Source organism: Pyrus communis, chromosome 4 (assembly GCF_963583255.1).
Source record: "Pyrus communis chromosome 4, drPyrComm1.1, whole genome shotgun sequence".
In the NCBI taxonomy this organism is placed as follows: Eukaryota; Viridiplantae; Streptophyta; class Magnoliopsida; order Rosales; family Rosaceae; genus Pyrus; species Pyrus communis.
Genome location: NC_084806.1, coordinates 11,573,711 through 11,686,007, shown reverse-complemented (window position 1 = coordinate 11,686,007; position 112,297 = coordinate 11,573,711). Strand labels below are relative to the sequence as shown.

The window sequence follows — 112,297 nt, the reverse complement described above, 5'->3', positions numbered from 1 at the left end:
ACGAAAAACTCCTGATACTGTTCACTTTAATGAAAAACCACATTTTTACACTAAATAGTCAATCATGGTACTATTCACTTTATCATTTATTTTGTTTTTATCGTTAAAACTCAAAGTTTTCTAACCCTTTTCATTAGTTTTCCTTAAAAAAAAAAAAAAAAAAAAAAAAAAAAAGAAGTGCTCTTTTTTTTATATTTTTTTATAAATGTTTTCTCTTACGTACGTACATGGAACGCTTGTGCATAAGGCTCGATGTATGATCATGCAAAATTGTATATTTATTCATATACAAGTGGTATTCTACACCAAGGGTATGTTTACTTACATGAAATAGATTTTGAAATTATTTTAATTTTTTAGTCCATGCGTTTTCTAAATTATAAGTATGAGAATAATTTCATTTCGAAATCTGTAATAAAAAACCCAGAAAATAAAAATTCAAAACAACTATGGGGGCTGTTCGATCCAAATTCCTTTTCTTTAATTCTTCCTCTATTTTTGAGTTCTTATTTTCCCTCATTGTATCATTACTGTTAACTGTTAAGTAAACATGCCCTAAATCTAAACTACATGAAAAAAGATTAAAACTCGAACGTAAATAAAAGAGCGCATTGCTCTAGCTAACTTGACTTCTCTTTAACAATCTAATATCTTCATTTTCTTTAAACTATACCAAATGAGCTTCCTTGTAGATAGAGTTGTGTTGACACAAAAGAAGACATCCAAATCACTCTATTACTTTGTAAATTTCCTTGGATAGGGTTACTGTGAATCCAATTAAAGCACAGCAACGACAGTTAAAAGACTATCTGTTATCTTTCACCTTCACCTTCCTCATCCTCTTCATTTTATTTTCCCTTCTGAAACATAAAATTGTTGTTTATTTCGTTTACGTGATTGCAACGGTGGACCAAATTTGAACGGTGACGTGACAGTCAGCAGTGTAAATATCCATGCACTGAAAATTGTCTGCAGATAAAATTGAACCTTTTGTTCGTCGCAATGACAAGAACAGCATGTATGTAGGCCTTATTACTTTTCCACCCAAAGATAAGCCTACAATATTATCACATCCAATCAGAATTGGAGTTGGGGGATAAGCTGTGGGAACCTTTGTCAGGAGTAGGACCAGTTTTGTGTTAATTTCAATCATAAATCTTTGGATATTAATATAGGCAGTTCCTATTTCGGGGGGAAAAAAACAGTGGCCACCTTCCCCATTGTAATTTTCTCAACTACATATCTGATGCCTTTATTTCCCACTCATCCAATTCTAATTACTTTGCTACACTACAACAGATATCAATGAGCCTCTCTTTATTTTTATAGGAAAACAAATGAAAAATGCTCGAAAACTTTGAGTTTTAATAATAAGAACAAAATAAAGGATAAAGTAAATAGTACCATGATTGACTTTTTAGTGTAAAAATGTGGTTTTTCGTTAAAATGAACAGTACCGTGGGCTTTTCGTTAAAACTCCCTTTTTTTATTTATTTATGTTTTGATAAAGATGATATTATGTCACTTAGTACTACGGTTTACTGGTATTCCTCTTCATTTGTAAGTGAGAAATTTTAGGTTTGATTCTCGCTAAAGGTAAATTTGAACCCCATTATTTCTAATCTATTGTAAGGCTTAACTCAATCTCCTACCTCTTAGGCCAACTCCAACCTAAGTGCTAAAACTTATTTTTCCCCTTCTATTTCCCCCTCCCCCCAAATCCATTCCAACCCAAAGTGAAAAATTGGACCTAAAACAAAGTCAAATACAGGCCCAAGTTTAGCCCAAAAATTGGTGTGGGCCCACCAGTGTGACTGAAATCGGGCGCTTGAGTGCCAAATGTCCACAACCCACACGAGTGACATGCGCAGCTTCAGATAGCTTCAGACCAGCATGGCCTCACCCATGTGGGCATGTCGGCCACATGCACCAGCCGAGCTAATAGCTGCAATCAACAGGTTGTTGGTTGATCCAACGGCCTACATTCAAATTTTTTTTTTGTTTTATATTTATATATTTATTGAATCAAACGACTGAGATTGAATATAATCAAATTTAACGGTAAAAAAAAATATTTAACGGCCCAAATTTAAATTCAACGGTTAAAATAATTAAAAGAATTTATTTAACTCAAAATTCACCCAAAAACTCAATAAATACCTATGTATTTGTTCAAACATCCACACAAAACTCACTTTTCTCCTACAATTCTTCCAATTTTTCTTTCTACCACTTCTTCCCATTTCCAAATTTTTCAAGATGGTAAAAGAGCATATTAGAGATTCTAATTGGACCTTTGAGGAAGATATTACTTTATGCTTGGCATGAGTTTCTATTAGCGAAGATGGTGCCGTTGGCACAAATCAAAATAAAAAGATTTTGTGGTATAAAATCGTTGATAAGTTCCATGAAACTCCAACGCCGGCCGAAGGGAAGGTGGTGGTGTTTATGATCGATAGAAGGTTATCAACAAAATGTGCACTTTATGGAAGGGAAGCTTGGAGAGAGCCGTGGTTGACATGGCTAGTGGAAGGCAGAAATTTTGAGTTTCTTTGTTGATATTTTATTTGTCATGTACATAATATTATTATGCAACTAATTGTTTTTATGTATTTCTTGCATAGGGTGACAAAGCAATGTCAACTTACAAGACAAGAACTACACCTAAAAACCAAGCTTTTAAGTTGCATCATGCTTGGAATGTCCTCAAGGATTGTCCGAGGTGGGGAACTGATGCGGACCAACAATGGGGAATATTGTTTCATAGTGAAGCCGCACAGATAAATGATGTCAATGAAGATGTCGATGAAATGACCCCAGCTTGTTCTTTTGCAAGGCCCCCGGGAAGAGATAAGCAAAAGAAAGCAAAGAGAAAATGGAAGTTCTAAGATCCGATTAGTGCACAAATTGCTACCGGATTTGCAAGATTAACCAAAAGTCATAGCTCTCAGGAGGAAGAAGCGGCCCGAATGCGTTTTGCCATTATGCACGAAAGGGATAGGGAACAAGAAAGGTTCGAATGTAATTTCATGATGGTGGACCTTAGCAAATACACTCTAGAGAGGAAGAAGTTCTTACGTGATAAGCAAAAGGAAATTTTGTGAAGGTATGCCACAATGAGTAAATTTCAAGATGATGATTCATCACAAGGCTATATCCCAAGTCCACCACCAACTCAAGATGGTGGATATCATTATTAAGTTTATGTAGTTTATGAATTATCGATTGTATTAAGTTTATGTGGTTTATTAATTATAATTATTATATGACTTATTAATTATAATTGTCATTTGTATAGATGTCTTCAATAATTATTGTACTTTTTGTTGCACACTTTGATGCACAATAGATGCCTTCAATAATTCAAACGGTCTTCAATAATTTTGATAATGTACTAGACAAAAGACTTGTCACAAGAAGACACTTCTATTTATTATTAGAAAATACCAACATAGTACACTTAAAATTATTACATAAAATAACAACATAGCACACTTAAATTTAACATAAGAACATATTAGTACACTTAAGATTATCTTTCATCATCCGGTCATGACACTCTTCTCTATCACGCTGCACAAATGAACACCCTATGACAAAACTACGATAGCTAGATTCGGCATGATGCTCATATTGCATAAGCGAGTTTGCAAATTCGGCTTCTTCGTTGTTCATTTCCGCATCCACTCTGCATCCGCAGTTGCAAGGCTTGCTTGGTATTGTGCCATCTGTATTGCCAAACTACGCATTCTTCTATCACCCATTGATGAGATATTGATGATTTTGAGAAACACTTTGAAAGTTGGAAGATTGGTGAATATGTTGTGTGATGGTTAGATATTCAACCTATGCTTATATAGAGGATGATTTTGCGTTTCATGTGTTTTGTATGGATTTGGTATGCGTTTCCTGTGTGTTATGTGTTTCACATGTTTGGTGTGTTATACATCTCTATCATGTCTTTTGTATGTGCTTCATATGTGTTTTGTATATCTTGTGTGTTTCATGTATTTTGTGTTTGTACATCTCTATCATGATTTTCATATTCTTCCATAGTGTTTTATGAATTTCATATATCGATTTAGTGATTTTCAATATTTATCCGAATTTAAATATTTTTAGATTAAAATGTTAATAAAATTAATTTAGGATAGTCTACATAATTTATTTTTTAAAAGTTAATTTAAAAAAAAGCCTAAATTCATTCTTTAATATTTTGGGGTTAAAATTTTATACCAGAAGTGTCATATCCCAGCCCGGACCCTCACCACATCTCGGACTCCACTCCACCATAGCATGATATTGTCCGCTTTGGGACCCGACCACGCCCTCACGGTTTTGTTTCTGGGAATTCACACGAGAACTTCCCAGTGGGTCACCCATCCTGGGAATGCTCTCGCCCCCAACTCACTTAACTTCGGAGTTCCGATGGAACCCGAAGCCAGTGAATTCACAAAATGCCTCGTGCTAGATAGAGATGAAAATATACATATAAGGCTTATAGGATCCACTCCCCTGGGCGATGTGGGATGTTACGAGAATAGTTGGAGCATAAAACCTGTTTTTGGGTTAAAACCTAAATTTTCTTGGCTAAAAATTTTAGGTTTTAGACCAAGGGTTGGAGATGGTCTTAGTTTAGATAATATTGTTTGTTCAGAAAATAATGCATATGTTTAAATATTCTAGTAGATAGAGTATTAGGTTTCCGTCCATGTGTCCTGAATTTTAAACTCTGCCGTCCTTATGTAATTGTCATAGTTTCAAACTGTACTCCTCTCCTTAATAATAATGATATTTTGAAAAAAAATAATGCTACTAATGGTGTTACTGAAAAACTCCAACACATCCTCACTACCAAAATTTTTAATTTTCTCATTTTATTTTGCTCATCCGTATTTGTCTAAAATTATATTTAGAAAGTAAGTCTATCCCTTTTCCAACAATGAAAGTAAGTCTATCCCTTTTCCAACAATGATTTATTGATATCTATAGGTTATTCTTGATTGAACCAATCGAACTTTTAATTAAACGTCCCAAATTGTAATATCATTTTTCTCAACCAAGAAATCAAAGAAACACCAAAATTTGATTTTCTAATTCTCCATGATAAAGTGAAAGAATGTGAGTGCAATTATTGGTGTCGGTGGGACTAGTTTAGTCCCTAGTGGAATGTATATAAGGCCATAACTTTCCATGATATACGACTTGATGAGTCCGAAGATCCTTTTACACCAAAGATAAAGGACCGAGCTTTTGCTCAACCACTACTACCGTTGATTAGGACTCGCGCATAGACCTTATTTTCTTTTCTATCCAAATATGTATGTATGTGTGTGTATACATAGGAAGTCTTTAAGGGAAGAAATTCTTATTATATTATTTATAAAAATAAAGGTTAGTTATGGGGTCTATACAACATTAAACTTTAATGATCCGAACAGTCTATTTTTCAAGTTACACCTCATAGATCATTCTTGTAAAATATTAGCAAAATCGGAAATATTTAAGACATCTAAATGAGTTCAAAAAAAATTAACGAATACTTTGTTATATAATAAACAATGAAATTTTATCTTAATAATTAAATAGGCAAATGATTTCGAATTGAATTAAATTTTTGCAAAGATGATCTATGAATTGAGACTTACAAAATAGATGGTTCAGATCGTTCAAGTTCGACGTGGAATGAGCTCTACATGTAATCCCCATTTTTTGAAAAAAAAATGAAAATCTCATGTGTGTGTGTGTGTGTGTGTATATTTTTTTTTTCTTTATAATATCATAAACCTTATTTTCCTCCTCCATTGACCTTGTGGTACCTTCCAAATTCCTAACAGACTTTGGTTGTGTGCAAGATACCTCCAGCCTTGTTGGCCTGTGGCTATGGATATGTGACCCATAGTATGAACTAGTGCTTGGGGGACCAACTTGAAGCGTCAATGTACCACATATTCATATGGAGTATTTGATCAAATTGTTTGAGAGAGTACCAACGAGGATTGGTTGAGTTGATAAGGATCGTTTGCTTCGTAAGATCAAGGTCTAGGTTCGAGTCTCGCTGCTGGCAATTCTTTTTGATGGGCTATTTGTAAAAACAAAAAAAGGGCTAAAACTCCTTCTATAAATCCTTAAAGAGACTTGTGGTATGTCCTAACCCTGGAAAGAAGTAGCTTCCTCTCCCTCTAAAATTTTAATCACCAAAAAATTATTTTGAGACAACCAAAGTTATGGCAACATCTAATTTTATCCATTCTCATATATAATGCATCTATTTGAATGATGCTAATATCACATTGGGAAATTAAAACATGAGCTCTTTACTCCCTTACACTATGTTTGGATGAGAGAAATAAATTTGGAATTTTGATAAGAGACATAATTTATAAATTGACATGCACCAATTCCCTTATTTGGATCCATAAACATGAAAATTTAGAATTTCAACGTGGAAAGAAAACTTGAAATTTGGAACCTCCAAGTCTTAAGTTAAAATTCTATGTAAATATGTGCCATTTCCAAATTTCTATGTTACACCACGTTTGGATGACGAAATTTAAGATTATGACGAAATTATAAAATGATGGAAATTGAATTGATGAGATTTTATTTTCTAGAATTTGTGAATTTTCTTGTTTGGTTAACCTAAAAGAACAATGAAATTGAATATGAAATTTGTTATTTTTAAGCTCTAAATCATAGAAATTGAGAAATGACACCTACTTACAAGGAATTTAAACTTTGGAATTGGAGGTCCCAAATTCCAAGGTTTTTTTTCTATGCAGAAATTCTAAATTCCTATGTTTATGAATCCAAACAAGGAAATTGGTGCATGTCAATTTACAAATTCTAACTTTTATTCAAATTCCAAGTTTATTTCCCTCATCCAAACATAATGTAAGTGAGAGTTTAAAACTAAAAAATTCCGTATTCAAATTCCATTTTTTTTTTTTTGTTAATCAAACTAAAAAATTTACAAATTCAAGAAATATTCCGTCATTTCTATTTCCATCTTTTAAATTTTCTTAATAATTTGAAATTTCCTCCTTACAGTTCAAGAGTCCTAGGGAAAAAATTCTATGGGCTCCTTCCTATCAATTATTAAACATAATATAAAGTTAATGAATACAATTAGGTGAATTAAGGGCGGTTTTATTGAAGAAAACTTTGGGTAAGCAAGGTGTGTCCCATGCGGCAACTCACTCAACTTTATTTGTGAGTGTGGTGTCGCATGGAAAATTTTCTTTACAAGGCAACTTCTACCTACAAGTTCTTATGATATTTTGTCCATTCGCATGGATAATTAGCATGACAATTGAACTCTACCATAAAGATGAAAAGAAGCTGCTTTAAACAGTAAACCACCCCATTTCTCCATAAAAAATAAAAGAACAAGACAGGATACAGACATCGACGGAAGACCGTTCTTAATCAAATGAATAATCACAGTAATAATTAATTAACAATTAATGGCAGTGCATCACGACTTCGGTTGTTTTATTCGTATTGGTAGCAAAAGGCAATAAAAACAAGTGATAAAAGGTTAAATATCTGACTAGGACAGAGGAAACAAGGGTTTAAATATTCATTTCAAGGTGTAAGGAACATGAAAGTTGTTTATCTTTGGCAATTGGAGCTTAATGGCCGTCTGGATGTTATGCCGTTTGTTTGATGAGGAATTCTATGAACTCAAGTTTAAACTACATAGTGGAAGATCAGTTTTATTAATTATGATTAATAAAGTATGAGGAAGTGTGGTTGAGAGAGATTTTGACTGATGCGAAGTTTATGGTTTTCTCCACGTCAAGCTTTGCATTATTTAAAGTTTGGCAGAAAGGTGACCGAACCGAAGTGTTTAAGAATCAAGCTCGGCTCTAGCTAGATCAAGCTGAGCTCAAAGCAACCCGATTATATATGTATTGAGAGTTCAATTATTAAATTTTGGAGGTTTAGAAATAGAGAAAACATACGTGGATGAAGTGACTTACATGCGTTGATATAGAAATATGTTGATAATACGTTCGGCTTATTTTATTAAGATAATGTTATGTCAATACTTCCATAACATTGATAATATATATACTAATAAAATAATAGAAATAAGAGTCATTGACCAAAATATATAATTTCTAGAAGAGAATGGTAGGAATTCCACTAACAGGGCAACTCAAATAATTGTATGCAAGATTAAGGGTCTATATTATTTCCTTAATCTTCTCAATTAAGAATCAGATAGAACCCATTATAAGAATATTGAATTTGTAAGAATATTCATGTAGATGTTGTTCTTCAGAGAGGTGGTGATCAAGTGAGAATTGTGATGTATAAAAATGAGTTGTCAATAATTTGGGAATCAAGGTACTTTGTGAGCATATAATACAATTGAAAGCTAAGGTGTTACGATAAATTTCTTAACAAGCTTAAGGCTTTTACCTTAAAAATGGATGTGTTACAAAGAAATGAGTATAAGTGACCAGTTTTGGTAGAGTCGGATAAATTTAAGGAGATAAAAAATTTTAGGAGCCAGATGGTTGGCGAAAGGTGGATTCTTTTGCAGAAGTTGTGGGAGAGAAATGGTGGTGAAGTTGCTTTGTTTGAAGATGCTTTGTTCATGGGTTAGATTTAGAATGTCACCCGGTGAGTTGGGCATTTTTACTGGCCCAAAGATAGTTTAGCCCAAATGATCATCTCTGGAGCGGAGTTTGGTTGCTTCCGGTAGTATCCCTTCCTCATCACAAAAAATGTTCGTATTATTTGTAGTAACATCTTTTTTAAGTTTTGGCTTTATAAAAAAAACGTTCTCTTGCTTTTGTTTTGTTAATTTTTCATACGAGATTTTTTACATTTTTCAACAACTGTAGCTCTTTCATGTTAAATATATGAGTAAACCGCTTGAAGTTGAAAGCCAAGAAACCCCAAGAGTTTTAAAACTTTGACGAATTGCTTGTTATGCTTTAAAATTTAATGAGATTTTGACGATCTTAAGAAGGCAGCCTTTGTGTGTTCACAATTTACCTATTCTAACTCCTTTCCATTCTTGAATGAAAAACTTGTCGAATGATTTGTTTTAATCTTGGTTCACTTCACATGTTACAAATTTCCTTTTCAATTGGACCACTGCATCAATGAAATACCAATAGTTTATAAGTAAACTGGAGTTGGTTCAAGCTCAGTGCCCAAAAAAAAAACATGTAGGGAGCTCAAAAACTGGTTACATTGATACCAAATTTCAGTTTTATTGCTGGACCAGCAAGTGACACCTGCTCCTTTTACCAATTCAAAGAAAGTTGGTAAGAAATTGGCACCAATTATTCTAGCATAAGATGAGTTTTTTATTTTATTTTTCTCGTATTACTAGTGCTTCTGTAATGCGGTTACAGCTGATGTGTTATCTGGAATAATGTCACATAACTACATGATCAGCTTCATATAATTTGATTATTGTTGCAACTGAGTCAACAATTTTTCCCATTCAATATCATTTGTGCACTATTTAGTTTGCTCCATAGGCCAAGGGTTGCCCGAGCAGATGTATATTTGGAGAGGAAGTGTTGCTGGGACTGCAGGGTGGCGGGCATCGAAGATGAAGAATTTGATATAGGAGAGCACCTGAAACAGCTCCAACAGTTGGTCCACAAATATATATCCATATGTCTTTGAAATTCCATGAAATAATTGCAGGTCCCAGTGACCTTGCTGGGTTCATTGACCCTCCTGAAATAGGCCTGCAATGCATACATACCACAACAAGATTTATTTGAGATTAAATCAAAAAATTAAATGACTTTATGCAATTGCAGCATTTATAGCTTTTGTAATTGTATAGACCTACCCTGTGATTAGTACAGCTAATCCGATGGCAATGCCAACCACAAATCCAGACAAATGGCCAACCTGAAGAAAAGTTTCGAGTAGTGAACGCAAGAATCACTTGTTAAAGATTCTTGTAAGTAGGCACAACATTATAAATATGCAAATAATTTGAGAATGAGGATTGAATGTTTCGAACTTAGGACTCTAACATGGTATCATAGTCCTGAGTTCGAAACCCTACTTTAACCTTCCAATCCTCATACCTTCGGTACCATGTTAATTAGATAAAGATTTAAACCTCCGCAACTTCTTCTTGTTTCTCTCTTTTGTCAATGATCGCAAAAATTTAATCTATTAGAGAATGAGGGAAACAATGTATACCAAGCTAACAATTCCGGCTATAAGCTATGGAAGAAAAAGGACGGAATTTTTTTTCCTTACAGCTTGAGCTTGATGTGTCAATGAGGCAGCTAGGAACATAATCATGAAAGTTGCAATGAGCTCAACCCAGAAGGCAGAAGCACAGCTTTGCAGTGGTCTGGTGGTCATGAGATCTGGTTTTATGCCATAGATATGCCTTCCAATATATGTTGCCAGAGCAGAACCCAGTGTTTGTGCTAATGTGTAAAGAGGAACCTTGAAATTACATGAAAACAACATTAATTTAGTGCTTAAAAACCCTAAAAAATGATTGAGTTAAGGGTTGAGTAGGTTGGAATGGTTAAGTACGTACCCTGGACCAAAAAAATGATTGAGTTAAGGGTTGATTAGGTTGGAATGGTTAAGTACGTACCCTGGACCATGGAAAATGACCAAAGGTGGCAAAGGCCAATGTGACAGCAGGGTTGACATGAGCACCGGAGATAGACCCTATGGAGAAAATAACAACTACTACTGTTAAACCTGCTGTGGCTGCATACTCCAAAAGACCTACTTCACCTTTCATCAGCTGTGTGCTTGCTATGATCCCACATACACAGAACATCAAGATAAAAGTCCCCACCATCTCAGCCAAAACCTGCTTGCTTTAACATATTGTAGACCAATGAAATTACACTCAATAGTAAGGGGTCTAAAAATAAGTATGCAACCATTGTCCTGAAATTACATCACAAAGTTCATGTTTAACTCTTTAGAGAATTTCGAAAGGCTCGACCTTTTCTTACCGCGCGTACAAGATTTGGATTCATCTGGAGTGGAAAACACAAGAACGTTGAATTTCTCAAGACATTTCCCCCATTTGACATTGCATTAGACCCCATTTCTTGGTCATCTTTGGAATGGCCACTGGTTGATGTGCAGTTTGAAGTTTGAGAAGAGGAAACACAAATTTCATTTGTAGAAAAGCCTTTCATGATCAAGTTTTCATGCACAAAGTTATCTGCAGATGAAAATGTTTCAAACTGAGTCTTTATCAGCCTTGTAAAGCTGGAGGTGCAAAGAACATGTACTATAGAAAAGCTGTATTTCTTGCATGCGACTTGGAGTCAATTGGCCAAACAAGTCGAGTTAGGTTGGTTTGTTGCTCACACAGTTTTGGCTCTTCAAGAAAAGGATAATGTTAGGGAGACTAGATTTGTAGACAAAATTTTGAAAACTAAAGGACATGGAAGTTGTTGATTGGTTTATTACTTAAATATTGATAAACGTGCTCATTCCTATTGATGACACATTAGTTTGTAAATTGGGTAATACTAAGGAGACTAAATTTATAGACAAAATTTGCAAACTGAATGAGGTATCACCAATAAAAAATTAGCACATTTATCAACGCTTAATTAATAATCTAATCACTAACTTTCATGTCATTTAGTTTACAAAATTTAGTCTACAAATTTAGTCTCTCTAGCATTACTCTTGTAAATTTTGTTTGCAAATTTAGTCACCTTAATATTACCAAAAAAAAAAAAAAGGAAAACTAATAAAAATGGTTTGAAAACTTTGAGTTTTAATGATAAGGACAAAATAAATGGTAAAATGAATAGTATCATGATTGATTTTTTAGTGTCAAAATGTGGTTTTTCGTTAAACCGATAGCTTTTCGTTAAAGTTTCAAAAAATAAAAAGGGCTTTGAATGATGGTTTGGTTAGAGAAATTTGGGTCTCCCACGCAAGTCTTGTGTTGCTCTTAAAAGGAGGATAGTTTGTGCTTCTTACCAATCTCACCTCTAGAAGGTGAACCATTTTGTACTCAGAATCTACAACTTTGGTTGCTCTCTCTACTATCTTTTCCATTATAACTATGAAAATTTTCACAAAAGAAAATCTTAAAATCCACCTTTCCACAATCCATATTTTGTTGAATAGGAAACACCTTGGTGCTTGGTCACTCTTAAAGTAGACAAGAAGTTTGTTGAGACGTAACCGTAAAATGGTCATTCTTGGGCTTGGCCTTATTCGGTTTATTCCTTTAGCTAGAAATATTTTCGGGTCATAAAAATGCTCTTGAAAAGCAACTAAAACATTTTCTGAAGAAGTACATATATAAAGCGCTTATTTTTTTTTAGTAAAAGATCAAATGCGTTTCTAACTTTCTAGTAAAAACGCTTTGGAAAGATAAAATTATCTTGTTAATCTCTCAGTCTCTCTTCTCCAATATATTTTCTTCTTTTTCTTGAAATTGAATTTGAAGATCAAAAGAGGTGTCCACTTGTATATGTGGTCCAACTATCGGCTCCAAAAAGATTTAGTTGGTTCTGGTCCCAATATTCTTTAGGAAAATTTTGATAAAAATCTAATTTGAAACTCACCATGCAGATTCTCTCAGCTTCTAGGGTTGAGGTAGCTGAAGCATTAGCAGTAATGGAAGGATGTTGCCTTGCATCACAGATTGGTCTTGCGAGGATTGTAGTAGAGTCTGATTCAAAGGAAACAATCATATGTCTCAACAACTCTCTTATCTCAGGCAGATGGGAAGCATACCCTATCCTTCAATAAGTTCTTCAACTAGGGCAAGCTTTCCAGTTCTGTTGCTGGTCATGGATCCCCAGATCAACAAATAGGGCTGCTGATTGCATCCTTCAAAAATATGAGGATGTGCGAGGGTTGATTGACCCCCATCTTCGTTGGTCCATATTTTGGACAGAGATGGTCTCCCTTGTCCACCTTGAATGTATTGTAGTGGGGTGCTCGAAGGAGACATTACTTTTTGCTTAATAGTGCCATGTCCTTCCTATCTTTCCAGCACTCTTTTTTCATTTTTGAAGTTCCTTGTACTTTGATGGCTTTTGCCATGGAATATGTAATGTCCAGTTTACCAAAAAAAATAATATATAATAATAATAATAATAATAATTTATAGTAGATTAGTAGGGCATCGAGGTCTTATAAATCAAAGTGCCAGATCTTGATCTTGCAAAGTGCAGTTGGATAAGATGAATTATAATAACATTTGCAATCACTATTTTGTCGGGCAATTAATTTAGAGAAAAAAATAAAAACACAAAGAAAAAGGAAAATAAAAAGTATCCCATCAACTTAATTAATTAGGAATAAGAGGGAAAAGCAAGACAATTCCAAAGGAGAAACTTAATAAAATGGTAATGCTAGAGAAATTAAATTTATAGATAAAGTTTTGGAAACTAAAAGACATAAAAGTTGATAAAAGTTTATGATTGATTTTATTATTTAAGTGTTGATAAACGTTCTCATGGTTTATTACTTAAGTGTTGATAAACATTCTCATTCTTATTAGTAACACATCATTTAATTTGTAAATTTTGCTTCCAAATTTACCAAGAGGATCCTCACCGGATTCTCTTTGTGAGAATTCTAGAAATCCTCCAATCACATCTGTTCATCGTACATCATGCTATAAAAAATCATTGTAAATTTTTTTTTATTTAAAATTGAAATCAGGCAAAGAGTAAAAAAAAATAGTAGACAAGAGAAAGTGAAGAACTCAAAGAAGTAAAACTTAAGGTGAAAGTTATACCTCCAGTGCTTCCAGGGTGGAATCTTGCAGATTTTTGGCTTGTTGATACATCTCAGCCCGCAGTGGCTCCTCCCTTGAAGCGATAGTAGGCTTTTTGGTCGCTTGAGGCGCTAAGAGTCAAAGAAAATAGAGTTGTCAACTCTCATCACGAAGTTGCGAATAAGAATGAAGGAATGAAGCAAGGTTTACTTACTGGAGGCTTTCTGTTTCTTCTTGCCTATGCCCACCTCAACTATTGAAGTAGAAGACTTAGAGGCTTTGGATGTCTGTGCCCTCGTGATGCGGGAATTATATGCACACAAATTAAACCCTCTTTGTGACAATTGTAGTAATGATGTAAGTAGGGATCGTTCTAACCGGGGATTAACTAGGGGTGCTAATTCACTTGGAAACTGACTCAAAAACGTAAAATAAAGTTTAAAATACTAAACTAAACTCAAAGAATGCAAAACTAAACACTTAAAACACTAAAACAAATCAAATGACTAAGACTTAACAAAATATGGGGGGGGGATTGAGTTTTTGACGAAATTAACTAAAATGCACAAATTGTAATTAAAGGCAGAATGTAAATATGAATGTGATGAAAATATGGATGGAATGCTAGCTAGAAGGTTCTTCTCCACACATGTTACACTTGCATACAAGATTGATTTTCAGTTGGTCTTTCGATAAGTTATTAACCTCGACGCTCCAAGTTAATTAGGTCCGCTTAAATTAACCTTCAGATTTCCCTAGAATCAGAAAAATAAAAATAAACATAAATAATAAAAATTAAAAACTAAGTTCTCTCCTAAAGTCCATTGAATAGCATTCCCATGTCTATTTGATTCCAAAACCGATTGGTTTCATCTTCTTGTTGTAATGCACATGTTTTCGCGTAGCTAGTTAGCCTCATGCTTCACTAGAATTACTCTACACACCCAAAAAGCTCATTTTTCACTTCATTTATGCATAACTTCAGTATTGAATGCCTATAAATTAAAACAATATAAATTAACGCATTTAACCCGTTCATATATACAAAATCTAAAGGAAGTATATGATAAAAATATATGAGAATATGCACCCATCAATTCTCTAATCTCCAAAGGTTCACCTCCGGGTTTACAATCCAATGTTGAAAAACTTGATTGATGTCTCTATGTCTATTTTCTCAAGAAAACTTGACCTAAATTTTGGCACTTGATTTGCTTTTTGTTAAGATGGTATTTCAGGAATTAGTCAAAGTTCATGTTTTGGAGTCTACATTCTGTGTTATGTTACTGTGATCGGCTCTGGTCTGAATCTTGTATTTGCTATGCGAATTTTTTCTTATCTGTTCTGTCATTTAGTTGTTGCTCCTGGGGTTTCTTTTCGTTTGAGTATGATGCAATATAAGGTCTAAACTGGGAATCTATAATTTTGTTCACAATTGAATTTGCTCGGCTTATCATTTGGATATGTTCCTTGCAGGGGATTTAGCGTACAAGAGTGAACATTTCATGTGACTAGCAATCCGATTGATGAATACCTTAAGAAACAAATTGCAGCGTTGTTGGGAGTTATACATGAGACAAGATGCTCTAAAGAGTACAATGTTCCATGCCAAATTGATGAGGTCATTAGATTTTTATTTTACAATCAGTTTTTTGTCAATGTGTTTGGACCCAAAATATTGGACTCGAGCCAAGTGTGACTTTTGTTCGGCCTAGATTGGTTTCTGGGACTAAGTCCAGCCCAAGGTGGGATAGCCAAACCCTAATCAGTGTAGGACTCTTGGGATTCAGGTTGGATTCGTTTGAGTCCTAACATGGTTGAAATTGTTTAAGGATTAGAATGAACGTTGATACGATTCGTAATATTCCAAGAATCAATGTTCATAACTAATCAAGACCAAGAATGAATGGGATAATAAGAAGTAGACTAGATTCAGAGCTCAAAGTTTGGTAGGAGTGACCGAGCCCGGTCCATAGATCAAGATGAGTTGATGTTAGATCAAGGGATGCAAAAGGGGTACAATCCAGATAAGACTCTACTTCGGCATAAGGTGATCAGCACAAAAACCATTCCTATAAATAGAAGAGGTTATGCAATATTTAGAAGACCTTCAACACAACACATAAATCTGCCCTGTGCAATTTCTCACTCTACACGAAATCCTCTCATCTTTGAGAAAAACACTAGCCTTCCTAACTTTGTCGGGCACATCTTCCAATTTATATAAACAACGTTGTGATTAACAACTGGCAACATCTTACAGTTTGTATAAACAACACTAGAGCCATAGAATCAAGCAATCGAGGAGTACCTTCCAGTTTGTAGAAACAACACTACTTCGAGCTTGGTTGACAACCTATCTAAGTCTAGGGTTTAGCATTCTCAACGAAGTGGGGTGTTCCAGTTGGTGTTCGGCACATTGAAAGTCGAACCTCATTTGAACTTCGAAGTAACTAGCAACCTTGTCTTCAGGCTCTATAACCCATAAGCCGAGACGAGTTCCTTTCTTGACCACAATTATCCAGATACAGAAGTCAGCAACGAGTTCAACACCATCACCACGTTCATTTACTCACTGACCGAGCTCGGTCAAAGAGTTGGACGCCTCGCATTCAACCGAAGGATATAGCTCATTAGCTATTCGACCTGTACACCACATAGGCTAAGTAGTTTTTAGGGTCAACACATTCACTATGCATTGTTTCTACCACCTTGGTTTTCACAGTTATTGTTTCTGCGTCCTGCCTTATTCAGACTCACTTTATTGCTACTAAACGCATTCTCAGGTATGTCAAAGGTACTATTGCTCATAGGATTTGGTTCTCCATTACTTTGTGGTTATTCAGATGCGAATTAGGTTGGATGTCCAAATACTCGTTGCTCTACTTCGGGGTTTCTCATTTTTCATGGGCCTAATTTAATTTCCTGGAGCTCCACCAAACAACCAACTTTTTCTTGGTCTAGTTAGGAATCTAAATACTAAGCTTTAGCTCATGCTTTGCAAAATCTATTTGGCTTTCTTATATTCTTCGTGACCTCCGGTTTCTGGGTTACTTCACCCACCTTTTTATATTGTGATAATTTGAGCACTATGTACATGGCTGCCAACCCGATGTTCCATACTCAGATAAAGCATATTGAGCTTGATTATCATTTTGTTCGTGAATGGGTGAAGTTGGGAACCCATAAAGTCCAGTTTATTCCTTCAGTTGATCAACAAGTGGACGTTCTCACCAAAAGCCTTTCCAAACCTCGCTTTGAATTTCCATGGTCCAAATTTGTCACTTCGAGACCTCCAAGTTTGCGGGGGGCTATTAGTGTAGAAGTTTCTGTATAGGATTCTACTAAGCTAGTTTTGTAAATCTCTATAGACCTAAGTTTGTATTCCAAGTCACTTAACTAGTATATATTTTTAATCTTGTGAATCAATGAAATCAAAGAATTTAATTCTACACCCATTTATCCTTTTATTTTTTATTTTTTTTGGAAACCTCGACAGTACGGGGGTAATTTTATTGATAACGAAAAAAACAAGTTAAACCTCAAAGGGAGACATAAACCTTACCCCCTAAAAAAACAAAGACAACAAAAAGGAATACACGAAAAAGAAAGGAGGACATAAACCTCACCCTTCTAGAAACAAAATTAAGAATGATACAAAGAAATTGGGGGGGGGGGGGGGGGGGGGGGACATGAAACCTAACCCCTCTAAAACCAAACCTAAGTCAAACAACACCAAAAAGTTAGGAGAAAAAAAAAGTGAGACAAACCTGGATGTCGACATGCACATTAATTTAAGAACCAGTAGCCAGGTAAGCCAACATAGTTTGAAAACAAATCAGCACGAACTGCTATCGGATGAGAATCATGCCATGTTAAAGATGGAGAAGACAAGCCTATGTTAGCAAAATTGTCCACAACAAGATTTCTTTCGCGATATAAGTGAGATGCGTAAAACGTCATTTTCCGAATGGGATCCAAACGAATAGACCATTATGTATGAAGAGGCCAAGGAGGATCAAAATCAGACGATTGAAGAGAATTAATAACACTAGAACTATCACTTTCCAACCAAAGACAATGCCAACCCCGCTGATATGCAAACTCAACACCAATAATAATTGATAATAACTCTGCAAAAAATAGAGTTGCGATGACCAATACATTAATAGAAACCTCTAAGAAAACGACCATGGAAATTCCTCAAAACTCCTCCACAAGCAGCAGGACCGGGATTTCCTTTGGACAAACCATCTGTATTAAGCTTAACCCAAGGAAACCAAGGAGGAGACCAAAGGATAGGAAGGATAGTAGGTGCCTTGTAAGGGATAGGTCAGATCCCCAAAGAAGAAATGATTTGAGAGTCAAAACCCTGAGAATAGAACACACTTAAAAATAAAAAAAAATAGAACGCGCTTGAGACAAGAAAAAAGAACAGGCCGCACAGGCTCACGTTCCTAGGGTTTGACGGTATTTTTTTCGGCGTTGTCATCGGCGGCGTCGTCCCAACGTCCTTATTGGGTCTTCCACGTCGCCATTCATTGGTCTTGGTTTGCTACTTCGCTACGTTGGTTACTGTTCAGTGTTGAAGATTGGATGTTGTTTGCGAATTGCGACAACTCGCAATTAGGGTTTGTTAGGAACCTAAAATAAATGGTTTTTCTTAATCACTGAAGGTTTAGTTATTTAGCTTATTTTGTTTATTTTGTCTTTTCTGCTAGTGGATTGCTAAGTGGCTACCCTTGGGGTCCAGCACCTTTAAATGGAGCAATAGTCTATTTTCCTTTGTAACAATATTTTGATAAAAAAAATATAAGCATGCTCTCAGTGCTTTTTCTTCCTCCATCTTCATCCATTATTGTGCTTATTGAAGGTTGAATTTCTAGTGCAGGAATTTGGTACCCATCATTGGTATCATTCTTCCGATCCTAGATTTTTCCCTCCTTGCATGACCCGCCGCAACAGTAACACACGCCTCACCGCTATGGACGCCCATGTTTTTACTTTGGAAACTTCCTTCACCATCTATTTCAAGCAACTCTGATACGAACAAGCTTATCGAGCTGGGTGAAATGGCTCTTCATCGTCCACTGATCCAAATCCACCTCCGATCATTGTCGATCCTCCTGATCCTCAAGAGCACGAACTCAATCGCATTCCTTGGCGTGATTTAATCGATGGGGGAGGTAACCAGATTGTTTAGTGGCATCTTCACATTGATTTCCCTCGATTAATGATTGGCAAGGATCCTCTCACTTGGATTTACAAATCTGAGCAGTTCTTCAACTACTACTCAACTCCTGAACACCAGAAAGTCATCACAATCTCATTTCACCTCGATGGCGAAACTCTTCAATGGTTCCGGTGCATGGATTGTTTACAAACGACGCCTCGATGGGAAGATTTCACTCATGCCTTTTGCAGAGAATTTGGTCCTAGTGAATTTGAGGACAGTGCTGAATCTCTCTTCAAGTTACGCCAAACAGGTACATTTAAGGATTATGTACTTGAATTTCGAAGGTTGGCTAATCGTACTACTGATTTGAGTCCAATACTTCTTAAGAGTTGTTTCCTAAGGGGTCTTAAACGAGAATTGAAGTATGATGTTAAATTGTTGTGTCCTAATACTATTCATGAAGCAATTTCTCTTGCTGCTCAGTTGGATGCTAAGTTTACTGATCTAAAAATTGGTTATACAAAACCTACCCCTACATTTAGATTTCCTGTAAATACCTTCCATGCTACCACTTAGCCTGTTCGGACCTCTAATTTCCCTGTTAAGAGGTTGACACCTGAGGAGATCCACCGAAAGTGCGAGCGCGGCGACTGTTGTTTTTGTGATGAAAAATGGTCTCATGGTCACAAGTGTGCAAACAAACAGTTACTTATGCTTGATATGGCTATACCTAAGGAGGAAGTTACCTCGGAACTTGAGGAAGAGTCTCAGCCTACTCTTCAAAACATGGAGCTCAGTGAGTGTGCCTTTTGTGGCACCCACAGCTAGGCAAATCGTGCGCACAATGAAAGTTCATGGGATTTTGAATGGTCAGCATGTCACTGTCTTGTTGGATTCTGGTAACACCCAAAATTTTGTGGATTCAAGACTTTTCAAGCGTTTTGGATGGTAATTTCAAGCTACCAAACCTTTTGAAATGATGATTGCAGATAGGGGTACAATTAGGAGTTCTGGTTGTTGTGCTAATGCTCCCTTAACTATAGGAAATTATAATTATGCAGTGAATCTCTTTACACTTCCCTTAGGGGGCTGTGATATCGTTTTGGGGATATAATGGCTTTCTTCAATCAGTCATGTCTTATGGGATTTCCAACTCATAACATTGGAATTCTCAAAAGGCAACTCTTGTTACAAACTCACTCATTGTCAGACTGCTTTGCCTTCCATCCAAGAAATGTCTTTCCAACAATTGGATAAGGAAATTTCTAGCTCTAATCTTGGGCTTTTCCTGTATTCATTGGAGATTCGAAAAATGGAGGCTTGTGATTTACATTATGAGCAGCTCAATGAACTGCAAACTCTCTTAGGAAACTTTGAGACAATCTTTGCACTGCCTACTCATCTTCCTCTACCTAAAGTACATGATCATCACATTCTTTTAGTACCAAGAGCAAAACCCCCTAACATTAGGCCTTACCATTATGGGCCACTTCAAAAGACTGAAATCGAAAATGTAGTGAATGAACTAATAGATGCAAGGTTTATCCGAGCCAGTCACAACCCTTTCTCTTGTCATATGCTCCTTGTCAAGAAAAAAGTGGGTACATGACAACTTTGTATGGACTATAAAGAACTCAACTCTATAACCATTGAAGACAAATACCACATACCTCTCATTGATGACCTTCTTGATGAACTCTATGGTGCTATGTATCTCTAAACTTGATCTTCGATCAAAGTAATCACCAAATCCTCATACATCCTTCAAATATTAAAATGATAGCCTTTAGGACCCATGAAGGGCATTATGAATTCCTAGTAATGCCTTTTAGGCTTACTAATGCCCCAGCCACTTTCCAAAGCCTCATGAATGATATCTTCAAACCCCACCTGAGGAAAATCATTTAGTATTCTTTAACGATATTATGGTTTATAGCAAATCATGGGCTAATCATTTGACTCATTTGCAGTTTACTTTCACACTTTTACAGAAACACCAACTTTTTGTTAAAAAGCAAAAGTGTGTTTTTGGCCAAAATAGGATTGAGTACTTGGGGCATATTGTCTCCAGAGAAGGGGTAGAAGCTGATCCTTCCAAAATACAATCTATTCTATCTTGGCCTACTCCTTCAAATGTGAAACAACTCAGGGGTTTCTTAGGCCTCACTAGTTACTATAGGAAATTTGTCCTTGGCTATGGGAAAATTTGTTAACCTCTATACCAGTTAACCAAAAAAGACAGCTTCAGTTGGAACACTGAGGCCACTCTAGCATTTCAAACACTTAAGGGTACAATGTCTTCTCCACAGGTACCAACACTACCGGATTTTTCCTTGTCATTCACCATTGAGTGTGATGCTTTAAATAAAGGCGTTGGAGTAATTCTACAACAGCAAGGCAAACCCATTGCTTTTGCTAGCCAAGCTCTTGGTCCAAAAAACCAAGCACACTCTACCTATGAGAGAGGGCTCATTGCCACTGTGTATGCCATCAAGAAATGGCAAAACCACCTACAAGGCCGGCGTTGACAGATCACAGCAGCTTGAAGTATTTTCTAAATCAAAGAGCTAATACTCTTTTCCAACAAAAGTGGGTCTCAAAGTTATTAGGCTTTGACTAAGAGATACAGTATAAGAATGGTACTGAGAACATTGTAGCTAATGCACTATCAAGACTACCAGATTCAACCCCATCAGATCCAAAATTGTTAGAAGTTACCATCGATGCCTCTAGTTGTTTAGCCATCTCATATCCCTATTTGGGGTGGCTAGATGACCTGAGAGTTCATAATGAAAGTGATGAATGGATTCAAGCTAAAATCAAAGAGACAATGCTAATCAATCCAAGTATAAGTTTGAAAATGGATTTTTGAAGTATAAGTCTTGGATTGTTCTTAGTCCTTTTTCACCTTGGAGAAGCAAGATCATGTATGAGCATTATAATACTCCTGCCTCAGGCCACATAGGGGTTCTCAAAACTTATCAAATAATCAAAAGAGGTGTCTATTGGTCTGGTTTAAGGAAAGATATCAAGAAGTATGTTGCTAGGTGCCAACCTTCCCAGCATAACAAGTATGAAACCCAATTTCCTTTAGAGCTGCTTCAACCTCTCTCTATTCCTGAGAAAATTTGGCAAGATATCAGTATGGATTTCATTCTTGGATTGCCTTCATGCAAAGGGAAGACTGTCATATTTATGGTAGTAGACAGACTCAGTAAGTATGCTCATTTCATGGCATTCGCACACCCATTCACTGCTGCAACTGTAGCACACGTCTTTGTGGACAACGTGTTTAAACTGCATGGAATGCTAGCACCCATTGTGACCAACCGAGATGCCATCTTTTTCAGTGCATTTTGGAAAGAATTTTTCAAGCTCAACGACTCTAAACTCTGCATAAGTTCGGGATACCATCCTCAGAGTGATGGACAAACTAAGGTAGTCAACAGATGCCTTGAGACTTACTTAAGGTGTTTTGTAGGTACTCAGCCAAAAAAATGGGTAGACTGGTTAACTTAGGCAGAGTGGAATTATAATACAGCTTATCATTTATCCACCAAATTCACACCCTTTGAAATGGTTTACGGCTATCCTCCTCCATTGGTGATTTCTCATGAAATTAGTACTGCCAAGCTAGCGGCAGTTGAAAATAACTTGAGAGACAGAGATAAAGTACTTGCCATACTCAAGACTAACCTAGAGATGGCTCAGCACAGAATGAGAATGCAGGCTAACAAGGAAATGACTAAAAGGGAATTCTCAATGGGTGAAATGGTCTATCTTAGGTTGGTACCATACCAACTGCAGGCACTGAATGCTCACTCGCACCACAAGTTACTTCCTAAGTTCTATGGGCCTTATGAAATATTGGAAAGAATTGGACCAGTGGCATACAAGCTTAAGCTTCCTAAAGGCACAAAGATCCACCCAGTCTTCCATGTTGTTTGAAGAAACAAATTGGGGAATTGGTGCAACCAATTACTGAGTTACCAGATGTTTAAAATGGGGAAATACTACCCAAGGTTCCACAACCTGTGATAGCTAGGAGGATGTACAAGAAAGGGCAAACGGCTAGTGTTCAATTACTCATCCATTGGGCAGGCCAAGAATCTAAGGATGCAACCTAGGAAGAATATGATGAATTCAAGTCTGAGTATCCTGAGTTTCAATTTGAACCTTGAGGACAAGGTTGTTGTAAGGGGAGGGTAATGTTAGGAACCTAAAATAAGTGGTTTTTCTTAATCACTAAGGGGGCGTTTGTTTGCCCTCGCTAAGTTGGACTGGACTGGACTGGACTAGCTATTAGTCCAATACTGTGTTTGTTCCATGCTGGGACTAACATTAATGAGACTAAAGGGGACTAGCATGGACAAAACCCTTCACTAAGAGGTCTTAGCGAGACCCCCCAATAACCATGGGACTAGCTAAGACTATCCTCTCTTTCTTGTCCTCGTCATGCTCAATGACCACTCCCGATAGACTCCTCGTCATCTCTGGTCACCTAGATCAATCATTAACTTTCCGACTCTCTTTCAGATCCATTTCACAACCAACTTTCATATAAAATATACCAAATTGAAGCTGGGAGTAACAAGATTACGATTTTACCTGAATCGAGGCCAAAATGTGGTCAAATGTGGCCGGAAAATGGCCTAGAAATCTCAGCATGTTTGGGCTTCTTCAAATCCATGACAGATTCGAGCATTCAAAGCTAAGATCTCGGTCTAGGGATGGTGATGAATTTTTTGGCGGTGCTAACTTCATCCAATTTAACAAGGGTTGGCCGGAAAACACATCGGGAAACCTACAACTCGTCGGGAAAATTGGAGCCGTGAGGTTCCATTCGAACAACGCATAGCTAGAGAGGGAGGGAGGACAGAGAAATAGAGACTGGAATCAATAAGAAGTTTGACCAGGAATGAGAAAGATACATGAATTGAGAGGTCTAAGAGGAAAAAAAGAGGGAGAGGGTGGGATGATGAGAGAAGAGGAAAAGAGTGGGACGGAAATGGTAGGAAAAGATGAAGAAAAAGATAAGATCATAATAAAATATTAATAATTTATATATTAAATAATATAATATTAGAATTTGTTATTATCCAGCTTCTTAGTCCAATACTGCACCAAACGCTTCACTAAGTTAGTCCAGTTTAGTCTAGTCTAAGCCAGTCTAACTTAGTCCTTGAAGCTAATCCAGTCCGAGATAGTCCGGTGCAACAAACGCCCCCTAAAGGTTTAGTTATTTAGCTAATTTTGCTTATTTTGTCCTTTCGGTTAGTGGATTGCTGAGTGGCTATCCTTGGGGTCCAACACCTTTAAATGAAGCAATAGTCTCTTTTCCTTTGTAACGGTATTTTGATAAAAAAAATACAAGCACGCTCCCAGTGCTTTTTCTTCCTCCATCTCCATCCATTATTGTGCTTGTTGAGGTTGAATTCCCAGTGCAGGAATTTGTTACCCATCAGGGTTTTAATCTGCAGCAATTCTTGGGGTGCGTCTGAACCTACCAACTTGCTGCACCTATACTGCACCAACAGACTGCTTTTGAAGGATTTTCAACAATTGACTACACCTACACACTTTATAAAAAACACAGCCACTTATTCAATGTTTTATCCACCAAGGCAACTCTAATAAGCCTGATTCCATGTTCCATAGAAGCCATCTCCATAGATTCCTCCAAAGGAACCACGTACCAGATCTTCCACCTCTTGCGCCATAAGACTGATATAAACTTTTGACCAGGAGTCTGGTTCAGCTAAAATCGCAGAGTAGTAGACTTGGCTATAGTGGAGGATTCCTGATGATGGTTTTTTGTTCACTTCCACCAGTTTGATTTTTGGTTGTGTTTGGTGCAAATACACGGTGACTGAGTTAAGGGACCATCTACTTTTGTCCAGCGAGTTATTGGGGTTATTAAATCCCCCGAGACACCATGGTGGTTGTAAGTCATTTTGACTCATTACATCCCACCAGCAGGTCCAGTACTATCCTCGAGGAGGAGAAGGGGAATGGATGCTCAAAATTTGATGGGACAATACAAAAAGAAACTGGACAGAGCTTAAGGCGATAAGACAAAAGAAGAAAAAGCAACGTGATAAATTTAGACTACGATCAGAAATAAAAGGAGAACAAGAACTTTACCATCAGTAGTTAAGATGGAATCAGGTTGCTATAGTGAAAAAACCGAGGAAGCAACTTTAAACTCTCACACCGGAGACAAGAGAGATAAATTGCTAGTCATACTGAATTAAATCTTTTAAAGTTTGCGCAAATTGTACTCTGTAAATCAGTTAATCTCAAAAATTGAGTAGCAACGTACCATTTACTAATCCCATGTGATTCAAAAGCAAAGAAAAATAAACTGCGACATTGCGACATTGCCAAAAATCCAGATTGCAAAAGCCAACGTAAAAGCCAATGTAATTCGTACAGTTGAATGATATGATAATATCAGTGTTAAAAGAGCTAAATAACCTAAACCGGGGCAAAAACAAGTCAGTGACACGAGTTTTGGATCCGGAAACTCTAAAATGAACACATTTCCTCTGCCAGAAAGTGTCAATCTTGGAGTTCCAACGGCTGCTTGGCCCGGAAGTGCCAAAAAGTCGTACATTTTTGTACATTTACAGATCTCATTTGCCTCCACATGGAGAACAGCAAGGTCATATTTCTGAATACACACACACACACACACACACAAGAATTTATCGTGTCTGAGAAATGATAAGAAGAAATGCATGTTTAGCATATAGAGCTTCATTGCACCCAAAAGAAGACTAATAGTTTTCTTCTCTTATACGGAAGCGACGTTATGGAGGGTATTGGAAGAATAAGCCGTCCTACAACCGTCCTACAGCCGTCAAGCCGTCCTACAGCCGTCCTACCTTGTTCTACCTACACACTAGGACGGCTACCTTGTCCTACCTACACACTTGTATCATGTATATATATCCTTGTAATCTTGTAGAGAAATATAATGAGAAAAAGCATTCTCTTCCATATTTTTTCCACATGGTATCAGAGCCGGAACCTTAATCGGCCTGACTCCATTGTTGTCCCTTCTCTTCTTCTGCACATTCGTTTCGATAATGGCAGAAGATAATCTTTTTGTCTCAGAAGCTGAAAGCTTCACAGCTCCTCGCCCTAGTTTTCCAGAAGTTGAAGTCAACCCAAACCAACGTTTGTGTTCTGTGTTGTTAAATGAGTTTAACTATCTTCCATGGTCCAGATCAATATCTCTTGCCCTTGGAGGAAGATCCAAACTTGGATTCGTCAATGGAAGTATTGAAGCACCTGACGTCGCATCGCCGGAGTATGAAGCATGGCTGTGCAAAGACCAGCTGGTCGTGTCGTGGCTCCTCAACTCCATGGATCCTAAGCTGTCTGAAATTTTCAGTTTTTCAGAATCCTCTAGTGCTCTTTGGAAGGCAGTCAAGGACATGTATGGAAATCAAAACAATGCTGCTCGAGTGTTCCAGCTTAAGAGGAATCTTGCAAGTCTTCAACAAGGTGATAAATCCTTTGTTCATCATCTCGGTTGCATGAAAAACATGTGGAACGAACTAGAAATGTATCGACCACACACTATCGATGCTGCCGTACTGTTAAAAAGGTCCGAGGAAGACAAAATCTTTCATTTGCTTGCAAGTTTGGGTTCTGAATATGAAGATCTTAGAAGCCATATTCTAATGAATCCCGAACTTCCATCATTTGCAAGTGTTTGCACTACTATCCAACGAGAAGAAGTACGCAGAAAAGTCATGAATGTTGACGTAAAACCTAGTGTGTCTGAGGCTAGAGCTTTTGTGACAAATCACAAGTCATTTGGAGATAAAGTATACAAGGGAAAAAGGCCAGATCTGAAGTGTCTACATTGTAATAATGTTGGACATCTAATAGATCGATGCTGGATATTGCACCCTGAGTTGAAGCCAAGGTTTGAGAACAAGCCTTTAAGAGATCATAAGGGCTCACACGCTAGACCACATACAAACAAGTACCATGCTGCTGCTACATCCATCGGTGGGTCGATGAACTTTACAGCCAATCCGGCTGACTTGTTGAATGAGTTGTCAACCTACCTTCAAACCAGAAAAAGAAACACAGGTGAAACGTCGACTGGGGAAAGTCAAACTGCTCTTCTTGGACAGTTTGCAGGGTTCTTAGCTGAATCTGGTCATGTACCTCAAGGAGACATTCCAGGTATCATGTGTGCTCTTTCAACTGCTCTAAATGTTAGTCACTCTCATGATTTTTGGATTATAGACTCAGGTGCCACAGATCACATGACAAATCAATATTCTAAGCTATACGATTTTGAAAGCCACACTAAACCATCACTAGTTTCTGTAGCAAATGGTAGAGGTGTGCCAGTTCTAGGTAGAGGGAAAGTTAAACTGATCTCAGAAGCTGTTGAGTCCACAGCGTTATATGTTCCATCTTTTCCTTTTCAATTATTGTCCGTAGGAAAGATTACAAACTCTCTAAACTGTCGTGCAATTTTTTCCCCCCACAATGTTGTTTTTCAGGATCTAGCCACCAAGAAGCTGATTGGTGAAGGTCACTACCTAAATGGGCTGTACTATTTTTCAGAGGACCTCAATGTTCCAAAGGGGTTCCAAGTCAGCTCAAACCTAGAACATCGGTTGTGGCATCAACGCCTAGCACATCCCTCAGAATCTGTGTTGTCTACGTTGTTCCCTAGTTTATGCAAATCCTCCCTTGTATGTGAAATTTGTCATTTGTCAAAATCTACTAGACTCCCATTCAATTCTTCCATGTCTAGGACTAGCAAGTTATTTGAGATGGTGCACTCCGATGTTTGGGGACCTGCACCTTTAGAGTCTTTTGATGGTTATAGGTACTACGTTATCTTTGTTGATGATTTCTCAAGAGCCACTTGGTTGTACCTTCTAAAATTCAAAAGTGAAGTTATGGATGCTTTCAAGGATTTTCATAATCTTGTCATGAACCATTTTTCGTCCCAAATCCACATACTAAGGTCTGATAATGGCACTGAATATACATCCAAAAATATGACTAACTATTTGAGCACCCATGGAATTATACATCAAACAAGTTGTGTAGGTACTCCTCAGCAAAATGGAATTGCCGAAAGGAAGAATCGGGACCTACTTGAAAAAACCAGGGCGTTAATGTTGTAAATGAATGTGCCTAAGAGGTTTTGGTCTCAAGGAGTTCTTGCAACCACCTACCTTATCAACAGACTGCCTAGTCGTGTTCTGGATACAAAATCACCATCTGAGGTTATGCAAAACAAAAAAATTAATCTTTCCCATCTGAGAATCTTTGGATGTACCTGTTATGTTCATATTCAATCCCATCACCGAGACAAGCTTGATCCCAAAGCTGTTAAGTGTGTTTTCATGGGATACTCCTCCACCCAAAAAGGGTACAAATGCTACAATCCGTGCTCCAGGAAGATGTTTGTCTCAAGAGATGTACGGTTTGATGAAAACCAACCATATTTCAACAAATCATCAGATCAAAATCGTCAGGGGGAGCATTTCCTAGATCTCTTCCCATTGCCAAATCCAGTCGAACCAAGTGACTGTGTCCATTCACTACCTCACAACCGGGACTCTAATACAACTCTTAATGACAACCTGCTTATTAGAGACGACACTGAAGCCTCAGAAGCACAAGTAGTTCCCCATGACCATAACACAACATCTATACAAGAGAGTGGAGCTGAACCTATTGTGATCCCAGCTCAACCCCGCAGGAATCCGACTCGAGATCGACATCCACCATCAAGGCTGCAAGACTATGAAACTTACCATGCCAGGTACCCTATTCACAAGTTTGTAAATTACTCCAAAGTCTCTCACTCTCATGCAGTTTTCCTCAGTAAACTGTCCTATGAAAATGAACCAAGGAACTTTCAAGAAGCCAATCGTCAAGTTGTGTGGAGGCTAGCCATGGAAGAAGAACTCAAAGCCTTGAATGAAAATAAAACCTGGAGTGTAGTTCAACTTCCCAAAGGCAAGAAGGTGGTAGGCAGTCGATGGGTCTATAAAATCAAGTTTAATTCTGATGGCTCAATTGAACGACACAAGGCAAGATTGGTGGCTCGCGGTTTTACTCAAACTTTTGGAGTGGACTATAAGGAGACATTTGCTCCCGTGGCTAAGATGAGCACAATAAGGGTTTTGTTATCTGTTGCAGTGAACCATGAATGACCATTGTACCAAATGGATGTAAAAAATGTTTTTTTACATGGAGACCTCGAAGAGGAAGTCTACATGCAACTACCCCCGGGTCATCCACAAGCACAGAATTCAGGTATGGCTTGCAAGCTTCATAAGTCAATCTATGGCTTAAAACAATCTCCTCGTGCCTGGTATGCCAAACTGAGCTCGGTACTTGAAAATTTTGGGTTCAAGAGAAGTCATGCTGATTCCTCCCTGTTTGTTCGAATAGGATCAGTTGGCAAATTAGTTGTACTAATCTATGTTGATGATATCATCATCACAGGTGATAACATTGATGAGATTCACACCCTTAAACATTCTCTTCATCAACAATTTGCCATTAAAGACTTAGGAGTTTTAAAATACTTCCTTGGGATTGAACTGGCCACTTCCCCCAAGGGACTTTTTTTGAGTCAAAGGAAATATGTGATTGACTTACTTCAAGAAGTGAAGATGATGGATTGCAAACCAACTCGTACTCCTCTTGATAGCAAATTGAAGTTGGACTTGACAGGAGAACCTCTCAGTGATATCAGTTACTACCAACGATTGGTGGGTAAGCTTATATATCTCACCATCACCAAACCGGATATAACTTACGCCGTCAGTCTTGTAAGCCAATTCATGCAGGCACCCACTGAAGCTCATTTAAATGTTGTTAAAAGAATTCTCAGATACCTCAAAGGCTCCATTGGTCGGGGAATCGTCATGAAAAACAATGGTCATACTCAAATCATTGCCTACACCGATGCTGACTGGGCAGGGAATGCTATTGATAGAAAATCCACTACTGGCTACTGCACGTTGGTTGGAGGAAACCTCGTGACATGGAAGAGCAAAAAACAAAATGTAATTGCTCGCTCAAGTGCCGAAGCTGAGTATAGAGCCATGGCTTCCACTGCATGTGAACTCATTTGGCTCAAGGGCCTTCTTTCGGACTTGGGGTTCTCAATCAACACACCTATGTCTCTTTTCTGTGACAATCAAGCAGCTATGCATATTGCCTCCAATCCGGTGTTCCATGAACGCACCAAACACATTGAAGTTGACTGTCACTATGTTCGGGAACAAGTCCAGTCCAAGGTAATTCAAACCACATTCACTCGAAGCCAAGATCAACTTGCTGATATTTTCACGAAGTCTCTTGCTTCTCCTCAGTTTCAAAGTCTACTCTCCAAGCTTGGATCAATTAACCTCATTGATCCAGCTTGAGGGGGAGTATTGGAAGAATAAGCCGTCCTACAACCGTCCTACAGCCGTCCTACCTTGTCCTATCTACACACTAGCCGTCCTACCTTGTTCTACCTACACACTAGGACGGCTACCTTGTCCTACCTACACACTTGTATCATGTATATATATCCTTGTAATCTTGTAGAGAAATATAATGAGAAAAAGCATTCTCTTCCATATTTTTTCCACAGAGGGGGATCGAACTTAAGATGTGCTTAGAGATAAATGTGATAAACTACAAGCTTTTTGCCATACAAAAAAAAAAAAAAAAAAAAAAAAAAAAGGAAAAATTGCATAGTTATAAAGTTAAAATGTTTGTATTTGTACATAGCTATCTTTAGGTGAGAGATCCCTCAAATAGCTTATTTTGAAATACTTTATTGTGGTTTCTATTTTGTAATTGTTTTTAAAGATCTGAACCGTCTATATTTCAATTCACCATTCATAGATGACCTTTACAAAGAAATAAGATAAATCCAAAATTATTAAAACATTCATTTGTAGTGAAGAAAAATAACTAATAAAGTTTTAGAAAGACACTTAAATGACATAGATGAACGCGGGTTTAGCTGGCAAGGAATTGTCCAGAGTCGCCTCCTTGACAGACCAGGGTTCTAATTTTGGGTCAATATAATTCACTCCTGATTTTTGGTCAATGATATTCATTGACCTCCAAGTCCTATAAATTGGCGGCAATGCCATCCCACTTCAACCATTCAAATCCATCAACTACTAACAATGGCTTCCTCCTCATTTCACTGCCTTCTCTTTTGCTCATCATTCTTCCACTTCTTCGTCGCCCCTTCACTTGCCAAAACTGCCTCTTTCAGACCAAAAGCCCTCGTTCTTCCGGTGGCAAAAGACTCCTCTACCCTCCAATACCTCACCACCTTCAACTAAAGAACCCTTTTTGTACCCATAAAACTCACAGTCGATCTTGGTGGTCGGTACCTTTGGGTGGACTGTGAAAAGGACTACATTTCCTCCACCTACATGTAGAAAAAGATATGTAGGCTGAAAAGTATATTTCATTGATACGTGAATAAGATTATATACAATTACATTCCTTGCATAGCAAGGCAATATCCCTACAAGTTAGGAATACAACTACAATTAGGATTACAATTATACATAGACTCCAACTATATTTCTACTTGTCTAACACTCCCCCTCAAGTTGGAGAGTGGATGTCAAGAACTCCCAACTTGCGTAACATACTCGAAAACTTCTCCTTCCCGAGAGGTTTGGTAAACAAATCTGCCAACTATTGTGCCGTACCCACATACTTGGTCTCTATAGTGCCATCTACAATCTTATCTCATACAAAGTGACAATCCATCTCAATGTGACGAGTTCGTTCATGAAAAACGGGATTGGCAGCTATATGTAACGCTGTTTGATTATCACAAAATAAAATGGAAGGACCAACCAAGGGAATGTTCAAATCCTTCAACAAAAAACGAAGCCAAATCACCTCACAACAAGCACCTACCATAGCCCTGTATTCCGCTTCTGCTAAAGAGAGCGAAACAGTTTTCTACCGTTTTGTCCACCATGAAATCAAAGAATTGCCCAAGAATACACAATACCCAGTAGTCGAAAGGTGAGTGATAGGACAACCTGCCTAATCAGAATCACAAAATGCAGTTAACTTGGTCTGGTTGTCAGAACAGAACAATAAGCCTTGACCTGGAGTAGCCTTCAAATAACGAACAATACGAAGTGCAGCATCCATTTAAGGTATCCTTGGCTCATGCATAAAATGACTCAAAACATGCACATAATAGGTGATTTTCGGCCGAATTATAGTGAGATAAATTAACCGACCTACTAATCATCGATATTTTTCAGGATCCTTAAGAAGTTCTCCTTTATCAGATAATTTTGCATCATCCATAGGGAAAGCAATGGGCCATGCTCCCAAAAATCCATAATCCTTGAGAATCTCTAATGCATACTTGGGTTGTGAAATATAAATCCCTTGTTTGGAACGAGAAACCTCAATACCCAAAAAAAAATTAAATCACCAAGATCTTTTATCCGAAAATGATCATGGAGAAAAGACTTCAGAGAATTAATGGCCCTAGTATCATTTCCTGTAATCACAATATCATCTACATAAAAGAGCAAGGTTGTACAAGAAGTACCAGACTTTTTAGTGAGCAATGAATAGTCAGCTTTGGATTGTTGAAAACCAGCAAAAATGACGGCACTAGTGAACTTGGCAAACCATTGGCGAAAAGCCTGCTTGAGACCATAAAGTGACTTGTGAAGGCGACACATAAGATTCTCCCTCTGTCGCCGAAGACCAGGAAGAGGAGACATATAGATTTCCTTATGCAAGTCACCATGTAAGAAAGCATTATTAACATCAAGCTGATGAAGAGACCAAGATTGACTAGCAGCAAGAGCAAGAAGACAATGCACCGTAATCATCTTAGCCGTAGGAGAAAAAATGTCATGATAATCAATACCTTCAGCTTGGGTGAAACCTTTAGCAACCAAGCGAGCTTTGTAACGTTCAATATATACATTGGGATTGTACTTTAGCTTGTACACCCACTTACAATCAATGGGAACTTTGCCAGGGGGTTAGGTAGTCAAAGTCCAAGTACCATTGGCATGTAAAGCTTGAAGCTCCGCATTCATGGCATGACACCAGTTAGGGTCATTGACAACCTCGGCAAAAGATGAAGGTTCCACATTCCGACTGACGGAATTAATATATGAAAGATGTTTGGGAGAATAACGGTGGTAAGAAATAAAATTACAAAGTGGATATCGCGTACCTTTGGCAGAACCGGGCTGCAAAGTGGAAGATTGGTGTGGTGGCATAATCACATGCAAGCAAACGTAGTCTTTTAAATAGGAAAGAGGTTTATGGGTACAGAAAGAGGTGTGGTGAATAGGAGGATTGTCAGGAGGAGGTGTGGGATAAGAGATAGGGTTGTCCGTGGGTAGTGGGGTGGAAAGTGAGGGAGTAGCGGTGGAGAGAGCAGGTGAGGCTGAGAGATGAGGGGTGATAGGGTGAACGAGATGGGGTAGCAGCAGAAATTAAAGGGGGCATGGAAGTGGATGAGGTGGCAGAAGGATAAGGTGTCGGGGTGGGAGGATGTGGGTTATAGGAAAAGTCCTAAGAGGATGGGATGGGCAATGTAGGCGTAGTTGGTGGGATAAGAAGGTTGGTAACGGCATAAGGAAATGAATCTTCATGAAAGATGACATCCTGACTGGTGAAAGTTCGATGATGGTCGACGTCATAGAGTTTATATGTTTTTTTTCCATAAGGATAACCGAGGAAGATGCAACAATGGGCCCGAGGGGAAAATTTGTTGGTGGGGTTGACAGAGGTGGCATAGGCTAGACAACCAAAGACCCGGAAGTGGTCATAGGATGGGATTTTGGTATAAAGAACCTCAAAAGGGGATTTATTATGGAGAAGATGAGTGGGGAGACGATTTAGGAGATAAGTAGCTGTAAGAACACATTCACCCCATAATTTAAAAGGAAAATGGGATTGAAAACGAAGTGCACGAGCAGTTTCTAGAAGGTGTCTATGTTTGCGTTCAACAACGCCATTTTGTCGGGGGGTATAAACACAAGAAGTTTGGAAAAGAACCCCATGGTTGGAGAAAAAACTACGAAGAGATAAAAATTCACCACCATTGTCAGTATGAATGCATTGGATTTGAGTTTGAAATTGAGTATTGACATAAGCAAAAAGATCTTTAATTAATTGTTGAGTGTTGTATTTATGTTTCATGAGAAAAACCCACGTGAAACGAGAAAAATCATCCACAATGGTTAAAAAATAATGAGCACCAGAAAGAGAGGATTGACAATTTGGGCCCCAAATATCACAATGAATTAAAGCAAAACGAAAAGTTGTTGAAATTGAACTTAAACCAAAAGGTTGACGAGTTTGTTTCGCCAAAGGACAAACATCACAAATATGACTAGAATCAAAAGAACAATTAAGAGAACTAGATGCTAAGGCTTGCAAACGAGTAGATGAGGGGTGACCAAGGCGCCTATGCCATAAGGAGGAGGGGATGGTGATGATGTTGCACAGAGGTTGACGAGTAGGGATAGAAGAGGCAAGGGCCACGAGGTAATACAGATCGCCACGTCGCTTACCCATACCAATCATTGCCTTCGAAACCAAGTCCTGCAAAACACACCAAGAAGGAAAAAAAGGTTACGGAACACGATAATCCATCTGTAAGTTTACCAACCGATAAAAGGTCCACTTTAAAATTAAGGCCACATAAAACATCTTTCAAATTAACCGAGGAATTTAAACGAAGAGTGCCAGTTAAAGTAATGAGAGCAGAGGCACCACTAGGCAAACAAACAGGCGGCAAATGCGAAGTAGAAGTATTAACCAAACATGAAGCGGAAGAAGTAATATGATTCGTATCACCACTGTCAAGGATCCATTGACCATGACAAGAGGCTACGGGTAACAAACCTTTGGCAAAATCATCACTAAACACGACATTGGCCTGATGAAAGGAAGGAGAGTCGGCGTTGTCACGTAGGGTAACGAGAACACGGGAGTGTTGCTCAGCAGAGAGATTGGGCATGGCAAGCTGCAGGTCATGCAACGTTGGCTGGGTGCCTTGAATCAGCAGTGCTGGCCAGGGTGAAGTTGTTGGGCCTGAAAGCTGCAATCTTTATGGCACGGGTTGGATTGGTGGATCGCATAGAACTAGAATAAGCAGTGCGGCGGGAGGAACCTGAACTGGAAGCAGCAGCATGACGAGGTGGCCTCTACGGTTAGCCATGGACGGGATGGCCGACGGGATAACCATGAAGTTTATGGCAAATGTCTCGGGTGTGGTAATTATAATTACAGTAGATGCAGTGGAAGGGAAGGCGATCGGAAGGACGAGAGGGGCCACAAACTACCATGGTTGTAGGTTGATCTGCAGAACGAAGGGTGCCCATCGAGCACTATTTTTTCTAGCTTGAGACACTGAGGAACAGGCTTAGCGAACAATGGGAAGGGGATTCATCAAAAAGATTTGGTCACGGACGACGACAAAGGATTCGTTGAGGCCCATTAAAAATTGCATGAGGTGTTGATGTTCATGCTTGGTGCTGTAGGAACACGTACATCCATCACTATAAGAAGTGAGTTCATCCCAAAGAGCTTTGAGACGAGTGAAATAGGCAGAAACAGAGGATGAGCCTTTGGAAATTAGAGCAAGTTCACGATTGAGTTGGAAAATACGAGGAGCGTTGCTTTGAGAAAAACGTTCGTGGAGGTCATCCCACACGGCCTTGGCAATGGTAGAGAATAGCACAGATTCGGCAAGGTCAGGTTCTAAGGAGTGAAGAATCCAAGAGAGGATCATGTCATTGCACCGACGCCAAGCAGCATGAGCATCAGGGTCTTCGAAGGAGGAAAGCTCCTTAACATCGTTATTGATAAAGCCAAGTTTATTCTTGGTGCTCAAGGAAATTTCCATACTACGGGACCAAGTAGTATAATTATCTCCATTTAATTTTTTGTAGACAAGAACAAGGTTTGGGTGATCAAAATGGTGAAGGTAAAAAGGCGTACTGGAATCGGAATCGCCCATGGGAAGAGAAGGAACAGCAAAAGAAGGCTGCCGAAAAAAAAATTTTAATAAAAGGCTAGGGTTTTGAAACTTGCTCTGTATACCATGATGAAAAAGATATGTAGGCTGAAAAGTATATTTCATTGATACGTGAATAAGATTATATACAATTACATTCCTTGCATAGCAAGGCAATATCCCTAGAAGTTAGGAATACAACTACAATTAGGATTACAATTATATATAGACTCCAACTATATTTCTATTTATCTAACAAGCCGGCTCGCTGCAACTTCGCCCAATGCTCACTCTCAAACTCCCAAGTCTTGTACTACAGAGTGCTACTATTCCCCTAAGCTAGGCTGCAACAACACATGTGCTCTCTCCCCTGGTAACACCGTCACCCACACCTCTACAAGCAGCGACCTTGGTCAAGACACTGTGTCCCTACAATCCACAGATGGGTCTAATCCAGGTATGCTGGTCTCTGTCCTCAACCTACACTTCACTTGCGGTCCCACATTTCTGTTGGAAGGCCTAACGAGTGGTGTCAAGGGAATGGTTGGCCTCGGCAAGGATAAAATCGGGCTTCCCTCTCAATTCGCTTCCGCCTTTAGCCTCCCTCAAAAGTTTGCAACTTGTTTGAGCTCTTCATCGAAGTCTAGTGGCTTTGTGATCTTCGGGGACAGACCTTATACTCTCCTTCCCAATATTGAGGTGTCCAGGTCACTTACTTTCACTTCATTGATCATCAACCCTATCAGCACAGCTGGTGCTTATTTTCAAGGCGAGCCTTCGGTGGAGTACTTCATCAATGTGAAATCGATTAAGGTCAATGAAAAGGTTGTTGCTTTGAATACTTCATTGCTGGCCATTGACAATGAAGGGTGATTAGCACGGTGAATCCGTACACAGTTTTGGAGACCTCAATCTACAACGCAGTTGTGAATGCATTTGTGAAAGAAGTTGTCAATAAAATCCCAAGAGTGAAAGCAGTAGCGCCTTTCAGAACATGCTTCAGTTCGAAGAACATCGGTGTTACGAGGGTTGGGCCTTTTGTGCCTTCAATTGATCTCGTGTTGCAGAGCGAGAGTGTATATTGGACAATGTTCGAAGCAAATTCAATGGTGTATGTGAGCAATGATGTCTTGCGTTTAGGGTTTGTGGATGGAGGTGAGAGGCCAAGGGCTTCTATTGTGATTGGAGGGCACCAACTGGAGGACAATCTTCTGCAATTTGACTAGCTACTTATGAGCTTGGTTTTAGCTCCTCACTTTTGTTCAGTTGAACAACTTGTGGGAACTTCAACTCCACTCTAATGCTTAAGAGTTAAGAGGACAATATTTTGTTGATGATTCAACAACTGTTATTTGGTATTATTTTTTGTATTTTACATGGTGAATAAAAAATGGTTTGATAAATGGTTTTGATGCAACCTTTCACGGATAATCTTATAGGGAGAATAAAATTCTAAATTATATTTTGTAGATTAATGGTGTGATTGTTGATAATTGGATTATTAAGTATTGATTAACGTGTTTATTTTTTATTGATGACACATCATTTAATTTGCAAATTTAGTTTCAAAATTTTAGTCTTCCTGGTATTATGATAGTCTATCAGTAAACTTCAAAGAGTTTTTCAGAATGAAGAGATATATGAAAACTTCAAACTTTGTATATGATTTTTTGGAAGGGTGATGTTAGATAGATCGTCTATGTAATTAATATTTTGTAGATCACATGATATGGTGATTGAAGTAAAATTCCTTCTAAAACATAATCTTGTTAGCATTTTATTTTTGGATATTTCCATGCTTATGTAATTGCAATTATCTTGAAGAATTGTTACAATTATATCTCATGGCCAAACAATTCACTTACCAACTATTTATACCAACTTACTTTGCCAAACTGTGGCACTATCATTTTGAGGCCTACCCGATCCGTACAATTAGTCACCCCAACCAAACAAAGTAAAGAAGAAAAAAATTTAGTAAAATTGATTGTTATTAGCACTCTTAAAAAAAATTAATCATTTCAAAAACAGAAACTTAAAAGAGCAAGACTGTAAAGGTGGGAATGACTTTCCAAAAATAAAAAACTTGGAAAACAAATTCTCCGAAAAAAAAAAATGAAAGGATGAAAACTTTTATAGGGTTAATTACCTCAACACTCCCTAAGGTTTATTGAGTTTTCATAAAACTCTCTCACATTTAAGACATTACACTAACACCTCCTCACGCTTTAATTCACTTTCACATAACACATTTAGTCAACATTCTACTAATAAATTGACAACGTTACCCGTCTAACTAATTAATTAAATGATAAAGAAATATATTAGGAAAAAAAAAAATATTATAAATAAATAAATTAAACATTAAAAAATAAATTAAAAACTTAAAAAAGGAAAAGGAAAAAAGAGAGAAAACTCTAAGCCTTTCCCCAATTCCACCATTGCCACCTTCCCCCGCCCCAGCCTTACTACTCATTACCCCATCACTGCTTTAACAATTTTGCAAGCCAATGCCATCCATGGCTTCTTTAATCTCTCTCTCCTTCTCTTCCTCTCTCTCCTCCCGCATCCTCTTCCTCTCCTAAAAAAACTCCATTGCTTTGCTCGCGGACAATGAACCAACTCTTGAAATTTACAATGGTTGAAAAGTGCTATGAAACAACTCTTGAAACTTACACAGCCTTGATCGCGGCTTATTGTCCAAACAACCTGCTTGACGAGGCATTTTTAGTTTTTAACTGAAGACCCTCCCGCAATGCCAATATGACAATTTTACTTACAGTACCTTGATAAAGGTTTGCATTGATTTAATTATTTTTAAGTTTTTAATTAATTTATTTTTTATATTTTCTTTTTCCTGATATATTTCTTTGTTATTTAATTAATTAGTTATAACAGTAAAGTTTTTAATTTATTAGTAGGATCTTGACTTGAAGGAATATGTGAAAGTGAATTAAAATATAAAGGATGATAATGTAACGTCTCAAATGCGAAGAAATTTTGTGAAACTCGAACTTAAGGGTTAAGTGTTAATGTAATTAACCCAACTTTTATATATCGGAGAGCGAAGAGAAACCGAACGATCAAATACGCGCGACAAACAGACGCACTCCTGATGCTCGCAGCTTCTTCAGTGAGTCTTTTCTTCTATTCCCCTTTTCAATCTTTGTCAATTAATTTTATTTTTATTCTCACGCGCACCTGATCTCTAGATGTTTGTTCGTCCAATTTGATCTGAATTTTGCACTTCTGGGGTTGTTGAACAAACCAAGGATCGGGGAAAGCTAAATTCATGCTTTCATTTATTTTCTTAGAAGGAGCTGAATTCATATGGGTAAAATTGTTTATGGTAATTTACTAGTTTGATTTGCTCCCACGGGCTTGTTTAATTGGTTATTCTCTAATCTCCAAAGGGTCACATCCGGGTTTACAATCCAATGTTGAAAAACTCGATTGATGTGTCCATGTCTATTTTCTCAAGAAAACTTGATCTGAATTTTGCCACTTGATTTGCTTTTTGTTAAGATGGTATTTCAGAAATTAGTCAAAGTTCATGTTTTGAGATCTAGATTCTGTGTTATGCATTGTGATGGGCTCTGGTCTGAATCTCGTATTTGCTGTACGTACTATTTTATATCGGTTCTTCTGTCAGTTGTTGCTCCCGGGGTTTTCTTTTCGCTTGAGTATATGATGCAATGGACCCGATTGATGAATTTGCTTGGCTTATCATTCGGATGTGTTCCTTGCAGGGGATTTAGTCTACAAGAGTGAAAAAAAGTTCCTGTGATTAGCAATGGATCAGATTGATGAATCCCTTAAGAAACAAATTGCAGCATTGTTGAGAGTTATACATGTGACAAGATGCTCTAAAGAGGACAATGTTCCGTGCCAAATTGAAGAGGTCACTAGATTTTTATATCACGATCTGTTTTTTGCCATTCACTGTTCATTGTTTCTACCGCCCTGCTTTCCGCAGTTTATTATTTTCATTTTCCAGGGTCTGTTCTTGGGTTCTATTGGTGCTGCAAATAACAAGGAGGAACTGAAAAACTTGAACATCACACACATTTTGACCGTGGCTAATTCTTTGGCACCGGCATATCCAAATGATTTTGTGTATAAGGTTATAAATGGTATGAATGTTGTTCCTCTGATCCGGTGCAATTCGTTTTCTCATGTCATTTTGGTTTTAAAACTACCCTCTACTTTTTAGGGATAATTGTACTTTAATTTATTGTCTCAGAGTTGATTGTTTCTTACAGTCTTCAACTTGCATTTAACCCTTTGTTTTGTGTAGTTGAGATGATTGTTTAGTCGATCATAAGTGGTTTTCAAACGATTTAGCATATATATGAAATGCAAAAGTAAATCTGTACATCGTTGGTGGTCTCCATTCTTCTAGATAACATTCCACTGCAGTATGCAATCATGATTCTAATGCCTTGGTCTACAAGTGTTTAACATAATCGTGATCATATTTGTTGTTTCAAGGCAAGGTGTGAGATTGTAGAACTGAATTCGTATTTATCTTTTGGTGCTCTTTTAAAATTGAGATAGTTGCGGACAGAGTCTGCACAGATTTAAAACAGCACTTCGATGAGTGCATCGATTATATTGATGAAGCTAAAAGATCGGGTGGTGGTGTGTTGGTTCATTGCTTTGTGGGAAGATCCAGAAGGTGATTTTTCTCTCCCAGTATAGGTTATTGCTTTCAGGTTGCCTTCTTCGCTATCCTATTTTAAGTCATACTGTTAATCATTCCCATGTGAAGTGAATCCTTGAAATATGGTTATGTTGATCTCTTTGATACATCATGGATAACGAACTAATGTTTTAGGATAAATGTACTTTAGAATTTGTTTCTCTGTTATTAAATATTAGAATAGAAAAAATTTTGGTTTTCAATTGCTGGTTTTAAAAATCAGCCAAGGCAGCCACCTAGGCGCTAGGCGGTGGAGGACCAATGCAATTTAAGCGAAAACCCGCAGAAAAATCGGGTAGGGGCTAGGCAGGCTAGGCGGGCTAGGCGGTATCTAGGCGGTTCTATTGTTTTTAAATGTTTTTTTAATTAACTTGAAAGGGTTTTCTGGGTAAGCTACTAAAATAGAACCTAGTTTATGAATTAGTGAATTTTCAAATTTGGTTTTGGATTTTGGGTTTTTCTTATTTTTATTGCATTAGTCTGTGATGATGACAATGCTATGATGACTTAAGTTTTAAGTTTTAACTTTACCAAATTCTCACTACAAGTATATTTTTTATTTGGGTAAATTACATAAAAATGCCTTAACTATTGGGTCAGTCACAGTTTCATACCTCATCTTTAAAAAATGTCAATGTCAATGTCATACCTCATCTTACGAATTTGTTACAATTTCATATCTTCCGTCAGTTTGTCTGTCAATTATTCCGTTAAATAGTGACGTGGCTTAAAAAAATTAATTAAAAATTAAAAAAATTAAAAAAATTAAATCATTTAAATTTTTTTTGCATGGGGACCCACCCCTTATCCCCCTCACCCTTTCTTCCCCCTCTCGTCTTCCCCAAACCCAAAACCAGATCCACCCCCTGCACCAAACCCCAAAAGCTCCACTTCTTATGCCTCTTATTCGACTTTTGATGATCAACATCAACCCCATTGGTTGATTCCAAAGCCGCATTTTTGCAAATAGGTTCAGAGCCAATCTCAACGCCGCTGCCCTCCTCCGCACGCTCATCATCTTCAACAGACTTCAACTTCGAATTCGAACCCATCGAACTCATCAATTTGTTCTCTGTAATCAGCAGCTAGGCCCCATAGAACAACTCTGAAGTGGCAGGGGAGAATCTAGCATTTGATCCCAACTTCAACTCATTAACCTCCGCCATTGCGGATCGATCAAAACTTGGTTGTTCGAAGCTCCGCTGCCGCTGCGAATTGTATAGTCTTTGGTTTGAGCTGAGCCGCGTGGACTCCTCTCCCAGCTCTCTTCCATAACCAAAACCATCGGGGTCAGCCTCGGGTGAGGGGCTCTCGGACCCAAATACCCGTCCCAAGAAGCCAGAGGCTCGTCCAGTGACATCTGACCCGGATCGGGATTCGTATCGCACGATCTTCTCCCCAATGCGTACTCTCCTACTTCGGACTAGGTCTCCCTCCTCTTCTTCGCCACGAAGCCCTCATTCTCAGCCTTCTTCGTCTTCTGCTTCCACCGCCATTGATTTACCTTTTTATTCAAAACCGACGCCATTCCCCAAAACCAGATCCACCCCTCACCCTTTCTTCTCCCTCCGGTCTTCCCCAAACCCAAAACTCAAAACCTCGCCGAAGCGTTGGGCTAGCTGTTTCAACGCCATCGTCGTCTGGTACGGCGGCCTGCGAGGGGGTTTTTTGTCCAAGGCCCACAAGATCACGACTTTCTTCTGCTTCGGCATGTATATGCCCTGCTTGTTTTGCACCATGTCGATTTCGGAGCTTGCAGATGACTTGATGACAGCACGGCGGCAATTCATGGTGGTTAAGGTGACGGCAGTGGTGATGATGGAGAAAGGGGTGGATTTGGGTTTGGGTTTGGGGAAGGCGGGAGGGGGAAGAAAGTGTGAGGGGGATGAGGGGTGGGTCCCCATGCAAAAAAAACAAATAAATAAATAAATGATTTTTATTTTTTTAGTTTTTAATCATTTTTTAAATATTTTATTAATTTTGTAAGTCATGTCATTATTTAACGGAATAATTGACAGACAAACTGACGGAAGGTAAGAAATTGTAACAAATTCGTAAGATGAGGTATGATATTGACATTTTTTAAAGATGGGGTATGAAACTGTAACTAACCTAATAGTTGAGGTAGTTTTATATAATTTACCCTTTTTAATTTTTAGAGTGTATTAGGCACTTATTTATATGTTATATAATAAATTTAATTAAATCCGCCTAATTCATCTAGCGCCAAGGCACTAGGTCCCGGCCTGCCGCCCGACTAGTGCCTAGCGTCTTTTAGAACCTTAACTTTTAACTAGATAAAAATCAAGAGTTATGTAGTTTTGCCTAGTTTGTTTGAATCTAGATCAGATTCAGGCTCTGTCGAATGTTCATCAATTCTAGTAAGCCATATTCAAACTAAGTCAGGACACTTGTACAGCATAGAAGAAAATATACGCTTGACGGAAACACTTTGCTTCCTAATATTATTTGAATTGGGAGTTTTTAATTGTTTTCCTTGCAGTGTGACTATTATTGTTGCATATCTGATGAAAAAGCATGGCATGAGCGTATCTCAAGCACTTGAACATGTGAAGAGCAGACGACCTCAGGCATCTCCTAATGCTGGTTTCATTTCACAACTGCAGAGCTTTGAAAGGTCTCTTAGTGGTGGGTCATTATCGTTACACTTTTAATCCAACTAAAGTTTATGAATTACCGACTGAAGTAGCCGAACCTGTGTAGCATAGTCTTGATTTTACTGACAGAGCTCCTCCTTAGCCAAAGCATAACATAACATTTTCCTGCTGACCCGAACTCATGAATTTTAAGCATATAGGTGTTGGCATTAATATTAACATTGTTGGTGATTTTAGGGGGCTAGTTCTCACTATGCTTTATTGGAAATGCGTGCCACAAAAGGGTAAGATGACAGTGCACATGTTGAGTGTGGCATGCATATTTTGTGGCAAGATTTAAGCTATAACTGATCTCATGTTAGTATATGCTGTCACATAAGTCAGCCGTGAAAAAAAAATTGTAGGATAATGCTTAAGCATGTTTTTGGACCCTCAAGTTATTGATGGCTTCGACTAAATGCCAGTGAGACAGAAACTATCTTCACTTATTCTTGGTGTAAAATTATTGTGCAAAAGTTTTACCCTTCAAAATCCGTAGTTGTCAGCTGAGCTATGTGATATCAAGATGTAGGTTTTTCGCTTTAAGGAAGTATTCGTATGTACATAATCTATGTTCCATGTTTATATATTTTGTACTGATGTTGGTTTGTTTGTGATTTGCTTTGGATTTTCCTTTATATGCTCAAGCAGATGAAGAGAACAAGACAACATAATGTAGGTGGGCGGACTCCTGCGTTTTTAATATGTACGTTATCCAAGTTAGATGAAATTTGGTGGTACAGATAGAACTTTCACTTGTTACAAAAGAAAATGATGTGCTCTGGATTTAATGTTGACTATGAACGATTAGGTTGTAAGAAGTGCAATATAGCTATTATTGCATAAAGCTTTTAATACATCTAGAGGTTCCCGTGAACTTGCCCAAAGTGTGTATAAATCGTCGCGGTATATATAGATCAGCAGACTGGTACTGTCTCATTGTGATGTTAGAAGGGATGCTAATTTGTATATAAATACCAATTAACAAATCTAAACCCTAAACAATGCTGTGTGTTCTTCAAAAAAACAATGATGTGTTGGCAAAATGTATGTATCAATCAAAGGGAAGGATGAGAGTGGCTGGAGGGGAATTGAAGGGAATGAGAATATAAGAACACGACTTCTTTTGTGACCAATACCTAATAGCGTTGGAAATTTTCAAAACAAAAGATATGAAAAGGTGACGGGTCGGAATTATTACAGTGATCAGTCGGATTGAAGCAGGATTATGAAATTTGAGAGAAGCAACAGGAGTGACTAGATGTACTGATGTCCAACGACCAGTCGGACTAATAAAACATTGTAAGGTGACCAGTCGGAGCCTGTTGAAGGACCGGTCAATGTTGTCGTGAAATTCAAATTCTTCATGTCTCTTCGAATGTAGGGAGGTGTTTAGTCAGTTTTAAACTCTGAACTTTGATACTCCGTATATAGTATCAAAAACACTTCAAAAACATGTTCCACAAGCTAGAGGTTTTCAAATGAAGAGACATTTCACATGATATTGTGCCCCTTAATTGAAATGGTGCAACCTAAGTGTTATATGGTTTATGAATGATTGTTGAACCGTTGTATGTATTAAACCTCTATTGACGAGTCACAGACAAGTGCTATAAGAAAATTTTATATTACCCTCTCTGCCTTTTTTTAATTGAAACCCAAAGCACTAAGAACAAAATTATGCAGTTTATGTTTTTGGCTTAGAACTTGAGTGTTATTGTTATCTTTAGTGTGTTTCAAGTTTATCTTAGGAGTACAAAACTTGACAAACAAAAGGCACAAGGTCAGTGATGCATTATATCCACAAGATTACACACAAGTTTGGAAGACCAATTTGTTAAGCCTAATAGCGTAGTAACCTACGTACATATCTTGAAATAATCTTTCATCTTTCTTAGCCATAACCCACTAGTCGTTACTATCCAATAAATACTATCAAACACCGGAAAAGTTTTGTGTCCAAATTTAACCACTGAACTGGTATCAATGATATTGGCGGGAGATGAAAAGCTAGCTAGTAGCAAAGTTCATGCCAATGCCAATTAATTCGTCATGGATTCTCTCACGTGTTTTTATATATAGTTGCCATAAAAGTTCTTTCTTCTTTTCTTTGGTGCCAGTTATATTTCACCGCTTGCAAGAACAGTCTGTTTTGAATTAATAACTGAGACTGAAATATTGTATGGCCTCTATGGATTACAGGTCGTAGATTTTGCTGTAGGTGTGTAGTGCTTGAAGCCTTGGCGGGATCGAAATGCAAATATATAATTTGTCATAGGGCTTTTCCAATCGAGATATAAAAACGCCTGTTTTTCTTCCTTAGCTACAACACATCAATTAGGCTACAAATCCAGTCTCCTTGCAACTTTCTGAGACTCTCCAAAAGCTAAAGAGACAGAGATAACATAGCTCTAGACTCTCTTTCTCTCTCTCTCTCTCTCTCTCTCTCTCTCTCTCTCTCTCTTAAATTTTGAATGGTTTTAGGCATGAGCCCATTCACGTAGTAGTAATTGATATAATGGGATGAGAATGTACGTAGTAGTTCAGCGACGATGATGGGACATTCATTCTCTGTCTTGTAAAGTCTCCAACGCAAGAGTCAGTATCATCCTGGGCGTCTTATTATTATTATTATTATACACACACACACACATATAGAAGATATAGCTAGCCTAGCTACGTATTTTCCCACCAAAACAAAGAATGGAGTTCAGCAGATGACCAGCAGGAAGAATTTGATGAATACACAATACCTATTGAATCTTTATATATGCTCATTTAGCCCTCATTATTCTGATATATTGACATGTAAGTTTAATTCAATGCTTAAAATTGAGTGATCGATAACAATTAAATCAAATATAATGGTCAAATATGTGTCTATACTTAGTGCATGTAGGTACTTAAGAAACATTAGCTTAACCATAAAAGGATTTCCCGATGTTTTCTTCATTATATGGCGAAATGAGTAGATACTAATAAGCTTTTTGAGCCCTCTGCCACTAATCACATCTTAATATTAAGCACTTGTATAGGGGCATACGTACTAGGGAGAGAGCAAAAGAGAAAGAAAAATGCAACAGAAAAAAAGAGAAAATAGCGGTAATATGCGCAACTTAATCTTAACTTTGTTTTAAAGTCAATTATTTTTAGTTACTGTTATACTCAAATATGTTCCTTAATTAATTGTGAATCGACGTATAATTGAAACCCTTGCAAGAATAGCAATGTTCAAGTCTCAAAGGATTAAGACCAGTTATTAACGAATAAACTACAAGATGTTAGATAAAGAGGATCAAAAGTGCACCCAAGAACTATTACAAATGCATATAAGAGGAATTTGCAACATGATATACTCAAATAAAAGCTTATGTAACAAACAAACCAACAATACTCAGTTGGGAGTTAGGATACTTCTTCGAATAATTAAAGTATGCAATTTTCAACAAAGAACTACAAAGGTGAATCTTTAAGTCCTAAGAAAGCTTCTGAACGGGGTAAGCATGTCATGCGCATGAAGAGAGTTAAAGAGTATAGTAGATACATGTGTGCATGGGAAAATAAAGCTTAACTCTAACTCTTCCTTCTTTAACTCGCACGGGGAGAGAGAGAGAGAGAGTAGAAATTACAACTTCACGAGAATGCGACCTATAGCATTTAATATCAACCCAACAGGTGTTTTGGATATGCGTGGGTTTCTTTCAATGTATATCATATAAATATCATAGCTTTTGAGTTGAATAAATGTGGAAGAAAAAGAAAGCGGTTGATAGAAAGGAAACACTGCACAGAAGATAAGCTTCAAGATCAAAACCATGTCTCACATAGCTGTGGAGAGAAACAGGAGGAAACAGATGAATGAGCATCTCAAAGTCTTACGCTCTTTGACCCCTTGTTTCTACATCAAAAGGGTACCTATGTATATTACTCGATGCACATCTCTCTCATGTTTGTATACTATATATGATTAGCTTAAGTCGGTGTTAATTATTTTCTCATTAACTAGTTGTTTAACATGTACTAGGGAGACCAAGCATCAATCATCGGAGGTGTGATTGAATTCATCAAGGAATTGCATCGAGTTTTACAGAGTCTGGAATCTAACAAAAGAAGAAAAAGCATAAGCCCTAGCCCTAATCCAAGCCCAAGACCAGTAGTCGCACTGCCTCAGAAATATCCAACCGCTACACAACCTCATCAAAACCCTGACTTCAATTTTAATTTGGGGACTGAAAACCGTCACCATGTGATCAATAAGGAACTAGCTATTGGAGCAAGTTGCAACTCTCCGGTGGCTGACGTCGAAGCAAAGATCTCGGGATCCAACGTGGTAGTGAAGATAATATCTTGGCGAATACCTGGCCAAATTGCCAAGATCATTGGTATGTTCGAGAGGCTTTCATTTGATGTTCTTCACCTCACCATCAGCAGCATGGAAGACACTGTTTTATACTCTTTTGTAATCAAGGTACGTACGTTGTGTCATGAAACCTCTTTAATTATGTAGTTATTGAAACCCAATCTTCGAACACCCCTAATTGTGCTCAGTTGAAACTTACGACCAAAACTTTGTTGGGAAGTTAGGGTTTTAGTTACCCTCAAGCGCTCACTACAGATCATGACAACGAGAGCTGCTTAGGGCAAATAAGTTTCTAATTATAATCAAATCACTAAATTTATCTAATAGTAGCTAGTTATAAATTAACATTACTGATGTTTAAAACTTGTTTATCTAGAACCAGAAGAAAGAACTGAAGTAATATATGTGATCACATGCGTATAAAATATGGACTAGCTTCCAGGAGTGGCACCTCATTAGTTAATTTTGTAAATTGAAGGCATACTCTCATGAATGGATATTGTTTTGCAAAATTGGTAAGGAAAATGTTAACTACACTCTTTTCTCTTCCAGTACGATTATGTTTAATTACGTTCTTTGTTTCTATTTAATTTATTCAAATAAAGAGAGATGTATAAAATGAGAAAAAGAGTGTTGACTAAATTATTGCTCCTATCGATTATTTGATGATGAATTTCTTTGTTACACAGATAGGACTGGAATGTCAGTTGAGCGTAGAAGAACTAGTACTTGAAGTTCAACAAAGTTTGTGTTCAGATGCAAATTAAAGCCTACCAACGCATAAAGGTTCCGATTCGAGCGAGAGCCCGAACGGGGGAGGCGAGAACATCTTGATCGAAAGAAGCAGGCGTCGACGTACAAATTCAATAATGTTCTTGAGTGTGGATCAAGTGCTGAAGTTAAGTTCGTGTTTTTGTCATATATAGTAGGCATATGAGAAAGGATATAAACATTTGTTTCACTTGAAATGTATACCGGAGATGTCAAATCATATATATAATAAGTAGTGCTTGATACCTAAAACTTAGTAGTTTGATATATTATTTTACTCTATTACATGATACGCCACATAGGTATGTCATTCATGGAAGAGTTACACTCAATAATAGAGTAAACTAATTCTATTAAACAAAGTTTTAGGCGTAGCATACTAGCATGTTTCTAGATGTATAATTGTTATTATGATTGACCAGTGCTCTTAATTTTGTAACTTGGACAGGGTTTGGTTGGATCATCATTCTTAACCCATGAATTAACTAGTAAGGACCTAACTCATGATTAGGACGCGGAGTTAATCACATGTTTACTTATTTAAAATAGAAGAAATCATGAATCGAACAAAATATGTGAGAGAAGTACATGACGTGTTTACTATGAGAGTCGCATTTTGTTTTGTTTCATATGTATTAGTAAATGTCAAGAAGTTGGAATGATTTTAATACACATGAATGAGTAAGCATATGGGAGAATGGAAGGAAGAGAATCATACTCCCTTATATATACTTAGCTTTTGGGGTACAATTTCCTAAATATACTACCTTCTTCATCTTTCTTCTAACACAAACTCATTTTGGCACATAAAAATCTTAAATATTTCTCTGCAAAATTTAAAAATTGGGTGGGAAACTGATGAACGAATAGTTGGGTATTTATAAAATTGTGAAAAAAAAAAAAGAAAAAAAAAAAAAAAAGTGTATGGTTCTTAAAATGAAAAACATATTTGTTTTTTCGTCAAAACCATTGCAAAACGAAATTTGTTAGGCAAATCGTGATTTTTTTTATATGCCAATAATTGTTGTTAAACAGATATATGATCGCTAGTTAAAAGAGAAGGTAGTTGCGAAATCTATTGTTGAAGCTCCATATTGAGTTAAGTCTCATGGTGTGTGAGGGTTACTTTGGTTGAAAAGTTTAGTGAAAGATATTAGTTTTAAATCAAAGAAGGCCATGAGTTTACATTGATATTTTAGGTTTCAAAAAGTTTAGGAGGGGAACCTATTCTATCCCGGAATCAGCGTATTATCATAAGTCTTTTTGAGAACTTACAAAGGATCAAGGCATGGTTATATTTTAAGTCATTGAGCATAACATACTTACTAAGGCGATCTCGAATGAAGTGTTTTTATAACTCGTTTACGCGTGACATCTTTACACCAATTTGAACGAGTATTGACCAAGTTTTCCTTTATAAATATGATATCTTTCCTAATGTGATTGCCTTCCTTATGAACACTATTTAGATGGAAATTCTCAAAAACAACTGATAAGAATGGGCTACATATTAGACATGCTCCAGTGGGTCAGCCCAATCCTCAACAAGAATCAGACCCAAACCAAATCAAACATGACTTCACTCCTCATGTGCTTAAACTCTTTTGACCACTTGACAAATTTATTAGTCAATCTGTCAATGTTCATCCAAATACTTTTGATGAACGATAAGTGAAAGTAACCTGTAGCCTTTTGGCGCATACTATGATTGCTATTGATGTTACAACTTGCACTGTTACTTGTGTGAATGATTAAATTAAAATCAATTAAGCTTAAACTGCAGAGAAAGTCTTCGACTAGCAGCAGAAAGCAACACAAAAGCCACAAATCCGTGATTAACTACCTGCCTATGTCTTTCTTAATTTCTTCCAATCACCAGGAGTCCTGGACCCTCATCCCACAAATCCCAATTATTAATTTGATATCTTAAGACTCTGGCTTCTGCTTAATTGGGTCCATTGATTTTGAAGGAAAGTGGAAATGCATTGCATCAAGATCTTCATCATTCAACTTCATGATTGCTAATTCACAAGTAACTGCTGTTTAGTTTACTGTGTGACCTGTGAAGTGCTGCCTTGTGTTGTGTATTGCCTGTTTATTTTGTTGCACAATCATTGGAACAAACAATTAGCTCTCAAGAACCCACTTTCTCTCAGTAATCGAGTATGATTCCATGTGAAAGAACAAATTAATTTCAAGCAGAGTTTCAAAATAAAGCAAATCTAGGTTTATGATCTGCTTTGTCCATTCAAATTCTCATTGGATAAATATATATAGACTTATAGACCAACTAATCTTGGATTTAGTCGTAGTTGTTTTCACTAGTTGGATAAAGTTGTCTTCTCCTTTCAGGTTGAAAAATGGCTTTATATTCGGCTCAAATTCTTTTCAGGTTGAAAAATGGCTTTATATTTGGTTCAAATGAAGGCAATGACATGCATATTGACATAAGCTCGATATCTAGTTCGAATCAACCGGATTGTAATGATGTAATTTTGTCACGAGTGGGTTAACCAGTTTTGCAAATATCTTTCTAAAGACAATATTGTTTTTCAAGCAATTAAGGAAAACTCCAAACAGTGTTCATTATTAATTATAAATTGTCCAGAAACATTCCCATTAATTAAGGATTGTTGATGATTCCCACATGGAAAAGCTTCAACTGTAATTTTAATGATTTGATGCAATTGCTTGCAGGAGGCAGCATTTTTTCTGTCATATCAGATATCAAGTGCTTTTAAAACTCAACTGCATTTTGATTGAATTTACTTTTTATTTCAGTTTTCACAGTTTCACCTGCGAGCCAAAAGATAATGACTGGTAAAAGGCCAAAAATCTCTAGTTGCTAAATAACCCCTAATTCTAGGCCTAACATTTTAATGGAAAAAAACAAGCATATGAACCGTGAACGGACCCAGGACAGAGTGGTCCAACTGCTCTGAAATTTGCACTCAAATTATTGCGATAGCAGCCAAAATTTGTTGAACCCTATGCATACACCAGTTGTATTTGGTACTCCATCGTCTCAATCTGGTCAAATTTACTGTTCTAACCTAATTAATTTAAACCTACTCCATGTAACTTTACACTTCAGGGTTATATTATATTCCTCACCCAATGAAGCTATAAACCCTAAAATCCAACTGATGTTCTTAATATTAAGTTGTAGGATTTAGGGTTTTGGGTTTAAGAAGTCATAGAATGTGAAGACATATATCTGTTCGATTCAACTTAAATAACAAGAAACTTGTAACTGAAATATATTTTAGAATATTTTCTGATAATATTTACTCATACACTCGACATCTTTGTTTCGACAATAAAAACAAAAATAAATAAATCAAACCTCAAGGATAAATTTGGATTAGTAAACCTCTAATCAAAGCTTTGAAAGGGAGTTTAGTAAAGTCAAAGGGGTTTGATAAGGAGGAACCTCTGACTTAATGAATTCATGCAAATGATGCAACCAACGGATCAGGATCCTCTCCTAAGCAAATGGTGAGGATCCTCTTGACCAGGTCGATCGAACCGTTCAAATTTTATCCAACGATTACAAATAAAGAGTTCCTCTAAAAATTATAATAATTATAACCGTTGTATAAAATTTGAACAACCCAATAGACCTGGTTAGGAGGATCCTCACCATTTTCTTAGGAGAGGATTCTGATCCGCAAGCAACAACCAACCCTAAAACCCTAATCCCTGTAAATTTACTATCTGACAGAAAACGGTACCACAGTCCAAGTACACAGAGCCACGTGTACGCCCAGAAACAAAATCACTAATCTTCTCTGCCATCATCGGTCATAATAACAACCAACCAGCCACCATCTATCCATATGCAGCTGCAGATGTTAACGTTAGAGTGAGTCGGACGCGGCGAGGAGAGAGAAAGGAAGAAAGAAACAACTGCTACTACCGAGTCTGTGACACGAGAGGGGAAAGAGCGTGCGTGTGTGTGTGTGTGTAATAATGATGAGGGCGTGGTGTGTACTGTGTGGTGTTTCTGGTGGTGGGACCCGCGCGAGCGAGGGGTTGCTTTAACCGGACCCTACAGAGATTCCGGATGGAGGGGGCTCAAGAACTCCCCACTCTCTCTTTCTCTAGTGAAGTGAGGGCACGACGGGCCATAGAAACAAACCTGCCTTCGCGTTTTGCAGGCTAACAGACAATTTTTGCCGTTAATTGGCTTCCGTCATCTTCCTCTCTTTAAGTTGCCCCCTTTCTTTCTTTAATTTATTTTCTAGTTTTCTTCTCCACCTGTTCGATCGGCTCCACTTATTGGCTCGGCTTCCAACTCTCGCCAACCCTGCTAGTATACTAATTATTTTGACAAGTGTTTATAAATGAATGAAAACAATTTTAGATAAAATATTTTTTAACCCTAAACACACTTGAAATGCATTCTTGAAGAAACATTTGTTATGTACTTTTTGCAAAAAAAAAAAAAAAGTTAAGTTATTTTCCAAAAGGCACCCTTTCCAAAATTAACTTGTATTTTAACTAAAGATTTGTTTCAAAAATATTTTCTCCAAGTGTGATTTTAATTATTTAAAAATACTTCCAAACGAGGGTCCGCTTCTTTTCTTCCCTTTTCACTTTTGTCTCATTTTGTTTTTTTATTTTACCTTTTACCCCCTTTTCTTTTTCTTAATTCTTATTCAACATTAATTTCTTCGCAATGACCTCAAAAAAATCATTTCTTAATAAAAAATAATAATTTTTACACACCAGTTTTTTTCACTATATTCATTTTTCTCCTTACTTTAGATTTGAAAATCAATGAACAAATACAATAAAAGTGGTGAAAAAGAGTTAAAAAGTGTACAAAAAATCACTTAAAATTAGGATTCCCACTCTTTTGTCTTATTTTTCTAGCCACTATCCACATATTATCTTAAGGGCTTAACAAAGCTCAAATTACTCTTCAGACCTAGCAAGGAAAGGGAATTGGATACGAGGGAATTGGATCCGCTCCAGACCTTAATCTTCAACGCCCAGGGATCAATTCATCTGGGTCTCACAAATACAATCCAACGGTCCTCATTAAATCATTTTCCTGGCTCACCACACAAAATCAATGGCTCTGATTTCTTTTACACACCAATTAGCGGACTAGATGATTTGAACCCTAAGCTCCAGACACTAAGGTCCGGAGCAAATCCAATTCTAGATACAAGATGAACTTGAAGGTTCCGTGATAGGATATATATATTTACAATTGTGTCTCCAGTCCACAGTTAAAAGACTCAAATGACTAATTGACTTGATGAGATAGATAATGAATTTCAAACAACCAATCACAATACGCCGCATGTATCTCAGGTATCGTTTGGTACATGGGATTGGACGGAACGCAGTGGGACGGGACGCACTCGTCTCACGTTTGGTGCGCCAATTTTCCTGGGACGCGCTATCCGTGGAACATGTTTTAGTTAATTTTTTGTGCCACCTTCCCCCTTGGAACGTCTTGTTCCATGTAACGACCCGAAATTTCTAATTCGGAAGCCAAATACATAGGTAGGCCACAATAAAATAATGGTTAATTATAATTCTAACTAACCACACTAAAACAAAAAAAAAAAAAAAAAAAAATCATTTTGTTTAATTTATGGTTGCATCTAACATCCTGGTTAGACTATAGACGTACCCTAAATGAAGGGATCAAGCTATATAAACGTACCCTAAATGAAGGGATCAAGCTATTCGTAGTTCACCTTGTGCTTTTAGAACACCATATTAAAATTTCATTCCGATCCAACGGCCGGATCTCCACCAATCACGAAATCAAATTCCTAAAGTCCTCAAATATTACGTACGATAAGGTCTCAAAGTTTGGTAACGATCCAACGGTCGGATCGTCGATTCACAATTTGATCAAGTAAGGTATCGTAGTGAATTTAGGTTCAAACGATCAACCTACGTCATACGAATATCAAAAATGAAATCAAGGCATCTAATTTAATCTAAAAATAGCATTGACAGCCCTCTAGTCACCCGCCGTCCTAACTCGTCGGAAAATTTCAACTATTTCCAAAAATTCTCAAATTTTATAGAAATGAAGATCTCAAAGAGTAGAGCAAACTTTATACCTATGGCCAAGTCCAATTTGGCCGAAAAAGGCTCCAATTTGACTTGAACCTGCCGGAAACCCTTGATTTGGGTAGTTGTCGATTCGTCACCATAACGAACTTCGCCACCGCATCAAAGGCTTGGGTCTTGCTCCTAGGGTTGAGAGGAGTCTTTTGGTGGTGGTCATCGACGATGAAGCTCACCGGAGCCACCGGAAAAAGATTAAAGCAGCTGAAAAAGTCGTGGGCTTTGTGGCTTCTAACTGGAGAAATAGGAAAGAAATTGGGAAATCTAACATCACAAAGATGTAGGGCTCGTCAAGGGCTTTCCATGGACACCAAGATCACCCAAAACGGAGTTCGTATGGAGGAGATATGAGCGGATCGCGATGGCGGGTTGGGTGGAGAAACCTGGTTGACCCGTTCTCTCCTTCTCCCTTCCCTCATTTTCCTCATTTTCCCCTTTTCTCTCCTTTCCCTCCTTCCTTGTTTCCTGATTGGGCAGTGCTCTCTCTTTCCCAGCCAATGCCACACACGTGGCACCTCACAATTATCTGGAGAAATCTAGATTATGGTCAAATGACCATTTCACCCCTAACTTCGCTCGTTCATATCTCATTTGTTATAACTCCGTTTCACAAACAGTTTGCGCCTACACGTTCGTGAGATCGAGCTCTATCCAAATATGCCAAGAAATATGACAAAGCATATAAGGACAAAATACGTCCTCATAAAATTACGTTTAGTCAAAGAGGGACATTTTTGTCATTTCACTTTCCGATAAAAATTTCCGCATAATCATATATTTTAAATTTTTTAGGGTATTACATTCCAACCCATGGAACACAAAATTATAACTTTTTGGACAACAATACCCCTACTTTTTATGCACAATTAGCATAAAATATTCATTAAAAATCGAAATTTACCTCAACATATAAACTCAAAAACTAAGCTCTATTGTTTTTCCGGGATATCAAGCTTCTCTGATCACACTTCAAATTTTCCGGGAAACTGAGTGACAAAAACCCAACAAAAAGCAATTTTCTTTGCCTTTTTTTATATATTCAAAGAAGAAAAACGGCAAAACAAAGAAAACCCAGATTGAATAAAGGGTTCTTGAGAAAGCCAAGGAGAGGAAATTTTTTGTGGAAACAAACAGGAAGAACATAAGGGCACTGGGGAAAGCTGGTGAAAGGATGAGAGTTATGAGAGGGGGTGGAGGAAGAAGAGGAAGAGGTGGAAACCGGTAATGGGTAATCTGTGGAGGGTACGATTGTCATTTAATATTTCGTTCCATTCCGCCCTGAGCGTACACCAAACGTAGCATGGAACCTCCGTTCCATTTCGTTTCGTCCCATTTTGTCCCGTCTGCGTACCAAACGGTACCTTAATGAATAGTCTTCAAGCTTAACCATACCAATATACGAGGACATGCATATGGCCTTCAATCATGAAAGTAACTAGTCATTTACCAAGAAACTCAAGCTTTTGAGTCCTCATTCATTCTCCAACTTTAATTTAGGCATCAGAGAGCCCTTTGAACACACCGCACCAATGTTACAACGCCTAACATATCCTACTCCTCCTTTGGTTGCAAGAATACTCAAGTGATTTTACACTTACGTAAAATTTACCCACATTCCTTTTGCCATCAAAGAAGAATGTTGCCGGTGGCTAGATAGTGGTACAAAATGTTCAAGAAATTTAGTTATTTATTTATGGGAAACTTTGAATTCGGTCCCTAGTCACTAATACTTTATTACTAAAACCTTAATGATATTCAAATTTTGATCAAAGTCCCTTGACTTTGTACACCTCATTACATTATTACTAATATGTATATATCTATATATTTGACATTTTATGAGATTTATAATCCTCAATTGTGTTAATATATATAGATGTTATATAAATCTCAAATATAAAATCCCTAGAAACGGCCACAATAAAGAAAATTCAAACATTTTGATTGAATAAATGGATAGAAACAATGTAACAATATGAAACAACAAATGGCAAAAGAATCTATCTATAGTGTTAAAAAATTAGTACACTTTGCATATAACAAAATGGTACAAATAAAATATTAAAACAATTATAAGTACAAATGAAATTTTAGAAAATATGAGCACAACAAGAAATTAATATATAAGTACAAATTAAAACTAAAAATAAAAATCTAGTACGAATATAAAAAAGGGATGCAAATCAAAACTGGGTACAAACTAAAAGTAGAAATATATAATATAAAGTTTACTCATAAATATAAATATTAAATGTAACGTTTCTAACATCAATTAAATATTTTTAAAATAAGATTTAATTGTAAATATTATAATTGACATAATGATGGTCATTAAAACTTAAGAACCTTGATAAGAAAATTACCAAAACAATAAAATACAAAAAAGAGAGATAAAACCTAATTTCTATTTATTTGGTAAGTAAAAGCCACTCAAAATTGTTGAAAATCAATTAATTTCTTCTTACTTACTACATTTATTTATTTATAAAGCAAACTAATAGAAAGAGCTTGAAAATTTTGAGTTTTAGTAAGAAGGACAAAATAAAATGTAAAGTAAATAATATCAAAATTGACTTTTTAGTGTAAAATGTGATTTTTCATTACAATGAACATTGTCATTAACTTTTCATTAAAATTCGTTTATTTATATTATATTTTTAATTTGTAATCTATAGGTGTACTCTTATACTATTCTCTCTTGTCCCATCACGAGGCAGTGGATCAAAAGACAAGAAGATTGTATTTTGTGTGAGAGAGTGCCGACGTTAGTGCGCGGTGCGTCGCAGATTCAGAACGTGGGTCAGTACACATCGTGTTACGCGGGAATATCTTTCCTAAGATATTTTACCTGAACAAATCTCTGTAAATTGCAATGCCAAAGTTGCAAAACGACCCGTTCACCCCTACTCTGCACCCATCTTCCTTGTCCTTTCCAGGGCCATTCCCGTGAATAAGCAGTTGCTAATAGCTGTGTGACCAGAAACAGACCAGACATCGCGAGCCAGTCCAGTACAAGCTTACGAAATATTTGTATTGGTTTGCAAGTTTCAAAAATCTGTTGGGCCCACTGGGAAATGCCATGCTCATTGCTGGGTGCAGGGTTAAGAACCCTAGCTGTGAAATGTACTGGATTTAGAATTACAATGGCGTTGGTGTTGATGAAGAGCTAGGGTTAGGGCTAGCTGGATGTAGGGCATCAGTCCTTGATGAGTGCAGTGCAGCGATAGAGGCAGTACAGCAGCAAACAAGTTTAAGCAAAGATGCTTAGATTCTCTTGTTTTAATGAGATTTAGAATCTAGATGTTAGATTTGTCCAGCTGCTTCTTCAGTCCTTTTCTTTGGATTTCAACTTGACGGGGAGAGAAGTTATCCAGGTTTTCAGCTTGGTTTCTGCAAAACGTTAACGCATTGGGAAAACTAATGTTATTCGTTTAGAATAACGTTATAGTTGGTAATCTTAAATTTATGAATTCTATTGTAAACTTCATGAGACATGTTTGTCAGTGTGTTATTATTTGAATGGATGAACTACAGATTAAGTCCCTCAGTATTGCTCGGGCAAAACTTGAGTCCTTACATTTATTTTTACACTCCTTATTTTTGTCGTATGGAAGTTACATATTTAAGTTAGAGAATTAGATAGAAAAACTTGAAATCTAACTGTACGGATGAAATTGGCAGTATCTAATGAGTTTAGGATATTATTTTCCCCGAAAAAATAATATAGGAACTGCTAGTTTTGCTATTGCTTTCTTGCTACAGTTTTATCCTAAGCTCTAATTCGGTTTTACTACTTTCAGGCCAATTTTGCCACAATTTTATTGCTTTCTTACCTTTTCAGTCATTTTACATTTCAAATCATGTAGCTCAACCCATCGGCTTAGATTTTACTTTCTACAAACGTTTGTAATCCTAATTCAATCATAAAAAGATTATATTTTGTTTCTCGCTTTAATTTCTGTTTCGCTTTCATTCACTTTTTAAGCAAGCATACATGAAATTACATTAAATTTTAATTCCTCATTCGCTCGAGGCATAAAAGAACTTAATTGAAGCAGTTTCACACCCAACGCACAATCATTTAGTTAAGAAGTCAAATTTACGAGCAACTTTCACACTCAATCAAACACCAGAATTGTTTTTTAGAAGCCTCTAACAATGGCACGCCTTTCTCTCTCTCTCTCTCCAGTCATCTCATGGCGTCGAGACCAAAAGCAAGACTCAGGGCAAGTAGGTGTAATTGAATCCTGTCCAGACTCCTTCCACACCAAGGACAATAATCAGATATATAAGAATAATAAAATTCCTTAAGAAATTAAAGGATTAAAAGTAAGACTAAACGTGATCAATGGTTGGTTTGCTATTGTTGTACTTTGAAAAAAAAAAAAAATACTTCTGTTGTGTTGTGAAAATAAACAGCTATGAAATAAAATAGCAGAATGTTTAGTAAACTTTTTTGTAAAAATGCTTTTGGAAAAAAAAAAAAACAATATTATAGTGTTTGATACACTTTTATGTAAAACAGATGTGAAAAAAAAAGATGGTTTTTCAAATATGGGTTTTGTAGCTTTGTGTTTTTGATTTTTTTTCACTCAAAACTGTGAAAAAAAGTTGAAGCTGAATATTTACCAAACATAAAAAAGTTATAGTCTCTTTTTTCAAAATCATCTCAGTACCAAATTATGGCTAAATCTCATAACACAAGTCTGTTTAAATTATCAACCTATATGGTTCCGTCCAGTTTAGGTTTAGTATTAAGTGATGGAACGGTTTGCTAACGAATAGAGTACAAAATTTAGGACTATAGTTCCATAATTATTGATTAGGTAAACTCTGTTGAATAAAATAAGACTACAAACCTAGGGATTTAGGGAGTGTTCTTAGTCAAAATCTCTTTCAGTAGGGTTTGGAGTTGGAACCGATAAGATACGACAGTTGTGTGCTAATCAATACTATTATACTATTATCTTTACTAATTAATAAAACACTTATTATCAACCAAAATTTTAAGAAGTTACAAGTTTAACCGTTTATTTAAAATAAGAAATATGAGGTAAAAATGTAATTTCACACAATATGTAATCCTAACATATCTCTAATTAAAAGTCTCACCCACATGTAATCCTAACATATTTCTAATTAGAAAAAATTAAAAAAATTAAAAAAAAAAAAAAATTTCTTACTCTCACATTCTCTATCACTCTCTTCCTCTCTCCTTCTATTACAAAAATAAAAATAAAAAATTTTCTCACACACTTTATGTATGCTCATATGCTAATACTATTCTTAAGAGAACTCTCTTTATCAATTTTTTGCCCCATTTTTTTCTAGTTTGCCTTCACTTTTCATACACAATACTTACATGAGGAGGGAAAAACCGTAATTTTGTATCTTTTGAGAAAATGATAATCATATCCCTTTTTTTTTTTTTCTATTTTACTCTCACTTTTGATGTACAATATTTACGTAATGATGACAAAACAATAATTATATAATATTAAGATAAAATATGCACTTATTCAAAGAAATTATCCCACCATCATTATTTCATACTCTTTTTATAATTTTAAAAACTAATCACAATCTTTAATTAAAAATAAACAAAAAATAAAATGAAATTGTTAGTGTGTGCTCATCAGCTAGTTGCTAATTATATAAGTTAGTAGTTAGTACTGGTGGTTCCATTGTGACTTTATAAAATTAGGGTATTTTTGTACACATTTATTTTTACTTCTTGTATATTCCTCATAATTTTTTACTATCCGATCGAATGAATTAAAAAAAATCAATCATCAAAACAAACAATGGTGCGGGATAAATTTAATACTAGTGGACAAGCAGTCCTAACCTTTGTTCTATATATGAGGCTCATCCCAAAAGAAAGTGATGGTACATACCTTGCATAAATGTCACTGCTAAAATGAAAGATGCAATGTGTGCAATCTAGATTTGGCATGTGAGTGTGGTGGACTTCTCGCCCAATTTTGTCCTTCTTTGAGTAGCAAAAGCCCCACAACGTAAACCAAAAGAAAGGGTACAAACTTTGTCAAGCGAGCTTAATTCAAAGTATATACTATATACTGTGACATCAAGTTGATATTACATTTTGAAATAGTTATTCAAATCATACATAAAAAAGATGAGCGCATGATGACCAGTTTTTAAAAGTATAAAGATGAAAATGAATGTGTACATGATAAACTATCTCGTTTAGTTACTTTTAAAATTCTATCGGACTCACTTAATTTTATGTTATTTTGGTTGTTAGTAAACAAATAAATAGATATTATACTTATTCCTTGCACTACATTCGTTGTAAGTGAAAATGTCTTAAATGTTGAATAATGTGCAAAGTCGCATATCGGTATCTTTCAAAATAAATTGCAACTTGTATTAAATGTTTATACTTCTCACTATACTGAAACCCTTTGAGTAGATGATAATATTAATGTGGTCAATGTGATTAATAGTGAGTTGCTTTGAATTTTAACATTGAGTGCTGATAACAATATATTTTTTAAGATATAATTTAATTGTAATTGAGCATCTCAACATGTGAAAAAGACACTATCATGAGTCATAACATGGAGACAAGGGCAAGCAGCCCCATGAAGTATGAATTGTTTTCCCACATGAAATTCTTCCTCATTGGCCTAAAATTCTTAGCCTGCAGAAATTAGAAAGAGACAGTGGCACAAATGTAGAAGAGAACCTAGTTTACTACTTCTTGGGAAATCAAGCAAGCAAAATAGAGAAAGCATGGTCCTAAACCCTAAAATAATACATAGGAATATGGAGCATAAGGCCTCCACGTCCACGCCAAACCGGCATCCGAAACCCAAAAAGAGCGGTGCGAGCTGCCTGGCCAGTGCCATGTGATTTTACTGCTCTAATTCCTTGTTCTTTGAGCCTTGAATTCCTTGCTTTGACTTGTGCCATTCTATATTGTTATTATAGTTAATTAAGTTTGATTCTTTGTTTGTGGGAAAACGTTTTAAGCTTTCTGATTAGATACAATAATCGTATGAACTAGCTAAGCGCCTAAGCCTGCATGAGTCGGAAATTTTGGCTGCTGCGGCAGGAAATAGATGCTCTTCGGATTTCTTTCTCCTAATACATTAAATTATAAAATTTATGTCATTGAAATTTAATCCAACGACTGAAGTTATTATAACTTTTAAAGTTGGCCTATATTTGTAGTCGTTTGATCAAATTTCAATAATACAAATCCTCTAATTTTGTAAATTAGAAGAAAGGGACGTGGAGATGGTTCCTTTCCGCTGCAGCTAACTCCTCTGCACAAAATTTGCGCCAAGTTCAAGATCCCAGTTAGCCACGCAGGTGACTTCATTCTTACATTCTGCCACGCAGGTGACTTCATTCTTACATTCTTACATTCTTACATTCTGCCCGAAACCGCCTGCGACAATCGAATGATGAAAGATTATTTCATCGAGCGTCCGAGATTTCCTGCTCATGATTTTCGCAGGCGGTTTCGGATGAGGAGAGAGCTTTTTGAAAGCATCTTGAATGCAGTTGTCAATCATGACCCCTACTTTGAACGGAGGGTAGATGCCACAGGTCGACAAGGTCTATCACCTCATCAGAAGCTCACATCTGCTTTTCGCATGCTAGCTAATGGATGCTCTGCAGACTCAACTGACGAGTATTGCCGACTTGCAGAAAGTATTGCTATTGAGAACCTGAAACACTTCTGTAAGGCAATTGAAGGCATATATGGAGCCACATACCTCCGCAACCCAAATCGTGCAAACTTGAAGAGGCTTCTATGCAAGGCAGAAAAAAGAGGCTTCCCTGGCATGATAGGAAGTCTCGATTGTATGCATTGGGAGTGGAAGAATTGTCCTACTGCTTGGGCTGGCCAATTCAAGGGCCATCATGACAAGACAACCATCGTGCTCGAGGCTGTGGCGTCTTACAACACATGGATTTGGCATGCTTTCTTCGGCGCTCCTGGATCAAACAACGATATTAATGTTCTTTGGTCTTCTCCTTTATTCGATAATGTTGTCAATCGATGGGCACCAGAATTTCGGTACAAGGTAAATGGTAATAGGTATGAGCTAGGTTACTACCTAACTGATGGTATTTATCCTAGTTGGTCTACTTTTGTCAAAAGTTTTTCTCATCCCGATAGTACAAAGAAGAAATTATTTTCGCAGAGGCAAGAGTCTTACAGGAAGGATGTGGAGAGAGCGTTCGGGATTCTACAAGCTCGATGAGCCATTGTTAGAGAGCCTGCACAATTTTGGATGTCCGAAGACCTCCATTCAATCATGATGACGTGCATAATTTTGCACAACATGATTGTGGAAGATGAGTACATTGAAATTGAAGAAGATTCAGACAAAGATGTGGATGATGACCAACCAACACATGCAAAAGCTATTGCAAGAGATGTTGAATATCTCGCTCCAACCACATATGAGACCCGACAAGATAGGGTCATCTTGAGTGAGTATATGAGACGTTTAAATAGAATTCAAGCTCCTCAATGTCATGACACACTCCGTAAAGATTTGGTTGAGCATGTATGGCGCCGAGAAGGTGAACGTTGATGATGTTGGTTATGCATTTATGTAATAATTTTAAGTGTACTATGTTGTTATTTTCTAGTAATAAATTTAAGTGTCTTTTTGTGCAAAGTATTTTGTCTAGTACGTTGGATAAATGATTAAATGGAGGTTGAATTATTGAAGGCATCTATTCTGCATCAAAGTGGGGAATAATAAGACATAAATTATTGGATAATTAATAAGATATAAATTTAATAAAGTACATAAACTTAATACAACCGATAATTCACAAACCACAATTAATAAACTTAATTAATGAAGCACATAATTCATACACCACATAAACTTAACAATCATATCCATCATCTTCACTTGGTGATGGACTTCGTTGAAATGTTGGGATATAGGGTTCAGAAGATTCATCATCTTGAAACATAATCCTTGAGGCAGACTTTCGCATAATTTCCTTTTGCTTACCACGTAAGAACTTCTTCCTCTCTGGAGTGTATTTGCTGAGGTCCTTCATCATGAATTCAATTTCAAACCTATTTTCCTCCCTATCCGAGATTTCCTTCATTTGCAAACGTATTCGGGCCGCTTCTTCTTGGCGAGCGCTATGAGTTTCGTTCAATTTTGCCATTCCGGTATCAAAGTGTCCACTCATCAGATCTTGGGACTTCCCTTTTCTCTTTGCTTCCTTTTGCTTATCTCTTCCTGGGGGCCTTGCAAAAGAAGGAGATAAGGTCATTTCATCGACACCTTCATCAACACCTTCATCTCCGGCATTTGTCTGTGCAGCTTCATGTTGAAATAATCTTCCCAATTGTTGGTCCTCATCGGTTCCCCACCTCGGACAATCCTTGAGGATGTCCCAAGCATGTTGCAACTTAAAAACTTGATTTTTTGGTGTTACTCTTGTCTTGTAAATTTCCATTGCTTTGTCACCCTATGCAAAAAATACATAAAAATAATTAGTTGCAACATAATATTATGTACATGACAAATAAAATATCAAAAACAAAACTCACAATTTCTATGGCGCTCCTCCCACTAGCCATGCCAACCACGGCTCTCTCCAAGCTTCCCTTCCATAAAGTGCATGCTTTGTTGATAGTCTTCCACCGATCATAAACTCCACCACCATCCCGCCTGCTACCATTGCAGTTTTCTTGAAACTTTGCAATGATTTTATCCCACAAAACCTTCTTATTTTGATTAGTGTCAACTGCACCATCTTCGCTAACAGAAATCCATGCCAAACATAGAGCAACATCTTCCTCACAAGTCCAATTACGACCTCTAATATGCTCTCTTGCCATGTTGAACAATTTGGAAATGGAAAGAAATGGTAGAAAGATAAATTAGAAGAATTTTAAGAGAAATTTGAGTTTTGTGTGGATGTTTGAACAAATATATAGGTATTTATAGAGTTTTTGGGTGAATTTTGAGTTAAATAATTTCTTTTAATTATTTTAACCGTTAGATTTAAATTTGGGCTGTTAGATCTTTTTTTTACCGTTAGATTTGATTATATTTGATCTCAGCCGTTGGATTCAATGTATTTTAAAATAACATATTTTAAAAAATCAAATTTGAATCTGGACCGTTGGATCAACCAACGGTCCTTGAAACGCAGCCGTTGGATTGAAAATGTAGCCGTTGGAGGTGATCTGGGTGGCCGACAACCCGCTGACAGCAGGGCCCACCCTGTTGGGAACGGACCGCATGCGCTCCTCGTGGGGCGCGTTGGCTAGTGAACGGGCCGAGACTGGCCTTTGGGCCAGCGAGTCCAGTCGCGCGGGGGGGGGGGGGGGGTGAATTCTGGGGGGTATTTGGCCCAACTTTAACATTTGGCATTTAGACCAATGTTTTAGCATGGGTTGTAGATGGTTTGGGGGGTAATTTAACATTTAGCCCACCATTGAAGGTGGTCTTAGAGAGAAAAATATATTTGAAGCACTCTTTTGTCTTTAGCTTTAAGTTCAACAGTAATACAGCTTACGGTCAATTCTCTTTATTTTTCTTCAAGTTTCTCCCTAATTTGTTAACCATCTTCATTTTCGGATTGTGATCACTTTTTCACTATCACAAAAAAGAGTTTTCGTGATTATGACAACTCTCTTGCTTTGTCTGAAAAGAGCCTTTGTGGATGTAATTAAAGCAACTGCTTTAGTGTTTTATTAATTGTCATATGGTACGTTCTTAATTATTCTTAATAAAGTTTAATTTGATAAAAAGGGTAAACGATTTAAGGTCTTGGTACGGTTAGCACTTAACAGATACATTAGTGTAGTGTGATGTTAAATGGGTTTGTTTCTTTCATTCAAGACTTAATTAGGTCGTGTTACTAACCAAAAGAAAAGGTCAAAAAAGCTATGTGATATCCTGTTTTCTTGGGTAAATTTCATTTTATCACTTTAGGTTTAAGGTCTATTGCAACCTCTTACAACATCTTTAAAACATTTCACTTTTATACATTAAGTATTATTTTATTTTAGTATAATACATTTGTTACATTTTTCATCCATTGATCAATTAAGAGCTGATGTGGCTACCACATTTGTGCCACGTGGCAAAGAAATAATTTTTTATACATTTAAATTATTATAGTATTTACCCTATAAAAAAATAATTAAAAAAAACCCCATAAATCCTTCCCCGCAACCCCCACCTCCGCCTGACTCCGCCCTGCCCCGAATCGCGATCTCGAATCCCCAGCCTAGCAATCCGAACCCGCCCCGGTTTCCAGAACCCCTCCCCCCCCCCCCCCCCCCCCCAAAAAAACCAAAAAACCGTCATCCTGGTCCCTGTCCGGATCCAAAAAGCCCCAACCCGCTTCCTCGGATCCTATTCTTGTCGATGCCTCCCTAGACAACCTGGATCTCGGCCCGTTTCTACTCAAGCTGGCCCGGGACACAATCGCCTTCGTCGAGGGTTCGAACAAGGCGTTGGAGTAGGCAGTTCGGGTGTCCAAGTCGTTCGAGCGGTGCGCGATGGACGGCGAGCCGAGCCTGGACCTAGCCATGAGCTTGGACAACGAAGCGAGGCGAGCCTAGATGGTGCACGGTGAACGGAGACTAAACCTGGCATCCTCGATGAAGAACAGAGTGGAGGAGAGGGAGAAGGTGGGATGGGGGGTTGCGGGGGAGATGAGGGTGGGCCGGAGGATAGGGAGTGGGTCGGGGTGGGGGAGGAATGGTTTCTGGATTTTTTATTTTTTTTTATAAATAGGATAAATATTTTAATATTTTAAATGCATAAAAAAAATTTGTCATGTGGCATAAATTTGATAACCTCGTCAACTCTTAACAGATTAATGGATGAAAAATGTAACGAATGTATTATATCGAAATAAAATAACACTTGAGGTAGGAAAGTGAAATATTTTAAAGATGTAAAGAATTGAAATCGATTCTAAATCTAAAATAAACTTGAAAAGATAAAATGTAATTTATCATTTTTTTCTTTGTAGAAAAAAAAAAAAAACAAAGGTACAGGAGACAAGACCATCACATTCTAATGCAAAATAATTAATAATTGAACTCATGCAACCCGTCCAAAGTTAGCAATCTACATCTAGAAACAGCAGGCGCACTGAATTGCTTCTATAGCCAGTTGGATTGAATAATTGAGCACTTGAACCCATCTTTCCCGCACCACTATTGGATTGAATTATTAACTGACCTGCTTGCTTTCAAGGAAAGAGATTTTTATTTTTTTTAATGAGCATTAGTTATGAGATTCATTCTTCATCAAATTTCAACTTTTCGAATCGTTTATTTTATAAGTCATGATTCATAGATTATCATTGCAAAAATTCAATTCAATTTGAAATAATTTTCCTATTTAATTGTCACCATGAAATTTCAATGTTTCTTATAATATACTTTTTGTCAATTTATGTGAACTCAATTAAATGTCTATTTTACAAGAATGATCTATTAGGTACAAGTTGAAAAATAACGATTTGAATTGTTGAATTTCAATGTGACGCGGGATATAAAAGTATATATGATCTTCATTTACCCTTTCACTTCTATATTTAGAAGCAGAAAAGTACTTCCGAGAATCCCATCCGAGAATACACTGCTGTAAGTGGGTTTGTGTCCCTCTACTTTATATTATCTAATTTTTCACGTTGTAGAGAGAGAAGCTGACAGTCTTATCATACATCCATTCTAGATATGTTTCAACGTTTTTAATTAGAACAGAATTAAATAATATAAAGACATATAATTGACAGTGAGATTATATAAATTCTTATATAAAAGAATTTGGATCTACCCACCAACAACTAGTGCATAAGAGCAGCTGGTGCTCGGGGGAAGGTGGACCAAACAGGGCTCCATAGCTAGGCAGAAGCACTCCAGCGTTGGAAGCCTGAGGGATTGGTCAGGCTCGAGCAAGAAACCCATGAGGAATCCTTAGCCTGCGAGTCTGAGGTGGACCTGACGCAGGGCTGACGTCAGCTTGGCGTCAGTCACAATTTTAAATTTTTTCTATCAGGCACGTGTGCCTCACCCGTGCGTGAGGGCATGTCAGCAGACAAGTTTTAGACCCCAGGGGCTCGCAGAGCAATCAGCCTCAGTTACAGTTGGGAAGCCAGGTGGCTTCCCACGGTGCGTTCGATCTCAACGGCTCTTTAAAATGGACTATCCGATATACAACGGTAATAAAAAAAAAATTCTGATTTAATATCAACTGTTCGATCTGAGATCGACGATTAATATTAATCTGCTTTATAAATAAAAAAATAAAAGAAAAAATAGTTTTAAAATTAAGAAAAGTTACCGTTATGACACGTGGCACAATCTGGAGTGTTGGAATTCAAAATTTTTTTATATCCAACGGCAGAGATTAATTAGTTGAATAAAAATTTCAAAAAAATTGTAAAAAATTTGAAAACAAATCTGAATTTTTTTTAAAAAAAATTGTTTTTACTTTTCTATAAATCCATCCCCAATAATTGTCTTTTCGGATTTTATAACAAGTAGCGCAATGAGAACGATTAAAAATCTTATCCAAAATTACAAATAAAATTATTTTGTATTATTTAATAATATTTCGGATAATGACACATGACGCAACGAAAACGATTAAAAATCTTATCCGAAATTACAATTAAAATTATTTTGTATTATTTTATAAATAAATAAAATACTAATATTTTATTGCCTATTGTCAATGCTATTGAAGTGCAACGGTGGAGATGCAAAAGGCGATTACTGTTCATTAAGAGTAGTTACTGTTCACTAGGTGGATAACATAGTGTATTGCCTAGGGGGAGGTTTCACACGCTGGAGTTGCTCTAAGGCACTCAAGCCACTTTGTTGTTCCAAGAAATGACTATCATTATCAAGCATTGTAAGTACTTCCCTCCTTCCCGCTAGCCACTGATGCTATGAATTATTTAGAAAATAAACGTATTCTTTTTGGGAAAATGATCATTTTCGAATCTCTTCTATCAAATCCACCAAATCACCTAATCTGGACCCTTGAAATTTGATCCAACGGCTAAAGTTATTATAACTTTTAAAGGGGTCTCATGTTTGTAGTCGTTGGATCAAATTTTAAGGGCTTGAATTAATTGATTTGATGGATTTGATGGAAGGGATCTGGAGAGGATCTCTTTCCTTCTTTTTGGAGTAAATCTCTTATAATATCAATTTGTTTTGGCACTGGTTCGTTTAGAATATATGATTAAAAATTAGTCTACTTTTAAATAATACAAAAAATGAGTTTTTAAACTTGGATTGAAATACATTACTTTCTCTCTCCTATTCTTTTAGTCCTGGGTTTTTTTGCTAGCTCTTTATCGAAATTCTATTTTTCTTTCCTCCCCTCCAAATCTCTCTCTCCTCCCTCTCTACTCTTTCTCTCTCATCTCCCTCTCCCCCGACCCTCACTTTGGGTCTTCTGTTTGTCCAATTGAATTTAGTAGTAATTCTCGACAGAGATTTGTTGTAGGGTGTTTTTTTATTAATTATTAAAATTTAAAAATAATTTTAAATATCATACCAAACAAGTTTTAGCGTCTTTAAAAAATTGTTCTTAAAACATATTTTTAAGAAATGTTTTAAAAAAAATTATGAAGTTTTTTAAATACAATACCAGAAAAGCCTTAGTTTCTTTAAATAAAACGATTAGGCTAGATTAGCTCCTGAATAATATATATATATATATATATATATATATATATATATAATCAATGTTGTGTGCAAGCACCCATGGACCCTCATCTCAAAAAGGGGGGAGGCAATTACTCTGGGAGGAGAGAGGATCCTCGCCATATCTTTTTTGTGAGAATCCTGAAAATTCTCCAATCACATTCGTTTATCGTATAACGTGTGGCAAAGCAGAATTTGGGTGAATACGGCTGGGGATGGGGAAGACATGGGTTTTAGGGTTTTTTTTTTTTTTTTTTAAAAAAAAACTTTTCTTTAATTAATTATTTTAGTATTTAATAATCTGATTAAATTATTATTTTTTAAATGCATAGAAATTTTTTTTTTTTGCCACTTGGCACAAATTCGGCAGCCACGTCAGCACAAATGTGGATCCCATATTAGCCACATCATCACTTAATGGATTTTCTAACGGATGTATGAAATTGAAATAAAATGATAAGTAAATGTATGAAATAGAAATGTTTTAACGATGTTGTATGAGGTTGCAATCGACTCTAAACCTGAGAGAGTAAAATGTAATTTATCCTTATATATATAATCAATATTGAGTGCAAGTCCCAGGACCCTTAGAATTAAAAAGTGGGAGCTTTAGCGCACCAGTCCCTCAGAATTAAAAATGGAATGACAATTCTCTCCGGATCCTCTTTGCAAGGGCTTCCGGAATATGATGAACGGACACGATTTAAGGATAACTAGGATCCTCATTCTTAATAAAAAAATAAAAAAAAAAAAAAAAAAAAAAACAACTAATAAGAAGTAAACAAAGCCACTTAGTACTGCATTCGGTCTAGTAATATTTCTCTTTATATGTAAATGAGATATCTTAGGTTCGATTCTCGCCAAAGCGAATGACATTTTTGCTTAGCCAATTGTAAGGCTTAGCCCACTCCCTTCCCACTTAGTATAGATAATATAGTTTGTTCACACAAAAAAAAAAAAAAAAAAAAAGCCAAAAGCTCTCTATTGAAATGAATACTAAGGTGGCCAAATTTGTTTTTTCTAAACTTATTTTCTTATGTTATAATAAGAGTAAACGATAAGTTTGATATGTCTCAAATATAAGATATATTAATAAAACAAATATATTTTAATTAGCACATGACCATGTTTTAAGTATTCCGAAATATTACTCAACTATAAGATAAGAAAATATTAGGAAAACTACATTCTGACCACATTGTAATTATCTTTCCAAAAAAAAAACTGATACCTGCTTGTGTTATGAACCTTTTTCTTATTAGATAGATGATTTAGATGTGATTTGTAAAACGAAATTTTTCTAGCATCACTCTTAACAAATTGTGTGAAACTTTTTATTTTTTATTTTTAAATTGAATGAGAGAGGAAGAGAGTGAGAGAACATAGGAGTTGGGAGACAGTGAGAGATGTTTAATTATTATTTTTTTTAATTTTTTTAAATTGGAGATGTTAAGATCACATATAAGTGATGCTTAAACAAAAACAGCAAAATTTTATTTTGTAAAATTAAATTACTGCCCTTAATTATTTTATTGTAATAAAAGATTAAATAGTATTTTTATCTTCTTTTAGTTGATAAAAAATATTTTATTAATATGAAGTTTAGATTTATTTTTATAATAAATAAATAAATTCAAGAGCATGCAGCAAAATCAGCCCGACTTTCTTGACTTGGGTCAAGAGCTCTCGCAGTTTCTTTTTCTTTTTGGTCACCAACCCTCTACATTTCAAAGTGCAATTATTATGAAAAGCAAAAACTTAACTTTATGAGACAGTAGATGGAGTAGAGTGGAAGAATTTGACCTGCCGGCACAAAAGCACAGGAGATAATCGGGAAAATAATTATGACCCCCTACCCATCCTTTCCCAGCTTTTAGCTTTTGTCAAATATTGCGACATTGTCCTTTTTTCACAGAAGGAAATTCAAAAAATAAAAAAATGGGAAAGAAATAGGAGTCCAAGTATAAAATAGTCGTACTTGGCTGTTATACGATACGATTCCAAATTTGTTGATGAAAGTTAGTCGGAGTCGATCTTTATCTTTTGTAACATGGTATCTCCCGAAATCCAAAGGCACGTGAATAAAACACAGTCCACGGGACTGAAAAAAGTCACCAAATGAACAGCTTATCATCATCAGTTTTAGACTTGATTTAGTACTAAGATGATTCTAAAAAAATTGGTATAAAAAAAAAGTTAGAAGCTGTTTTTGTGTTTAGTAAACATTTAGCTTCAGTTTTTTTTCACAGTTTTGGGTGAAAAAAACCAAAAACAAGAAGCTGCAAAACCCAGCTTTGAAAAACCGACTTTTTTTCACATCTATTTTACATAAAAGTTTACCAAACACTATAATACTGCTTTTTTTTTTTTCTTTTTTCAAAAGCACTTTTACAAAAAAGTTTACTAAATACTCTGCTGATTTATTTCACAACTGTTTATTATCACAGCACACCAAAAACAGTTTTTTTTTAAAGTACAGTAATACCAAACCAGCCCTTAATCTTAATCAATATTTCATGACAACTCATGGTAATCATTCTCTTTCTGTAGCACAACTCCAATCCATGTATACGACATTACAAGGATTTGTGTCATGAAACCCATGGTTTCTTAAGCCAACTCATCTCTCTAGCTAGAACAATCACTTCTAGATTAAGTAAAAATAAAATGCAATTCTAACATTACATTTATGGTTCAAAATCACTATGATGCGTATACAAGAACTTGCATGTAACTGAAATGACGGAAAAAATTAAAAATATTTTTACGAACTGAACCATGCTTTATCTTTCGATTGTTATGTTTATGTCATTAATTATCATTGTCTTTGGAGCTATACTTGGATTGAGCTAACCACTTTTATATATATGGAGGATTCTATCCCTTCCTATTTCTATACTCTCTCTCATCCCCTCCTCCTTGTTGTGTAACGCATGTGAGGGTTGTTGAACAAATTGATGAGAATGACAATACAATCCAAGCATTCCTCCAACTTTCTCAACAGCATTGAGACCTTTGAGATAGCTATCGAGTTCTATAATAATAATGATTATACAATATTTTAAATTGTAAAGGTTTATAGACAGAAATGGTTTCAAAACAAATAGTTGGAATTTTTTTTCGATATAAAATACTCCTACGGCGGCGCCAAGATCAACTTGAGAAGCCAATCATGGCTGACGTGTAGAAGGAGGAGGGTAAATGGTGGTGTGGACATGAGGATAGAAGATGAAATAATGTTGAACAAAAGCAATAAAAAAACGAAGCTCATTAAATATGCGGCACAACTTTAAGGTATGGTTTGGGGTTGAGGTGATTTCAAAAAAAAGCTGGTATGAAAAAAAGCTGGGAGAGTTTTTGGTGTTTGGTAAACACCCCAAACCAGCTTTTTTTCAAAGTTTCAAATGAAAAAAAGCTAAAAAGTGGAAGCTGCAAAAAAGCAACTTCAAAAAGTGGCTTATTTTCGAAGTTTCTCTTGATTCCTCACACTTTCAGGAAGAAGAACAACGTCGCCACGTCCCGGCAATCCAGCTCCAATCCGTTGATCAAGAATTGCAAATCGACAGCTCGATCGTCCATTTCTTCATCGCCGCCTTTCTCCCCCCCTTCATTGCTTTCTCCGTTGGCATCTCTGCCTCTAGCTCTGTCATCAGAAATGGTAAATTTCTTAGCCTTGAATGTGAGGCTGGAGCGCACAATTTCAGAAACCCTAGTCCCGTAAGTTCCATTAAACCCTAATTTGGAGGTGGCGTGAGAAGAGGAGGAGAAAATGAGGATTGGGGCGATCTAATTGGGGCCGAAGAGGGAGCGAGTGCCGTCGTCATCGCCGGAGAAGAAATCGTCATCTAAGGTTCCGACACGGGTGAGGGGAAGAAATGGGCGGTGTCGGCAGCGGAGAGAGATCAGAGAAAGGGACTCGGCTGCAGATCTGGGAAAGCGGTGGTTGGTATTGCCAGCGCCAGCAAGATCAAGGCAGAATATGAGGGATTTGAGAGAAGGGTTGCGGTCGATGAAGGAGGTCAGGAGGTGGGTGCCATTTTCGATGACCGTGCGGAAGGAGAAGATGAGGAGGGAGAGGAGGACGAAGGTGAAGAGGTTACCAGCGAACGACGTCGTGGCTTGTCATAGCACATCTAGTATTATACCTTTTTGATCATTTCACACAGTCATAGTTGTTTTACATAAAAGTTTGCCAAACACTATCATACTGCTTTTTTTTTTTTTTCCAAAAGCATTTTTACAAAAAAGTTTACCAAACACTCTGCTACTTTATTTTACAGCTGCTTATTCTCACAGTACAGTAGAATCAACTTTTTTTTCAAGGCACAACAATAGCAAACCAACCCTAAATGGTCTAGATTAAAGGGACAGAATGAGAAGGGAGAGAAATAGGAAGATAGAGAATCCAAATCTATTTTTTATTAGTTGTGCTCATTTTCACTGAATGAGATGAACTTCTTAAAATTAGCACCAAATTTTAGTTTTTCAAAAACTTGCACTAAGTTAGAACCAACTATAGTCGAAGAGTGATTCTATAATTGTGTAAAAAAGATTTTACTCCCTAAATGCAAGTTATAGTTACCCAAATTGTCAAAAGGGTTCTAGGAAGAATTCCACATAACCGATCCAAAATCCAACAATCTAAGCCACATTTCCCAACAAGATATATAGGTTTAAAATATAAATTGAAACAAGAAAATCCGTTTTCCCTAGGAACTGTATATTCCATGCCCTATGTCCAAAGTGGGCTATGCATTATGCATATTCACCAATAGCTAACAGTACCATGGAATGACGAGTGCTTGACTAAAACGCTGCAGTTGCGCTTGCTGCACTAAATCCTTCAATTTTCGAACATGTAGTAAACTAGGGACAACACCCACTCCGATCAAGGCATTACAAAAATAAAAATTAAAAGGGAATAAAAAGAAGACATCCGGTACATGCCAAAGTCTTGAGTTAAAATATACCTAAATATCTATCATTGATCCTGATGACTTTACGCAGCATATAATTTAGAAAGTGGTCTCGTGGTTTCTCCAACTCCACTTGCACACATATACTAGTAATTCTGTCATTTTATGATAATTTTAAAACAATAAACCCATGACATGTTATGTGCATCATAATTATACCTAGAAATGATATGTTGTATGACTCTAGAGGTCTTAAGTGTTTTCGAGGCTTTTCTATTTGGACAAGGATTGTATGTTCTTCTACTTTTGGTGTCCTCCCGTGCTCTCCTGTTTTATGTGGTCACGGTTAAGCCATGTCAACATTTTATATTGTTTTTTTATATAAAATGTTGATGTGGCTTAACCGTGACCATACAAATAGGAAAGCACGGGAGGGCAGACAATCCTTGTCCTTTCTATTTATTAAAGGAGTATATTATCCACACAACTTATTTTACTTCTTACACATCCTTTGATAATTTATGTCGGTTGATCTTCTTCAATTCATCCGATCCGACGGCTGAAAATTAAAAATATGTGTGAGAAATAAAATGAGATTTGTGAATATTACACCCCTATTAAAGTTCCTTTTACTCTAAAAATGTAATCACTTGAACATATTTCAATTTCAGTTTTCCTCCCACTAGGATACATGTGTTGCCATGAAACTAAATACAAGACCTATGCGATGATCTACTCGATCATGCATATGTGAATGACTTTTTATTACAAGTTATGTGAAGGTTCACATCTTTTCATTTGTGAAACGGTATGAATTATGAAACTAAACTCATAAATTATGCTATGATCTAATCATAAACAATTTTTAAGACGAACTCTCACATCTTAATTATCAAATGATTGGCGGACAACATAAAAGTCTTCAAACACCACACAAAATGTGTTAAGAATCTAAACACAATTCCTATGCTTGCATCTTTACATTGAATGCAAGAGAATATTTGTTTAAACAACCTTAAAAAACATTCATGCAGACGTTAAAGTGATGTAATTTTTTTGTCTTGGCCAAAATAGATCACATCAGATTAACAGTAATCCGAAATACATGAGGTTCCGCCATCTGCGGGACTATTCAATGTGGTGCGATGTGCACATATAAAAACAACTGTGTGGACTGCAAATACTATCCTTGGCCACAATATTATCACATCGCAGTGAAGATATCAAATCAATCCTACAGTAAAATCTAAAAAAGTGATGGAACATCACATGGTGGTCCATCTGTAGAGGATGTGGTGTCTGATGGTTCATTTCAATTTTTGTTTACCATACGAAAACAACAAAATTATGATTATTTCTCATTCTTTTTTCATCTTTTTTATTCTCTCATTTCATATTCTTTATTTTATTTTTTATAAAAAAAATAATATAAGATGTGGACATAATTTATCGTGATCGTTCAAATAAAAGGAGAAAAAATGAGAAAAAAAAAAAAAAAATCTTCCTCCAAACAACAGAGGGAACCAATTCAACTTAATTATTAATCATAGGACTCTCACTTCACTCGAGTGATGTCACCCCACGCAACAGACGGTGACTATTAACTGTGTAGTTTGTTAGATGGTGACTATTAACTGTATAGTTTGTTAGATGGTGATGATTAACTGTATTAAGATTGCAAGTTTGTAACTCTATGGTTCGTTTATTAATTCGTAAAAAAAAATATGAGGAATTGAATTGATAAGGAGTTGAAATGAAGAAGAGTCAGAATTGGATTTTTGTTGAAATTGTTTATTAAAATCTTCTAGAATCAGAATAAATTGGTATAGATTTCATATAAACTGTTTACTAATTCGCCTGAATTGGAAAGGAAATCAATATAATTCATTTTGGTTCCGGTATTTAATCAACCTAATTGTTAAACTGAATCCTTATTTGTTTAAATATTTTGATCAAGGTCCTTAACATCATTTAAAAGATTTAACTCATGCATTTATACATTTAATGTCCCACAAATTAAGAAATTTAAACAAATTCAAATAAAAATTTTAAAATATAATAAATACTTAAAAATAAATATTAGAGTAATATTGTTCTTCAAAAAATTATAGCAAGAAAATAATGTATCCATATAATTATTAACATATTTTAAAAAATAACTACTGATATATTTTAAAACATAAAATAAATACATATAATTAGCATGGGTACATTTAGCAAAATTAAAAATGGGTACAAATAAATAAAAAAATATGGGTACAAATACAAATAAAACTTAAAAAAAAAATATGGGCACAAAAAGAAATATATGGGTACAAATTAAAACTGATAAAGAAAATTGGTACAAATTAAAAAAGGGTTGCAAATTCAAAATGGGGTACAAACTAAAAATAAAAATATATGATAAAAAAATTTAGCCATAAATATAAATATACTAATTGTAACATTTTTAATGAATATATTTAGAAATAAAAAATATTTTATTATTGAAATAATTAATGATATTACTAATACCCAAGGACCTTGATAAAAAATTAAAAAGGAATAAGGTATTAATCAATGGAGTAGCAAAATGAGGGATGAGAACTTAATTTCTCCTTACTAAAATGTCATTAGTTAAAAAAATATTACTTTATATACTATTTTTTGTTAAATTTTATATACTAATTAATAGAATAAAAATATTAAAATGTCTCTATTCACCAAATAGTAAACACACTGAAATTTAATTATTTTATTTTATTTTAATTATTGCTAATATTATGGTAAATTTCATATTAAACTGGGCAGTGGTGGGTGGAGTTCAGTTAATGCGAAGGCAATCTTGAAATTTTAGAAATAAGTTAGGATAGAATGGGGAGAAAAAATTCATTCCGATTCCCGAACAATCTGGAATTCAATTCCCACCTACATCTAAGGAATCAAATACCTTCAAATTTTGGAGTTGGATTCCAAAATTCATGTGAGTCCCATCATCTTTTTTATTCTCTCATATTTGATAATTATTTAGTATCTTGTAATTGGAATTCACATCCGCATTTTGATTTTGATTACTATCATGTAAATGTGTCATAAAATAGTTAATAGAGTATTTATTCCAGCATCTAAAGTGTGTTCAATTTCACCTTTACACGATACCTCTTGTAAAAAAATGAACAAACTGGCCACGCTCAAATTTATGCACGAATTGTAAACGCGCGTATGATATAAAATGGGCATACTAAATATTTCGCCGAATTGTTTGCTATGTTGGTAAAAGTATAAACTGATGTATAAATACGTATTTTATACATATGTTATACGCATTTCCTTTTTAGAATCTGTGTATTGTTGATGTTCTAGTAGGAAGTGTAGTGTCTGTATTTTTACGAAGAATCTATGAATCCTTGGCATATCATGTCATGCACACACACTGACATGGAGCTTTGATGACAATAAATTGAGCAGTTGCTTAGAGAACAATAATATTAAAACTTATTGTATGCATAGTACATCAAATAATATTGATGTGATGAACTGCCAGACAAATGCTTGTGAGTTTATACGACCAATTTTGGATACTACTGTGTAACATCCCACATTGTCTAGGGGAGTGGATCCTGTAAGCCTTATATGTATATTCTCATCTCTACCTAACACGAGGCCTTTTGGAAGCTCACTGGCTTTGGGTTCCATTGGAACTCCAAAGTTAAGCGAGATTGGGCTAGAGCAATCCTAGGATGGGTGATCCATTGGGAAGTTGCTTGTGAGTTCTTAGAAACAAAACCATGAGGGCGTGGTCGGGACCCAAAGCGGACAATATCGTGCTATGGCGAAGTCGAGCCCGGGATGTGGTGGAACCTGGGCGGGGATGTGACAATTATTGTAACATCCCACATCGCCCAGGGGAGTGGATCTTGTAAGCCTTATATGTATATTCTCATCTTTACCTAGCACGAGGCATTTGGGAGCTCACTGGCTTCGGGTTCCATTGGAACTCCGAAATTAAGCGAGATTGGGCTGGAGCAATCCCAGGATGGGTGACCCACTGGGAAGTTGCTCATGAGTTCCCAGAAACAAAACCGTGAGGACGTGGTCGAGGCCCAAACTGGACAATATTGTGTTATGGTAGAGTCAAGCTCGGCATGTGGTGGGGGCCCGGCCCGGGATGTGATAATTTGGTATCAGAGCCAATCCCTAGCCGGAAGTATGCTGAATTGTAACATCCTACATCACCCAGGGGAGTGGATCCTATAAGCCTTATATGTATATTCCCATCTCTACCTACCACGAGGCATTTTGGGAGTTCACTGGCTTTGGGTTCCATTGGAATTCCGAAGTTAAGCGAGTTTGGGCTGGAGCAATCCCAGGATGGGTGACCCACTGGAAAGTTGTTAGTGAGTTCCCAGAAACAAAACTGTGAGGGCGTGGTCGGGGCCCAAAACGGACAATATCGTGCTATGGCAGAGTCAAGTTAGGGATGTGGTGGGGGCCCGAACGGGGATTTGACAGTTTTTAAGGTGTAATGATGTGGAAAATGTCAATAAATTTAAACCTAAGAGTGCCTAAATACCAGAGTGCACTGGTGAACGGGTATGCACCCACTTCACATGTGTCGTCAGAGCATAAGTAAAGTACAAGAGTGTGGGTAAGGATTATACCCTCAGATGTAGTCACTTATATTGAGATTTGCCAAGAATCCTTGTCGATACGATCGTTCAGCTATTACAACCTGGAGGGGCGCAAAACAGAAAACGTGAGTGGGCAAAAACAAAGTTTTGAAAACACATTTCACTTTTCAAATATAATAACCCCTCACCGTAAACCCCGTATAGTATAATATCCCAGAAAATAGTAGTATATACGTATATAAGAATCATGCTCAAAGCGGTGGAAATCCAAGTATATGCCAAGTCAATTACATTACATTTTAGTATATGCATTAGTATAGATATGCATAATGTTGCAGACGCCCAGGTAAGCTTCAGGTGAGTACTTATTGATGATAGAAATTGCAGTGAGTATAGTTGTGATGAGGGTCAGCCGTACAGGTCACGTTAAGTGACTCTGGCTGACATTGTACTATTGATGGATGAGGGTCAGCTGTACAGGTCATGTTAGGTGACTTCGGATGACATATCATTTTACATTGATTTATTCCATCTGGCTTACATGACTCGGATTGTCCACTAGGACTCTGAATTGAGATGTGCTGGCCGACATCGTCGTACAAGTTGCATTAGGCAACTCCGACTCAGGTGTTATCATGAATTGATTTATGAGTCGTACAAGTTGCATTAGGTAACTCCGACTCAGGTGTTATCATGGATTGATTTATGAGTCATACAGGTTGCGTCAGGCAACTCCAACTCGTGGCTTATCATAGATTGATGAGCACTTGATTTATATTGTTGTTACCGATATGTAGTGACTTGGAATATTCTTGGATTTACTATTGATTTACATTTGATTTCATACTTATATGTAGTATGATTTTCTAGAACCTATACAAGTATTACAACAAGAGGTTATATCGTTTAAAAGGTCTTTATTAAAGCTTTATATTTAGGCCCACTCACTCTTGTTTTTATCCCTCCAGGTTCTAGTAGCAGAGTTTTCGTATCAACGAGGATTCCTGGCAAGTCTTCGTATTGAAGATTACCTTCGACGGTATGATTTTCAATCCACTCTACTGTACTTTTCTTATGCTTTGACATCACGTGTGAAATGAGATCATTCATGCTCACAACGCACTCTCATGTTTAGGCACTTTTAGGTTTAAATTTACTCACATATTCCACATCCTGACCTAGATTGTCCACTAGGACTCCGAATTGAGATGTGCTAGCCGACACCTAGAAGGTGACGAAACCATAAAGTATGGTGGTGTGGAATATGTGAATAAATTTAAACCTGAAAGTCCCTAAATATGAGGGTGCGCAGTGAGCGGGAATAACCCCATTTCACACGTCCTGTAAGCCTTATATGTATATTCTCATCTCTACCTAGCACAAGACCTTTTGGGAACTCACTGGCTTCAGGTTCCATTGGAACTCCGAAGTTAAGCGAGATTGGGCTGGAGCAATCCCTGGATGGGGTGACCCACTAGGAAGTTGCTTGTGAGTTCTTCGAAACAAAACTGTGAAAGCATGGTCGGAACCCAAAACAGATAATATCATGTTATGACGAAGTCGAGCTTGAGATGTGATAGAGACCCGGATCAGGATGTGACAACTGCATCTTCGATTTAATGTTTGATACGTATGAGCGTGCTTGGTGGTAGTTGATGGTGTTGTACTCGTGGGATGAAAGAGGAAATTGGAGAGGGATAAAAAGTGGACCGCTCCAAATGAACCTTCTCACACCATAGGAAGTGGAAGGATATGGTGGCACCACCACAACCCCCCACCAGGCCTACTTACAACAATGAAGACTAGCACACTTTTACAGGTTAGGCATATTGAATTTCAACGCCGCCCTCGATCAATAGCATTTGCCCCTAAACAAATATTTAATTTTCCATAGAACTTGTTTCAATTTGCCTTTTCAATGATCCCATATATGCCAAGAAAATAAATTTAGACATTGAAATTATTCGGAATTGTTTTATTTGGTTAGATATAAAAGATCCTTTATGCCTTTATGAATAGAATGAAGTTTTTGTTCTTTTTTTTTTATTTTTTTTATTTTTTTTTTTGTCAAACAATACATTTTGTTAGATTAAATGTTATAATGAAGTTTTTGTTTTCTCTTAATTAGGTGTAACTTTTATATTTTTTTTATGTTTCAATAAAATTTGAAATGAAGGGAAGTTCATCGGGCTCCTAAAAAGTGTATGACCATTCGCCATTGTGTTTGAGAGTTCATACTTTGCAGCCTATATTGTTTTACTCTGATGATTTCATATCGTATAATTCTTTGTTTTATCATAATTTTGTAAATAGATGTTTTAAATAATAAATTACCAAAACTTCTAATTTCTGATAACTAGTTCAAATTAGTTCCCAATCCTGCACAACATTTTTAAACATGCATGATCCTGCCGTAGTCCTCCCCGAGGAAAGAATCTCTCATAAACATGACACCAGCTGACAGTGCCACCAGCCAATCACAATGGAGTGTTATAATTTTCTTGATCCTTTTTCTCTATATTCTCTTAGTTTCTACCGTTCATAAGCAAAGAAACTAAGGAAAACAAATGAAAAAAAGTTTAAAAATTCTGAATTTTAACGATAAGAATAAAATAAAAAGTAAAATAAATAGTACTTGGATTAATTTTTTAATACAAAAATATAATTTTGAACTTGTACATTGAATACATAAGAGATTCTCTCTTTCTAGAGGCATATTATGGAAGGCTTTGCTCCACGACAACCATACTGATGAAAGCGAATGTTGATGCAATATGACATAAAGAAAAATAATTTTCACTCAGTTTAATGTCAAATTGTCACTGTTAACAAATATCTTGAATTACTCATGAACATAGTCTAATAAAAAATTGAAGTAAGTGATTTTTTTATGCACGCGTACGTACGAATTGTTTGCATGAGTCTGGCACGCAATAATTGAAGTATGTAACGGCGTTTGTTGTCTCCCTTAAGTTGCGCTTTCGTAATTTAAAAGGAGAGTTTTTTTGTTGATTTTGGAGACAATTTACGGGGCCCGGTCTGTGATGCACTTTAGGGCGATTTGACGAAACAAAGTGGCCTAACCCCATCCCTGACATCCATCCATCACTATTTGGATGCATTGGGCAGATCCTTAATTTTTTAATTACTTAAACACCCTGATGTTTTTAAGATTATTCATGATGATTTCTGTTCAAACTCAATTACAACATCATCAGTCAGATTTTGTTAATTTAGTAGCTAGTGATTGCCTTAAAAATTATTTTCATTAGTCAGTTTGACATATCATTTCCAACAATACTAATTACTTTAACTTATTCTAAATATCTTGTTTTCAACACAACAGAGTGAAAAAAGTGAGTGACATGTAATGTTATTAAATGTTTAACATTCTAACCATGTTTTCTCTAGTTTTTATCCCCCAGCTCCATGTCAAAGCCGTCTCTTGAAGCAACTATTTATTGTTTTTAGGCGTTTAAATAACTAATCGAGAGTTGATAAAGAGTCTCTTAATTAAATATCATCTTACTTTAGTATTTTTAATTAAATGTTTTGTTCATTTCTTTGTGCTGCAATACTTTCAAAATAGAAGGAAAAAAAAATAATAAATCCTCACCACCCTGACCGGCGGTAATGGTTTCCAGCAAAGACACATTTGTTGTCGATGCGCTTCTAGGTTTAGGGTTTTCTAACACTCTTTGACCTTTTGACTCTATATCTCGTCGAATTTTAACTGTATCTTCCCTTTTGCGGTTGATGTACGTACGTTTCGAAATTTCACTATTTCATCAGACGATGCTCTCGAGTAAATGGTTGATTTTTATTCATTGGGGATAGACATGGAATGGTGCTCCTTTATTTTCTTATCTACCTAGTCCCTAGAAAATGTAAACGTTATGAAGTAGACAAAAATACAAGTTATATATGTACATTGACTAATCCCTGTTTGGTTACATAGCAGTAAATTTGGAAGGGAGTTCTAATTACATTATGTAGTCAGTCTATCAAACACTATGTTGTTTCTCTCTTGTCGTCTCTTCGGGCTGGTTTGGTCCTGTTTCATTACGAGTGTTGTTATATCCATTCATTTGTTTTTTTTTTTTTTTTTTTTTTTCACTTATCTTATCATAGATGCAATTTTCATGAACATTTTCACTGTTAGGTGACATTGTTTAATATTTCTCATTTAGTACCAAAAAAAATTTATTATTTAGGGTAATAATGAGAAAATTCCAAATAATTGTATAATAATTTACATAAATCATTAGCTAGACATCTGACCCTATAAATTATAAAAATTTCCATTGAAAAAATAAATAATAAACTTTGTTGATTTGGATTGAAAGTTTGCGAGATCATGAGATTGATTAAATCCATCCTTGAAAGTTAGTGTTCATCCATGACTAATTAGCAGAAGACAGAAGTAAAGAATATGAGCAATATGCTGACAGAAAGAACCAATTTTTTTGCTTCCCTAATGGGCAAGTTTGTCACGGTTTTCAGAGAGTCTTGTATCCTACCTTATTTAATGGACATCGAATGTTACATGGTTTTAAATATATAGTTCCAATTAATATATAAAATAAGATGAGGATTCAGGACCCATGTGAAAGTTCATGTATCATTATCAATTCAATTCCTCTGTCAAAATTAAGGGCCCCAAAAAAAAGAAGAAAAGTGAACAAAAATAATAGAAAAAGGGCCTCTCCTTCTCAACCCTACTGTTAACCTTGGTTTGTCAATCCATCCTCTCAATCTTAATTTTAATTAGCATTATTAAGAGTTTGTAAGTCGTGGATTGTTCCATTAGATGTCTTTATCTTCAATCAATTGCGTTACAGATTTTTTATCGTTTCATTATAGCTTTTCAAATAGGGAAAGGGATCCTCTCTGGATCCGTTCCTCTTAATTCATCAAGTTCGGGAATCCAGACCATTGAAATTTGAGCCAACGTCTACAAACAGGAGCTCACTTTAAAAGTTATAATAACTTTAACCGTTTGATCAAATTTCAATGACTCGAATCCCCGAACTTGATGAATTAAGACGAAGGGAAGGATCCCTTTCCTTCAAATAGTATATCGCTAAGGGTTTAACTCTTGTTACTCACACAAACAAAACATATATGCTTTTTATGCATGTGTAACGTGATGTATACAAAGATGCTTTCTTTCTTGTGATTACATCCGAACAGTTTGATAACATAATATATACAGATGTATAATGTGAAATATCTAAGAAAGAAACGATAGTAGTCTGCAAAAGTAGAAAATATAATAAGCCGAAACAAGAAACACGATTTTGATGAAGCAAAAACAGAGAAGTGAAATTGTTGCAGTGAGTTGTTAGGTTTGTGTGAGTGAGTGTGCCGTTTGGCATGGAATTACATGCATATTGCATAATTTTGCAAATAAATCCAAAGAAAACCGACTAAAACTGAAACCAAACCCTCATCCCCATACTGCTATACAGGCATGCAGCCATACAACATCCCATGTGAAATTTGAGTGTATATGCATGATTCCCCAGCTACCCGTCAAAGACGTCCTCATTCTCCTGCCACGTGTCTGTTTGCATGATTGACAATTGGTAACCCTAGTTCTGATGTTCGGAGAGAGGGTCCCGACCATTCATGTTGAGGATTGCATTGGTCCAAACCAAGAGGAGGATATGTGAGTCTTGTTAACCAATCAGACTGAGAAATATTGGATCTGGAGCTACGAGCATTAAATTTTTGGCTTAGGTCTCTCGTTACCCGTGCAACCGTAGAGCCTGATACACAAGTCGTTGGCTGATCTTGCAAGCAAACACTTATGACTTTGGAGATGTCAAAGTTCCAAATAGCTAATGGGTTTGCCTTTTGAAATTATCATTCAGTTTCACTTACACTTTTCAAAACCGATTTTGTCTCACTTTGTTTTTTGAAATTATCATTTTTGTCTCATTGTTCACTTTGTTTTTGTCCAATCAAGTAAATGTTAAATTGAAGAAAAGTATGAACGTCATATTTTTAACACAATTCTTTGCCTCTAAGCTGTCTGCTAAAGCAATCTAATTCCATTTTTTACAATTCTAATTCAAACCCTATAATTTACATATCTAGAAACTTTTTCTAAGTTTACGACGAACTGCCATGTCAAAAGTAAAATATCCTTACTACCCTCTAACTTAATTTCTATTTGACAAATAGACAAAAATAGGTGAACCGAAACTAAGGAGACGAAAATGGTAGTTTTCAAGGGGGCAAAATGAGAGGAAACCAATTTCAAGAGGTAAAATATAAGACTAAATGATAGTTTTAGGGAGCAAATCAATTAATAATCCTAAAGGTTATGGAGTAGACAAGCATTCTCTATATTTTATTTTGCAATTTCATATGAAGATACGAACTTTTTTTAGGACACCCTTTAATAATTATCTCGACAAAAAATTAACTAAGTTTGGAATTGTTTAGCCATCTAACGGTTATTCAATAAAGAGAAGAATTGTGTTTCTCATTTAACATTGAAATTTTGACTACATTAATAGAACAGTTAAATAATTTCTATTTTGTTTGAAATTTTTTTTTTTTTTACAGAGTTAATCTTAAAGTGTGAACTAAAAATTAGATTAGTTAGGTCATTAAGACACACTGCAGAATAAAAAAGAAGATTGAAAAAATAAATAAGAAAATCTGCGTGAGGATGTTCTTAGCATCCCCATAAAATATTTACCACCCAAAGAAATAAATCATCTAGTGTCAAACAAAAAAGGTTATATCTTGATTGAGCAATTATACGTGAATGTACAGTCTCGATTGGCAGTTTAATAATATATCGCATCATATTGTTTTTTAATAGAGTAATGCTATTTAAACATACAATATATGAGTTTCTCATGCAATTTGTAATTTATACTTCTATTAGAGAGTATCAACGATATGAATTGTCACATCCTGGCTTGGGATATGGTGGGGACCCGATCCGGAATGTGACACGTGACGGCCAAAACGTTCCAATTTTTGAATCGGGGTGTGTCCTGAATAGTCTAATACGTGTAAACAGTATTAGCTAATTATATATATTATTATTGATGTAATTTGGTAATGTGCAATTTTGATTGACAGTCTACTATCAATCCATCATACATTCTCATGTAACTCAAAAGAAACTACGGTTGGAACAAGCAATATTATACTTCTAATCTACACTAAATAAAAAGTTCAAACTTGAAACGAGTTAGTTAAAATGAATGCTTTATCTACTACGGGAATCTACCACTTACCAATTAGGTTAATAATTTGATTCCAAAGTTAAATACATAAACAATTCCTTGACATATAAAATAATAGTCTTACATGTTTATTTTTTAAGTCCGTATTTGGTAGAATCTCAATTAAAATCCCTTACCTTCATAAGCCATTAAAATAAATTATCAAACAAAAGTCATTGCTTGCAGCCAATTAAATTTAAAAAAAATCCTAGTACTAGAGACTTTAGTCTACTGATTATGCTGCTAAATTAGTAAATTAGTAACCCAAAGCTTGACCCAATTAGTTAGTAATTAAACTTGTGCTTCTCGTTAATCAAAGTTTTATTAAATTATACAGAGGGGGATGGTAAGCAGAGGGGAACAGAGAAGTACTTTTGGGAAGGTTCAACGGAGCTTCCTATCAATCGCTGTCTGATTAGACAGTGGACCGATGGAACTCGACGGAACAGTATACCAGCAATGCTGCAGCAGCAGCAGCAGCTCCTCCATTATCATCATCATGTTGCGAATCCAAATCAAGTTTGTGTTGTGGGGTCCACTCTCCTTCATCTACTTCTCCGTTGTAAATTTTTTTTATGCTCTTTCTTTCCTTCTTTCTTTCAGTGTGTCACTCACTCACTCATCAGACCTGAATTTCTGTCCAAAGTGTCAACGCCTTTAGATTTTCTAAAATACAAAGTTGTTAGGTTGTCTTTGTCAACACTTTCATTGTCAATGGTATGTCACAGTACGTTCAATATAGACATTTTCCTCGCACAATATAATGCTCCCCATTGTTTTTTGTTTCTTCATCTTCTCGTTTGCCCAATGTATGCGAAAGAGAAATACTAAAGAGACACTTCTAAAATAGAACTATTTACTACTTCACAGATTAACGTGAATTTTTTTGTTAATATTATAAAATATTATGTTAAAAACGTGAGATGACAGCAGTTTCACTTTTGAAAGGATCTTAACAAATCTACACAAAATTCAAAATCACCTCCATTTTATTCTACTTTTTTAGTTGATTTTCACAATACTTTTTCCTCTTAACAAATCTTTATTTATTTGTGGCTACTTAGTACTACGGTATACTGATATTTATTTCTACTTGTAAGTGAGAGGTCTTAGGTTTGATTCTCGTCAAATGCGAGTTTGAACCATATTATTGCTAGTCCATTGTAAGGCTAAGCCCACTCACTCCCTCTTAGTATAAATAATATCGTTTGTTCAAAAACAAAAAAATTAAACAAATCAAATTAACATAACAAACAAGATTAAACAAAAATATTTAGAAAGAGTAAAAAAGTGTTTTATTATCCTCTTTTTTTTTTCACAATCATTTTATCCTCCAACTGTTGGAATGAATTGTTGGAGGATAAGATCAACATCAAGCGTATGACAAAATAATATATAATTAATACATAAAAGTTTTCATCTCTTATATCACATAGACCCTTTGTGGTGAAACTCAACATCAACAATAAATGGTTAAGTTGGAATAATATCGGTGATATTGGTAACAGATCATGCTGTGGTTGAAAGTTATCATGAATTCAAAGCAAATCAAGGATCATAATTAAAGTAAAGAGGTGTAGAAGGTCAAAGAGAGTACATAAATCACCCCTTTTCTATTAGAGGAGGGAGACTTAATGAACAAAAATAAAAAGAATGCATAAAGAGACGCATGAAATGAAAACTTCACCGCAGAAAGTAAAGGAAAGAGCACTGCTCAACTTCTTACCCGCAACAGCTATTTTTTTAATGTGTAAACGTGAATTGATATGTATGTAGAAGGAAAACTTGCCCACATATGTCAAAATTATATGGCATATGTGAGGAAAAATTGTTACTTATGGGTCCCAAAGAACAAAATAAAATAAAAAACAATCTATATTGTTAATTTATACTAAAGTTTTATTTATTATATTCTAATTACATGTTTTTTTTCTAACAGCACGAACTTTGAAAGGGTGTAGAGAGAATCAATAATTTCTTTTTCTTTGTAAGCAAGGAGGCATACATGAAACACCATCACCAAAAACACTGCTGAGGATTGTGGGTCCAGATTTCCACTAGCCCTACTCATTTAGGTGGACCCACCACCCAAACATCCATGATGTCAATCACGTTGGAGGAAACAGGGAGGGCAGGCAAATTTTGTAAATGGATAATGAGCAACAATGCACATTGCACTTGCCATATTCACTGTTTTTTTACTCCTCTTCAACCTACTGCGTTTCGATGATTAATGTATTTTAACGTAAAATATTGTTTGAACTAAAAAAAATTCTGATAAATAAAGAAAAGAAAAGAGTGGATTTCGGACTTGGAAATTATTGAGAGAAAACGGGCAGAGAGATGGGCTTCCCATTCTTTTCATCTTATTTTTGTTTTTGCAACTTATATAAACATATATAAACATCCTCATAAAAAATAGAGAGAGCAGAGAGCACACTATCTCCCCCTCCTTCCACTTACATCCCCATCTGCTCCCCTAATGACTTTAAAGATATTATCTATAAATACTCTCTATTAATAATTAAACCCTAATTAACTTAGGATTAAAAGGTAAGATGATCATAGATGGGAAAAAGAGAGAAATTAAAGCTAAAAAAACATTTCCATGTATAATATGGCATCGGATTTCTAGTCATTGGAACCATTAACTGAAATCACCACCACCAGAACCACCACAAACTCAGCAAATTAACCCAAATCAGCAGCAGCAGGACCATTTTTCCAGTCAATTTTTCCGTTTTCACATCACATTGCAACTTGAGGCGTTCTCATCACTGAAGAAGTGAGTGTATGGTTCACCTGCTGGAGGAGGAGCGTATGCGTATGGCGGCGGTGGGCCGGGTGGCATGTAGTTAACAGCAGGTGGAGGCCTAGCATACATCATTGGTTGGAACCTCTCATTGCCCATGGCCCTTTGCTGGTTCATCACAGCCTGCAAGTATTGTTGTTGGTGGTAGGGGTTACCAGGCATGGCCTCAGGCCCAGCTCCTTGGAAGTATCCACCTCCACCGGCGCCTCCGCCACCACCGCCATTCATGGCGCCAGCCGGCAGGCCTTGGACAGCTGGAATGTTGCCCATTTGGCCCATTTGGCCCATAGGCATGCTACCCATTGGGCCCATTGCCATGTTCATGTTGCCCATCTGTCCCACATTACCTCCAGGCATGCCCTGAGGACGGCCACCCATGTTCTGGAAAGCATTGTTCAAAGCTTGAACTTCACTCATTCCTCCGCCGCCGCCGCCTCCTCCACCACCCTTTTTACCCCCATTGCCATTGTCCATGATCCCATTAGGACCCGCTTGACCACTATTTCCATTCTTGGCATTTCCCCCACCACCATTTTTGCCATCCGACGGAAAGCCTCCACTTTTGCCTCCATTCTTTCCACCCCCGCCTCCTTGATTGTGGTTTTGGTTTCCACCGCCGCCACCCTTCTTTCCTCCATTTCCATTATTACCCTCATTGTTCCCACCACCCATATTCACCTGAGCAGGCACAACCCCACCGCTGCCGCCCTTTTTCCCATTACCCGCAGCACCACCGCCATTCTGACCACCAACATTCCCACCACCACCCTTTTGGGCTGCGGCATTCATCATCTGCGGATGGTTCCCCATCATCATGTTCGGCGGCATCCCCTGGCCGCCATTGCCCATCATCACAGGCTTCCCCTTAGTGAGAGGATGAAGGGGTTCATTCATGTCATAATCAAACTCATCGTCATCCTCGTCATATTCATCATCATCGAGGTCATCGAGGTCATCGTCACTCAAATCCTCTTCCTCCCGCACGTTGAATTTCACTGCCTTCTGATTCGGGTTCGGGTTCGGGTTCTGGTCCTTGAAATTAGGGGGCATTGGCATGCCTTTCAATTGGGCCAGCTTCAGATCTTGTAACCCCTTAATTTGCTGCAGCTGCTGGAGTTGCTGGAGTTGCTGCAGCTGCTGCTGCTGGAGCTGCTGGTTCTGCTGTTGCTGCTGGGGTTGCTGGCCGCCCTTTGGCTGGCTGTTACCGCCACCGCCACCGCCACCCTTCTGCCCGCCTTTGCCGCTGTTGTTGTTTCCGCCTTTGCCATTGTCATTTTGCTTGCTCTGGTTGTTGTTATTGTTCGCCTTCGGAGCGCCCCAAAGCTCTGCATGTTTGCCGGATTTCGCAAGCTTCTTAATCAGAATAGCAGGGTCTACATTTCCGGAGACCGTCACCTTTCCCTGCTCTGAATCTATGTCGGTAGTGAAAACCCCTGTTCAAAATTAACCAACAAATTTTAGAAAAATGCAAACTTTAAAATTTGTATCGAACAAAAACAAAAGGGTAAATGTGATTAAGCACTAAGCAGAAAGAAATAATTTTCTGTGATTAAATTAAATACTGGGGGGGGGGGGAGTGAAATGGAGGATACCATCGATTTTCTGCAGGATTTTCTTCACTTTGTGCTTACATCCATCACAGTGGATGTTCACTTTAAGAACACATTTCTGCATGTACAGATAACCCAAAGAATACAGCAGAGTGAAAAAGAAATATTCACAACGGTCAAAAAAATTTAAAAAGTTTTATGAAGTTATGAACATTTGAGTTCAAATGAAGCAAAGAATTAAGAAGAGGGAAGTGAGAGAGTGTACCTGGATCTTCAAGAACTCTTCCTTACTCATAGTTAGTTACAGCTCAAATGCAACAAATTAACACAATGTTACAATTAATAGTAAAAACGGAGAAGGGTCGCTGATAGATCTATCAAACAGACGCTGCAGAAAACAGAGAGAGAGAGAGAGAGAGAGAGAGAGGAAGCTCAGAAGAAGAGGTGGGTAGATATTAAACTTCAATGGGCATCTCTGGTTCCTCTATTTCAGGGTTAGAGAGAGAGAAAAGGAGACTCTAGAGTGGTGCCTCCTCCATGACGTTTTCTCACTCTTATATTTTCAGGCCTTTATTATTTGTTGCTATTATTTGTATTTTCTGATCTATAAGTTGGCTTGGCTCGGAAGCTAGCAATTGCTTCCTGGCTTGGCTTTCATAAGAACTATGGAGGAGTGAGGAGTGAGGAGTGAGGAGTGAGGATGAGGAGGTGAGTGTTAAATAGCGTTGGTGAATTGAAGAGGGTCAGATTTCGTTTCAACTATTAAATTTAATCTTTGATAATTATTAATTATTTTCAGCAGATACGAATGAAAACTGTGTCAGATTTTCCTCTCCCAATATCGGTGGTAAAATAAATAATGCCATTATATTCGACCTTCTCTTTCGTATATATGCTTAGACAGTTTTTTTTTGTTACAGTCTGATTCCTCCAATCATTCTCATCGAGAGATTTTTCAATGTGCCTTGTATACGGAATGATACATTACGTGTAATTATATAAATTATGGGGTATGTGTGCTAAAAAATTAATAACTTAAAAAATAAAATTTTCCACCACTTCTATTTAAACTCGTAATATACCACTTGTGTATCTGTAATAATTAAAAATTTCTCCTCCTCCTCCTCTGTGTACTTTGCTGCTGCTATTCGTACTTTGAGCTTGGCGGAAGCAATTTACCAGATCACCTCTTTAAAATCCAACGGATTTTTAAGGATCTGGGTGAATCCAGTGCCTCTGAGTAGTAACTTTTGAGTAATGACACTCCTGCGGTGTGAACTCTTTTTGATATGAATCAATCTGTGGGCACCGATTTGTGGTTATGTAGAGAGGTGTTGAAAGAAAAAGAAAAAAAACAAACAAAATTGTGAGGCATTTTATTAAGAAAAACTCAAATTTTGGGAATAGATTATAGGTCAATTAGTTGGAATGATCAATTTTTGACCTTTTGTTGCAGAAATGATAATAAAATTGATTACTTCTGTAACCAAATGTCAAAACCTGGTCAGCTAACTGAACTAAATTATATACCTTCACTAAAGATTATTGAAAGAAAACACAAGTTATTAGGGTTTATTGACATATTCAAAATAATAAAGGTCGTTAAACTTAACCTAGGGACATAAAACATGTGAGATGAAATTGACAAATGCAATGTTATAGAAAATTAGAGGAAATAAAATCATCCGTAAATTCAACATTAAAATATGCCTCGCTCTTATTGAGTAGGGCAAAGAAGTATGGAAATAGAGTCGATCCATGTTCTTGATGGTTGGATCTTTGTTACGCGTCGGATGATCTGCAAGGCTACTGCTTGTTCTGGAATAAATATAAATAGAATGGGGGGTCTCCAACCCTTTTCCGGCTAGAGCAACTCTGTCTCGGAGGAGAAATTTTTCCAAGTGCCGCTCACACATTAGGATTTGACATCTTGGATATCCTTCAATTTTATATTTCAATAAATAAATAAAACTAAATCCTAATGGGTGAGGGAACACCATGTGTCATGGTGTTCCCGGCACTTGGAAAAATTTCTCGTCTCGGAGACTGGTTACATTATCTAAAAACTTTTCTTACATCTATAGAAAATTTGGTCAACTTGTACAATAAAAATACTCATAATATAATATTACGTCAAAATACATGGGGACTAAAAAGGAAAATCGACCATAAAAGAAAATATATTTAAATCGATAAATAAACTCTTTCTACCTCTTTAAAAAAAGAAAATTTAGATGATGTATTGATTTGATAACTGTGTTTAAAAAAACAATTCCTGCATATTAAGGGTTTAACACGTGTACATAAGAAGCTTGAGTTGACAAATATACACTTCAATAGGTGTGGTCTTGAAAATTTCGCTTGGCATAGAAGATACATAAGTCGAGCTCGTATGCTCAATGCACACAATACATCATCATTGACAATTGTTGAGGTCCAAAAATATCATATGCAAACTCAATTAAGTTTCAAGGTCCTATTGTCGTAAAAGCTCTGAATCAAGTCTAAACACATGACAAGGCATGGAGTTGAGAAGAGAAAACATTCACAATCATGCCATGCCATTAAAATAATGATAATCGGACCAGATGTTTGTATAATCATGCCACACCTATGCAAATCCTTGCATATTCATCACGCCAAGCTCTATTTTGCTAACTACTATTCACGCTAAAATATGCCCAAGCCACGTGCCATGCCTTGCCAAGTGAATCATGGTGTGGATGTTTACGAAATTTTATTGGGCTTACGCAGGGTCAAGATATGGAAGATTTTGGGTTGCTTAGGAGCCCAAAGATCCAAGCCCACAATCTTTGAAGTCCACGTAGGTGAGTTTGAGAGAGAACAAACCTAGTTTCCCTTTTTCCTTAGCAAGCCAACTAAGTCAGTTAAAAAGGAATTAGACTCAAAGCCTTAAGTTCACGTGAAAGCCTAACAGAGCCCGCATTTAATGAAGAGAGAGGTGAACTTCCTAACTCACGCAGGAGAACAATGAATAAAAGCCAAGAGATGCATTACCAGAATTATCGCATGTGGAAGCTGACCAGAGCAAGGAGTGCTCTAGGAAGAGCATACGATGCAGTCTTCACGAGAACAATGGCGTTCATTTATCTTACACCAAAAGAAAAGGTCGCAGTTGTGCCAGGAGAAAGAGGAAGATTTAGCTGTAACTAAGATTCACTAAAGAAGCCTAAAAAAGGGAACCACTCACCTGCAAAAAGAGAAGTCAGAGGTCTTGAAGGGAGGGAGGAAACATTACAAAACGTTAACGAGAAGGATTCAAGGTTGTACTGCACAAAGCAAGGGAAATCACACTCTTAAGTGCAAACAATCTTGAATCTTTGAGAATATCACCTTCCTGCAACCTGAGTGGTTTCTTTAATCTTCCTTCGATCCTCTCAGTTAATAGTAACTAGAATTCTGATAAATATTTCACAGAAAGACCAAAATAATTTACGGTGAACAAACTCATGGACCACTTCTATCGATTTTCAACCAAAGTGGAGAGTTAAGACAATCTCAAGAATCATTTTAGCTATTAAAAAAAAACAATAAAAAAAAAAAACCAACATTGTTAATTGGTGTTTCTCAATAATACAATCTAAGGTAAGAGTTTTAAGAAGAAAAAAAGTTAACAAACGCCTGCCTTATCTTAGTTCCCAAATAGATTTGTCCGTGTGAATAGCCACCTACTCGCTCATAGGTCGCTCTAAGCGAACGGAAATGCTCTAATTTTCTTCAATAGTTTGAGAGTAGTCCGGAAATGAACGGAAAAAATTAATTCTATGAAATTGAACAGTAAAGATTGTTAGAAGGTCTAATTACTTGAACTATCGAAGAAAAACCCGAAATTGCTCCGGTAAAATTGGTACAGGCCAAAAGTTTAGATCTTCTTTTTTAAATGCCATTAACTGATAAAAAAAAACATAAAAGAATGTGAAATAGACTAGCTTAATTCCACAATACTATTTCTAAACCCCCAAGCAAAGATATCATATTCCCAAATGGTGGAAATAAAAAGAGTTCATCCTTTTGTGCATATATCATTCATTCTCCCCAAAATGGTTTGCCAGTTGTCGCTACACCAACTTGAAGAAAATTTCCCAATTGAGCTAGGGTTTGGTGCAATGTAAGGCCCATTATTTATGAAATGTGGGAAAATATGGAAAAAAAGAAAAAGAAAAGAAAAGTGAAAGAAGCTTTTTGCAATATAAACAGCCTAAGATTTTGGTAATTTCCACAAAAGCAGTGATCCATGGTGAACAAATTGTGAGCATTGGCTGTCACATAAGCATTTTAGAAAGGAAAATAGCAAGCTGTACGTCAGGTTATGAAACTAATAAAAGCTCCTTTGGTGTTTTTGATCATGTGTATGGCCTACTTTAGCAGCAATTAGGCAAAAGAAAGCAACTATTGAGGGCCACAAGCAAAGTCCTCTCCTCCTCCATTGATGCAGATGAATCATGCTTTGCTTGCTTGTGGTTTTGGGTAGATTTTTTTCATGAGTTTTGGACACTTGTTTCGTAAGGTTACAAATCATTGAAGTCCTTAAAAGCCTGAGGTGAGAGAGGTGATGTATAAACAAACCATAGTGCCTTTTTTCCCCTTTAGCTTTCCTGTTCACCCTTTGAAGTGGTAACTTTACTAGTAAAAAGATGTTAATTTGGACGGGTGTGAAAAGGGACTTAAACCAAGAGAAATTGATTTTGGAACATTGATTGTGTTTTTGAGGTGACTTAGTGATTGGCTAAAGTTTAAGCAAAATCAAAGTTGATTCATAATCAAAGCAGAATATATTCTCGTCTCTTTCTCTCTCACATCATGCAACTAATCACTATAAAATCTCCTCATAAACAGTGGAGATTGTAATTGATTCTTAATCACTTGTGTCTATCTATCTCATCACTTGAGATCTGCTTTGTAACTAGTTGCATATCCTTATTTCCAGTTGTATGTTTACTATAACTACATTTAAAATATGATTTATAACCAATTATGTATATCTGCTTATGTCTCTCTCTCATCATGTAAAATTTATCTTACAATCGGTTGTAGCGATGAGATAGATATACGAACACAAGTGAATATACAACCGGAGATAACCAACAGCCTCTCTGAAACCACAAAAAAAAAAAAAAAAAAAAAAAAAAAACAGTTGAAAACTATTAATTAGGTTTCCATTTGGCCTCCATACACAAAGAGACGGTGGGCAACACGGCAGCACTTAAAAAGCAGAACGGTCTAAACTACATGCATGGGAGCTTTAGAACCTTGTTGAAACTTGAATGTATGTCAAAGTGGGTAGCTCTATAGCCTCTCTCCTATGTATGGAACTTGACATAACATCTTTTCCTTGTGAGGGAGGTTTTAATAAGGAATGACTTGGGCGGCCAAGCAATGCCATTGCCATTTATGCAGAAGGTGGCACATGAAGCACCACATGGCCTTCTGCAGATAGTGATTGATAAGAGAGATTCGAAGATTTGAGGTCGTCATTTATTAGATTTTTGCCTGCAGATTATGTGAACCTAACAAGATTCGAACAAAAGTCCGAACGCAATGACGGTAGTGATTAATGAAGTTTGTAACAAGATTTCTTCTTTTTTTACCAGAAGATTAAAAAGGAAACCAATTCGGATCGCAAGTGTTTCGGAAGGATATCAACAAGTTGCAGAAGTGAATATATATACAATGGTTAACGGACAGCACAGACAACATTAGGAAAGGATATACAGAGAAAAGTAGGTAATCATATGGGAGTTATAGCTAACATTCAGTGCAGGCAAATAGCAGTGAAAACAAGAGGTGCCCTTATGTGTAAGAAAACCTCGTGACGGGGTAAAGCATACACTGTTGTGCGATAACAACGAAACAGCTGGTGATTACATACACACCGCGTGGAGGATAAAAGCGCGATGTTAACAGCAATTTGTAGTGTGGTTAAGGGAGGTTAAACAAGGGAAGACTATGACAGCTTTGGCATACAGAATCGGACGCTGTTGATGCAAGGAATCGTCTGTTAAAACAAGTCAATCGCATCCTCTCTTGCAAGAGATACCACACCCACACCCACAAAGAATATTCACTAGTGAAGAAACCAAAGAAAGCCGAGGGTCACGTAATTGAATCAGCATGAGAAAATACATCTCCTAACTGGTCATATAGTATGTTCCTATACTAGTCTGAAGGATTCAGATGTCCATGGTCTCAGTGGCTAACATATCAACCAGTAACACGATCGGGATTAATTTGTTCAAACGCTAAACAGTGAACAAATACAAAGTTAAAAAGAATAATAAGGCTAACATACAACATAATAAGATGGTGTGATTCTATAAGGAACCTAATACACACAAACACACATATAAGAAATAAAGTACTGAGGGCAAATACAGTAGGGATGTTCAATAAGATGCAATTTGACCCACCTAAGCTTTATAGGTTTAGAATCTTAATTTGTCCCTTCCCGCTAACTTCAACGGGAAACATTCCCTCCCAGACTCTTTTTGAGATGTATCCCAGAGTGAATAAAAGTACTTCCATGAGGCACAGAATGTTTGTCCTATCTAGATGTCCCAACCTAGAATGTTCTTCATTCTCTTCCTTGATTCCATATGTACACATAAAGATATAAGTATATAGAATGTAAAGATACCATAGAGAATCGACTAAAGCAGCGGAAAGTAAACAAACACATGCCTCCCGCGCTTTCTTCTTCTCCCCCAAGGAAAGAAAATGATGAGGACTGTGAAGTAAAAGCATGGAAATTGATCTCTTTTAATTAAATACTGTAAACCTCAAAAAATTCAAAAAAAAACAAATTCAAAAAAAAAAAAAAAGAAAAAAAAAAAAAGATGAAGACTCCTTAAATGTATAAGTACTCCACAAAACATTCAAGGAAATCAAACCCGCACTTTTACTTATTTTTTTAGTTTACAAGTTCTAAACGAGTTGCCTATAAAGGGAACCAAGAGCTTGCAGTTTGCACACACCATGGGTATATATAATGGTTAAGAAAGTTAATTCTTGAGGATCAAATTTCAGTCATCTATGTAAGATAATCACATGAATATTAGAAAGCAACACAGCAATTACAATATACAAAACAAAACAAAAATGCCCCTTTATACAACAGGTGAAAACACACAAATAAAAGAATTCGATAGCCATACCACAATCCACATAGTATGGAGAAACAAGTATCTTCATTGCTCACTTTTATTTATCTTGATCTCTATAAGTTCCTCAATGGGTTGACGGCAGATGGGGCATTTATTGGATTGAACCCGCAATTCTTTTGCACAGTCACTGCACATACACTGGAAAAAACAAATGAAGTGAGAATAAACAACTGTAGTCTTAAAAGTGAAAAGCTTGAGGTATGTATCCTAAATTGCATTGTCATACACATTCTAGGAGTTACAAAGGAATTCTAATCAAGAATTATATTTCTCGTCATCTAAAGAAACTAAATCTACAGCAGTTAGAAATTTGAGAAAGAAACAAAAACCATGGTAGCATGTTACTGACCCAACCATCCAATGCTCTTGCTCCTAACCACTAACCAAGAGAACCCGAAATTTAACAGAAATCTAGTGTGGGAGTTGGACTATCATAGATGTGTGATCGGATGAGTCAAGCCCATCTGCCTGGATCAGTCTATTCACAAGAGACATCCTCGAGCACAATGGGCTTGAGCCTTCCAGATCATCAGTCTCAACAGATTTTCTACCGCATGGTATAAGTGCAGATCCTCCAGCATATTCTATGTATCTTAGACAAACTCTCACCATATGTCGACAAGGTAACACAGCAGTGTCCTTAGGTTCAGTCATGCATATCACGCATTCCTTCCCTGGTTCAGTGTCATCAAAGCTTTCCACTGTCGAGCTTCCTATTCCATATATCTCACGTAGCTCATACCGAACTTCATCAATCCACAGTATCTGCCTAATTACTTTCACTTGGAAATGGTCACCATTGTTCTTTTCCAGCACAGCTTGAGTAATCTGCATACGAGGGGATGTATCTGGGGTAGGCCCAACAATATGCTCATCTGTTGAATCAGGTGGCAGACATGTTTCAGCAGATATTACAAGCGGAAATACATCTTCTCCTGGTGATGGTTTTGAAAGATCATCCAACTCAAAGAAGCCTAAATCAATTCCTGTTCCTGAGGGCTGGCGAAATTTTTGGCCAAGACCCTTCTGAAAGGGGACTCTCACTGGCATAAATGCTTCAGGAAATAGTGGAACAAACCTACAGTCTGGCTCTTCCTTGGCAAAGTAGAAGACTGTAATGCTGTCGATAAGAAGACTTGATCAGAAAAAAGGAACATGATAAAGCCCATAAGAAATGAAGATCGCCTAAAAAGACTGCTAAGAAAATGGAAACTGTTACCATATAACCATGGAGAACTAGCCATGGTCTTTACTGTTAGAGAATCATGACCATGGCCAATAGGCATGTGATGTAAGTGGAACCCACTTATTTTCTATATATAGGGAAAATGCATAGGGTGAGTGCCATATACATGCACAACATATGCTAGCTGGCTACACGCAAATGCTCAGCAGGAATATGCAGCAATCATAACACCAAATGTTTCACACTAGTGCTAGTTTTGGACGGTAACTCTTATCACTTAAGAATGCTAATCACATCAAATATATAGACAAAAGTGCAAACAACCTAAAGCACCTACCAGCATGGTTTTCTGCATAACACAAGTAGCACTAATCCAAGAAAGTTGTTTCCAAGCACTATTGAAAAGCAAATTAAATATAATACTTCAATGAACCTCTAGACTGAAAGAAATGTGGATAAACAAGACATGGATTATAGCATTATTGGTACTATAAACAGTGTGGACCAAATAATAAAGAGTTATTTAAAAAACAATTGCAGTAAATGATGCACAAGAGCAGACTCAATTACAAAGATAAAACCATTACTTTACTTAATGATTTATCAAAACCTATGAAATAATTGACGAAAACTCTAAGAAACAGTTTCAACATAGCTTCATCTTACTTCGGTAAAGATAACCAGATCTGAGAGGGTTCAGTTAGATGCCAGTATGACCCCTGTTTTTTGTAGGAAGAATGAAATATATCTAAGGTAGTTTGACATCCTAATCCAGAGTTTATCATGAAAAGCAGTAATCTGGAAAAAACGCTAGCCCAACAAGTGATTGCAGTAAATTATCTCCCTTCATATTTCTGCTTCCTCTTGAGAGCAGTGTTCAACAAACAAAAGCAAGAAAATTAACCCTTTGTATATGATAGGGAACCTTCCTCTTGGAGAAGGAGGACCCATACCTTCTCAAGATAGATAAAAACCTAGAGCTTCAGGGTGCAGAGCAAAAATTTCTACCAAAAAATTACACTTCAAACCGTAATGTGAAGTTGTTCGAATCATTGATTTGCCAACGAACATTGACGTCTGTAGCTAATTTCTTGTTTATGGTCATATCTACCACTGTAATCCCCCAAGCTAGGAAACATATTAAAAGGCGAAATTCATGAGCTTCTTTTAAGGCGTCCATCAGCAATTACATCATCCAAAGATTCAAATATGAGCATCAAGTGACAATCGCTTCATAAGTCCCACATCTTATTAATATTTCATATGCTTAGATAATCAATGTAATTGCAGACTTGCATATGAAAGCAAGTTTTGTATAACTCATAGGGTATTGTCTCCTTACCCTTCTAAATGAACACATATCAGAAATTTGTCCCACCTCCCCTAATTTTTTCCGGTTCAGTATCATAGCAGCAACACTAGCACTCCATTTCCATGGATATGGCAGCAATGAATCCAAAAGCATTACAGTCCTCTTCCTCTACCCAATTAATTGCTACGAAAATTCCATCTCAGCTAACTCAAATTCTTAAATTTATGGTTATACGGTTAAAGGCTTTAGTATTCTCAGGTCCTAAATGCCGATAACTTTGAGATCAAAACCCCATCCCATTTCTTGTCCACAACATCTGAGCATGAATACATACCAATCAACACACACATTTCAAAAACACACAATCTATTACAAGACACAAGCTTCAAACACAGACATAACATAAGACATAGACCAATTCAAGAAGCGAACAACCAGCGGACAACAAAAAGAATCCCAATTTGCTCACCTCCCATCATACATGGCATCGAAAACGAAAGACACCAAATGCTGATCAGGGTTCAGGTCATCAATCTCAAGCCTCAACGTGTCCTTATGCACGTTGACATCGTTCTTCACCTTCTTGGCGTTCTGATGCTCAACGTAAGGCGGCGGAGGCGGCGGAGGAGGCCGAATTGCGGGCCACCCATTACTCTGAGTAGCACCATAATTATAAGGCTGCTGGTAATTGTAATTGTAATTGTAACTGAAGCGCCCCATCATGGAATTGCCATGGTTGCAGGAGTTGTAGTGGCCGTAGCAGTAATGGGTTTGCGGCGGAGAAGGAGGAGGAGGTGGGAGAGGGAGAGAGTGTGTGGGGTACGGAGCTCTGGGTTGCGGTCCTTGTGGGGCGTAAGGTGTGGCGGAATTGGCATATGGGTAGTTGTTATTAGAAGAAAATGAAAAGGAGGAGGAAGAAGAAGAAGTTGAAACCAAAGGGCCAGGTGGCGGTGGAGGAGGAGGAGGTGGTGGCGGTGGAGGTGGAGAAAGAGAGGCATGCTCCGATGAGTAATAAGGATGAGAACTTGAGATGTAATGGGGTTGACGTGGCGGCGGCGGCGGCGGAGGTGGTGGTGGGTTTTGGTAATAGTTGTTCCTTCTTCTGTTGGTGCTCCATGAAATCCCCATTTGTCAAGATCAAAGCTTTGGGTTGTGAATTGTGAGTGGAGAAAAATGGTGGATTTAGGTGGAGGACTTGGTATGGGAACCGTGTACTGTAGACGACGACTGTAGGAGAAAAGAGAAAGGAACAAGATCGCGTTTTGTTCGCGTGAAGAGAAATTATTTGTCGAGTAAAAAAGTTAAAACGATACTATTTGTCACGGTTTTGGTTCTTTGCGGCTTTATATAGAGTTTTTTTTTGTTTCTAAAATAAAACTTTTATTTAAGTTGGTCTACAATTCAACATTTTTTTACTCGAAATCAATGTGTTTAATTCTTCTTTTCGTAAGGTTGAATTGAATCGATTGTAGATTGTGAAGGGATTGATCTTAAGGCTTTTACTCATTTGGTTGGTTGGATAAGATTATACATTAAGGATAAAATTAGATTGGCAGAGACTTGTAAAACAAGACTTGTAACCCATGTAAAACGATAGGTTAAATAACTTACACTATTATAGATTTATAACTTATCATATTCTATTATGTTCATCTCACATTTTGACATTAAAATAAAAAACGAATGGGCCTTTTTTGCACTCATCTTTTAGTTACGAACGCTTAAAGACCATTCAGGGGTGCTAAAATCTTAACTTTATTTATAAATAAGAAGATTCCGATTCAATTTTGTGTATAAAAATAGATCAACAAAACGACGGGTCAAAATGCACTGAAGCCCAAATGAGATAGGCTGCAATGCCTCTAGCTCGGGTATTCTCTTGCTCCTTTAAGTTGTGGCGGAGGTCACCTTGTGGTTGTGGTAGCAATGTTGGGCAACCACTCTCCGATGCGCAAGTCAGGTAGGGCAGTGGGTACGTGAAAAATGATGCGCCTTTTTTTCAATGCTCGAGTTGCCGCTCACTCGAGTTGGAAGTGTTGGTTGCGTATGGATGGTGCGATCGGCTCTTCGGGACACTGGTCTTTGGAAAGGTAACTTCTTCACATCATGTCTGCAAAGGAAATGATAAGCACACGTCTTTTTAAGTCTCTCACATGCTCTTGTTTAATCATGGTTGTAGTTATTACTTAGTATTATGGTTTAATAGTATTTTTTTTCACCTGTAAGTTAGAGATCTTAGACCATCTCCAATAGAGAAGGCCAAAGGTCTAAATGCCAAAAAATGATCTGATTTGCTCAAAAACTCATCTCCAACCGACTACACTATAGTTTTGTAGAGTCCACCATACCATTATTTGGTGAAAGGGGCATCAGGCTTACAAAATGTAGCCCCTCTTTTAGCACATTTTTTTTTGGACCCGACTCTCCAGTTGAATAATTGATTCAAATTCAACGGCTAACTTTGAAAACATCCAATGGTAATTTAACTAAATTAACTAATAAATTTAAAGTATAAACTTAAAACTAATAAGTTATTGAGGCAGGGCTAAAATTCTAGATGTAGCTATGTTTAGTCCTTTCGGTTGAAGATGATTTTATGTTCGAATCTCGAAAATGGTAATTTCGCAACGAATTTATTCTTTCATCCTCTTAATTTAAATATATAATTGTATTTAAAAAAAAAAATTCATAGCCGATTTATTCAATTAAATAGCTAAAAAGAAGAAAAAAAATGTGTGAGACATTAAAATGATTATGTGAGAATTCCCCAATACAAATGGTATACCATTACAGGTTCCACGTCAAGGATCTTTTCCTCCGAGCCATCTTTGCCTTTGTCCAATGCATTGCTAGTCCCGTGTGTTCTTAGTTGGTACTCCAGTTCGAGTGGGATAGTTGCCTTGTTTTACATCCTGGTGTTCACGGACTAAAAGTGGGAAGAAGAAGCTTGTTTTATTGATGATTGCATTTGAATGACTTGCGTTAATTGGTAGTACATAAGAATGATATTGTTTGCCATATTCATACCTTTCATATATTTATACACTCTAGTGTAATTAAACAACTAAAACTGCCTTGTTCAACGATTTCATTTTGATTTTATAACAAAATATGGTTTCGAGTCCTGATGACAAAAAGAATCCAGCAACAAAATAAATACTAAAAACACACTACACAATCAACATGTTAACCAACTAATTTCGGTTCAAAGCCAGCACCTATGCAGTATCATAACATCGCCACTAGGTAAACTTTCTTGCAATCAATATATTGTCTCAATGGCATCACCGATGACATACATGATTTTTATTGTATTCAAAACAGTAAATCATCCAGCCCCCTCCCCCCACAACACAATTCAACAACAAGAAAGCCTTCAGTACCATTTCGTTTTTCATTTTTCATTTTTTTTTTCCGTTTTCTCTTCTTCTCCCTTTTTATTTTTCTCAATGACCAAACTCCACATTAAGAAAAACCATATCCAAACCTGCAACAATTTCATTCAGTATACATCTTGGTGCTACTGCTACTTACACATTTCTTCATAATTTGACCATAAAATATCTGAATTCTTCAATCACGCACAATAAAACATACAAATTAACCCTCCAACGAGGGAAAAAAAAAATCAAAAGACGTGAAAGATTAGCATGCTTTAACAATGCCAATACAAACACATAACATTACAGACTAACAAAAACAGATAGCAAAATCAAAACCAATCCCATCAGCAAAAATCCGGCCTCGGTTTCTTCCGAACCAAAACGCAGCCTTTCTGATGATCCCTGAAAATCCTGATCTCACAAGAGTCCCTGAGGTCCTCAAGGCTGATATATTGTTGCTTGACCATCCTCAAAGTATCACCACCAGTGTCATGAATCCAAACGTAAGGGTGGCAGGTCTCGTCGTAGTAATACAGCAAGCCCTTCATGCCACCACCGCCGCTGCCGCCACTCTCTCCGCCAGGCATGTAGGCCTTGTATATGCGCTTGCATTTCAGCCTCTTTGAGCAGCCTGGTTTCAAAGTGTGAACTTTTTTTAGTATGGACCCAACTCTTATCTGCAGCTCCACAGGCTTGTCACTCAGGTTCCAAACCCTAGTTCCAAATCCTGAGGATTGCTGCGTGTGATCCCTGCATCCATCAAAGCAGCCACCAGTTGGGAAGATACCAAATCTGGGCATTTTTGATTGGAGTGACTTGAAATGTTTGGTGACTTTGGCCACCTTGGACTTAAAGACAACATGCATTTTTTGGGTTTTTTGTGTTGCAGAAGATTCACTCCACTCATATTTGACATCTTTAAGTCCATATATAACCTGTGTAATGACCCCCATAAAGTCAATTCATGACATACTTTCTCATATTCTTGAATGGATGGCTGTGATTAGTTTGGTGGTACTAGAATACAACCGCCTGGTATAACCAGTTCACATATTATAATATAAGTTTATTGAGATTAACTTTCAAAGTGGGAAATATGAATATGAAATGGGCAAAATGGGTTATTTTTCAAATCGCGATTGCTAAAATAATCAGTGTGTCAATATAAGATCACTATTTCGTCAACATTTGATCGGTCGTTGATATATGATCAATAGGTTATTGATATTTAGTTAAGACTTAGATTTATAACAAGTGATTATATCCTAGTTACAACTATAATTTTTCCTTAGGGGAACATGTGACATGATAGAATATTGTTGGCCCTTGCATTAAGGAAGTGGTAGGGTCTCAAAGGGCCAAAATTTCAACACAAGAAAGCGTGGAGACAGAAAATTAATTAAAAATGGTAAAGACTGCTTTTTACTGCTTTTTTCCTTTGTTTGGGAGGGAGAAAGAGAGAGATGGCACCCACACTGCACGCCAAGCTTAATGATGAGGTCTCATTTGTATATGATGTTGCTTTCCATTTGGTTATTCCAACTTATCTTTTGATTCACTCACTCCTGTTCAAGTTTCAAAGCTATCACCTTTTGCTTCCCACAATCACTCCAATTCCTATCCATCAGCATAAATCAAACCCTGGTAATTTGGACCACAAGCAGATTGGAACTTCTCTCATGGGCCATGGCCCCTGGCGGAAACTCGAGCGTGGCCGGAGATATATAACGCCATCACCTTATAGCCCTCATCACGTGACTCACTTCAGAAGTGCTAAAGGGTGACGGAGATGTATACATGTGTGATATACAAGAATCCTCCCTTGACTTTTGGGGGTGGGTGTTTGTGCTGGTAGAACACAAAGCCTAATTTTGTGGCAGGTGGATCAATTTCTTCATTTCTTGCCAAACCAAATCTTCAAATTTCAGACTATTCTCCACTCACAACATCATATTCAACAGATACATTACCTTGACACCAGGGCAAATCCAACCGTCGATTCGTCACAGAAAGAAAATTTATAATAAAACAATGGTAAAAGCAACTCGTATTTCGACCAACTGTCCAAGAGGACAACCAGGGCACAACAAATCTTCTGTATAAATACTAGACTTATAGGGAGCAAATAGATTTCTTTAATCTTTCATTTCATGTTGAAAAGGACAAAAGTTAGACTCAAATAATTCATTCTTAATGGTCAAGTTGAGCCATATTTGTTCCAAATTACAAAATCTAAAGGATGGGAGACTGTACAGGGATCAAATTGATGACTATCTGATGCTGCAGTATTAATTGAGCATAACACTTTGAAAGGAGGAGGAATTTACAGAGAGCGTGGATTTCATTTCTCATGATGGTCGTCAGGCGCATCTATCTTGATTAAAAGCGGCTGGTTGAGATGCACTGGTGCTTCGGAGACAACAGGTAACTCTGGTATGATATCGATGTTATCAATATCCTCATTTTCAGCCAAAGCTTTATCCAAAGCGGCCTTGGCAACTCTTGTAACACAAATCATTGAAATCACTGCAAACAAGCCAAATAAAAAGAAAACAGAATACTTCAAAGCTTCAATATATGGACAGAAACTTCAATTGTAGTACAATGTATAACCAAGTTTTGCTTATTAGCCCCTTTCCAGTAGTAGCAATTTCACCTGGTCCATAATCTTCTTTTGGGGAAATATCAAAATGCTTTGTTTAACTGCAATTAATAAATGACTACCACACATGTAAAAAATGCTAACATTACAAATTTCACGAGTGATTTAAATATTTCCCGTTCCCATTATTTCCCCCCCTTGGCCATTCAACACACTTGTAAATCCAACAGCACCGGCATTCCTACTTAGAGTGTGCCAAAGTTCAAAAATCATCTTTTTCCCGTTTCGCTGCTTATTTCTTTCTTCTTTGTTTCATTGACACGTCATTTTTATCTTAAGCTTCATGCTATGACAGTACCCAAACATTTTTATCAAGCATGGTAGTTCCGATGCTCCCACTATACTAAGAAGAAAAAGAAGAGAAGGTTGGCTGAAAAAAAACAAGTAGTGTGTGCTTGCCAGATGCTGCAACTTACCGGAGACTACAAGGCCCAGTATGATAAAAGCCTGCATACAAAATATAAGAGAGAGAACATATGTCAGAGATAAAGAAAATGAAGAAACAATGCTATACAAATCCCAAAGCCTAATTCAAAATCTATAAATTGTGCTCTCTAAGAGCTTATATGTCCATAACAAACAGTTACGATACACCCTTTTGGGACATGATGCTCGCAACATGCACCAGATACTAAATCTCAGTAAACAATGTTGAGGAGAGATCATTTGAACAAATTAAAAAATTACAAGCAGTCCAGAACAGATAAAAGATGAGGTAGCTCTTACCCAACGGGTCTTTGAAAATTCACCCCATCCATGCGTCACATCAGAAAGATCCTTAAGAGTTGTTCCAACATATACTAGCGCAAGTGTTATTGGCTGTAACAGAACCAACATCGAACACATGAACATCGAAGTGAAACAAAAAATCTCCCCCTATGATAAAGATCTCTCTTTAACATAAAGTTTTAAGTTTGAAGCCTGCTCAGGAAACTTGTCCAGTTGTCCTCTGAAACTACGTTGCAACAAAAAATAGCAGTTGATAAAACAATTAATATTACTCAGCCTGGTAGGGACCTAAAGAGCACATGTATTTTGCATTCGTACACAAGTTCCCTAATCAGAACTTACACACGTATTTACCAATATATGACTATATGTTACGTTCAGAACTTATATATTGTCTAAACAAAAGACTGACATCAGCTTGAGACAGATGGAAGTGTGCATATGCATCACATATTAAATTCACAAATTCATGAATATACAGACCACCTTTTAACACAGTGCAACTCTCCCTCTAATACGTTAAATTGATATGACCGATGTCTAAAAGATGCTGAACCATTTTCACAATTGAGTGTAATTGATGGACCACAAGAAGTCATGATGGATGAATGGGTAAGCATGTTTCAAGCTCAAATTATAACATGTGGAGTAACTGAAAGGGGTAAATGCTAACTTCACAACGTGAACAAAGCATGCTAGTCAAGCATACAATTATATTCTTGTAAAGATACACTAAGACAACCATCTTGATCAACATATATATCGAAAGAAAAGCGATGATAAACTATGACAATATCCCATTATGCATTTTAAAAAGAAAAACATTGTGTCCGTTACTTGTGATTAGAACGGAACATAGTATAGCAAGATGTTGGGATGGAATCACATAAAAGTTGAGGGTGAAGAAAATACCATCATCCCTATCCAGGAAGCCAGCATGTATTGTCCTATTGGAACAGGAGTCACAGAGAGGAGGTAATTTAGCATGTTGAAGGGGAGCAAGGGCACAAGACGAAGCAACAAAACAATCTGCAGAAAGAATGAAACAAGTAATATCAGCATCTATTTACATTCTACTATAGATAATGTTCATTCTACGCTGTAGCCATTTCACTACTTCCATGCTTCATTGTTTACCATTTGTAAAAAATTAAATTAGGGTAAATTAATAAGGTAAGATGCACGTGGAAACGCCATTAAATGTGCACACTGAAAATGTTAATTCATTTTTTGAAGGTAAAATATGAATCACACAAACCTTAAATCCGGATCTCCGAATTGCAATGGCAACTGCCCGGAACTGAGGATAATCCTTCAATCTGGAAACAACAAATGATCTCCCAATCTGTGTGGGAATTTAAGAATAAGATAAAGAAAGCATACATACTATATTTATGACCAATGGGAGCACACGCACGCGCGCACACACAAATGCAATTATATATTCACACACACAAACACACACACACACACAAATGCAATTATATATTATCTTTTTTTTTTTCAGAACTTAAACACCAGGAAATTTTTCTAAACAACAAGAGCTTAGAATGGAAACTTACCGTTCTTCCAAGAAGGAAAGCAGCCCCCGCACCTATAGTGGCTCCAATTGAGTCAGCAACAAAGCCAACAGGTAGGCCAAAAAGATAACCACCACCGAGCTGAACCATTAATAAAAAAAATTTAAAAAAAATTCTTTCTTGAAGTTTTCTCCTCTCTTTTCCCCTCTAGACCATGACTGGATATTGCAGAATATAACAGTAAAAGAAAACTTTAAGTGAAGTAGGCAAAGCATATGCTAGATCATTATTCGACAAGAATTACAGTGCAGTAACAACAATTGCTAAGGCATCGGACAAATGCTTACAGTAAGTACTGAAGCTGGTACTGCCAAAACTGTTAGTGGGATGTATGCAATAGCCCTGCATGTTACCCAAAGAAATATAAGTTGAAAGGGCAAACAGAGGCAGTCTATCACTGTTTAACCAGTAACTCATGTTTGTGGACAATTTAACCTGTCAGCAATCTGTTTCTGTGACTAAGCATTATGATTAAAATTATGACAGCAATCAAAATGAGACATGCACATTATTATTAGTCAGAGTCAAAACCCAGAAAAAAAAAAATGGTAGAAATAGAAACAAAATTAAAGTCCTAAAATTTACTTACAGCACAAGGGGACCCCAAGGACCAAGATCATGCTCAACCCATAATAAGAAGTCCTTCAAAATCTGCAGATACCAGTTACTTTATCAATCAACAAACATGACCATATTCGAATAAGAGACTTCGGTATCAGCATCTTTGCCAAATAATTGAGGTACGAAAAGGTCTCAAGGAAGTGATCCACAAAAAGACCTCCTATTGCAGCTGACAGAATTAATGCAATTTAGCAAGAGAAGTCGTACTGCATTGTCACATTTCAAACGAAAAGGAAACTGCAATTGTAGATAGACTAACGAGCAACAAAGATATCCATGTCACTATTCAAGTGATAAGAACCTAGTTAGAAAATAACAAACAATCAAATTGAGTTCAGCATTTTCGGCATGCTTGAAAACGCAATCCCATTCAAATTGGGCTCCTCCCTATATTTCATTCAAATTTTACCCTCAATTTCAGAAAAATGTAAAGCACCAAAGAATAGTTCTAGTGGGAAAAAAATCAACACAGCTGCAGCAAAATCCAAAATTTCCACCAATTCGAAATGTAAGACCTACCCAATAATCCAATCAACAAAAAGATGCATACCCAATCAAACATCACAAAATCAATCAAAACGCACAAGCAAAATCATCCAATTATCGAAACCCCATACCGAAAACTAAACGGAAAACAAAACCCATAAGGAAGAAACTCACAGATTAAGCTATCAAAACACGAAAACAAAACCGACCCAGATAAGAAAAACCGAACCTTTTCAATAGGGAGAGTAAAACAAGCAGTGGCAACGGCGGCCAGAAGGAGGAGGAGGAGAGTGATCCTGAGAGCAGAAGCCCAAGTGAACGCCATGGAAAATCTCCGACGCCAAGGCCTGCACTCCTCGTCGTCGTCGTTGTAAATAGGTTGCTTCAACGACAAGCGAGGCCTCAACCCCTCAAGGTTTGCCAGATTTGATTCGGCTCCAAAAAGATGCGGGCTTCCTGCCTCGTTCTTTTCCGGGCACCCACTGTTTTTGTTTTCTTGCCTTCTTATCTTATCTGCGTGATTTGATGGAGAAATCTTCCGAGATCAGCAGGCTGCAGGAGGGCACAGAAAGTCGTAGAAAATGTGTTGATAAAATTAATTATTTAATTAATATTTTTTGTATAATTTGGTGTGTGTTGATGGAGTTTTCCTGGAGTTACTTGTGGGGAGATTAAAATGGTAGGTGGGTTGGGGTTTGCTTCTGAATGTATTGAGTATTTTTTGGGTGTATTGAAATCTTGTGATTTATGTAACTCTGAATGATGTAACGTGGATGATGGCGATGGTTTCATGTTTTGTTGCGTGTAAAATGAAAAGGGTGTTGAAGGAAAATCAAGAGAGTGAGGCCGTGAGGGTAGGAGAGGGACGGCAAGAGAGAGAAATGGGGCTCAATTGGTTCGTAATTGCCTTTTTTTGTTCTTTCTCCTTTTTATGGGTTGCAATTGGTTGTTTTATTTGGTAGTCTTATGATTTTGTTGTTACACACTGAGGGAGTCTTGTAGTTAATATTATTCAAGAAAACTGATAATATTCACAAAAACTTAATAATGGTAAAACGTAAAACAGGACAAAATTTAAAGCTTCGGGGAAAAAGTGAGAAGTGCAAAGTCGAAGCTTAAAGAAAACAAGTGGCGATTAATGCTCACATCAGAGTATGACCAACTTAGGATAGGTGCCTTGCTCAAGAAAACCTTGTCAGGTTAGCAAATACAATGGAAGAAATGCTCCTGAACTAATGAACTAAGGGAAAAGAATACATTAAGGTCAACCAGGTATCTAAATGATACTTATCCTGAGTTTAACAAAATCTTTAATTAGACTACAAGCGGTATAATTCAGACAGTTTATGCATTCCAAATTCTCAGACTAGCTTCAGAAAACTGAACTTTGGTAATGACTCGGTAAAGAGATCGGCAAGGTTGTCATTGGAACGAATTCGCTTGATTTTGATCTTCTGATGCCCTTGTTGCTGATGAGAGAAGAAGAACTTCAACGCAATGTGCTTGGTATGGTCTCCCTTGATATATCCTTTCTAAATCTAGTCTATCCATGTACAATTATCCTCAAATATCATTATTGGGACATCAATACAGATGACAATCCACAAGTGCTTCGACTATGCTTGACAACGACTTTGAACCATGTACACTCACGAGCGCTATGAGGGTGAGTATCTCAGTATGCTTCGAAGAGGTAACAACTAAAGTTTGCTTAGTAGACCTCCAAGATATTGCAGTTCCACCAACTATAAAAACGTAACCCGTTTAGGGTCTTGCCTCATGCGGGTCATATAACTGTCCAGTATCAACATAACCAACAGAGCAAGAATCAACTCGAGGACCGAGAAGGATGACAACTCCACTCATGGTTGAGTAGGGATAAAACAAACCCAAATCCATAATACCACTTAGATATCGTAGAACATCTTTTACACCTTTCTAGTGTCTACGTGTAGGTGCATGAATGTATCTTGCTAAAATATTCACAGTTAAAGAGGTGTTCAACCTCGTGCACTAAGCTAAGTACAACAAAGCATCAATTGCACTTGAGTATAAAATTTTAGGTTCCAAAACCTATTCATCATCCTCTTTAGAACAATATTGGTCTCGTAGTGCATCAAGCATATAGATGACCATTGTGAATGGCATATCAGGCTTGTACCCAGTTACCATAAGGAACATCAAGAGATAGAGCAGAGGGTTGGAGAAAGACGACAAGGTAGAGAGAAAATGAGCTAAATTGGTTGAGGGTGTATTTAACTGAGATTTGAGGAATTTTAATGGATTTTGTTTTCATATAGCCTCCTTTAAATTTTTCCTCCTCCCTCCCACCACCACCACTTCCATTCATTCGTCTTTAATTTTTCATTTGGCTCGTGTGTGTGTGTGTGTGTGTGTGTACACACTGTAGCATAGAAGAAAATGAAGAAAAAAGTCAAAAGACAAATTAAAATTCTTAGCAAACAAGCAATAAACTAAAAAAATAAAAACAACTGCGGCTGAAAGTTGTTTCAAACTTGACAAACCCAATCTGTATGTAGATGGGCTGGATAGTTTTTGCTCAATGATGGCTGCTTGCTTTGGGTTTCTTATGCATTTCATGACTCAATTAATCTTGAATTTCTTTTCATTGGACCATGGGCTCAGAAAATGGTTAACCAAACTTAACAATGGAGAGCAAGGTTGGATAAGTTAAATTTCAAGGTAATTACGTCAAGTTAGTTAGGGATGAATTACAAACAGGCCAAATCCAAACGAATCCCGATGGACAGTCACAGATTCTGAATGAAACA

At 36.8% G+C, this 112,297-nt stretch overlaps 8 protein-coding genes and 2 pseudogenes across 9 annotated transcripts; 5 read left to right on the top strand and 5 right to left on the bottom strand.

The window, feature by feature from the left end:
* Positions 1-9,490: 9,490 nt before the first annotated feature.
* LOC137732689 (probable aquaporin NIP7-1) lies at positions 9,491-11,165 on the bottom strand. The gene is made up of 5 exons (XM_068471983.1): positions 10,977-11,165; positions 10,604-10,828; positions 10,252-10,446; positions 9,830-9,891; positions 9,491-9,722 (listed from the first exon to the last, which is right to left on the bottom strand). Exons 1-5 carry the CDS (start codon positions 11,163-11,165, stop codon positions 9,491-9,493), a joined length of 903 nt encoding a protein of 300 aa, XP_068328084.1.
* An 18,044-nt stretch (positions 11,166-29,209) lies between these two features.
* Positions 29,210-30,328, top strand: LOC137732688 (uncharacterized mitochondrial protein AtMg00810-like). Its single transcript, XM_068471982.1, has one exon. The coding sequence runs from the start codon at positions 29,210-29,212 to the stop codon at positions 30,326-30,328; it is 1,119 nt and encodes a 372-aa protein (XP_068328083.1).
* Positions 30,329-35,641: 5,313 nt separating this feature from the next.
* On the top strand, positions 35,642-37,204 carry LOC137732687 (probable aspartic proteinase GIP2; annotated as a pseudogene).
* Positions 37,205-38,896: 1,692 nt separating this feature from the next.
* On the top strand, positions 38,897-44,238 carry LOC137732170 (dual specificity protein phosphatase 1-like). 2 transcript variants are annotated; one of them, XM_068471469.1, is made up of 6 exons: positions 38,897-39,067; positions 39,684-39,835; positions 39,932-40,067; positions 40,492-40,612; positions 43,140-43,285; positions 43,945-44,236. In XM_068471469.1, the coding sequence occupies exons 2-6, from the start codon at positions 39,728-39,730 to the stop codon at positions 43,965-43,967; spliced, it is 534 nt and encodes a 177-aa protein (XP_068327570.1). In that variant the 5' UTR covers positions 38,897-39,067; positions 39,684-39,727; the 3' UTR covers positions 43,968-44,236. The 2 variants fall into 2 exon arrangements, with proteins under 2 accessions (XP_068327570.1, XP_068327571.1); XM_068471470.1 differs by lacking the exon at positions 38,897-39,067 and adding an exon at positions 39,121-39,283 and having other exon boundaries at positions 43,945-44,238.
* A 2,870-nt stretch (positions 44,239-47,108) lies between these two features.
* LOC137730605 (transcription factor MUTE-like) lies at positions 47,109-57,959 on the top strand. Its single transcript, XM_068469592.1, has 4 exons — positions 47,109-47,204; positions 47,318-47,761; positions 48,343-48,400; positions 57,352-57,959. Exons 1-4 carry the CDS (start codon positions 47,109-47,111, stop codon positions 57,387-57,389), a joined length of 636 nt encoding a protein of 211 aa, XP_068325693.1. The 3' UTR covers positions 57,390-57,959.
* Positions 57,960-61,959: 4,000 nt separating this feature from the next.
* On the top strand, positions 61,960-62,766 carry LOC137732686 (uncharacterized). Its single transcript, XM_068471980.1, has one exon. It carries the CDS (start codon positions 61,960-61,962, stop codon positions 62,764-62,766), a length of 807 nt encoding a protein of 268 aa, XP_068328081.1.
* Positions 62,767-88,367: 25,601 nt separating this feature from the next.
* Positions 88,368-91,038, bottom strand: LOC137730835 (heavy metal-associated isoprenylated plant protein 33-like). Its single transcript, XM_068469817.1, has 3 exons — positions 90,631-91,038; positions 90,408-90,483; positions 88,368-90,248 (listed from the first exon to the last, which is right to left on the bottom strand). Exons 1-3 carry the CDS (start codon positions 90,658-90,660, stop codon positions 88,747-88,749), a joined length of 1,608 nt encoding a protein of 535 aa, XP_068325918.1. The 5' UTR covers positions 90,661-91,038; the 3' UTR covers positions 88,368-88,746.
* A 6,376-nt stretch (positions 91,039-97,414) lies between these two features.
* Positions 97,415-101,337, bottom strand: LOC137731609 (probable E3 ubiquitin-protein ligase LUL4; annotated as a pseudogene).
* A 2,434-nt stretch (positions 101,338-103,771) lies between these two features.
* On the bottom strand, positions 103,772-104,227 carry LOC137732685 (uncharacterized). Its single transcript, XM_068471979.1, has one exon. The coding sequence runs from the start codon at positions 104,225-104,227 to the stop codon at positions 103,772-103,774; it is 456 nt and encodes a 151-aa protein (XP_068328080.1).
* A 1,330-nt stretch (positions 104,228-105,557) lies between these two features.
* LOC137731495 (uncharacterized) lies at positions 105,558-110,213 on the bottom strand. The gene is made up of 9 exons (XM_068470614.1): positions 109,735-110,213; positions 108,988-109,049; positions 108,686-108,740; positions 108,381-108,479; positions 108,077-108,163; positions 107,731-107,847; positions 106,816-106,908; positions 106,506-106,536; positions 105,558-105,953 (listed from the first exon to the last, which is right to left on the bottom strand). Exons 1-9 carry the CDS (start codon positions 109,828-109,830, stop codon positions 105,769-105,771), a joined length of 825 nt encoding a protein of 274 aa, XP_068326715.1. The 5' UTR covers positions 109,831-110,213; the 3' UTR covers positions 105,558-105,768.
* Between the last annotated feature and the right edge of the window lie 2,084 nt (positions 110,214-112,297).

Excerpts from the sequence above, each read along its gene's own strand:
- LOC137731495 (XM_068470614.1), bottom strand. The coding sequence starts at position 109,830 with ATGGCGTTCACTTGGGCTTCTGCTCTCAGGATCACTCTCCTCCTCCTC. Across the intron at positions 108,741-108,987 it reads CCTTGGGGTCCCCTTGTGCT|GGCTATTGCATACATCCCAC; the intron begins GTAAGTAAATTT and ends GGTAACATGCAG. Across the intron at positions 106,909-107,730 it reads CTTCCTGGATAGGGATGATG|CCAATAACACTTGCGCTAGT; the intron begins GTATTTTCTTCA and ends GTTCTGTTACAG.
- LOC137730605 (XM_068469592.1), top strand. The coding sequence starts at position 47,109 with ATGTCTCACATAGCTGTGGAGAGAAACAGGAGGAAACAGATGAATGAG. Across the intron at positions 47,205-47,317 it reads CTTGTTTCTACATCAAAAGG|GGAGACCAAGCATCAATCAT; the intron begins GTACCTATGTAT and ends AACATGTACTAG. Across the intron at positions 48,401-57,351 it reads ACTTGAAGTTCAACAAAGTT|TCTTTCCTAAGATATTTTAC; the intron begins TGTGTTCAGATG and ends TACGCGGGAATA.
- LOC137732689 (XM_068471983.1), bottom strand. The coding sequence starts at position 11,165 with ATGAAAGGCTTTTCTACAAATGAAATTTGTGTTTCCTCTTCTCAAACT. Across the intron at positions 10,829-10,976 it reads ATCCAAATCTTGTACGCGCG|GTTTTGGCTGAGATGGTGGG; the intron begins GTAAGAAAAGGT and ends TAAAGCAAGCAG. Across the intron at positions 9,723-9,829 it reads TTAGCTGTACTAATCACAGG|GCCTATTTCAGGAGGGTCAA; the intron begins GTAGGTCTATAC and ends TATGCATTGCAG.
- LOC137730835 (XM_068469817.1), bottom strand. The coding sequence starts at position 90,660 with ATGAGTAAGGAAGAGTTCTTGAAGATCCAG. Across the intron at positions 90,484-90,630 it reads AAGAGTTCTTGAAGATCCAG|AAATGTGTTCTTAAAGTGAA; the intron begins GTACACTCTCTC and ends CTGTACATGCAG. Across the intron at positions 90,249-90,407 it reads AATCCTGCAGAAAATCGATG|GGGTTTTCACTACCGACATA; the intron begins GTATCCTCCATT and ends AATTTTGAACAG.
- LOC137732686 (XM_068471980.1), top strand. The coding sequence starts at position 61,960 with ATGAAAGATTATTTCATCGAGCGTCCGAGATTTCCTGCTCATGATTTT.
- LOC137732685 (XM_068471979.1), bottom strand. The coding sequence starts at position 104,227 with ATGCCCAGATTTGGTATCTTCCCAACTGGTGGCTGCTTTGATGGATGC.
- LOC137732170 (XM_068471470.1), top strand. The coding sequence starts at position 39,728 with ATGGATCAGATTGATGAATCCCTTAAGAAACAAATTGCAGCATTGTTG. Across the intron at positions 39,836-39,931 it reads TTCCGTGCCAAATTGAAGAG|GGTCTGTTCTTGGGTTCTAT; the intron begins GTCACTAGATTT and ends TTCATTTTCCAG. Across the intron at positions 40,613-43,139 it reads TTTGTGGGAAGATCCAGAAG|TGTGACTATTATTGTTGCAT; the intron begins GTGATTTTTCTC and ends TTTTCCTTGCAG.
- LOC137732688 (XM_068471982.1), top strand. The coding sequence starts at position 29,210 with ATGGCTTGCAAGCTTCATAAGTCAATCTATGGCTTAAAACAATCTCCT.